Source organism: Argentina anserina, chromosome 6 (assembly GCF_933775445.1).
Source record: "Argentina anserina chromosome 6, drPotAnse1.1, whole genome shotgun sequence".
Lineage (NCBI taxonomy): Eukaryota > Viridiplantae > Streptophyta > Magnoliopsida > Rosales > Rosaceae > Argentina > Argentina anserina.
In genome coordinates, this window is record NC_065877.1 from 26,121,688 (window position 1) to 26,255,876 (window position 134,189).

A 134,189-nucleotide genomic window follows, 5' to 3' on the forward strand; every position below is an offset into this window, starting at 1 on the left:
TGCACCGGGATTGTAAACACAAACCCGGTAAGCTTATAGCTCGTATGAGTAAAATGAAAATATAATTCGCATATCAATATATACGAAAAATCACAAATCAACAAATATAAATGCTCTCATGAGACAATGGACGGCCCATCTGGTTGTCCCAAAGAAATATGAAATGAAACGCTCATGAGATATTAAGTAACCCTTCTGGTTACCCAAATGCATTTATAATACGGGTACTAAGAACGCTGGTACACATCTGTTACCCTTCTCGTAATACACCGCCGATATTGGATAGCCACCCGCTACCCAACATCCAAACAATCTGAGTACCCATGAGCAGATAACCACCCGTTACCTCACATGCAGTACTAAGGCAGACAGACTAGAGCTCTAACTGTATCGTAACTTTCGCCCAGCCAAAGGCTAGGTTTCGACTTGCCATACACGTACAATAATCTCACATCATATTGTACCAAACATCAGGTCCGAAGACAATTCACATTTTAACAATCTCAATGTTAAAAATCACGTACAATAATCTCACATCATATTGTACAAATCAAAATCACAATAAAATCATAACAGTATATTATATAGCAAACTATATATATATATACGTATTTATTTACCATTTGTACGATATATATATATATATAATTCATTATATCTTATACATGTCATAATTTATAAACACGTCCGAAGACAAAACGTTTAACAATTTCAATATTAAACTCACATGCTTGTCATCGAATTGACCTAATTCAGATGAATTCATAATAGTATATAATATAGCAAATTATATATATATGTACTTATTACCATTTATACAATATATATAGAATCCATTATATTGTATACATGTCGTATTTCAATATTAAACACTCTTGCAAATAACTTAGAATCACCGCAAGGGTAGATTCGTAAATATGTGAGATTTTACTCACCTTATCGAGTCGAGCGTAATCCCACAATTTCCGAAGATAAATCATTTCCTCGCTTTATAGAACACCTTAAAAAGATAAGAAAAGAATTTAGAAACGTTTCGTAAACCTTTAAATGCCGAAACAGTAATAATCGGTTACTGTTTAGCAATTTTCGGTTTTACGAAGTTACTGTTCACGGTTACTATTCACTGTTACTATTCACAGTACTGTTCATGTATTACTGTACAAATACACAATTAATACGTATTTCTGTATGTATACATACTGTTTTATATTTATGTACGTATACATACTGTTTACGTATTTCTGTACGTATACATACTATTCAAAAAATGTAAATACAATCTCAGTAAATAAAATTTACTAAATTACCTTTTACAAATTACTTTTTACAATTACTTAAAGTAATTTATATTTACATTTATCGTACGTAAATAAAATTTAATTTACATTTACCGTACGTAAATAAAATTTACATTTACATTTACCGTACGTAAGTAAATTACCAAAATACTCTTCTCGGAATCACTGTTCACGCGACGCCGCACGTGGCGGCGCGTGGGGCACACGCGCCACTCACTATGGCAGCGCGTGGGGCACACGCGCCGAGCCCAGGAACGACGCGTAGCTTGCCACCGCCGCCCCATTTCTTCTCCTCTTCCTTCCTCCACCCTTCTTACGGCCTCACACCGCCTCTAAGCCACTCCACGCTCCCACACGCGCCACTCACGGCGATGGTAAGCCCTCTCTTTCAAACCTCCCCCAATTCCCCTCCGATCTCCACACATCCAACCCAAATTCATCCATAATCAACACACAACATCAATATCATCAATCCTTACCTTGATTGCACGACGGAGCCCTTGAATCGACGATGGAGATGTTTGAGGTGCCGGCGGAGGAGATCGAGCAGTAGTGGAGGTAGGCGGCGACTCGAGGCTCAATCCTTTGACGTGGGGGTTCCAGGGGTGAGGAGGGGTGGTGGCGAGCTTGCCTCGAGCACGTCGTCGATGTGGAAGCACGGCGATGAGATCCCCGAGCTTCAATCTATCGCGTGGGAAATGGCGGCAGTGAAGTGGGGTGCACCGGGCTCAGGGTCGAGTGCGGAGGTCCCTTCGGTGCTCTGGAGGTTGGCGTGAGAGGCACGGCGGCCTGGAGGCGAAGATCGCCGGTGTGGTTTCGAGAGTGAGGGGGGAGGCGATCGGGAAAAAGGCGAGAGAGAAAGGGAAGGTTTCGGGGAGAGAGAGAGAGAGTCGAGAGGGAAAGAGGGAGGCGGGCCGAAAGGGAGAGAGAGGGTTTCCAATTATGGAAACCCTAATCTCATAAATGCTCTATTTATACTAGTTTCCAAATCGGAAACTAACTTTCGACGTTAATAACTTTTACGTACGATGTCCGTTTCGAACGCATTACATACTCACGAACTCGTATCGACGAGCTCTACAACTTTCGTGAATAAAGTTTTCGCAAACGAGCGACGGAATAAAAGTCGATAATTTCGTTCGGAAACGTAACGTTTTTATTATTAAACGTTCCGAGACCGTTTCCGTTTCCGTTCCGTAAAGTTGCAAACAATTATATTCATTTAAACTGAAATTCATAACTTTATAGAATTCAAATTAAATCAAATAATGTATTGAAATTTAGGGTTATTACAGCAGACCGGCGGATTTAAGATTTGAACATAGGGTGAGCTTCAAGTTTGGCTAAAGGTCAAAAAAGAATTTTGTCAGTTGTACATATCATGCAAACTATAAATGTCAATAAGTCTTCAAAATTATATATGAGCGTAAATGAAAATAGAAGGATATTGGGAAAATTAAAATTAAAATATCCAAGAAAATTGTTTAAATTTATTAGATTGAAACTCAATAACTCATATTTGCACTCTTAGATTCAATATTTATAGAGGGAAAGAAGATTAAAAGAGTTATGCACTTATACTTAAGGGGTTTTTGATGATTTAAAAAGAAATAAGATGGTTTTATAAGAGAAATTCATATTAAAAACTCAATTATATACATATATATTTTTTTTTTGGATTAGCACTAATATAATTAAATTTTAGAGCTCAAAATATGTGCATGGGCTCCAGCCCAGGAAGACCTTTGTTGGATCCGGCACTGATTGCATTACTGATTGTCTGAATCCGCCACTGATTGTGTGGATCCATCACTGCTTCCAGAACATTGTCTTGAGGACAAAGCGCCAATGAACATAATAGGATTGGTATCTACTGTCTGTCTATCGACCTCCGAATAAGGTCTAATGATGAGGTACAATGTTGGCGGCGTTGTCAATTTCAAGATCAAGGGTTCAAAAACAGGTTGGTTGCAAATGTCTCGGAATTGGGGACAAAAATGGAATATCGGAGGAGTCTTGGTAGGGCAAACCTTGTCATTCCAAGTGACTACTAGTGATGGGAAGACGGTCTGGAATGAGAATGTTATCCCTGCGAATTGGGGATTTGGCCAAACGTACGAGGGAAGATATAACTTCAAGTAGTAACTGTGTACGTTGACAAATAATGAGTGGCAACGTTTTGAAAGTATACGAATAAAGGTACATGAGTCATGCATGTGTTAGTAGAGTGAAGAACTGAAGATGTTTACAATGTATGTTTCATCAATTTATACGTAGAAGTTGAATAAATTTCTCTTTAAATCGTCCTCAATATCGACCTTAAGTTCCATGCCTCTCTGATCCATGCATGTTAATTAGATAAATTTTGTTCCTTTCTGGTTGGATCAATAAACATATAAACTAAATTAATCTTTCTACATGTAATATTACATATTGGCCAAGCATTCTATTAAAAGATCCCCATACAACGTTAATGGTTTAGCGTCCCGTTGATCTAAATAAAAAGTGGCTTAGAAGTAAAATACACGGGGTGTTTTCTTATTTGGTTTGTGCCTTTGGCCTCATTTTCAAGGAAGAAGAAAAACTTGTTGATATATTCTAGGAATTACATACAATTTTAGGTTCCTGCTGCTTAGTTCTTATACAAAAGTTCAGACATCTATTCTGGGTGAAAAATGCTCGGAGAAGTGAGAAAATCACTTGATTTCCCTCTCTGTTTACAGAGCTAATGATCAAAAGTGACAACACCAAAAAAGAAAATCTGCAGGCAAAAGGCAGAGGGTTACTACTTCTGGATGCATGGGCTTTTCCGCGATCCTCATGCCTCAACTGCTACAATTTGTGAGGGTCATGAACAAACTAGCTTCACCTTTCAGATCACCATGATCCTGAAGATGATGGACTCGTTGGATAACTGGCTCACTCTGCTGTTCTTCTTTTAAATTGCCATTGTCTATCTTCAACAATACATCATCACTGCACATATAAGTTAGAATGTTATTAGTAATCAAGAAAGGAAGCTAATACCATATAAGTTAGAATGTTATTAGTAATCAAGAAAGGAAGCTAATACCATATAAGTTAGAATGTTATTAGTCATAATTCTTAACCGAGGTTTCTCTGCGTATCCATGGAATTTCTATCTCCATAGATAGAAATAGCATTCCAATAAAAATCTTCTTTTCATTTCCTTTGGTGAGGAAATGAATAGCAGAAGTTGGTAAATCATGTGCCGGTCAGATCTAACATAAGAATTCTATGTTGTAAAAATCATGCAACGTACACTACACACAAGGTTCAGACTCCATACGATCGACTAGCTAGCACATACAATCATACGCATAGAAATAGATGAAAACCCACAAATTATCCCAGTTAGGTCATTAGGTCACGTAATGACTGAATTTACACTTTCATATACATTAATAAAGAAGATGAACCCCTAACGGTAGATGACTCAATTTATCAAAGTGATTGTGTGGATGATGTAGTACGAACCTCTGGTCACCAATTGCATTAGGCTGAAACTTGATCTCATGATTCCTTTGATTATCATCACAAGGAATGCCAACAAAAGGCTTGATATCTTCACAGTCACCGGCATTCATCCCATGCTTAATGTGCAACGACGACATCGAGTCCTGCATAGCCCACATGTTCATATCCTCCGGTACCAAATGCTGCTGCCCGTTCCCATTCGTATCTTGCATATACACGTAAGGGGCACCCTGATCCTGCTGCCCAGTAACTTGCACATTGTGCGTCTGCGGCTGAAGATAATGAAAATGTAAAGGGTTTCCGTACAGGCTCAAAGGGTCGACACTAATCATCTGATCAGAGCAGGTAGTGTCTCCGGCCTCCGGAATCTGCTGTATTATGGGCTGCTGTTGTTGGTGCTGCTGAGCCTGTGCTCGGCAGATGGCGAGTTGGTGAAGGACGATGTCGAGCTCGGCCTTGTTGTACTCGATGAGACGTTGAAGCTCGTGGATGATGCGGTAGCAACCCCCAACGGGGTCGGACGCGCGGACGTCGGATTGGAAAATGATGGTGCGCATGGCCTCCTCCTTTTGGTGTTGAGTGAGGGGTTTGATGATCTTGGTGATGTTGCTGACACCGAAGAGCTTGTGGGCGTTGAGGAACTGGCGCTGGCGGTCGTGAGGGAAGTAAGGGGCGAGAATGCAGTCGGGGGCGCACTTGCGGCGTTGGTACTTGCAGGCTGCGCAGGCCTGGGTGTTGCCGTTGCCTTTGGTCGAGGAGGCGGAGGAGGAGGAGTTGGGTGTTGTTGGGGACGATGTTGTTGTAGTGACGATGCTGCCACTAGTGAGGCTCATGGTTTTTTTGTTTTCTCGGGTGATATTGGAGGAAGGTGAGATATCGGCTGCGTTTCCGGCGGGGGTGGGGGAGTGAGAGGAGAGTCGGTTGCTTTTTTTTTTTTGGAGTTGATGATGGTGCTTTTTTTTCTGAGGGGAGGGTGTTTTTGCTTCTTTGGAGGTTCCCGGATTTTCGAGAGGGAGATGAAAAGGGGAAGGGGGAGTAGAGGTGGGGAGAGATGGAAGGGGAGGAGGGACACGTACGTAACTGAATCGGTTATGGGGTTGTGGTGGAGGGTGCTTTGCTTAAGGGTTTGTTAGGGTTGAAAGGTTAAAAATAGGGAGATTTTACTACTTTGAAGATGCCCTATTAGCCATGAACATTCTTCTTGATCAGGAAACAAGATGAGCAGAAATTTAAAAGCAAGATGAGCAAGAAATGGACTCTTCCATCTCTTTAATGGATAAACGATGATAGAAATGAAATGAACTCTAGGGAGAATTAGAGAATGAAAATGGATGAACTCGGGTTTAAGGGATATGGAGGGAAAACAGTTACAGTAGTTATCAGACGTATAAGATGTGGGAATTGAATTTAAACTAGTGGGGGATTTAAATATTTAGGTAATGAGCAATAAATATAATAATTAAGAGTTTCACGAGTTCCTTCAGTACAAGAGTCCCCAGAAATTAGCCTGCTAGCTGCATAAATATATACAGTGTTACATAATTTTTACTAGGACATACAATTCCTTGACAAAAAGTTATATAACTAGTACACCTCCGATGGATCTGGTTTTCTGTTCTTACACATTTCCCATGCTATCAATGAAGGCAAATTCAACGAAAATTGATGAGCTTGGTGTTGCCACCGTGCAGCGTTATCAACTACTATGTGACCATATAGGTTTACTGGTTTATGATTTAGAGACATCGTCAGATGTAAGGTTGGTCACAAGGGATGATGGATCTCCGGGACGATCTCGGTCACTAATAGCAGTACCAGAGCAAGGAAGACCTTTATTCCATTTCAATTCCATGAAAACCAGATCAAATAACAACGATACAACCCGTTTATTGTCTAGACTATAGGGCAAGTCAATGTGATGCACGCATCTGGTTCCAGGTGCATTCTGGACACACTCCTGCTTTTTGGGTGTATATGTACACACATATATATATATATATATATATATATAGTCTCTATCTAGAGTGAAGTTTCACTATGAAATTACAGAGTGAAGTTTCAATTTTGACACACTTTTCGGTCAAATTTTTTCACCATAAGTGATTCAATATTTAGGTACGCTATTCAAGATCATCTCTACAAAATTTCATCTAATTCGGACATCGTTAAGGTATTGAAAGTAGATCAAATCAATGAATGAATCAAAACTGTTCAACGTGAACCGTTCGTGTAAATCTCAATTTTGAAAGCTCAAACCATTGTCAAATTGGATGAAACTTTGTAGAGATGATCTTGAATAACATACCTAAATATTGAATCACTTATGGTGAAAAAATTTGACCGAAAAGTGTGCCAAACTTGGAACTTCACTCTGGATAGAGACTATATATATATATATGCCCCTAAAATATTTGGACGCTGGCCGTGAAAAAGTATAACAAAGAAAAGCAGGTTTGAACTGAACTTTCGGAATTTGTAAAAGAATTCGATCTACCTCATGCTTTAGCTTTTCTGTTTGATTTCTGATGATTAATTTATAAAACTAATCTCTAAAAGGCAAATAACGGGTGTGTTTGGTACAGCTGGGCTTATAAAAAAAGTTGGTTTATGCTGATTTCTGAAAATAAGTGGCTGATAAATAAAGTTGCAGACTGTTTGGTAAACTGACTTATATAAGTAGCTGTTAGTGACAGAAGTAATGGCAAAGCGTTTGGTAAACTCAAACTAGCTTATGCTTTTAATTTGTCAAATGACCAATTTAGACATGTAAGATAATTTTTAGTTAATTTTAGTTTAAAACAATGCCTAAAAATATATAGCATATTAATATTGGATAATTTTAAAATTATCTTAAACCAATATACTCTGATATTAATAATTTGGTTTTGATTAGGATCATGTCAATACATAAATACTCAATCACGTGCATTCATCAAACTTTGAGCAATCCTGTCTCTTAATATATCAATTTCTTGTGCGCCATGATGATTTTGTTCATCATCATCATCATCTTCCTCATCTCCACCACCTTCCCTTTCTTCGCCTCGGACAAAATGTCTATCACGATGTGCATATCTTCGGATATAATTATGAAGTGTCATAGTAGCGATGACAATCTTCACTTGTTTCTCGAATGAATATCCTTGCATGTCTTTTAAAATCTTCCATTTTTTTTCAAAACTCCAAATGAGCGTTTTATAACTCCTCTAAGTGAAGAGTGTGCTTGGTTAAATAGTTCTCTTTTATTTCTTGGTTCTCGCCCACGATATTGTTAGAAGTGTTGTGGTGGCCACAACAAGAAGGTGACAATCACGGAAAGCCTTCATCAAGTAGTTTCATACCTTTTATTATGTAAGGCCTAAATCAATATTACAGATGCAGGCATTAGGGTAAATTGCTGATGAGATAGCAAAAGGAAGTGACATGAAATACACAGTCACATGATGTGTCAGTTACTAGCTAATGTGGGTAAGTAAAAGTAAATTGGAATAGTTGTTGATATAAGAGCAACTCCAGTAGAAGTTTACTACCTCTAGTAAACTTTAGTAAAATTTTTACTACCCCCAGTAAACTTTATTTTTTTGCATCTAAGTTGATTTTTCTCCGTTTTAAGGTGTGTTATGGCCTTTAGAAATACTGTTTTTCAAGTTTAATACCCCCAGTAGAAGTTTACTACCTCTAGTAAACTTTAGTAAAATTTTTACTACCTCCAGTAAACTTTATTTATTTGCATCTAAGTTGATTTTTCTCCGTTTTAATGTGTGTTATGGCCTTTAAAAATACTGTTTTTCAAGTTTAATACCCCAAGTAGAAGTTTACTACCTCTAGTAAACTTTAGTAAATTTTTACTACCTCCAGTAAACTTTATTTATTTGCATCTAAGTTGATTTTTCTCCGTTTTAATGTGTGTTATGGCCTTTAAAAATACTGTTTTTCAAGTTTAATACCCCCAGTAGAAGTTTACTACCTCTAGAAATACTGTTTTTTATCTTCATGTTTCTTGATTGATTAATTAGACCGAACTGCAGAATGAGTTTCTTACCATATATAGGTTTTACATATATACTAAATCTATAGTTCTGGTTTCGCTTTTAATTAGAAGGCTAAACTGTGAGACTGGTGAACGGAACCAGATGCTGGCAGGCGTGGTTTGTCTTTTTTAACGTACGCTGGAGGCAGCAGATGCTGGTGTGATGAAAACTTACCAAGCAGAACTGTTTATGTCAATTGCCGATGAGATCAAGCTTCTATTGCTCAATCTGTTTGGCCATGTTGATGATAGTGGGAGATTAATTGTCAATACTATTTGATAAGAGGCAGTGCACAAAAGAGAGTTTGGAATCTATATATGGAAGAGGGATAACCATGTAAGTTCTCACGTACGTCATGCTTTTCTCTTCTTGATCATTCGTTAATTCCATGTTACGTTGATGATCATAAAAACAGTCCTAATTCAGTAATATACTAATAGATTTAGTATATATGTAAAACCTATATTATCAGCTGGCTTGATATTCATCTTAGTTTACTCAATGTTACGTTGATTCATACGTAATACAGTATATATGTGAAACTTTTTGTCTACTGTTATAGATTTCTGCCGTTAATTACAAGGACCGCGACAGGTTCATTCCTTCCACTCTGCCCACCTGTTACAGATTCATAGATTATATCAGGCTATAAGTAAATGGCAGCCATAGAATTTGCAGTGTGTTAATGTAGTGAATTACAGCGCCGTAGTTCACCCAATTACTCTTTTTTTCATCAAGCTGCGCTCCTTGCCCTCTTTCCTATCACAAGTAACACAACTCGTCAGAGTGGAGACCACGACGGCGTGGTCTTCAATTCTCTGATGCCTAAGTTAGGTGAATAGAAATTTTGGCATAGTAACACTAAGTGGTCAAGATTGCTTACCTTATGAGGTCAAATGTTTGAACTTTAATAGTTGAGTTGAGGTTGATCATTCACTCATCCTCCGATGTGGGACTTAGTCTAGTTGAGGTGTTCTCTGGGGCTTCCTTTGAGACGCGTGTGTGGCCGCGTCTGTAGTTGGTTTGAGCTGCGGGGCAGTTTGTTGCACAGTCGGCATAGCCGACTTCATGTCCGTACTGCGAGATTGGGTTTCTTTTGAGCTTAAGTGTGCTAATAGTGGCGCCGATTATGACTAGACATAAGCCTATGCCAACAAGTCCCCCCAAATTGCCAATATAAGAGGTAATTTCTTGACTGGGGAGCTAAAATAAGCGTTTTGTCATAATAAGTGCTGCGGGCCCGCTGGCCCCTCCCGGAGTCCCCCCACTCCCTGGTTAAGAAATGACTCTCTCAACTGCGGGGTGTCGGAATGTCAGAGTGCGCATTGGAGATAGTGTTGCGACCTTTAAGTGCAATACGCCTAGGACAAATGCGTTCTTTGAGCGCAGCGCGTGTAGGACGTCTGTGAGCTTTTGAGGGCGTGATGCATCATTTGCTCGCAATGCGTGTAGGGTGACTTTGACCTATGAAGGCAAGTGCGACCTCTAAGCGTAATGCGCGTAGGTCGGCTTGGGGATTATAAAGGCAAGGGCGGCCTCTAGGCGCAACGCGCGTAGGCCGGCTTTGGCACCACCAGGAGTCCCCCCACTCTCCGGGTAAGGAATGACTCTTCTCAGCTGTGGATGTCGATGGAACGGTCGATGAGCATAGTGCATCCATCATAGCGTAGTGAATTGTACGCGTATGACGTCTTTGGACGTTGTCTTTGAGCGTAGTGCATCCATCATAGTGTAGTGAACTTTACGCGTAGGACGTCTTTGGACGCTGTCTTTGAGTGTAGTTCGTCTGTAATAGCGCAGTGAACTTTATGCGTATGATGTCTTTGGACGCTGTCTCTGAGCGTAGTGTGTCCGTCATAGCGCAGTGAACTTTACGTGTAAGACGTCTTTGGACGCTGTCTCTGAGCGTAGTGCGTCTATCTTAGCGCAGCGATCTGAGCGCATAGGACGTGTTTGGGCCTCTGAGGGCGTAGTGCGTCCTGTGAGCCCCTGAGGGCGTAGGACGGATTTGAGCCTTTGAGGGCTTAGGGCAACATGTGGGCCTCTGAGGGTGTAGGACGGATTTGAGCCTTCTGGCTAAGTCTCTCTCTCTTTGGTGAGGAAGGTAGTTCGGACTTCATGATGTCTGAGATTGCCGTAGTTTTCTGTTGTCTAATGAAACAACATGCATAAGGAATTTAATTGTTCGCTTGAACAATGGTTTGAATAATTCCTAGTTTCATTAGCACAATCAAGTTTGATATTTAAGTGTGTGTCACACATTCTCTAAGCATGTACGTGACAAATATTTGTAGTAAGCATGCTTGTAACATTTAGCGTTTTGTGAACATGCTTGTGAATCTCTATGATTTGACAACTAAAACATGGTATTAACATATAAGATAGCTAAGTGCTTTTACTAGCTGACTCAACATAGTGTTGTAGGAAATGCTTAGATGTCATACGGGCATGCATATCAAGTGCGATATATTGTAAGTATGCTTCGTAGCGTAATAAAATCATGCTAAGACATGGTAATGACTCTTTGTTGTACGTAAGAGTATAGGGATATATATCATTTTACTTATCTTATGCCGATTTGGAGTGAAGTTGCGCTCTATATACAAGTATCAAAATCATGTTGGAGTTGTCCAATCTTGACGCTCCATTGCTCGGGTAGAGAGTATGTCAATCCATTGCCGGGGTAATTTTTAGGAATGGCAGAACTTTCGATAGCGGGCCTTCATGAAGAAAAGATGTGATTAAAATGTAAAATCACTAGCAGTTACAGCTTATGTACTTTGATAAGTATGCATGGCAATGCTAAAGGTTTGTTTGAATTTTAAATAGGGATTTTGAAACTTATCTTAGCCGTTGTTGTCCTTGGCGTTGTGGGGGAATGCGCTACCCAGTGTTACAGAGGGTCATCAGCGTCACTGCACTACGGATAGGAGTGCTGTTGCGGGCTTGGAGTCCCCGAAGCCAGAACATTTCCGTTCTGACATGGCTGCTGGCCTCGATTTACTTGGTGCAGTGCCAAGATGGTGATGTGTGGCGCTGGTATTGCATTGCAGGGCGTGGTGCTTGGCGTTCCGAGGTAGTACTCGCAGTTGACAACTTGACATTACGACAACGGAGTAAGCACTACGCCACAATGCTTTGTTTTTTTTAACCACAAAGCTCTGTTGCGCTTGGCTTGGCATGGTGTGGTCATGTGAGACAACGTTGTTGCGTGCGGCGTTGTGACACTACGTTGGTTTTGTTGCATGGTGGTGAAGTTCGTGGTGCTAGAGCACTATTGCGTGGTGGTGTTCCACGACGGAGTGACAACGTGCGTAAACCATCTTTGACGGTGATTTTCTGAGTACCTTCGTTGTGTTGCGATGCAGTTGTTGTTGAGAACGCGAGTGAGAGATTAGTGCTCATAGCTCGGCCTTGTGATCGTGGCGCAGCCAAGGCTCTAACATGCTGCATGTATGTGAGCATGGGTATTAGATGTAATAACCCTATTTTTCAATCAATTTTTGGTTTGATATGAATTCTATAAAGTTGTGAAATTCAAGTAAAATAAATTTGATTGTTTACAACTTTACGAAATGGAAACGGAAACGTTCTCGGAATGTTTAATTAGAAAAACGTTACGTTTCCGAACGAATATATCAACTTTTATTCTGTCGCTCGATTTCGAAAACTTTCTTCACGAAAGTTGTAGAGCTCGTCGATACGAGTTCGTGAGTATGTGACGCGTTCTAATCGGACGTCGGACGTGGAAGTTATTAACGTCGGAAGTTCGTTTCTGATTTTGGAAACTAGTATAAATAGGAAAATTTAGGGATTAGGGTATCCATTTCTGGAAACCCTTCACCTGCCCCCATTTCCTCTCTCTCTCTCCTCTCGCGACTCTCTCCCCGATCGCTCTCCCTCCCTCCATTGAGCTTCGCCTGCAACCTCACCGACCGGCCGACGTGGTGCACACCGTCTAGCCCAGAGGCATCACCCACTCCTCCACAGTCGACCCCGAGCTTGCGGCGCTCCGTCTCGCCGCCGAGAGCCCTCTCTCTCCCCGAGCCTCCTTCTGGCTCGCACCCCGATCGTCGCCTCCAAGATGCTGTGTCCCTCACCGCCGTTCCCTGGGGCATCGCGAGATCCTCCGCTGCCACCCTCTAGCACGCCGTGCCTTGTCTCGCCGCCAAGGAGCCGTATTGACGAGGGAAGTTCCTGCGCAAAGCTCGTTGACGATTCAATCGTTTCCGACGCAATTTGAACTCCGATCTAGGTAAGGATGCATTTAATTCATGGTTGTGATGATTGTGTGCTATTTTTGGATGAATTGGGAGGTTTTTGGAGGAGGATCAGAGGTGTAGGTGAGGGTTGAGCACCGCTGCCTTAGGCGGCGCGTGTGAGTGCGTGAGGTGGCCTTGGGCCGTGCAGGGGCGGAGAAGAAGGAGAGGGGAACAAATGGAGCGGTGGTGGCGTGCTACGCGCAGGCCCTAGGCTCGGCGCATGTGCCCCACGCGCGGCCTGCCGGACGTGGCGCGTGAACAGTGTTTCCGAAAGGGTAATTTTGTAATTTTTTTTACGTACGGTAAATGTAAATTTTATTTACGTACGGTAAATGTAAATTACTTTTAGTAAAGGTAAAAAGTAATTTTGGAAGGGTAATTCAGTAATTATTATTTACTGAGACAATACGTACATTTAAATAGTATTTATACGTATAGAAATACGTAAACAGTATGTACTCGTACAGAGATACGTATTTGATGTGTATTTGTATAGTAATACATGAATAGAACACAGTGAATAGTACTCAGTGAACAGTAAATTCGTAAAACCGAAAATTGCTGAACAGTAACCGATTATTACTGTTTCGACATTTAAAGGTTTACGAAACGTTTCTAAATTCTTTTCTTATCTTTTCAAGGTGATCGATAAATCAAGGAAATGAATTATCTTCGGAAATTGTGGAATTACGCTCGAGTCGATAAGGTGAGTAAAATCTCACAAAATTACGAATCTACCCTTGCGGTGATTTCAAGATTTTTGCAAGAGTTTTAAATATTGAAAAACGACATGTATATGATATAGTGGAATATATATATATATATATATATTTGTATAAATGGTAAATAAGTACATATATATATAGTTTGCTATATTATATACTGTTATGAATCCTTTATGAATATGTCATGTCGATGACGAGAATTAAGTATTGAGAATGTGATTTAATTTGTACAATATGAGGAGAGATTATTGTACGTGGTTTATTCATGGTGTTTGTTAAACGTTTTGTCTTCGGACGTATTTATGAAATATGACATGTATATGATATAGCGGATTAGATATATATTGTATAAATGGTAAATATGTACATATATATATATATATATATATATATAGTTTGCTATATGATATACTGTTAAGATTTTATCGTGACGATGTCATTTTGATGACGAAATTTATATATAGAACCTGTGATTTTGATTGTACAATATGAGGTGTGATTATTGTAAGTGATTTTAACATGGAGATTGTTTAAATGTTGATTGTCTTCGGACTTGATTTTTGGTACAATATGATGTGAGATTATTGTACATGTTTGGCAAGTCAGAACCTAGCCTTTGGCCGGGCGAAAGTTTCGATACAGTTAGTGCTCTAGTTTGTCTGCCGGAGTACTGCATGTGAGGTAACGGGTGGTTATCGGCTCATGAGTACTCATATTGTTTTGGATGTTGGGTAGCGGGTGGTTACCCAATATCGGCAGTGTACTACGTGAGGGGTAACAGATATGTACCAGCGTTCATTAGTACCCGTATTATAAATGTATTTGGGTAACCAGAAGGGTTGCCCGATTTATCATGAGCACTTTCATTTCATATATTTTTGGGACAACCAGATGGGCCGTCCATTGACTCATGAGTACATTTATATTTGTTGATTTGTGATTTTTCGTATATATTGATATGCGAATTATATTTTCATTTTACTCATACGAGCTATAAGCTTACCGGGTTTGTGTTTATAATCTCGGTGCACCAATTCGATGGTGTAGGGGATAATTCCGCAGGTGTTGACTAGTGGAGATAGAGAGACGACTCCGGAGTCTCGAAGTTATTCATTATCCTGCTTGTGGTGTGGTTTTCATTTCAGAATTGTGTGTGAGAATTTGTGAGGATTTATTGGTGAGTTTTGTGAGAGATTGTGAGGATTATTACATTTCCATTTTATGTAATGGTGAATTATATATTTGGTTTGTAATAATTGGTTTTCTGAGTTGTATTGAGAACTCAGTGATGATCCGCTGTGCATTTAAAATTATTTCGATTCGTTGAGATTGTTTTGGTGTTTCACGACTTTAAAATTTTGAGTTTTTAAGCTCGAAATTTTAGGGTTGTTACATTATATGTATATAAAATTTCAGATGCATGCCAGCGGAGTGACCGGTGATATACTGATGCATGCAAAGATCACTTTAAACAATTAACATGTTGAGGGACTTAGTTTGTTGGTGTTGCGCTAATTCCGTGCAGTTCTCTAGCCTGCCCTCCAGCTGGCGCAGTGAATTGACCACAAAAGCATGTGCGAACTAATTTCAAAATCTCATTGTTCATTTGGTTGACCGTTGTGGACCGATCAGCGCAATCAAAGCTTGGAAGTGACCTCCCCGCACAATTTTTTTTGGGGCGCATTACCGTCGTTGCGCTTAGCTTTGTTGTTACATTATGTGGAACTCTAATATGGAGGTCACCGCGGAAGGCTACTGCGGAGGTCACCGTGGATGTCACCGTGACGGGATACTGCGGAGGGAACCGCAGAGGGTTACTGCGGAGGCCACTACGAAGGGTATCCCGTGCACTATATGTCAACCGTGCGCAAGCTAAATTTTCTCGCCTTGCCTTCTATCTATGATGGCACTACGGTGATCAATCCCAGCCAACCTTCCTTCTACGCAGAGGAATATATTCGTTTGTTTAGTCTTATGAGAGATTAACTCCCAACTCAGAAGTCGCTCTATACATAAGTGTTTCCCAATTGTGCGGGGGTCAAGATCATGCACATACACACACTCAGATTTGTGGAACTATTGCTCATTTTCTCATTTATGGAATTCAAAGTACAACATATAAATCTAGCATGGATCTTTACAAGTCTTTCCCCAAAGTCTTATGCTTTGACCTACAAACTATTTAAACCTATTAACTAGCATGGAAGTTGACATCCATAACTTCCCTAGGACACATGACATACATACCTTAACTATAGGTGTAGTGGACAACCCCCACAACTAGGTTTATTAACTGCCAAGGCGAGGTGACATGCTTGTATGCTTTGCTAAGACATGCAACTGCCCAAGTAACTTCCCCACAATTCGTGCACCAATTGCCCTTGCATAGCTTCCCCTCAACATGCGCCAAGTGCCCCTGAATAACTTCCCAGTAAGCAGCCAAGTAACCTCCCATAAAGCTCTTGTAACTGCCTAGATAACTGTAATTATCCTTCCTCTGCAATTTCCCCTGCTGACGAGGCTGATATCCCCGTAACCACCTGCTAACGAGGCTAATCTGCCTGCACGGTCTGCAATTGCCTGGTGAGACTAATCTGCATGCACTGCCCTCCACCACTGCTGCTGCTGGCGAGGCTAATATCCCTGCACGGATCTGCGTTGTATTCAGGTCATTATTGCCTGGGTCTGTGTTGCCTTCGGGGTCTCAGTTTGCCTGCGCTATTGCTGGTGAGGCTAGTATGCCTGCCTGCCTACTAGCGAGGCTAATAGCTCCGCACGGGTCTACACTTTTTCTCCGTCTTGTTTCTACGCTCCTACTCCCTGCTTTAAACTTCTCACGCATGGACAAGATGCAAGGTGAAACCATGCCCTGCGCACCCATGCCTATAGCATTAGCGAGGGTGTAATAGAGAGCTACTACAGAGACCACTACGGAGGGCTATTGCGAAGGGCACCGCGAAGGGTTACTGCGGAGGTCACCGCGGATGTCACTGTGACGGGCTACTGCGGAGACCATTCCGGAGGGCTACTATAGAGGCCACCTGATGGCACTTTTCTTGCAGCGGTCCTGGGCTTTCCGTGAGTGTTTTGGCTGCGGGAATTCATTCCGTTATGAGGACCACACAACATTCATTTCACTGCGGGGATTGTGATGCGGGGCTGGTTTGGTGCGTCGAAGCAACCGAGTGACAATGATGCATAGTCGTTGCGTCGTGGAGAACACATGAACTAGAGGTGCGGTGCCATTGATTGGTTTTTTTGACTCTGCGACTCCTTGTTGCAAATTCCGGCGTCATGGCATTGTGAGTGCGTTATGGCGGTGGTGATTTCCCGGTGGCTGTAAGTTCGTTATTGCAGCTTAATGTGGTGCCGAGACGGTATGTGTATTTCAGGATTGATTCATGGCGTTGCGCTCACACTACTTGCCGGCGTTGGGTGTCCTGAGTGAATAAACATCATAGCACATGGTGGCGATGCGCTGCGGCGTTGTAGTCGCTCTCTCAGTAAGTGACGAGACTAGAGTTGCGGTGTTGCGGCAGTAATGTTGTTGCGTTGCTACCTGCTCTGTTTCTTGAAGGAAGCTCTGCGTTCTGGCATGCTCAACTTTCTTGGAACATTGTGGAGAAGTTCCTGGCGGGGATGGAATGATGAATTGATGATTACTTTGTTGCAGCAGTCCCTGCAGTTGAAGCGTTAGCGACTTAGCGACTGTGTTGTGGAGTGGAGATCCAGCTTTGGTGTTTGAGCGCCGGCCTTGTCTAAGTGTGACGTTTCCTTGCTTCGGTAATTAAGGTACGTGTCTCGATGAAGTGTATCAGTCCTTGCACATAGGATAACTCCTCCAAACAAGAGATGAAATGATTAGTATGTGAAATCACTAACAGCTTATAGTTATATGTATGTGCGCTTTGATAAGTAGGGCGACACGAGTGTATGCACCATCTTTTGACCCCTTCTTGGTGACGATATAGTAATATACATGCATAGGTATGAATTGAAGCCATGAGTGCATAGCATATATATATTCAGATGATGAAATAGATATGTGGCGCATGTAATTGATTAAACATGGCAATCTAGTATGCATGTCATCATGCTATAATCAAGACACTACGCAACAATGAGCATGCATGTATAATAATGTTCTAGCTTAAGAAAGCTTAGAGAAGGCTTATCTTGTTTTGAATATTTGATGTGTGCATGGACCAGAAACCAAAGGCGCATTTTGCTAATCTTTGCCATGATGGCGCATGGCAGCGGTACAAGTTGCGTTGCGGAGGATGGCCATAATGCGTATTTGATCTAGCGAAGTGTGGCTGTTGCAGAGGATAGTCTTGCTTGCACTTGGGTACCTGGCATTGTGGCAGTCCCCGTAGTAGCTTAAGGCCTTACGACGAAGCATTGTGCTGGGCGAGGATTTCCGCAGAGGATTCATGGCGTTGCAAGGGAAATCATGTTGCGGGGCTCGCCCTTTCTAGCTGTGCGCAATGCTCTCAAACTCACTGAGACAAATGCGCCTCAAGGGTTTTTGTTGCGGAAGACAAATTTTGGGTATCCAGAGTGATATAAAACTCCCCCGCGCTTGTTACTGGTGTTAGCGCTATAATGTCTCCCTCTTTGTTGCGCCACAATTGCTTGTATGTGTGATGGGTTGATGGCATTGCGCGTGGAGTTAGCTAGCATGGTTGGTTTTTAGGTTATTTTTCATTGCAGAGACCTTGCTTGACGCCGCAATTATTCGAGCATATTTCATGACACTCATTTTTTCCCATTGCGCTGATGTAGCAATGCCGATAAGCTGTTAGAATCCCCGTGACATGATGACAAGTCTTTGAAATGTTTGAAAATTTTTGGTGGTGACTGGTGAGTAACGAAACTTTTTGTAGGAATTCTCACATACGGCGCCAATGATAATGTAGTGAATTACTGTGCCGTAGTTCACCCTGTTACTCTTTTCTTCATCAAACTGCGCTCTTTCCTGTCACAAGTAACACAACTCGTCAGAGTAGAGACCACGGTGGCGTGGTCTTCAATCTCCGATGCCTAAGTTAGGTGAATAGTAATTTTGGCATATTAATAGTAAGTGGTCAAGATTGCTTACCTTATGAGGTCAAGGGTTTGACCTTTAATAGTTGAGTTGAGGTAGATCATTCACTAATCCTCCGATGTGGAACTTAGTCTAATTGAGGCGTTATCTGGGGCTTCCTTTGAGACGCGCGTGTTGGCGCGTCCGTAGTTTTTGAGCTGCGAGGGAGCTTGTTGCACAGTCGGCATAGCCTGCTTCATGCCCGTACTGCGGGATTAGGTTGCTTTTGAGCTTAGGTGTGCTAACAGTTGCGCTGATTATGGCTAGGCATAATATGCCGACTTCATGCCCGCACAGTCGATACCAAAATGTTTTCCCTATGTGATGGCGCTAAGCAGCCTACACTACCTAATCAACCTACCCACTTCTCTCACTCAATTGTCTATTGCACAGCGAAAACTATCTAATAAGCGACAATGAGCATACAAGCCACACGCACACACACAACACAAGTGTTTACGAGAGTCCGCTCCCAACCTTTAACTCATTTAAAGGATAAAGAAGATTGCAACGAGTACAACGAGTACCTAAACCCAATCTGCCTAGCCACTCACTTAGTGCGCCTACACTACTCACTCAATCTAAGGACACAATGAGGCTTACAGCCTTCGCAATTCCGACATGCCCTATCTACCTAGCTCTCTATTGTGTTTCTCTCACCCTTATAATTGTTCTCTCCTTGCTTGTGTTCTCACAGTCTCGATTGTGATTGTGATGACGCCTCTTTCGTTTTTTCTTACCAATGACAACCCCATTGGCTTAGGTTATGTTGCACTAAAATTGTGCATGGCGGTTGACACCCCCAACTACCCTAGGGTGATGTGGCAGCCTACATGCTTGCCAAGCAAGCATAATAACTTCCATGACACAGCCCACTAACTTCCCTACCTTGCAGGAGTAACTGTTGGTCCTATCTTCAAGCATGAGTAGCCACCTTGCATGAGTAACCTCCCACTAACATGGATAACTGCCCACTACTTGGTAACTTCCTTGCATGCTTGATAACCGCCCATTACATGCTTGGTAACTGCCCACTACTTGTGAACTGCCCAGTAATTGCCGTGTATGAGTCATACATGCCCATGCACGCCAAGTGTCGCAACCACTGTCGTCGACCTGCATGCACGCTGCGCGCGCGCATGATTGCTTGCTTACTGCATGTGCTTACCTACCACCGTACCCTTCCATGCGTGCTGCTGTCTTGCATCCACGCCTATGATCAATACTAGCGAGGCTAATCTCTAGCCGATAGGTCTGCCTGCTCCATGCTAGCGAGGCTAATATCCAGCCAACTGTCTGTCTAGTGCTTACCGAGGTCTGCTGGCGAGGCTAATATGTTTGCATCTGTCGAGGCTAATAACTCTGCATCCTTTGCATTGCTTGGCACCTGACTCCGTGCTTGTTAGGCTCCTGCTAATGAGGCTAATATTCAGCCAACCACTGTGCTAGCGAGGCTAATACCTCCGCTATTGATATGCCTTACTTCTTGCATGCGTGAGCCTATGCCCAGCCTATCAGGCTCTAAGGTTGTAACAGCTAGGCATAAGCCTATGCCAATACAGTGAAATACTTGATTACGTACGTGCATGGTGCAGTTGATGAATGTGATATTGTATCTGAGATGCCGAGATATCAATCAGTTAACGTCCACCTAGCATTACTTTAAATTATGATAATCACCTTCTCTTCCCTCCACTTCAACTATTTGAAACTAGAGTGCAAATTTGAAATTGTATCACCCATAATATTTTGTTTTGCAACTAAACCCCGTCTGTGTCCCCTTAATAATTCGTTGCTGACATGCTATAGCTACATATATATATATATATATATACTGTAAAATATCGTTAAATTAATACCTAATTAATTAATAACATCACTAAAAAATATTTTTGACGGTCCTGACTCGGGACTAACGTGTTAAATTAATAATTCGTTAAATTTATAAGATAATAGAAATTCGAGAATTCATATAGACCACATCAAATATATAAATTAATAATGACATAATTTATATAATAAATTTTACATTTATGAGGATTTCATTAAAAAAATCATCTATTTAATTATCATCAAATAAAATAATATAATATATTAAATAACATAATACTTTTAGACAATGTAATACATCAGAAAAAATATAATTTTTTGATAAGGTATCCGTAATAAATTAAAGAATATGGTGCATGAAAAAAAAAACTTTTTTTTCGAAAAAGTGAAAGATATATTTATTATACCTTGATAAATTAATAAGTTATTAATTAATTGATAAATTAATATATTATTAATTTACTTATATATTAATATCTCACTAAAATAATAAATTTCGTCAGTTCCGAACTCATTAATTTATACAAATTTTACTATATTTATGTGCGCGCATATCGATCATTAAATTTTCTGTGTTGATGTTTAATAATGATGGTTTTGGCTTCTTATAATGCACAACTTCCAAACATAAATCACCGTCTCCATCTCTGAAATATATTTTCCATAAAAGCATAAATCATTAAGATAAGCTAGTTAATTACCTACAGCATGTTAGTTTGCAAAAGGCAGGTGGGTCAATGGGTCATCCATTGGTGAAGAAGTGAAGAACTGGTTTCAGTGACTACAAAAAAAGTGAGCAACAGCCACTTGGTTTTCACGAAGTCTTTGCAAATCGTGGAACAAAACAGTAAAATATACTGTGGAAGAGGCGCCCCAACCTTAGATATAAACACTATGTCATATTTTGATACAAAACGTGGGTATGCAGAATATGATATTAGTTTCCCTTAGTTTTCCTCTGACATCAACACAAAATAAATGCTAGTTTTATTAATCCTCTGTTTTAAATGCTAGTTTCCCTTAGTTTTCCTCTAAAACCAAACCAAACTAAAACTCCTTTCCTCTCAAACTCTCTCTAGAACAGCCCAACCCCTTCCTCCTCTCCCCCCTCTTCGCCGGATCTAGATCTTTTGGATCTTTTCCTGTCCCAGTGGAGGCAGATATCCTAGTAGTTTAGCTACTATATCCCTAGCCCAATCCCAGATATCAGCATCTCTTATCTCATAAACTCATCTCTCCCCAAATTTTCGTTTGAAAGACTTCTTCTCCGATCAGTCTGGGTATTTATAGATGGATTCTCTAGATCGCTGCAAGGTTTGACTTCGGGTTCATTGTTTTGTTCTCTATTTGTGATTTCAAATCATTCAAATGACACTACAGATCTAATAAGTTGTTGAATATGTTTTGAGATTAATGTATCTGAGAATCTGAGACTTACAGTTATTACTTAAATACTGCAAGCAGGAAACAGTAAGAGGTTTTATGTAGGAAGATTGTATCAGTTAACATCCCAGCTTTTGGATGCTTCCCTTCTTTACTTCCATAAGTTTTGTTCTCTATTTGTTTGCATGCTGGTGATTTTGTCATTATGACCGAGTATTTTAAGGCTTTGGAATGGTATCTGGGTGTTGGCTAAGACATTGGAGCTAATGATCACATGGTAGTTGAAGCTAGAAGAGATGAATTTGTGAGAAAAAAAACTATTTATCTGTTTTTAGCTTAAGTTTCATTACAATCACATTGCAGATTTAATCATGTTTTAGATCCACACGGGGAATATTCATTAATTAAAGAAACAGAAGCATACGAATATATATTGAAGTATGTCTGCAATTAAAATAGACTTGCAAACATTTAATCCATGATGAGGTTTTGCTGTTTCTTTTCCAGTCAGATTGGGTACACCGTCCAGAAATAAAATACAGAATAAGAACACAAATATTTTACATGATTTCCTTTTCTTTCTTTTCCCTTTGCAGGTTCTACAGGAAGGATTCAAACTTTAGGAGCTTGATATGGAAGCATAAGAAAATTAACAACCATTAACAACAAGACTTATCATCTGCATACTGGAGAGTTTCAACATTTGATATAGCTAGTCCAAACCAATTTTTTCCACTAGCTGATCTTTACCATTTGACTTTCTCCAAAGGCTTAATTCAATTTCTGTTTTCTTTCCTTTTCTTTGCTTACAAATTAACTACACTTTGGTGATAAGTGAAAGCAACAAGTCTAAACTCCTTTGGCGATAGGTTAACTCGGAAGTCCACATTTGTGTGAGGTCAATATAAGCACTGTGATGCATCAAATACTCTTCATAGTTAATGTAGCAGATGTAATATGCCTTGGTGTTATATCACATCGACTACGTCACAGTCTTGTAATGTAAAATAGACATCCTGTTTACTGGCATGCATTGGTTATTTTCTTTTATCATCAATCAGAAAAGAGTGTTTGATTGAGAATCAAACTTGCATTAACCCTTATTAGAATCGGTTTATTTCTTTTAATCAATCAAGAAAACCCTGTGCATTTCTATAATGTGACTATAACTCTGTGTTTGATTTTACCTTCATGGCGACCCGGAGGTGATAGGGTTTATGGTGTCTTTGACAACCAGCTACCTGCTGCTTTGAGGAAACTTTTGGCATCTCTCTATGCAGAATGTAAGGAAAATAGTTTCAGAGGCTGATGGTTACCAGCCACACTTGATTGCCCCGGAGCAAGGTTGCCGCCTTCTTATGAAAAATAGGTGGGTATGAGTTACTTGTTTGTCGTAATATTTCAATTTTTGTTTTCCTTACTAACAATGTGTAAATGGTTCCATTTGGTTGACTGTTTGCAACGGAGGATAGACAACAAGATAGACAATATGCTAGCGGTGAGTTTTTTTTTAATGAAATGATCAGAATATCTTTTCACCGATCATGTGTAGCTCCTCAATTTTTGGTGTCCGTCATCTGATATATTCAATATGTGTGTGTTTAGAGTGTTTCAAACGAAAATAACTGTCTACAAATCAGTGATTTACATTTGAAGATTTCCACTTTTCAACAACACCTGTTTTATTAATCATGAATCTCAATATGGCGTTTAGGAGGTCTTCAAGAGCACATATAACTTCAAGTTCTAACTTTTGTTTACTAATCTGTTTTGCTATTTATTGATATGTATAAGTTATAGTAAATAACTATACAGTATAAGCATGCCAGTTGCACTTGTGCAAATTTCTAGTTTTAGTTGTGTTCAGAGAGCATGTATTATGATCGTTGTTTGGATATTAGGTCAAACAACCACTAACCACTACAGGCTGAATCTGATGGCAATATTGAAATGTGAACACAAGTTAGATATAAATCTATCATTGGTTAAAGGTGATTTGACATCTAGTTGACACAAGCTTATAGGAATTAGTAAAACTGTTTATTGATATAGTTATATTATGTCATATTGTAGATGATACTCAACACATTATAGAAATGTAACTCTATTTATGTTGTGTTGACTAATTATAATTTACTATTTTTTTGGTACTACAGAAACCAATCCCTATTGATTTGTACAAAGCATTGTGAGAAACTCAGCCTGCGTAATTTTGTCTGGTTCCTCAATACAGGTGTTTCTTTGTGCAATTTGCCATTCTCTCCATTTGAATGTTCTTTTTTCTTTTTGCAATAGTTGACTTGTTTTGGCTATGTTATCAGTCTTATAGTCCTCAATACGTACTTTGTATATCCTTTTTATTTCTTTCAGGGTCTTCTTGACATTGCTGTTGGTGTGGACTCAGCACATCATTTAAAGTTTGTGTAAGGATGATATTGTTATAATTAAAGTGTATCTTATCTAGGACATTGGTGCATTTGATAATATTCGTACATAAATGCACATACATAGACACATATACTAATGGTTCGACATGGGTGTCTGTGTATCTATGTATATTTCAAAGCCACAACAAGAAGGTCCATGCATGTTGTATAACCATCCTTCTGTGGTATTAACTTGTCTGATTCTATCAATGTAGGTAAATTACTATGTTCAGTCTCAAAATACAATGCAGTCTTTTAATTCTCAAAATACTTTGTGTATTATGAAATTAATATTCTTGTGTTTCATGGATACTACAGGCACTGTGATTCAAGCGTCTGACGATCTGAAATTGGGGTTCCAGTAGAGATTATCCCAAGGATGTATCATTATTAGATTTCAATTTAGTTTAAACCACAGACAATTATAGTATCCTAGGTTTTGTATAATCAGTATTTGTTTTGTGTTGGATGGTATTCATACTGGCAATAAAAGTCATGATTTTTTTTTGAATCTATTTGATTAGTGTCACGAAAGTTCTGTTAATTGTGGATTTGTATTTGATTAAAATATTCTAATATCTCTCACGAAACATAAAAAAGGTGAGGATGTTATTCAACTGAATAAGTTCTCTACTGACAGGTCCCACATGAGGTCCACTTGTTAAAATCCCACGAATGTCATGCAAAATGTGATATTTTAGGCTTTAGCCACGGCAGTAAAGCCGATGAAACCAAAAATTATCGCTGCACAGTCGCTATTAGCAATGCGCACGGATATTTGTGGGTAGTAGGGTCAATACCCACGAAACAATAACGTGGCCCTCACTCAGATTTTTTGTAGTGTGAGTGGATTGAAGACTTCGGTGATAGAGATTATTAGAGATTGAAGGGAGAAATCGGCGTAACATGTTAGGGTTGGCTGCCGGGCTTTACTATTACGTTCGTGAACTCACAAAGTTATAGCAGGTTCAATTGGTAAACTTATATTTTCTTTATTAATATATAACTCAATGATATATGGCGAATCTTCTATTTCATGTATGAGTAGTTAGTTTGTTAAAGTATGTCGCATATATGCACCCAAAGTTTCAAGAAAGCATGCAAGGAACTTGAAGTCTGCCCTTGCTTTATTGATTGAACATGTAAGGACTCATGAAGAATTATAATTAATTAGTCGCATCTTTTTTTTTTTCGATACAATTAGTCGCATCTTCAAGTCAAGTATTAATAAGTGAAATTGAACAAAAAGTGCTATTGATCGAGCTTTATTAATTGTTAAGAGAATTTGATCAGAAGATTTAGTTGGTATAAAGTATAATATCCCTTGAGTAAACATAAGCGTAAGCCAAATTGAAAACATTCTGACAAAAAGGGAAATTAACTTTGAATTTATTTCTCAAAAAACATTCTATTTCCGACCACAAGAAGAAAAAGAAAAAGGAAATACTTAAATATTAGAATACTACGAGCTCGACTATTCGAGGACAAGTGACTTGGGCTACTCGATCATTGAATTTCAGTTTTTCTGCACTGAACATTGTGTAACCCTGAAACTACCACTTGTAGATGTAGAATTAAACCTCAAAGGAACCTTGAGCAAACACAACGTGTGTGGCTTGTAAGAGAATTTTAGGATTTGAAGAACGACCGCCACATTAATAGTGTAAGCACCTGCAACAGTCTCCGACTGAAATTGAGAGAGAACATCTTCTGAGAACTTCACAATCTGCTGGCCTTGAAAATTTAGTGAAAGTACATTTGTGTCCTTGGCGCCTTGCTTAAAGGGGCTTGAAGTAAAAGTTTCTAAAGGAAATCTCTCATCTATGTATCTTGCAGTGGTTTCGATGTGCTTATAGTTAATCGGCTTGGTTATGCTAGGGTTTTTGAAAGCAATGTTAAGTGCAAGATTATAGTAGAGAGTGTTGTTGTTGAGATAGAACTGGGTAAGAGAACCATTGATGACTGTGATTCTAGGCTTGTTGGGAGGGACCGTTGTCCAACTAACTAGTCCGCCTATGACTACGATGACTGCGCACACAATGCCTATGATGGTGACAGTTTTCTTCACAGACATGGCTGAAGCAAAGAAGAAGTAAATAGCTGAATATACTCAAGATAGGCTCGATCAACGTACACAAGGTATGCTATGAATGTACTATTTATAAGGTGGTAGTTTAGGTGATTCTGATCCAAGAACGGTAAGAAGAATCTTAAAAGGTACGATGGAAATCTAAGATATTGGCACCTTTACGAAGACAAAGAACTAAAACATGAAACAATGATTGAACAATATGGGAAGTAGATATAGAGGTACATATATGTAGATTCTCAATAGGAATACGTGAAACAGTCAACATTGAGCAATATAGGGAAGTAGATCGATATAGAGAAGAAAACAAGGATTGAACAATATGGGAAGTAGATATAGAGGTATATATACATGTAGATTCTCAATAGTACGTAAGACGTGAAACAATCAACATCGAACAATATAGGGAAGTAGATATAGAGAAGAATCAACATAGATTCATGACAGTCAAACTCAATAGACTTGCTTAATTCATATCTACCGGAATATTGTTACTCTAGATTTTATTTGAGAGTCGATACTCAACACTAAATGCTTTCATAGTTTCCCCGATTCAAGATTGGACGTTTAACTTCCAGTGCTTTTATTTTTTATTTTTTTATTTAAAAAAAAAAAAGAGATGTGGAGGTATCAAGAATTCTGCAGGCAGTGCAACTGCTTGTTGTGCCAAGAAGCCAGAGCTGCTGCGACTTCTCGCCAGCAAGGCGCCAAACCGAGCCGCCCTTCATGGCCTTAAGCGGACTGCCACTCACAAAATCAGAAACGTAGGCTAGCTTTGCATGGTTCTCGATTGCATCATATCAAAGATAACGCAGCTTCGAATGTTCGATATCCCTCGTCTTTGATAGTCCTGAGGTCTGTCGGTGTTTTCCAGGAGGAAGAAGTATACGAGGAGATAAAGAAAGCTAGACAGGAGAAAGAAGAGAAGAGGAAAGAGGTGGAGAAGACTTTAGACTCCCGACTCAATTGCCCTGATAGAATCTACCCTCCTACTTAATTTTCCATCATAATAGTTCGAACTGTATGAATCTAAATTTGTAATATACTGATGCTTCTATATGTGATTGTCTGTATGCTTAAAGACTTCTAAGTTTTTCTTGGATGCAATGCTGCCATACAACTACAGAGACGGGCTCAGTTCATATAACCCAAAAAACAATATTCATGTATGGTTGCTTCATAGTTTAACATTGGTCACAAAAATAAGCCATTTACTATTTGAGAAAAAGGTGCTATAGTTGGCAGTCGAATATAGCATATTAGAGCATCCGCACCCATAAATTGCATTTGCTCAAGCAAATGGTAGGGCCAGAAGCAAATTTTGCTTCAAGCAAATCGATTTCATATTTTGCTCAAGCAAATCGATTTTTTCACACACCCATTTACAATTTGTTTGAGCAATTCAATTTTGTCTTGTTGTGTAATAATTAATTTTTTTTATCAGATATATTTACAACCAATAATAATGTGCCACGTGTCATTATCGACTCGATATTATTCAAAATTTCCGATAAGATTTTCGACTAATAGATAATTGACACGTGTCACTACCACGTGTCATTGTCGCTAAAATAATTGGAGCAGATTTCCGATAAGATTTTCGACTAGTAGAGAATTGACACGTGTCACTGTCAGCAAAATAATTGGACCAAATTTCTGATAAGATTTTCGACCAATTTGCTATAAAAACGTCTAATATCACTCATTATAACTCATCCTTCAATCTAAACACTTAGCAACATTTCCTTGTTCATCACTCTGATGAATCCTTTCAGCTTTCACAATTTTTTCAGGCGGAGACAACGTCAACAAGAAGAGGATGACGATATGGAGCAATCATTCGTGAATCAGGTGGTCATGGCGGAAGCACAACACGATGATGAATCAACACGACCAAGCGGTTCACGTCGCGGTAAAAAACCGAATAAGCCACGTCAAAGGCTATCTAGGGGACACAATCTCATGGAAGATTACTTCATCGAACGTCCAATTTTCGACGCTCAAGACTTTCGTCGGAGGTACAGGATGAGCAGAGACCGATTCAACATTATCATGACGGACCTCTGCAACCACGACATGTCTTGGCATCAAAGAGAAGACGCCACTGGTTTGCTAGGGCTACTTCCCCAACAAAAGATGACCGGGGCTCTACGAATGCTAGCGTACGGGTCAGCCGCAGATCAGTGTACTGAAATTACAAGGATGGGGGAATCGACTACCCTGAAATGTATGAAGGAGTTTTGCAGCCAAGTTGTTCATCTCTATGGTCCAAGATACCTCCGCAGTCCAACACCGGCAGACCTCACGCGACTATTAGCTAAAGCAGAACGCCGAGGTTTTCCAGGTATGATTGGAAGCATCGACTGCATGCATTGGGAGTGGAAGAACTGCCCAACCGCCTATCAAGGGGCATACTCTGGCCGAAAGGGTCGCCCAACGGTTATCCTAGAGGCAGTGGCCTCGTATGATACGTGGATATGGCACAGTTTTTTTGGCTGTCCTGGAGCTAAAAATGACATTAATGTGCTCCACCTATCGAATGTGTTCTCAGAGATCCTTGCCGGAAGAGGCCCAACTGTCGTCTTCGAAGTCCACGGACAGAGGTACACCACAGCTTATTATCTGGCTGACGGAATATATCCAAGGTACTCTACATTTGTCAAAACAATGTCCAATCCCCAGACGCCGCAAGATAAGCTCTTCGCAAAGAAACAAGAGGCATACCGGAAAGATGTGGAGAGGGCATTTGGCATCTTGCAATCTCGATGGGCAATTATACGTCATAGTTGTACATTGCACCACAAATCGGTAATGACTACCATCATGTTAGCTTGCATTATATTGCATAACATGATTGTTGAGGAAGAGTATGTGGATGATGAGGATGATGATGAGGAAGAAGAAGAAGACTTGCAAAACCCATCGAGGGCTTTCCGGGTTTATGATGGGCCGGTGAATGCACAAGGGAATCGAGTTCTTTTTGAGCCAATCAGTAGAGATGGAGCTAATATACAACGGTTTCACGACCGTGTTGCCGATCTCGAATCCGCTTACATCCATCGAGAGCTCCAGAAAGACTTGGTGAAACACATTTGGAGAGTAGAAACCGGTGAAATACTTTAAATATGTTTTATTGTGTGTTTTCATGATGTTTGTGTTTAATTATTAAGCTTGTGTTTAATTTCAGTATGTGTTTTAATTTAATGTGCCCGTTTGGGGGAGCTTATAAGCTCCTTAGCTTATAAGATGAGGAGAATACCCGTTTGGTAAAAGCATAAAGAACTTACTTATCTTAAAACGGAGAAAAATCAACTTAGATGTAAAAAAAATAAAGTATACTGGGGTTAGTAAAATTTTTACTAAAGTTTACTAGAGGTAGTAAACTTCTACTGGGGGTATTAAACTTGAAAAAGAGTATTTCTAAAGGCCATAACACACCTTAAAACGGAGAAAAATCAACTTAGATGCAAAAAATAAAGTTTACTAGGGTTAGTAAAATTTTTACTAAAGTTTACTAGAGGTAGTAAACTTCTACTGGGGGTATTAAACTTGAAAAAGAGTATTTCTAAAGGCCATAACACACCTTAAAACGGAGAAAAATCAACTTAGATGCAAAAAATAAAGTTTACTGGGGTTAGTAAAATTTTTACTAAAGTTTACTAGAGGTAGTAAACTTCTACTGGGGGTATTAAACTTGAAAAAGAGTATTTCTAAAGGCCATAACACACCTTAAAACGGAGAAAAATCAACTTAGATGCAAAAAATAAAGTTTACTGGGGTTAGTAAAATTTTTACTAAAGTTTACTAGAGGTAGTAAACTTCTACTGGGGGTATTAAACTTGAAAAACAGTATTTCTAAAGGCCATAACACACCTTAAAACGGAGAAAAATCAACTTAGATGCACCCAATGTGTATTTCAATTTCAACTTAATAAATAAATTGCATTTTATTTCTCGAAAAATTTAAATTACATAAAATGACGAGCCAAGCCCAGATTTATTCTTAGTACAATACTATAACTACTATGGAAAAAGCACGCGATTTGGGTGATAACAATCCGAATATGTTTCATCGGTAGGTTGATCTTGACTAGCTTCTCCTTCATTAAGGATTGCTAGTTTCCTCTTGGTAAAATACCTTTTCGAGATTGGGGTCATAGCCTCCAAATCCATTGTCATGATCCTTGTGTCATTCTCTTGTTTCTTCAATCGTAACTCTTCTTCCGCCCTTGCTTCTTTTCGCTTTTGAATGTCTATGTACTCCGCATAATAATTAAGCTCACTTTCATTATGGGCTAGCCTCTTGGTATGCCATGATGCTTGGTCACTTGCAATGGTATGCAAAACCTCCACCCGTTGCTCAATAGGAGTCTTACCATGTTTCTTTTGGCGCCTAGCTTCCTTTGCCGCCTTGGTTCCCATTGGTCTAGGTGGACTCGATGGAGTTGCCGTGTTGCTTTGAGGTGTCTCATTCAATTGGTCGTCATCCAAATTGATGGTTGGAGATGATTCAGTTGCGGAAGGAGTACCGTGGTAACTACTTGCATATGGAGATGGAGTAGTAGGTAGCACCGCAACGAAAGATGGATGATCTTTAACCACTTCCCAACATTCAAAGTGTGTAAACTTTTTCTTCTTGGCATTATAGTAACATGATTGAGCTTGTCGTTCCTGATGTAAAAAATTTATATTAGGTATTTATTTGATTACATAATTTAAATAAATTAGATAAAACAAATAATGTAACCAATTAGATATATTAAAACAAATAATGTAAACAATGCTACATATTTAAACAAATTAAATAAAATAAATAATGTAAATAAAATTAGATATATTCAAATAATTAAATATGTAAACAATGCTATATATTTAAACAAATTAGATATAAATTACATAATTTAATTCATATAATCAAATAAAAATTTTGATATATGATAACACAATGTACTTACTTCGTCCATTAGCGAAGTGCCGCTAGCTATACGTTGTCGTGATGCCGCCAAACATTCGCCCCATTTTTGCAATAGTAGCTTGAACTTGTTGTAGTGAGAAGCGAGCGCGATTCGGGTCCTTGGCTCCTTCGGAGGTTTCTCACCCGGTGCTAGCACCCAATTTTGCATATAATCGCCATGAATTGTCTCCCACAATTTGTCCCTCTTTTGTTTGTTACCGTCATATTCATCAATGCTATGACGGACAAAAGAAATGCACATTTGTAAATCTTCGGAAGGAAGCCAATGGGTGCCCATTGTTTGAGAAAAAAATGCTAAACGAAAAGAGAGAGGAGATACGAAAAGAGAGAGGAGATGGAGGAAGATGTGAAATTTGTTGTGCACAAATTGGTGTGAGTTCATAACAAATTGAAGTAGTATTTATAGGCAATTTTTTGGGAGAATTTTGAAATTTTGGGGATTTTTTTACAATTTTTTGGGTTTATTTCCGTTATGATCAAATAGTAGCCGTTGCCAATTAATTCTGACCGTTGGATCGAAATTTCAGATTCAAAATGGAAGGCCCAGATCAATTGGACCGTTGGCCAATCTGCTTGACACGTGGCAGCCATTCATTGGCTCGATTTTTTTTTTGGCGCGTGCGTTGCACGCGCCTAACATAAAAAAAATTCGCCCGCGCCTGACGTCACCCACGGGCGGTGGGCTCCGCCAGGCGATCGAGCAAACGCCGGAGCAAAATTTGCTCGAGCGATCGGACGAGCACCGCGGCTGGGTTGACTGGGCGAGCAGCTCGCCTCCTCCTGCTCGCCGGTGCGAGCCTCCCCTTCTCCTGCTCGAGCTCCTCCGGCTGGTCCCTCCTCCTGCTCGAGCACGCCGGCAAAATTGCTCGCCGCTGCGGATGCTCTTACAGACCTGTAAAAAATGTAGAGTATCTTCAATATCAAATAAGGCTAATTCTAGGCATCAGAAGTTAGGTCTCAATCAAATCCAAATGCGTACATGTTCTGAATTCTGAAATGCTTACTTAAGTATCATTGTCTTAGGGGGTTAGGACTCTAGCTTTGGTTCATCTTACAAGATACAGTTCATGTGCTGTTCTAACCTTGCTTCAAACAAAATCAGAGAACAAAGCTAATAATATAGTACTGATAAGCCAGCTAATTTCCATTCATTCATAGAAACAGATACAGAGAAAATACGTATATTTAAAAGTAACCAAATTGTAGTCAAGGGCTTGAATTTCATTACACCTAGCATTTAAGCCCATCATATTCCATTTGATAGTTCAGATATAAAAGGAGCAGAGGAAATTGCAACTATTTTTGAACTAAACCAGATGGATTGAGAGTCAATCAGCACCCATATACAACAACTTGACAAAGCTTTAATGTACCAATTGATAGAATTTGGGGTACTTTTCCAGCAAACCCTCATAATTTCGCTTGTGCATAGCTCAAACAGTCAAACTGCAACAGAACCGGATGACAAAGATCAAAAGCAATAGTGAGAAACTGTTTCAATCTACCTTAAAAATTATTCACACTACATATATCATTTGTTCTTTCAAATCAGTTTTTAGTCAATACATGTAGGGTATGTTAAAATATAAGCAATTAGCCGTTTAAGCTATGAACCGCTTAAGCAAACACTTGAGCACAAGCTATGAGCACAATAAACAAACACTTGCAAAAGCTATGATCCGCTTAAGCACTTAAGGCAAGTCTGATGTGAAGTGTATATCGGTAGACTAATGAGCAACAAGACAAAACTTTGACCATGAAATGCAAGAAATTGGTCAGCACTACCCCAAAAGTCATACTTCAACTACTAGTATGCAACTCTGCAAGTGATAAGAGCAATTCAAATGCAAATACATCACGCAGTCAAGTGCTCACAACATAAAACTTATGAGCTCTACAAGGAAACAACAGGCATGAGAGAGGTGTGTGCATTACAATTTGCTATGGCTGAGACTTGAGGAGGTCAACAACAGAGTTTCTATACTTGGTATTCAGCTCCCTGCACATAAAAATTCAATTCAGCGCAAAATCACAAACATCATCTCGTTCAATCAGCAAGTTACATTGCTAGTTTGCTACACTATACCTCCGCTGGTTCAACAACTGCTCACTCTCTTCGAGCTTCTTCTTCTGTCCCTCCACTGTCTACATTAATCAAAACTCACAATAAGACTAACTACCAAAACCATCACACAAAAGCAATGTCTGAAAAGTAATCAATTACCATAGCCTTGGTAGCAATGGATCCGGATATGGAGTTCAACAGCTGCTGACACTTCTCGAAATGGCTGTTCAAATCACTAATCTACCAAAAATCCACCACACACATTTCAAATTCCCAACCCCCAAAATCCTCCACAAAAATCTCACAACTCCAAAAACAAAACAAAACTATAAATCATACCAACGCATCAGACTGCTGATCCCTGGTCCCATTCTCGATCGAATCCGACAACTTCTCCACCAGCTGCATTCAGAGTCCAACATTCAGCGACAACTGATAAACACAAGTAGTTCTAACTCAAGGGTTTGTTTGACTATTTTTTGCTTACGTGGAAGAGATGGAAGTGGGAGGCGAGAGACTGATGCTGCGGCTGTTGCTGTTGCTGTTGCTGCTGCTGTTGTTGGAGAAGGAGACGCTGTTGTTGCTGTTGGTGTTGGAACTGGTGTTGGTGTTGTTGGAGGTAGAGATGGTCCTGACTGGAGGGAGTAGATGGGTTACTCTGGGTCGCCACGCTGGGGATCATATTCCAGCTCCCGCTTCCTCCTCCTCCGCCTGAGTATTGGTGCTCCATTCTTTTATCGCCGCCCTGTAATTCGGTGTCCAATTTGAAGCAGCAGCTCTCTATTCAACGACATGTCGTATTTTGAGTAATCGGGGCCCCGATAAATACGCTGCGTGTTTTTTTGGTTTCAAGTTTTAACCCAAAATCCAACCAGGGAGACTGAGAGAGATGACCACTGCTGTACCTGGGTTCTAATTCTTGAGATTTGAGAAGGCTTAATAGTTGGGAGGTTGTTAGCTTCATTAAGGACTGGAGTAGCTTCCTTTTCTGGTTTACAGGTTTTCATTCTAACTCTTGAGATTATGAGTGAATGTTTTGCATGTATATGAATGTGGTATTGGTGTTTGGGATTTTGGTGATTGAGTATGAGTTTTTAGTGATTGAGTTATATGATTGGAGTGAAGATATGATTTGGGTATATGTGATTTGATTGCTTTATGCATAGAGTTGTTTGTTTTTTTATCAGTATTTGTAGCTCCTGATTAGGACTTGATTTCACATTCCATTTGGTTAATGCATGCCTGACTTGTTTGAATGTGTCTGTAATATGCAGTGTTTGATCTTTTTTTTTTCGGCATGAAACATTCTGTAATGTCCTTTTAATTATTGAATCGACTTGGTTCTCAGGATTTAGTTACAATGCAACCAGTACTGATTATAAATGACAGGTTGAAGCTGGTGAGTTTATAGCCTACAAGTTCCTTTAGTAGCTTTTAATTTGAGAGACTGTAGAGTCTATGCTGGGATGAATACTTTTCGTCATATTCACCCGGGTCAGATCATATCGTCCCCATCCGTTACTACCCACATTGTCAATTTCTTTGATCACCTTCTCCAGCAATGCACTCTTCCTAGACACTGTAAACAAGTTCACTCCCAAATTTTGACCATGGGCACATGTCATTCGGCATTCTTGACTGCCCGGCTCATTAATGTTTATGCACGTCTTGGGCTTGCCATTGATGCCCAGAAAGTTTTTGAGACTACCAAGTTTCAAGATACATCGAACATGCTATTGTGGAATGCAGTTCTTAGAGCTAATGTATCTCATGGGTTTTATGAAAAGTCACTCAAACTATATGATAAGATGCGAAAACTTGGAGTTTGGGCTGATGGATTTACTCTTCCCCTGGTTATTAAAGCCTGTGCATTTATGGGTAGGTTTAGGCTATGCAAGAATGTGCATAGTCATGTTGTACAAATGGGCTTTCAGAATCATCTCCATGTTGTCAATGAATTGATTGGAATGTATGGGAAGCTTGGTAGAATGGACTGTGCCCACCAACTGTTTGATCAAATGAGCGTGAGAAGCTATGTTTCTTGGAATACTTTAGTTTCTAGTTATGCCTCTAACTATGATTGTGATGGTGCGTCTGAGATTTTTAATAGGATGAAGTTAGATGGGTTGGAGCCAAACCCTGTGACCTGGACATCATTATTGTCAAGCCATTCTCGTTGTGGTCGCAATGAGAAGACCATGGAGTTGTTTGGTATGATGAGGGTTAGTGGAATAGAGACAACTGCTGAAGCAGTTGCTGTGGTGTTATCTGTATGTGCTGATGTAGCTGTGGTTGATAAGGGTAAGAAACTTCATGGATATGTTGTAAGAGGTGGTTTCGAAGAGTACTTATTCGTAAAAAATGCACTAATATGCATGTATGGAAGATGTGGAGATGTAGAAAGTTCATACAAGTTATTTTCGGTGATGGAAAGCAAAAATCTTGTGACTTGGAATGCTTTGATCACTTCATATGTTGAAACTGGTTTGTGTGATGAGGCTTTTTCAATATTTTCCGAGCTAGATGCTCATCCAGTTATGACCCCAAATATCATAAGTTGGAGTGCTGTTATTCAAGGATTTTCATCCAAGGGACACGGGGAGAAGTCTCTGAAACTCTTTCGGCAGATGCAGCAAGCAGGAGTACTGCCCAATTGTGTCACTATATCCAGTACATTATCTGTTTGTGCAGAATTAGCAGCAATTAATCTTGGCAGGGAAATTCATGGTCATGTGGTAAGGGCATTGATAGATAGCAACATTTTGGTTGGAAATAGTTTGATTAATATGTACACAAAATGTGGTAATTTTATGGAAGGGCATAGAGTATTTGAGAATCTCGACAGTAAGGACTTGATATCGTGGAACACAATGATTTCCAGCTATGGGATGCATGGACTCGGTGAGAATGCACTAAGAATTTTTCATACGATGGTCAAAATGGGATTCAAACCAAACAACATAACATTCATCGCTGTTCTTTCTGCTTGTAGTCATGCTGGGCTAGTTACTGAGGGTCGCCACCTTTTTGATCAAATGTTGGGAGTTTATGGTGTTAAACCCCAAATGGAGCACTATGCTTGCATGGTTGACCTTCTTGGCCGTGCTGGGTTATTGCAAGAAGCAAGCAACATTGTGAAAAACATGCCAATGAAACCTAATTCTTGTGTCTGGAGCGCTATTCTCAACTCTTGTAGGACGCACAAAAATACAGATATTGCAGAAGAAACTGTCACCCACATATTCAATACGAACTCGGAAATGGCTGGGAGCTACATGTTGATGTCAAATATTTATGCTGCTAGCGGGAGATGGGAAGACTCAGCCAAAGTGAGGATCTCAGCCAAGGCAAAGGGTTTGAAGAAAATCCGGGGGCAGAGCTGTATTCAGGTTGAGAATAAGATTTTTGTGTTCTCAGCAGGGAATATCATGCAAGCAGGCTTGGAGTCAATTCATGATATTCTTTATGACTTGGCACTTCAAATGGAATGTGAGGGCTATGTATCTGAGAAGGGAGTCATTCAAGAGAAGATTGACAAACTGGATTGATGGTTGAATGACTGGGTAGACATGATCAAGCCATCGCTTCAGTTACCCTAGAAGATTCAATATGATGAATTGGACTGCGTTGAATCAGGTCATGTTATCTTATATCCGAACATTTACATATACTTGTGGGTTGCTTGATATATGTAGTTCATGACTGGACACTTGTCTGGTAAAACGTAGTTCACATCTGGTGTCTTTTTTCTTTTATGTAAACCATGACCAGATGCATATTCATGATTCGCTTTTTACTGTTTAAATATTCACGAGAGTTGAATAGCAGTTTTAAATACTTATTCACACTTCAGTTTTCCACGTTCGAGCCTTGTAATCATTTTCATTCAATATTACTAAATGGCTTGAAGGTTGATGATGTGTTCTGACTTGATTTTCTTTGTGTAATTCTTTTCTGCTCACAGATTGGAATGGGACAAAACTATTGGAACATGCCTTATTTTCGAAGAAGGTAAAATCTTGTTTCTATGTTTGAACTTATCTAAGCAGTTTAATAGTAATTCTGTAGATAAGAAGGACTAGGAGTCCCTCAGATTTTATTCCAAAAGCAAGATCAGAAAGATCAAGAAAAACAAAAACAAAAAGGTGGACGAGGAGTCCACATAGATTAAATGACAGCTACAAGATAAGCTATAGTTTCCTACATATCTCAGAAACAAAAGTCCAAGGAGACGCTCAAAACCCAACTTCCCAAAGCAATCCCATCTCTTCTCGTACCGCTATAAACAATCAAGGATTTGGGTTTCATTTGGGAGGCAATGGGCTATCGGTCAACAGTTTTTCTGTGACATGAAATGCTTCAAATGCTAATAAAAGTCCATTGTCAACAAGAGGTTGCAGCATAGACAAATCAGTTATGGCTTCTGACTGTTTTCTTTGGTATCATGGTTTAGTTTGACTTACTGTCATATGAGGTCATTAGATCATCAGTTTACCTGGGTAATGAACTTTTTGTCTACCAGTTGTTACTTTCATGGCTAATCCCTGTACTTCTGTAGGATCTTAGGGACTGAAGCATGCATGGAAATGCATTGATCTAAAAAATATAGGTTCTACCACAATCTGTAACAAAATAATGTCTAGAACAAATGGTCTTACAATTGCTTGAGGCGATGATGGCCAAAGACTAATTCTAACCTGCTTTATAGGGTTTAAATGTAACCATTTCCACAAATTGCCAAACCTCTTAGTGATTCAATTTTATTTTGTTCAGAAAAGAAAGAAGGGAAACAAAAGCCTTACAACTTTGTGTCTACTGTTTCGTATTTAATTATTTTCGTATTTTCCTGCATTAGTTAATTTTGGCTGGGGTTATCATTGTTGCTATAAAAGAAGTTCCATTAGCAGGTGCTTGTTCTGTAATTTCTGAAGAAACAGGACCTTCAGAGGCAAGCCTTTTTGTCGGCAAATGCATAGTAGATCAAGACCAAGTAATTTCACTTGGCTGTGCTTATAGGAGATTAAAATTTAGATTGGCACCAGATTGTGACTCACAATGCTGCATCTGTGGAGGCTGGAAAATAATTTGTTTGCAGGCATATAAGTATGGTTCTGTAGTGTTTGGCTGATTGGTCCAAAAGTACAGTCCATATATGTATCTTGTTTGTGCAAACTTGTTTTGTTACAGGCTTACAGTATTCTAAGCTAAGTTTCTTCTGGTTTCAGGGTTTGCTTCAATCTATCTCAAGGACCTGAGAGGCTTAAAGCTGGTTAGAATTCTAATCCATTTAGTAGGTCGGCAAACGATGAGGTCCTCCTCATTTTGTAAATGTTTCCCGCAAGGTTTGTTGTCAATATGTTCCGTCACATATATGTGTTTGATTTATTGTATTTGATTTATCGCATCACTCTATGTATATACTATTTTTTATTGGGCAAATTATAAAAATGTACCATCTCCCAACTTATATTATAAAAATATCACTAATGAATTAATTATAAAGATGTCATCACATTTAAGTAGAAATTAGAAAAATGTCAAAAAATAAAAAAAAAGTCACTTTAAAATATTTTTTAAACTGTTTTCCATTTTTCTCTTCTTCTTTTTTCCTTCTTTTTTTCTAATTTCGGTCATCATTTTCCCGTCCGGCGATAGATTTTGACGAAATTAGTACCTTTAGAAAGATCTTGCTCTCCTCTTTAATTTGATATACTACCCACTCCGAATCGACCAACCGTATAAGGCACAACAACCATCGCAAAGGGTTGCTGCCATCGATGACGGTGCTCCAAGCAATTCCGACGAAACCAAAGCTCAAGGTACCCTAATTCTAGATTTTCTCTTCATTCTGAGCATATTTATACTAATCTCATTTAAATTTTAACAAAATTTCGCATATTTTCACATTTCCTCTCGATATGTCATACATACTGTCACAGACTATGTCACACTACCTCTTACACTAACTGTCACACCAACTGTCACAATTGCTATCACACCCACTGTCACAGAAGTTATTACATTATTTATTTACACTAACTGTCACACCCATTGTCACAACCTATGTCACACTACCTGTCACAACCACTATCACACTACCTATTACTCTAACTGTCACACACATTGCCCCTGTCACAACCCTTGTAACACTACCTATAACACTACCTGTCACAACCAATGTCACACACATTGCCCCTGTCACAACCCTTGTAACACTACCTATAACACTACCTGTCACAACCAATGTCACACACATTGCCCCTGTCACAACCCATGTAACACTACTTGTCACAACCTCTGTTACAACTTTTATCACATTACCTATCACACTACATATTATACCCGATGTCACAATACCTGTCACAACCCCTATCACACTACTTTTCAAAACTGTTGTTACACTACCTGCTGTCACACTACTTGTCACAACTCCTATCACACTACTTATTACAACCGATGTCACACTACATGTCACAACCCCTATCACACTACCTGTCACATTATCTATCACACCCACTGTCACACTATTTGTCACAACCCCTATCACACTATCTGTCACACCCGCTATCACACTACCTGTCACACTCACTGTCACACCCGCTCTCACAACCCATGTCACACTCATATTGTGAGAAGAAGAAGAAGAAGAAGAAGAAGAAGACTAGAAATAACGAACCTTTATTTATTGGTATGTGATCTTGGACTTCTCAAATCAACTAATACGATCCAAATATCAACACTCATGTTGTCGTACATAACACCAGTAGTCACACACCTATCACACTACTTGTCACACTTCCTGTTACAGCACATTGTCTGTCACACTGCCTATCACACTACATATCACACTACATGTCATACTACCTATCACACTATCTATCACACTACCTGTCACAACACAAAATTAGTGTGGCCGGTAAAGTGACGGGTAATGTGATAGATAGTTTAACGGGTAAACTAATTGTCACACTACTAGCCACACTAACATTGTTCTGCGACTGGTGATGTGATTCTTGCTGACAAAAATATAAGAATTCTAAGCGGTCTCGAAAAGCTTCAGCTACGGTGAGGGGTTTGAGACCAGCTGCGAGGGCCGGTGATGGTACTAGATGTCAAGGTGATGAAGGGGTTAGAATTTAGATTTCTCATGGGCACCTAGAAAACTAATGTGGACACCCACCCCTTAATCATCTTCTCCCTTACCAAAATCTGGTTTTTTTTCGGTGAGCTGCATCTGCAGCAACACCATTTCTTTCTCCAACGAGCTGGATCTGTAGCAACACAAGTCGTCTCGTCCCAGCGTCGTCGCCTCTGTCTCCAAATCGTCACCCTCGTCACTGCCTTCAGATCTTTTTATCGTTATGAAATTTTGATGTTACAGTAGCCAACTCGCCGTCATCGCCGCCACCTCCATTTCGTCGTCGTCTCTTCAAGTTAAGCATGGTCCTCGCCCTTGACACCACTCCACCACCGCCTTTGTCGTCTCAAAACTCAGTAGGCTTCTCGCGTCCAGCGTCCTCACTGACATCGTCGGCGTCTCGGCCTCAAAGCGAACCTAAGACCAAGCTTGCATCCTCGGGATCTCTCTCTCCATCCTCGATGAGCACGCCAGAATTGATCTCGCCATTGATGACGCCGATGAGGTCAACCTCAATCTAGACTTAATCAAAGGCCGCGGGTCGGAGATGAAGCTGGTGACCGACTTTTGTGGCGAACAAAAAAGGCAGTGGCACTCTTTGTAATTTTGGCAAAAAATAGGGGTAACGCTATAAGTAATTTAGAAAACTAATTTTTTTTTCTAATATTAAAATCTTACTTGATTTTTTTCTAATTTCACGTAGCAAATATGACTTTTTTATAAGAACCCCTTTTTTATTTTGCTGGTTCTTAAGCATCCTTTTTTTTAGCTAATACATTTTTTTTATTGAAATCAACTAACAAATGAGGGGAGACAAAAGAACCTGACCTCCTATGTCTGATAAATTCCAACAAAGAGGATAAACAAAAGCTCAATCCCGCATGTGTACACCCACCCATGCAAAACCATAGATATAAAAACCCTTAGCAAATAGCAAACCCTCAGCCAAGAAACCCTTAATTAAAGGACGAGATGAAGCTGGTAGCATTGGCAGACAGTTGTGAGATACCAGGAATAGATAAAATATGCATATTGTGATGCTTCTTGTAAGGATGAAAAGAATGCAAAGCAGACTCTCTGAACAATTCCAAAAGATGACGTTGGGCTTCCAACACATTAAAAATCTTACATTCGAAACGCACCAGATTCCTAGTTATCCAAATAAACCAAATTAGATTACAGGAGACTAGAAACCAAAGTCGACGTTTAGGTTTTGGGAACGCTGAAACACCAACATCATTAAACACTTCATCAAGGGTACCTCAAGGCGAGAATGAATGAGAAAATAGAAGGCAAACTTATTTCCATAAAGCCAAAATTTCAGAACAATGCAAAAGAAGATGTGTACCCGATTCCACATGACTTCCACAAAAGGAGCAATGAGATGGAAGTGAAAAACCTTACCATTGTAAAACATCATCAGTTAGTAAACGCCCACGAAGAGCCTTCCAAATAACAAGAGTTTTGCGGGGTTAAATTGCTTTACTCCAGATCACTTTATCCCAATCTTTATGCTCACCATGATTTGAGAAGAAAACAAAAGTTTATTTTGCTGTCAGAATTCTTGAAGAGTGCGGTCATAAAAGAGAGTCAGATGTGTCTGCATCAGGCAGTGCAATGCGCTCAATTTTTTCTGCTGCTTGAGGGATTGAAGAAATAAAATATGCTGGAAGAACCCAATGAGAATCAACAATAACATCATTCACCTTAACATGAAGTTGAATAGAGCTACTTACTCCAACACTAGTAGCAAGAGGCTCACCCAACCAATTGTCTTGCCAAAAAGATATCCTCTTACCATCACCAACACTCAACCAGACTGAAGATCTCTTGTAAGACTTTATAGGTTGGAAATCATCGTTCAAAAAACGAGTTCTAAGCAAAATAGAGGCCGGATAGAGCATCTCCCAACATTTCTTTATTAGAAGAGCACGATTAGCCTCAAATCGATCATGTAATCTCAAGCCTCATTCCTCTTTGGGTTTACAACAATGACGCCAAGCAACAAGAGACATGCCTATTTTCAAAGGGTCTCCAATCCAAAAAAAATTCTTGATCCAAGATTGAAGGTCATGAAGTAAACCAGCCGGCCACTCATAAATCTGAAAACTATAAACTAAAATGTCTTGAATCACTGACTGGATAAGTTCTATCCTCCCCGCTTGCGACAAAAGAGAACATTTCCAAGAGGACAATTTGCATCTTACTCTATCTGCAATGACATGAAAATACACCCTCTTAGGACGTCCCTGGAAAATCGAAACCACAAGGTATGTGAATGGAATAGACCCATGCTTACACCCTAAATTTTCCGGATAACAAAGCGTCTACGGTGAGCATATTTTGCAAAGAACACAAGCGATTTAGATTTATTGACTCTTTGTCCTGAATTCAAGCCATATTCCTCCATAAACTTAATTAGATTCTTCAAAGATCTCTTGGTACCCCGCATAAAAACTATAATGTCATCTGCAAATAGAACATGCGAGGGTGGAGTAATACCAAGATGAGATGATAGTAAATCAATAAGTCCATCCTCAGCCAACTTAGTGAGACCTCTACTTAAAATCTCTTCCGCAAGACAAAAGAGAATATGTGACAAATGATCTCCTTGACGAACACCACGAGAACAAGGAAAAAACCATTCCATCTCACCATTAACTAAAATTGATAAGTGTGCAGACCCCAAAATTGCTTTAATCAAGTCACAAAAATGATCTGAAAAACCAAAAGCCTTCAAAACCCGAAGTAAGAAACCCCAATCAAGCGTGTCAAATGCCTTTTGCACATCAAACTTAATTGCATTGTTACCGCCCTTACAATTACAATCCAGGAGGTTAATGCATTCTGAAGTCAATATAATGGGGTCTATAATAGTGCGGCCTCTAAGAAAAGCACTTTGGTTGGGTGAAATAATCCGAGTAGCAATACTTCCCAAACTGTCAGCTAAAATCTTTGTGATAAGCTTGAAAATAAAATTCGATATAGCAATAGGACGCAACTGCGTTACAGTGCCTGCTCCAGGGACTTTAGGAATCAAGATAATTAAATTGGAATTGAAGTGGGGGAGAATGTATCCAGTATTGAAAAAACTATGAACAGCTTGGACTACCTCTACACCAACAAGTGACCAACACTTCATAAAAAAATTCCACTAAAACCATCTGGACCATGAGAACTATTATGATCCTTGGAACACATAGTCTGAAATATTTTCTCAGATGTGGGAATGGCTGTTAACATAACATTATCCTCAGTAGTCACGAGATTAGGAATTACCTGAGAAACTAGACCAGTGTCTCTTACAAAAGAATATGTTGTGAAGAGGCCATTGAAACAATTTACCACATGATCACTAATCTCTTTTAGGTCATCAATAATGCTGTTTCCATCTCTCATAATTGATAATGACTGTTTAAGATGTCAGACTTTAACCATTGCATGGAAGAAAGAAGAGTTTCAGTCACCTTCAGTAAGCCATTTTATCCTTGATTTATCACTCTTGAAGCAAAAGAGCCTCATGAACTTGAGTACTGGCAACACTCTTCCTGGAAAGCAAGTCATCAGAAGGACCCAAGCTAGCAATTTCCCGCTGAATTATATGCAAATCATCAAATGACTTCTCTACCATTACGTTTACATCCCCAAACTCAACTTTATTCCAAACACGAATCTGATGTTTAAGAGTCCGCAGCTTAGAAGCCAAAACAAATATTGAATTACCATAAAAATGAGAACTCTGCCAAACCTCCTTCACCAAAGAAAGAAAACTTGGATGATCTAGCCACATGCGATGGAACCGAAATGGTGGTCTTTGGGTAAGTATAAGCTTTGAAAATGACACTAAAAGAGGACAATGATCTGAGGAAAAACGAGGAAAAGTAGTTCACTCCAAATTGCGCCAAACATCCATCCAAGAGAAATTACTAAGACACTGATCAAGTCTCATTTCAACACTTGCACCAACACCCCTTCTATTCATCCAGGTATAAGGCAATCCTTTAGTAGGAAGATGAACCAACTCATAATTAGTTGACATGTATTGAAAGTCTGAACATGAAACGGCATTGGGAAGAATTCCACCTCGTTTTTCATGAGCACCTAGGACACAATTAAAGTCACCCAACACTATTTAGGGTCCCTGAACAAAGGCATTTTTAACATGAAGTAGATCATCCCAAAGCCGGCGACGCTCTGTTACCGTAGTTCTTGCATAAACCCAAGTCAAAATACAATTAACATTGTCCAAAGTGCAAGAAATTGTGAGCTGTTGGTCTGTAGCTAGTAACACAGTAGGTTGAATAGCTTGATCACATAAGAGCCAGATATTTAGAGGTTGGTCCCCCCTGTCATTCACATCTGCTAGAAACATCTTTAAAGAATGCCAAAAAGAAGATTTAAGTGAACTTAAATTAATAAAAGGTTCAGAAATACCAATAATAGCAGGTTTGTATTTGCGAACCATCATACTCAAGACTCAACGAGTGGGGGCGTTGCCCATACCCCGAGCATTCCAAAAAATGATCTTCATAGGTTAAGGCGTGAGGTGGGAACCCTGTTACGGGCAGGGTAATGGTCCAAAGCTTGTTCTTATAGTAAATTCTCACACTTTTTTTTTTTACTTCTTTTGCTGGGATCTAGAAAGAATAACAGTCATACCATCCTCCAGTTCTCGAACCACAGTTGCATTGTCCTCTGTCCTCGTTGAGGGGGTGGGGAATGAACCCTCAACATCATCTAAAGCCTCATTAGTAACCACCATTGAGTTCTCTTCATCAAGGGTCTGAGCATTTGGCCCCTGGAACACGTAGTCTTCCAATTGCTCAATTAATTCATTAGCAGCCCCCACAATAGCCTCCTGAGCTAGAATGACAAACTGATTTTCACTAGAAGTAAGAGTACATGGCCTTGGAACCAAAGCTCTATCATCCGGAGTACTAACTCTCCTATTGTCTTTAATAGTTCTCCTTTCATCAATGTCTCTCCCACTGTCTTCAATAGTTATCCCTTTATCAATGTCTCTCGACTCAAAATTCATCTCTTGATCAACTTGTGCTATCATTGTACATGTTTCTGTACGTGATGGAACCGTACCATTAATTTTAGTTGGACTAACTGATGGTTGAGTCTCTATACTTTGATCATTTGAAACCTTCTCTTTTACTATGTATTCTTGTCGGACATTCGGTTTCGAAATCGGCTTCTCAGAATGACGAGACTTTGGATCACCTTATAATTGTCTAAAACGATCGGCCATATGCCCAGCCATACCACAATGAGTGCACATATTCTCATAAACAATCTCAATAGGAAAACAATGTGCCTCATGCTCGACCATGAGTGAAGATGGCAGTTCGCTTGCAAGATCAACATCTACTAGCACACGAGCATAGTAACCGAACTCACGCTCCTTGGTAGCTTTGTCCAACTACAAGGGCGTACCCACTCCACGAGCAATCTCCATGAGATTTCGAGGATGTCAATAATCTTGGCTCAAACAATATATCCTGACCCAAAGTTGGGCATGTGTTTGTGGAAGGACATCCCCAGGGACAAAGTCAGGTTTCCATTGCGACAATCGAAATAAACCATCGGGCAGAGTGCATGTACGACCCCCCCCCCCCCCCCCAAACTCTGCGTAAATCGTCCTTAGTGCCGAAGTGAATATCAAAGTAGCCCTTCCCGAGTGGAACTAAACTCCATGGCACTGATGGCTTCCATAAATCGGCAAGTAAACCCTTGAGAACATATGTTTTCATTGGGACAGAACTCTTACGCAATAACAACCTACCAATCAAATTGGTTGTGAAGCTTTTCAGTTGCTCCTGGTAGAGAGTTTCATTGATCTTAACATAAGTCATGTCCCCGCGTTTGACCGGAGCAAGTAAATGGCTTAGAGAGACCGAAGCCTCAATTGAGTTGGAGAGAACAGAGGTAAAGGTTTTTTCTTTGGGAACATGTTAAGGACGAGGAGCCTCCTCCAGTGGACACAAGAAAGCCCATGGACACGCAGTTGTACCTGCGCTCGTCGCCAACATGGCAACGTCGGTGGATTCTCCTTGTGCGGCGGCGCCTTCGACTCTGATGTATGTCCCTAAAACCTGTCAAACACTATGCTTATTTTATATCTCAAACTAGTCGATCACAACTCTCTTAACACGATTTTCTATGAAAATAAAACTTCTCTTAAGCATTTTCACAAACATGTTATCTGCGCCACCGAAAATGTTGGCTCCGTCCCACGCTTATCTGTTCACTAGCGTTCCTAGCTTCATTTCCTACTTGTTGTGCTGCGTCTCGTCCTCCTTGATGTGAACGACCCTCAACCACCTTCTCAGTTCACCTCTGGAAGTTGGAGATGTCTCACTGTCTGTTACACAGTAAAATCCATTGCTTGCTTTGTGCTCCAAGAAGTCGGTTTATGTCAACCAAACTGGTATATTAAGCTTTCACCTCACCTAAATCGCATCTCTCCTCCTCTTAAGAAGCATTGCAATCTCTAGCATATTGAATTCCGACTTTGAAATTCCCCTCTTTTTGCTATAATCTGAGGACCACTATCACTTGCTTGATACCTTTCATAGTTGCATAATTGTCGGTTCTTAAGCATCATCATATGTATGAATAGCATCATCTTGAGACCAATCCCAAAGGAGATCATTATCGCGAAGGAGAAATCTCATGAATGCACTCTGTACATCTCTCCATATCCAGAATTCCAGATTTGTGTCCGGAAAACTGTGATTTATAGACTTAATGTATCGATGATATGATCAATAGTGTCCAGATTTGTCTTCTTTTTTACTAGGATTGATCACAAAAACAGGTCTGACTCACTTATACAAAAAATCCGGGAAACCAAGCTAGACAACCAAAAAGAGTTTTGGTAAAGCCAATAAAACTCAATCTCGGAGTAACCTTTACATATGTCAGTGAGGTTGGAACTCATGACTTCAATTTTATTAATTAAGCAACTTAACCAACAAATAATGGAGCAAGAACAACCTCTGCTGACCAACACGATAGTTTTGATATGAGCTCTTGGCGGGAGAAAAGAAAATGAAGTGACGATAGCAAAATAATAATAAATAATAATGAAACTTTGAAAATGGCAGATGATGTTGGCTTATCTTGTGAGTCATAATCTGATCCAATAAAAAAAACATACAAAATCCTATCCTCATTCCCACACCCGGTCATTCTCGCCGTCGCCTCCATGGCCAGATCACTCCTCGCCGTCGCCGGTGGTCCTTCCCCGTCATTTGCAGTCCAGCTCTCCAGTTGATAGTTCGTATCTAGTTCCCCATTCCAGTTAATGTCCCGACACCAAAGCATTAGCAAATGGCAACAGCATTCTGGAATCTCAACACTTGTGTCTCTGGTCTCACAAAGCTACATTACTTCCGCCTCAGCAAGGAGCACGGAGTCCCCAAAAGGCGAGTTTCACTCTCCACCCCTTGATTCCCTGTCTGCAATTTGGCTGCCTCTATTTGCTCAATGTGGATCATTGTTAATGACATCGCAGGTCTTATCTAGACACAAGAAGACTTTCTGGTTCGTGTCGTAATGCTCAAGAGGCCTTCCTTGGGACTTTCAGGAGAGCAGAGGTCAGGCATTGCACACGGGCATCTGGCAACGATGCTGATTTGGGTAGTTTTCATGCGGAGGGTGATAAAAAACAGAGTGTTTCCAAGGCAACATTGATATGGAGAGCAGTGAAGTTGCCCATATACTCTGTTGCGTTCATCCCTCTCACTGTGAGTACTTCTGATGCTTCATTAGGCTTTGGGTTTCTGCATTTATCTGGAACAAAAGGTGTGAAGTGGTTAATCAATTGGTAATTGGTGCTCTTCGTCACTTTTGCAGGTAGGTAGTGCAGCTGCTTATTTAGAGACGGGCTTATTTTCGTCGTGGCGTTATTCTGTTCTTCTGATTTCTTCTGTTTTTATCATCACATGGCTCAACTTAAGGTAACTTTGAGTCTCGTGTAAATGTTATCAAGCACATTAGGTTATATATGCAATGAGTTAGTTTGTTAGTTACTTCTACATCTGAACTCTATGAAGGTATGAAGTTCATCAATTTCTAATGGCATACAGATGTAGGTAACATTTGAGATACTGCATATGTATGTATGTATATGCTGCCTAGAGACATGGGTGTGATTACATGTATACCAGTAGTGTTGATAGTTATTGACTTCTGACTAGCGAACTTAAAAGGGCCCTTCTGCATGAATTACTCTCAGTCGCGAGTTAGCTTTTGATTGTATACCTTCCTAGATTTCCACATTGGAACTCATTATATCTTCAGGTTTACAGAAACATCATGACTCCTTTCCAGTGGGCTAATAAAACATCTGAATTTGTTTATTTGCAGCAATGATGTGTATGATTTCGATACAGGAGCAGATAAAAACAAGTTAGAATCAGTTGTAAACCTGGTTGGTAGGTAAGTTTCATTTTTCTGTCTTTTCTAGTGAGTCTCTATTATGCGTTATCTGTCCATCAACAATAAACAATTAGATTTTGTTATGTGTATTGTAAGCCGTACAGGCACAATTGTTGCTGCCTATTTGCTACTTGTGCTCGGATTCACGGGGCTTAGTCTGGTATCATTTGAAGCAGGAAATTTGCGTGCAATATCATTACTCGCATCTGCAATAATTTTTGGCTATATATACCAGATAATGAGACAGTCTTGTGAGACTTTTCCATTATTTTTCCATCATGTGTTTTATAGAAAATTATTTTCTATCTCATCAAATTATTACTTGGACAATGAAGCACATCAAAATCTTATTCCCATATTTACTATTTGTGTATATGTATTAACCTTAGTTAAAATTTCCTTCCTGTCAGTGGAACATGAGCCCAACTGCGGATTTACTATTATCTTTTAGCATTTAACAGAGGATTTTAGGTCATATTGGGGTAATGGGGTTCTAAAGTTTAAAATAAAAGGTGCTCTACAGATCAGTCTTTCTCATTGTGTCTGTAAAATGTATGATTACCTTAACAAGATGTACTGTGGACTTATCTATTTGTTTTTACCACAGTTGGTGATGGACCAAATTTGGACTAGAGTAAAATGCATTGCATTATATCAGCTAGATAGGTTAAAGTACACTGGTTGAAAATACACTCTCAGGAAGCTGTTGGGCGTGCAGTCCGGAAAGTAATGTTGTCAGATTAGGCACATAAAAAACATAGGAGTCTTAATCAAGGGTTTACACATGTTTGGGGGAGCTAAATATGAAGTTGTTCTATAAATGGCTGGGAATTTTACTTCTTGCCAGTGCCATTACTAACTTGTTACAATAAATTGATGGGATTATGCACATTATCACATTCTTGGGCAGGACGTAATAATGTGCACGTACTGAATTAGACCTGCTCATTTATTTGGTGCATTTTGATAATGTGCTAATGTTTCTGGCCATGTTTGATAATGGAAAGGAAGGCATTGCTGAATACTAAAGACGAAAAAAATTAAAGATAACTGATCTCCTTTTATTACTACTTAAAGTCAAACATACACTCTTATAATGTTAATACTACTGAATCAGCTGAGTACTTAATCCACTGTATAAGCTGGGTCTCCTGAATAAAATCTTCATGTTGTAAATAATTTTCTTAAGTTGATACTTCATAATAATTGGTGTGTGGACCATTTACCTACCCAGCTATGCATGAATGTACACGTTCTTACATCTGTTCTTCTGCTGAGTTTCAGTGCCCCCCATTTCGGTTAAGTTACCAAGGATTGGGGGAGCCATTGTGCTTCGCCGCATTTGGTCCATTCGCCACTACAGCTTTTTATTTACTGCAGGGAAGTGGAAGGTCAGATAATTTCCGATGAATGGCTTCTTCTCTTCTTATTTTTTTTTCCTTTTCTTTTTTGGAGTCTGAGATGATAAGTACTGGTCTTGTTCACAGTAAAATGATGTATCTTCCTTTCACTGGTCCAATTCTTTCTGCATCACTACTTGTTGGCATTACGACAACCTTAATTCTGTTCTGTAGTCACTTTCATCAGGTAAGAGTCCTTTTTCTTTTAAAAAATTTGTGGTTCTCCTATCTTTTTATATGTGTTTTTGTTTTTTTACATTTGTTGTTGATATACGTTGGCTGATGTAATGTCCTGCAACTCAGATTGAAGAAGACAGGGCAGTAGCAAAAATGTCCCCTCTGGTATAGACACTAAATTCAATCCCTGATATGATGAAACCGTCATCAGATAAGGCAGCATCAGTCTCATTGTTTTATCTGTACTTTGTTGTTACACAGGTTATGCTTGGCGGCAAAAGAGGATCAGGGATAGTGCAATTGGCAGTTACAGGACTCTATGTTCTAGCTTTTGCTTTTGGACTTAGCCGGGCTCTTCCCATTACTTGTATTGTGAGTTATACTTTTCAGTCTCTGCTCCTATTTGCTGAATACTGAATTGAGATTTATATTTGTTATATCTGCGTAGCAGTTTCTGTAGTATCCCGATCTAATTTTGGGAAATGGTTTCTTTCAGTTTTTCTGTGCCATCACCTTACCAGTGGCAAGACTGGTGGTTCGCTATGTTCAGGAAAACCATAACGTGAGTATATAACTCGGTTAGAACACTAACCAAAAGTAGAACATATGTAACAAATGCCTACGATGTTTAAACTTGCTTCTGGTACTGTTCGGGTAGCTTATCATTTCACTGTACTACATACTTGTCACTTTTCTTGTTCCACATGGTCTTGCATGCATGGCTCCCGAGTTTTTTCAATTTTCAATATCCTACATTGCACTAGTAATCTTGCTATTGATGAGCCTATATAAATGTTATCCTTTTCAGGATAAACACAAAATATTTATGGCAAAGTATTTCTGTGTGAGATTGCATTCTTTATTTGGAGTTGCACTGGCTGCTGGACTAGTGGTAGCGAGAACAGCTCCTAAAATTAGTATTCCAAGGTTGGGATTTTCATAATTTTGCTACCTGATGGACTTTTAATAGACAAATGGATGTTCCGAAAACTGTAAAGTATGTGGATGTTTTGGCAATAGTATCTGTACATATCTCAGTTACCCAAGTTCTTACTGCGCTCTGTTTGCGTAGTTTATTTGTATACTCTTTCAGTAACATTGACTAGAGTTGTATAATGTTAGTTTTGTTTTTTTGAACTACAAGCTATGATCTATAATATTCATACATGGTTTATTAATTCTTTTGGCACTACGAATGCTCAATTTTGAACTCAATCATGGATTCCGGCCTTGTATTCGTTCTTCCGAGTCAACTGGGCAGTTCGTTTTTACAGGTCTTAATAGATCTGTGCAGAGTTGTAACGTGATATGTGGAGTCAATGAGATTTTTATACGAGACTCGATTTTTTTTATATGAGAAGTAAAAAGAAACAATTCATATGATATGAGTAGCCAACAACTGCAATTTTAGCAAACCAGAGGACCAATGTTCAATTACCCCATGTTTAAAAAAAAAACTAAAAAGTCGTCAACCGGGGGGGTGGTTTTTGAAGCGAAATCCCATAGATTCTGCGATCAATCTTGTTTGACCAACTTGCCTCAGACAAGGTTTGCTCCATAACATATAGCAAATCATCTCATACAACTCGGCTTTACGTTGTCCAGAGGCAATGTTCAGTGTCCAGGTCTTTGGTACTGATGAGCAGGAGGAGGAATTAAGCAAGAAGTCAGCAGCCACAAAGTTGCAGAAGAGCTACTTCGACGTGTTGGGGATTTGCTGCTCATCTGAAGTTGCTCTCGTGGAGAATATTCTCAAGCCTCTTGATGGTGTTAAAGAGGTCTCAGTCATTCTCCCGTCTAAAACTGTCATTGTGGTACATGACAATCACCTCATTTCCCAGATTCAGATCGGTAAAAATATGCCCTCACTCAGTTGTTAATACTCAGTCTCTTATTTCTTGTGTGTGTGAGTTTGGTGTATTTTCATGTATATATATTCATCATAATCAGTTTTTGTTTGTGGTTCTTGTTCATGGCAGATGAGGCTTTGAATCGAGCAAGGCTGGAATCAAGTGTCAAGGTGCATGTGGAGAAGTACAAGAAAAAATGGCCTAGTCCATATGCGATTGCTAGTGGTGTATTGTTACTCCTATCGCTTTTGAAGTATGTATACAGTCCCTTACAGTGGTTGGCTCTTGGAGCAGTAGCTGCTGGAATTTTTCCTATTTTGATGAAATGTGTGTCTTCAATTCGAAATCTGAAGATTGATATCAACATTCTCGTCATCATTGCGGGTATGTAGTTTGATTAGTTCAATGTGTCTTGTAACATTTCTGCGCTTTAGTATATTTTGAGATGGAGGTGATTAAACTGTTGGATAAACTTGACTGTGATAGATGCCAGCAACAGGTTATGATATTATTTATTTGTCTATCATTTGCAGCCTACATGTTCTTCATATTTCAGTCCATAAGCGCTAGTTTATTATACTAATGTGGTGCATATTTGGACAGTGATCGGAACAATATCTATGAGTGATTATGTGGAAGCTGGTACTATAGTCTTCCTGTTCACCATTGCAGAGTGGCTGGAGTCCAGATCACGTCATAAGGTCAGCATAACACTCGCTGTTTTTAAATTTTTGATTTTTTTCTAAACTCTGATAGTCAGTTAGTAATTACAATAAGACATCAGCTATGCCCTGAATGAAAGTTTGAGAATTCTATGTATTAAGGCAAATGCAGTGATGTCATCTTTGATGAGCATGGCCCCTCAAAAAGCTGTCCTAGCAGCAACGGGAGATATTGTGGATGTTGATATGGTTGGGTTGAATACAATTCTTGCCGTTAAGGCTGGTGAAGTTATACCAATTGATGGAATTGTTGTGGAAGGTGAAGCTGAAGTGGATGAGAAGACGCTAACTGGAGAGTCATATCCAGTTGCTAAGCTAAAGAGCTCCACTGTCTGGGCTGGCACTGTCAATCTCAATGGTAACATCAGCCCCCATCCTCGATTTGTTGATAAATAAAGAACTAGTTTCTTTTTAAAAAAAAAATCCTTTGTTTTTCTTAAAACAGTTACGGTTATTCTATTTAGGTTACATCAGTATCAAAACTACAGCCTTAGCTGAAGACTGTGTGGTTGCTGAGATGGCTAAACTTGTGGAAGAGGCCCAGAACAGAAAATCCAAAACTCAAAGATTTGTTGATAAATTTGCAAAGTTCTACACTCCAGGTAATTTAAATTCGCTTTTCCTTATTAGACTGGTGCAACTTGTTTTCAAATTTTGCATCACACATGTGTAGATTGGTGTGAGAGCATAACAAGGTAACAAAGCAAATTGTAATGGAGTTAAAAAGAAAGTTTGTATGAAAGCTGCATGGAATAAACTCGGTGGTGTTTGTTGCTTAGCATGATTTCTTTGTTATGTTAATTACTACTTCAGCATTCCATGTTCATAGAAATATTTACTAACCATTTCCGACTTCCCCTACCATTTCATATACCAAAAGATATGTTAAAGTTTTCTTTCATGTATCTCCTGGTATTGTTTTGCAGCGGTCCTCGTCATATCCATTTCTGTTGCGGTGATTCCAGCTGCCTTACAAGTTCCTAATTGGAGCGAATGGTTTCACTTAGCTTTGGTAGTTTTAGTGAGTGCTTGTCCATGTGCTCTGATTCTCTCTACACCTGTTGTAACATTTTGCACACTTACGAATGCTGCAACATCTGGCCTATTAATCAAAGGGGGTGACTACCTAGAAATTCTTGGAAAAATCAAGACTGTGTGTTTTGACAAGACTGGTACAATAACAAGTGGAGAGTTTTTTGTCATGGATTTTCAATCTCTTCGCGAAGACATCAGCTTAAACACATTGCTTTACTGGTAAAGACTATACAATTTTCTTTTGAAGTATTGAACATATATGAGAAATATATTAGAAAGTATCAAACTTTCTTTCAGCCTTCAAGTGAGAATTTAATTTTTAATGTGTTAGCATTCACTGAGGCGATGGTTATGTGAAGTGCAATATCTCCACATGTAGAATTGCAAACAAAAGTTTCCGTAGATATTTACTATACGCGGCTTTGAAAATTTGATGCTTTATTGAAATTTCAAGGGTTGCAAGCATTGAGAGAAAGTCAAGTCATCCGATGGCATCTGCACTTGTTGACTATGGAAGATTGCATTCAGTTGAGCCAAAGCCTGAAAATGTGGAGGAATTTCAAAGTTTTCCAGGCCAAGGCATTTATGGAAAAATTGATGGGCAAGAAATCCACATAGGAAACAGAAAAATTGCTTTGAGAACTGCTTCTGGAACAGGTGAGAGCCATCAATTTCTTCATTTTTAACTTCCATTATTTTGGTACCAATCTCTGTACAATCAAGTTGGATATATTTTGCTCTATGTTACCAGCTTCCTTTGACCATTAGTGTTTTGAAAACTTCAGTTCCAACCATTGAAGAGTATGGAAATGGTGGGAAGACGGTTGGATACATATACTGTGGAGGAACCCCTGCAGGAATCTTTACATTATCTGATACTTGTCGATCAGGGGCTGCAGAGGCTGTACGGGAGCTGAAGAAAATCGGCATTAAAACAGCTCTTCTAACAGGAGATAGTCAAACTGCAGCTAGCCATACAAATGAGCAGGTACACTGTACACATATGCATATACATTCCAGTATGTATGTTAGAGACAAAGACATAACATTCACACAGGGCTTCAATTAACCACAGGTGCAGTAAAACACTTTTTAAAGCACCATTTGAATGACATGTTCAGGGTGGTTAGTACACACTTGTGAGTAACTGGTGCAGTTAATTGATGTCCAACACCCTTATGAAAATAGTAATTTTCTCCTGAAAGATTGTGTGTTGCATTATGAAATACAGGATCGATGTACTCTTCTATAGTTCATTAGTTTATTTCACTTCACCAAACGGATTCTTTAGACATGCTTCTTTTGGTGGGATGTATTCTTTTTAATAGCACAATGCTGATACAAGTATGAAATCTATGTAAATGTGCATGCAGCTTCAGCAAGCTTTTGAAGTCGTCCATGCAGAACTTCTACCTGAGGAGAAGGCGAGAATTGTTAATGAATTTAAAATGGAAGGATATACAGCGATGGTTGGGGATGGTATCAATGATGCCCCTGCTTTAGCCACAGCTGATATTGGCATCTCAATGGGAATTTCAGGTTCAGCCCTTGCTCAAGAAACTGGGAATGTAATATTAATGTCTAATGACATTAGAAATCTGCCGAAAGCGATCCAGCTTGCCAAAAGAGCTAACAGGAAAGTGATTGAGAATGTCACTTTGTCAATGACTCCTAAGCTAGCTGTGCTAGCACTAGCCTTTGCTGGTCATCCGCTAGTTTGGGCTGCAGTTCTCGCTGATGCTGGGACATGCATACTTGTGATTCTCAACAGCATGCTACTTCTGCAAGGAAGTAATAACAAGCAGAATGGAAGCAAATCTGAACAACCTGATGTCCTTAATCCTGTCAGCAACAAGCAAGTCCTATTGCCTTGTACGAATCAGCAGTGTTGTTCGGACAGTAGTCACATCAGCACTAGCACTACAGAAGTGTGCAAACCACAGAAGTGCTGTTCTGACAGTAACACTGCAGAAACATGTGAACCACAAAATTGTTGCAATTCTCAGAGATGTGGAACACAATCCCTGCCTGGTCCTTCCAGTTCGGCAGGCGTGCCTAGGAATGAAGAGTTCGTGAACTCGGGTGTTGTCTGTGACTCCTTGTGCTGCAAAAGTAGTGGTTCCCAAGTTTCATCCTCTCTTACTGTTCCCTTGTTGCATGATTGCCCTTAAAATGCCCCTTCTTGTGTGCTCTTATATATGCATAGATGGCATTTATATGTTTCGATGTGTATATCATTAGCAAAGGTATGTATCATTGTAACTAATGTGTTTCATCTAATAAATGAATTGTTTTACCAAACAAAGGGACCATGTGTATACTTGGATTACCACTCCATCAATAGTTCAATGGTCTTCGCTAAATATGCAACTTTATTCAAATACTAAAATTAGTTTTATGAATCAGAACTCAAATTTACTTAATAAAAAGACTATGCCGCTAGATCAAATAGTCACATTATTTTTTACTTATTAAAAAAAAAGACACTATGCCGCTAGATCAAATAGTCACACTATTATTTACTCATTAAAAAGAGACTATACCGCTAGGTCAAATAGTTACATTATTTTTTACTTATTAAAAAGAGACATTATGCCGCTAGATCAAATAGTCACATTATTTTTTACTTATTATAAAAAAAGACTATATCGCTATATCAAATAGTACTGATTTCTACTACGTGTTATGACATTGATGTCAACAAAAATAATTGGGTTTGATAAATGTATTGGGCCGTTGCTCAAATGAAACATAAGGCGAAGTGCAAAGTGCAAACATAGGACGTCCTGAGAGACAGGGCAGGAGCTACTTAAACAAGAAACCAGGTACGCTTTACCAGCTCCTCTCTTTCTCTGTCTCCCCCGTTTTTTTCTTGCAAGAAAGCTTCCAACTTTGCCAAGGAATCGAGTTATATTTGACTTTTAAGGTTTGCATTCCAACTCTCTGATATTGATTCGGGGAATACATAGGATATGTTTGCTGTGTGATTAGATTTTATGATTTAGGAGTGTATCTTATCATCTGGGCATTTGTAATGATTATTGCGTATAAAAATATTCTCTAAAGATCATTAATTTTATTAGAAGATGTGAGAATTTGTTTGTTTAAAGAAACATTGCATTGCCCAAATAGAAATTTGACCCCTGTATGTTGTGCAAAGATTCCTAATTGGTCAATTTCAATGGAAGTCCCTAACTCAACATTGAATTCACCACAGTTTTAATTTGTGAATGTCAAAATATTTGTTAGAACGTGTACGAAATTGTTCAAAAGCGGCTAGAACAGTTACAATTTGGGGTTTATGGTAGCTTTGTATTCTGTGCAAGAAGGTTTAGAGCCATTGATAAATGAGGCATGCCAAGTATTGACAATGTTCTATTCGGCATTATTTTGGGAACTATCATGTAGAATGTTCTTTTGGATATTGGAGAAGAGGGGCTACCTGAATTTGTTATCAAATTAGGTCTATTTTATAAGGTTAAGATTAAATTGTCTGGGCAGCTGTTTAATGAGAATCTGTCATAGCGAGGTTGTTGATGATTGCAGCTAGTTCATCTGATTAGGTTCACATATTTGCTGAGAACTTTGTGTGTGTATTTGTTGTATGGTTGTACTGTTCTCGAGATGATCCGTTAGAGCTTAGTTAAAAATTGTAGTTGGAAGTTTTACAAGCCAAATATACATCGACAAATTTTCACTTGTTGAAAACAAAAGTTTTATCAGCTTTAGAAAATGTGAAAGATTAAAACAGTATGGAAGTGGATTATTTTCTTTAAGCCAGTTAATGGATGCAAATGACTTGTGTGCATATACTTTCAAATTTGTTGGTTCCTTAAGCCTTGAGGGCTTATGCTTCCAGAACTCTAAACCCAGAACTCCAGAAGTGAAAAATAATGAAGTTCACAATGCAGTTACTTGCTATAAAGATACTTCACATTGGTTTCTCTCAAGGATTAACCGAACAAAGGGAGAGGGATATGGGTGTGATATATACAACTTCCAGATGTTCTATAGAATTAGTCCGCCCAAATGGAAGTCTAATTTCGTTAAAATTTTCAGGCAGCATAAGATATGGCAATAAAGCCAACAGTTGCCTTGAGAGCTATGCTCGTGGGAGGAATAGCAGCATTTGCAAAAGTAGCCGGTGCAATGAAGGCGGCAGGTGGTGTAAAGCTTGGTTTAGCCGCAGGTGCCATGTCGGCAGCTGCAAGTGCTGTTTTGTCATCAAAGCAAGAATCTAAGGATGACTCGAAGCAGCCTTCAAAATGATGTTTTTTTTTCTTTTGATGTAATTGTAACCTGTACTTTCTGTAGCATAGGTGTTGGCTGCCCCGCTGTGTTTGTTGGGACGTGTGAGCAAAATTGCTGCATTTGAGTTGTATTCAATGTGATTTTGAATGCAAGACGATGCTGAGACACTTGAAATAAAATAAGTGGCTCTTTTTTGTCCTGAAATTGTGTGAAAAAGCTGTCCGATAGAACAAAGCCTACTTCTGGATAATGCTTTCTGATAGACTGAGCAGCCTGCACATATGCGAGAACTGACAATTTGCTTAGCATTCTAACTTTTAGTTACAGATACCTATTACAATTTATACATCTTTCTTTCTTTACTCAACAGGACAGGGAACCTTGTAAAATGCTTCACTGCTTGATTTTCGCCCCTTCATTAACTGTATGCGCACGTACTTCAGATGGGCTAGCATTTCTCAATCAACAACAGTCAAGTTTCACCCTTGTCAAGTTTTCTAGCAAACCCCAGATACCCAAATCATCTCATATAAAAATCGCACTACAGCTGATGCAAATTGGATTTGCTTGGGCCACAGGTGAAGTCTGGCTGATCGACAAATTGTACCACGAGCTCAGGGTTTGGTGCTTGTAACTCAAAAATCACCTGAGACATTACAAAAATTATAAAAAGAAGAAATCAGTCAAAAATAAGAGAAAATATAGCTTTTGGGATTTCATACCACAATGTTCTCCCCATGCTTAAGGATAGGAGCAGGAACATAGATGTTGCACTGAGGTCCCTTTAGCTGCAATATTCACCCATGTCTTTATATGTAGAGTGAAAAAATATAAGCATGTTCTAAAATGTAAAATACACAGAAGAATTTGTACAAATGATGCAGACAGAAGTACTACTTTACCGGCCAATATCTTCCTATGTTGAAATTGTTAATGGTCACGATTCCTTTACCCCAACCACTCAATGATACAAACGTATCTTTTATTTTATCTTGTTTGCTGATAGAAAACTTTCCAGCATAAAATGCTGGTTGATTTGGAGTATTTGCTGCAAAAGAAAACCAATGTCAATATTCTCTTCTTCTTTTTTCCCTTGTCGTGATGAGGATAGTGACCTTAATATTGTTGCAGCTTTGCAACACTAAACAGAAAAGTAGAAACGAACTAACGACATTTAAAAAAACATACCAGACTTCGGATTTAATTTTTTACGGGTTGACATTGTGATGAATCCAGAATCTGTAACATGGATTATGGGATTGACTTTAGGATTCTCGTTCAGGTTGATTAGAGGCAACAAATACATTTTCCATCCACGGAGAACTCTTCCATCTAGATAAACAGAAGATAGAATACCCTACAATGAGTATGTAAAACCAGTCAAATATTACTGATCATGCTAGACTGCTAGAATATTGACAGATCTCAAACTTTGATTTAATTAAATTGGCACAAAAAATATGTCTTGCCTCAATTATGATGTGCAGTTAAACAGAAGGTGCTACTTAATAGCTTTAAAGATGATGGAATTTGCAACTACATCCATAATTCATTGCTCATTGTTTTGCAAACTTAAAAACTTAAACCTACCACTGAACTTTTTATCTCATATATTGAAGTATTGAACAAGAACGACTGATAAAGACTCCATATGAAATAAAAGCAACTAGGACAAATTTTTCCAAGAGTTGAGTGACCTTACCAATTACCTTATGCTACATGAAGTATACCATAAATTAGAGAATAAAGTTTCTTATTGCATGAAATTTACCTTCATATCAAAGATATATGGCCCATAATTTAAACGTCCCATATTTTCAACCTACAAGGACACAAAATACCAAATTTAACAGGAAAAACAGGAGAAAATTTGAACATATATAGAAGGAAGAAAGAATGGAAAACAATCAACGCTATCAGCCAGACATACATTAGCACAACCATTTGTGAGATCACTAATTCAATTTTCCTGATAAGAAATTAAAGTACAAGGAAATGAGGGGAAAATAGAGAGACTGGGTTACCAACACATATAAGCTGATTTTGGAAAGGCATTTAGTATTAGGAAGGGTTAGTGGTTGATTCGACCATCTTTCAATTGTGCCAACGTTTATTAGTTTCCCATGCGCATCTTGAGAAGAACATGACATGAAAACTTGAGCTCTGTCATGCACCTGAAATGCGAAGTAGATGTTCAATCCTTTTTAAATTACTAAGACATTCTGTGATATATTTTACACTATTAACCGATCCAATGTGAAAAAACATTGTATACTGAACAAACAATAATACTAGTTTTGCTAAATCAGTTGGACAAGCGAAAACAAATATCAAGCAGTGGTACAAAGGTGATTAACTCACACATCATAAACTTAAAAGTAACAGTATTCAACTTCGTAGTGAAAAATCTGAAGGCTGCAGTACCTTTGGAATCGATACAATGTTTCCACCATTATAGTCCTTTGCATCATATTCAGTTACGTATAACAAAAATCCAGACATCTGAAAACAAGGAGTAACGATAAATAGATCATATATTGGAATGTAAAGCGGGAACATAGATCACTGTTGCAAGCTACAAGCACATAATGTTACACACCTGGCCTACTGACTCCATTGTTTTTGGGTTTTTGGATTCGACCACATCAAAATCATGTATCATTTCATATAAATTCCCGGTTTTAGAAACATGAATAGATCCATAGGCTATCTTTGCAATATCGGATGGAACTGGAGGCAGAGATTCTGAACTGTATTGCTCTATAACCTTCCTAAGTGCTGAAAGATACAGCATTTTCGATAAACCTTGTTAATAATGTAAAAAAATATTAATCCACTTGAGAGAAATACAGCTTGATACCCCACCTTTGAATTTTGCATTGCTCACATCACCTGATTCTCTAATTGGCGCATCCTGGGGAAATAGGTGGTAGGAGTGTTGTATTTAGAGTTTGTATCTTATTAAGACCGTGAGATACAAGTAAGATAATTTGTTCTTACATAATCATAGGAAGTGAGATCAGGCTTGTAATCAGACTCATCTGAACCAGTGTTTGCTCCATTATAAAAGCCAAAGTTTGTTCCCCCATGTGCCATCTGGAAATGTGAACTTTAAGGTTAAGGCTTTACTGTATAACTTTACTTGGTAGCACCACAAGAATAAGGACTAGCACATACATAAAGCACTGCAGACCCGTTTCTTTCCAAAATTCTTTTCAAGGAAGCTGCTGTAAAATCAGCATCAGTTTGTGCATTCTTTTCACCCCAGTGTGTAAGCCAACCTGTGTAAAACTCCCTGAAGCAAGCATCATGAGTATTTTGACTACCAGAGAATGAAATAAATGAGGACTAACTAGAAGCTTACGAAGAAAGTGGTGGTGATTTTCCTGGGGAATTGAACTCTTTTTGCAACTCAAATATAGGCCATGGATTATCACCAGTAGTGAAGTCAACAGCTGCAAATCACATAATAAATATTAGAGGTTATAAGAAGAGTGCATGATGCACTCATAAGAGTGCTTACATTGCCTAAGAACCTGTACTACATGGACAGTATAATATCTGTTAAGCTTCAGACCTATGATACAGCATACTTTAATGAAGATATGGTATTGGATAAAATAACTCATGATCACAAATTTATACATTCTCCAATTAGATAAAGGTAGAAATTGTAATTCAAGGCGGCCATTAAGGTTAACATTACCAGAAAAGACAGCATCTCCACGAATTGTCCCTTTCTCCAGAGTTTCCCTAGAACCTCCATCCGTAGTATACCTAAAACAATAAAATGAATTAATATAACACCATTTCTGATATACTTCAATTTGTACACATGCTATGCAAACATGGTCAACTTTGAAGGCAACATCTATGCCACCATAATAGTATTCTGACTGTTCTCTGGTATAAGATTCAAACCAACAAAATATTTGCAAAGGAATATGAACAATACTTACAAAATTGCCTCATCCCCAAGATGCTTTCTAGCCACCGAGACCAAGTGATGAAGATATGCTTTATCACTTCCATATGAACCATATTCATTTTCAATCTGCAAAATCCTGAGTTACTGTGATTTGCTAACAATACAATCTTAAAGTAAGAGCATCAAGAATCTTGATCAATTAGTTTGACAACCTTGAACAGTAAATTAGACACTTATAAGATGATATACAAGAATAATGTTGACCAAATGGAAAAGTGAGACATCTTGCATCAATTTTGTTGCCTCATGTTTATTAGTAGTTAGCCATTAACCCTGGAACTCAAAAGTACATAGTAAAAAGATATGCCAGGACTACTTCGTATCTACGTTTCAATTTTCAAAACCATAGTCTCTTATGTCAATCCAAAACTATAAACAATCACGCATTAAAATTTTCAACAATTTTTTTTACAGGCAATTAGCATTCTGATAGTAAATCAGGCTCAGTATAAAATCCATCGAATCCTAGACTCCCTTATTAATACAAATATGGAGATACTTTTGGTATGACGTTGAAACGTAATTAGTCTTTTCCCCAAGTACAACAAATCTTAATTTGGAATTACATTTGAAGTTACTTTGCACTTTTGCAGATATCGTATTGCCCTAGACATGCCAAGGTAGAGATTTGCCCATTGTTGAGTTGAATACCAACAGTTCAACAAGAGCTCTCATCTAATTTTTGCAACTTAAAACACTTGATTCCTAGCATTTTACATGTTTACATGTTTGTTAATTTCTTATATTATCTTTGAAGCATCACATACATGGGTCGAGTGTAATGTAAAATATCCCCATACCTGAACCATTATAATTGGACCGCCATTGCCATAAAGAAGAGGAGCAATCTTTGGAAGTAGGCTTCCCCACCATCTTTCAACCTTCAAAAGTTCACAATTGAGCAGATATCAAGATTTTGCAAATCAACAGATACATCAGTAAACAGTAGTCGTGGATCATGTCCTACTTGTATGCCAAACTCAAATCACCAGATTCCAATGCATTGCTAGACTGGTAATTATGCATATTATTTCTACAAAAAGACGGTGGATTAGAAAACATACCAATTGAAGGAAAGCTGGGTCAGATGATCTTAGTGTGAGAGCTGGCTTGATGGCAAGTAACCAAGCAGGGAAACCACCCAAATCCCACTCTACAATATAAGCATAAACAATAACAGTTTTGGTCACTTGTGATGTGACATCATCACCACCACTACCAGTCTGCCACACTATGACATGGCAACTGAAGGATAAAAGGATACAAGAACACTTGGAACTCAATTATCACATGTGTCTCCCACAGATTTAGAGCTAGAAGTAGGCCAACAAGAACAATATAAAGGATGACATTTAGCTCCAGAACATACAGATTCAGACGACAAGATAGTAAGGGATAAGAAAATAGAGAAAATCCTCATCTTTATAGTTAACATAAAGGTATGCTTTATAGTTACTACTGACCTCCACATATATATGGTCCAGGTCGAAGCATAACAGCAAACCCAAGCTTCTGGCAGAGTTTGAGAAATGATACTAAATCTGCAATACCCTCAAAGTTCAAAGTGCCAGCTCTTGGTTCATGCAGGTTCCAGGGAACATAAGTTTGAATAGTATTTAATCCTAATGCCTTCGCTCTCAACAGCCTATCTTCCCAGTACTACCACATAACCACCACAAGACATTCATGACTTCAGTAAATATAAAATGGTCATTCTTCTCAAAATGACATTAAACTTTATCTCAAAAAGGAGCCACTTTGAAGCAAGTCACCCCCAATGATTGAGGAGTTTCAGCATGCTCTTTAAAATTTATGAATACAGGCATACAGCTGATGATATACCATAGCCCAAAGAAGGAGGAATACCTCAGGAAGAACCCGAAAATAATGCAAGTCACCCCCAATGATCTGGAAAGGCTCACCATCTTTCCAGAACCTGTCTTCTGAAATTTCAAACTTTCTGACATAATCTTGATTCTGAAAATCGACAAAACAAACTTCACAATCCACTAAATGAAGTATCACAACACACACAGAGTTTTCTTCAACTATAATTGAGTACAATTGGTGATTTTTCTCCACCTGATCACCAATATGCTGAACACTGTATTCTTATCAGCCCTCTATTGGGCGATTGGGGTATTGAAACATAGCTGAATAAGGAAAATTTACTCTAAAACTTCATCCTATGAAACTAATCAAACTATCAATTCCTATTAACTTTCCCAAACAAGTTGAATGACATTCGCCATACATGGGGTCAGAGATCAAATACCAGAAATTAAACACCTAATGAACCCAGAAAACGATCAAAGCTGAATGCTTTGCTTCTGTAAATGATATGAAACAAAATTAAACTGACCCACAATCAAAACCCAGAACTTCATCAGTATTCATAAAATAAGTAAAAGAAGACTTACACTTTTGGTTGTCCGATGGTGCTGTTGGTCATTTTGAGATTGGGAAAGAGAAGGCATGAGAGCAAAGACAGGGACAAAGACCCCAAAGGCTATGAGGGAGAGGAGAAGGAAGAAGAACAAGGTGAGTCTTGTGGTTCTCTTCCTGGCCATTGTTGACCAGTTGGAGCTGGATGATACTGAAGTATTATGGTGATGGAGAAGGCTCTTGTTATAGTTCATTGCGTAAGTTGCAATACTGTTTTACCAATAACGGTCAGGTGTCAAAGTAAGTACCAATGTCCATGACTGTTATGGTGATAACTTGAACCAGAATCCTAATCATTAACCCTATAAAACTTGTTCAAGAAATACCCAACTCAGTCCTATAGGCTATGGGTCTTCTTCTTAACTACTTTGATGAATTGATGTTGCAACCTTCTGTTGAGGAAAGTCTCGAGGTACAAAATCATTCTTGATGAACTTGGGTTAGGCCGGATAGTATAGCCACAGCCCAATCTGAGGGGATGTCTTGTCTTTAGTCTTTGCCGATATGATACAAAGATGAGCTAGGAGACCAGCTTGAGTTCTACTTTCGTTGTTTCAATAATCTTATCCTGCAAGTTTTGTTTTCAATTGCCAGGAAATTATGAGGTTCTTCTAATCATTATTTTTTTTTATCTATGCTTTTTTTTTTTAAACTATATGAAGATGACAAGTATAGTTAGTGACACCGTGATTTAGAAGAAATCATCAGCTTTGGAAATAATTGAAGCAAATTTGTTACCCACCTATGTCCACCATATGCCCACTTTCTAATTTAACGACACATGTCAATTTATTTCTAGAGTCTAACCATAATTAACTATGATATAAATTTTCATCCATAAATACAATAAAAATAAATAAGTTTCTAAACTGAAAAATTAAATTTGTTTTCCAAAAAATTAAGGCAAAAAGGCCGATTTGCATCTCAAACTTTGTCATAATTGTCAATTTGCACCATGAACTTGCATTTGGGTCAATTTACCTCTTAAATTTGGTAAAAAATGCCGATTTTCATCCTATCCGTTAAATTTAATGTTTTTCATCCAATTTTAAGTCACATGTCATGCATTTAAGGGGCAATATTGTCATTATATATTTATTCATATTTAATAATGAAATAAATTAATAAAATTACTTAAGATGAACACTTGTTACAATTTTTTTTTCGAAACATGTTATTGATTTATATATTTATTATTTTACGTGATATAGTATGTTAAAAGATATTAGAAAAATATAAATAAATACATTGAAAATTAAAAATAAATGTGTGTTCTGGGAGAATTAGTATTACTATTCTACCATTGTGTGTGTCTTAGCCTTATTAGGTTTCCTGTTAGAGATAGATTCGCATCTCCGTAATAGATTAGGACTCTGAATCCTACGTGATTGTAGTTATGTAATGCCTATATATATGCCTATTATCAATAATTAAATGGTTACGTTTTTGTTCCATTACGTCGTTATTATTCTCGTTTCGTTCCTTCTCTAACAATGTGTATATATACATATATATATATATATATACACAACACACTATATTTGAATGGGTGGGTATGTTGAATATATAATTCGAAGTAGTGTTAAGTATGTAGAAAAAATGTAAATAAATAATTTGATTAAAAAAATAATGCTCCTTTTAAAGAATATTTGTATTTGTTTTTAAGAAAAATATAAATAGAAAATGACAACATTACCCTTCATGTGCATGACATTTGACGCAAAATTGGATGAAAACAGTTAAATTTAACGAATGGGGTGCAAATCGACAATTTTTACTAAGTTTAGGAGGTAAATTGACTGAAATACAAATTTGGGGTGTAAATTGACAATTTTAGCTAAATTTAGAGTGTATTTTGACAATTTTTCCTTAACTATGATTAGATTCTAGAAATAAATGGACATGTTTCATTAAATTAAAAGGTGTAGTGAACGAAAAATTTACTTCTTGAAAATATGCCATTAACGTAAGTCAAAGAGAAAAAGTAGCATTATTAACACAAAAGGAGGCAAAAACATCTTTACAAAGACAGGTCAACTGTATTTTTGATCAGTCATGCATGCCAATATGCCATTGATCCCCATTCCCCACCATGAAAATTCACTTACACTCCAATTTGCCCTTCATTCTTTTATTCTGGCATCTGCCTCTCATTTTCCTTGGTTTCTCTGCAGCTTTTACACAGACCCCATCATGATCATTTCTTATTCTTGCATTTTTGAAGTGAACTGGTTATATACAAAAAAGTAAGCACCCAGAAAACCCAAAGCATCAATAGGCCATCCATGGAGTACTATAGCTGAGCATGCCTTGGGGACTCTCTCTCTCTCTGCTTTTACCAATCCTGGCCTGTGAATGTGAACCTGAAGTCTGTACCTGACTGCGAAATGACAGACACGCTCTAAAGCTAGTCTCTTGCTACACTCTTCTCTCTTTTTCTCAGGCAAACAAGAAAATGGCAATGCTGGCTTGAGAGACAATTCAGAAATGGTCCGTGTTCTTTCTATAACAATATAACACAAAAAGGATCATGGTGGATACAGGGAGGAATCTTTTGTTAAAATAGAAAACCAAGTGGCCCTCCAAGACCACTCTCGATAATCAAAGAAATATATAAAGCCAGCCAGCCAGCTCAGACATCATATCACTGTATTCATATTGACCTAACATTATTATCAAGTTTATAGGGATTATCATGCATATCTCTTTTTAGCTTCATCTTCCGCTTTTTATTGTAAGGCAACTTTCTCTGATGATCATAGGCTAATCATGTTTTTTTTCCTCAACTCAAATTTTGTATAATGTAATGATATGAACTTAAATTTACCTTTGAGGTCACGCACGTGTACACACATAAGCATAGAGTGATCTACTAAACCGAGTTCAACATTTGAGGCTAGAAGTTGCATAAGCACTAACTTAGCTATCATAAACCTTGTAAGATATACCAAATTTGAATGTGGAATTAATCAAAATTAAAACTAAGTTAACATGGAACCTTATTCCATTTGATTTCGGTAATCCTAGTTGTTATCTATTTCGATTTTTCATTTCTGATTATCAAAAATTTAGCTAGTTTGTTCAATAGTAATTTTCTTTTCTAACGGTGAATGAGATATAGCCATATAGAGCTAGCTCTCATGCAAGTTCAATTTTTCTTTTAATGATGTAAACCATTACTTTTCTCTTTCATTTAGGAACCTTTCTGCAAGTATATATGCTCATGGAAAATAATCTAATTCTCGTCATTCGATTCCAAGACGATCTTTGAATAAAGACCTAGCTAGATAAATCAGATCAAATTGATGAAATATGATTGACGGACAGAAACGAATCTAGATACATTCGATCAAACATTTCGTTAGATTTATGTGAATCTCCACCAACTAGGAATACGTTATCTCACCAAAAGTAGGTCTCAGCAGAAAAAGCTAGTGGAATCGAAATAATAATTAATCACATCCCAAAGTTTTCAGCTGCATGTAAATATTCGACCAAATATATACATAAATATACGACTCAATATGAATGACTAAAATTGATAGCATTAATATAGATATATGGTTGTCTAAATATATATAAACGACTAAATACCATTGCATCGTGTTTAGTGTAGTTTCAAGTCGCGAATATAAGAGTTTCTCCTCAAATACTACTATTGTCCTTCAAAAGAAAAAAAATTATCTAAATCTCCACTCAAACAATCAAAGCCAAAAATTTAGTACTATAAATTTAGTACTTCAATATGCAGCGTTATCTCTCATCTTCTCTACCCTCGGCCATCTCTGCTAGAGGTACTGGAGGTGGGCTTGCTAGGTCTGGGCTTATTTAGATATGGGCCTCACTCTTTCGGCTTTTGTGGCTTACATTTGGTGGGCTTGCTTCTTTTGGACTGAGCTTATGACTTTGGTGGGATTTCTCATTTGGCTGGACTGGGTCTTTATGACCCTTAGTTTGGTCTAATGTTGAGTAAAGGGTAGCCTTGTTCCACTTGGTTGCGTCATTTTCCTTTTCTTCTAAGTGTTTCAAGGCTACCGAAATAAAAGTGTTATAAACGGTTTTTAAAAGGTGAATGTATGTTTGTTAATTTGGGATCTAGGGGCAGCTAGGTGCTAAGTTTTATGGGGATTGACTCTTATTGTCGGCCCTAATGGGTGTGTTTCTACTTATATGTACTATTTATTGAGCTATTAAATGGATTGATTTTTCTACTAAAAAAAAGTCGCGCATATAAAAACTTCTAAATTACATACATCTGACATATTAATATCAAAGTTATAGGCATATTGTGTGGAGGACGATGATGATCATATTGTTAAACTTCTAATAATCTTCTGATCCGTGTGTAGACACATGAAATTTAATGAAGTAAATTTTCTTCATTAAATGATTAAATCGACCAAAAGTCCGACAAAATTGCACACGTGGCCCAAAAGTCAACAAAGTTAGTACGGATCCGGATAAAACTCATGTCAGCACATAAATGGATGATCGTAATCAAAGCTACGTGATTCCGACTTAAATCGAAAATTGAATGGCATTGACGATTCGAAATGGTAATCGGACATTTGATTAAATTAATAAATTCTTTAACGGTTATAATTAAATCAATTATTTGAATCTGTTTAATTTAGTTATGAGAATAACTAATTTTAAATTAATCAGAAAATATATAATGATTTAATTATACAATTAATGAAATTTATTATTTTAGTGTGATTCAAATATTCTACAAAATAGAAACCTTGACACTATAAATACCTCATTCAACATGAAGAGAAGGGACTTGAGAAGAAGAGAGAAAATCACTTGAACAAGATCACTCTCGAGAAATCCCGAAGTCTCCAAGTCCACGAAGAATTATCAAGCTGCCAAATCGATCGTTCTTCATCAAATCCACATCCAAGCTCAAGTCCACGAAGAATTATTAAGTTATCAAATTGCTCGTTCTTCATCAAATTCAAATCCAAACTCAAGTCCACGAAGAACCATCAAGCTATCAAATCGCTCGTTCTTCATCAAGTCCAAATCTAAACTCAAAGTCTACGAAGAATCATCAAGATATCAAATCGCTCGTTCTTCATCAAATGCAAATCCAAACTCAAATTTTCAAGATCAAGTGCATGTCACCCTTGAGCTAAGTTACATACAGAGATAGAATCAGATGAGTTCCCAAAGATTGTAACTCCGCGCTTGATTACAAATAAATCACATTTTTATTTGTACACGTGTCTGCATTCTTGTTTGTTTTCAAATTCTCGTTCTACACCATGTGATCGAGATTATATATATACTTCTTGTAGATCGAACAAGAAAATAAATCATGTCAATTATTGTATTTACATATTACAAAGGTAACGCCCACAATCTTAATTTCAAGCTTCAAAGATTTCTCTAATCCAGTTAGCACATAACCTTCATTAGAAAAATAACTTGGTTGATCATATATAACAACGTACATTAACATATATTCTTTAATGCAATACTTTATGATAGCCTAGCTTAAACATACAGTATCACTGACAATGAAATTCTTCGTGTGGTATCTATCTACGAGCTAGCAAGCAGTCACTATCTAATGTAAGGTAGTATATAACTAAATAAGCTAGCCAACCTCATGACAGTAACATCAGGTTACACTAATTCGTCACATAGGTCGGCAGGTCACATCAATTCTCATTTTCTTTTCCTCATTTCTTATAGAAAATAGTCAAAATATTCCCCTGAATACAATATATGAAGTATGAACAACTGAAAACCATGCTATATATTGACCTCGTTCTTTGCTGAGCTTGTGACCATTTTCTCTACAAGTGGAAGTTTAATTTAAAACCCAATACATCTAAACTTTAGCCCCTTTAAATCCAGATCAATTTGTTGAAACAGTTTTATCTGTTTGACCGATCCCTTCCCTAAGTATCTATGTTTAATACGAAACATCATCTCTTTACATGCATGTAATCAGTATACTTATTTACGAACACGGACATATGCGGATCAGATGTTTGAAGAATTGAAGGTAAAACTTGCGGGTGTGCATCATTAAAAAAATTCACGTATATGCAACAAAAATGCTTACATACTCGGTTAGAGTTTTCAACGGTTGAATTTAAAATTACATTAATAACAGTTAACGGTCAAATATTACTAACATGTTCAAGGATCAGTACTCGTTTTTAATTGCTTGCATTATTACAAATATTTACGGACAACCGGGTGTTTGAAGATAAGAGTATTGTTGTTCCGTAGGTAAAAACCATAAAATACCTTTAACATTTCAACCCAACCTCCCAAGTACGCATTCACTATTTTGATTTGGCGTGTGTACTCGTACATATCTCCACTACTATAATTGGAGGCGTGACTTTTTTTTTGTTACAAATGGGACCTAAAAGGCCTAGAAAAAAAACAGAGAGTAAATATTAAAACAAGCTCATGTGCGTCTACATCAAACAACATTGGTCAAATCGTCTAAAAAAACATGTGCAGGGAGATCAGCAAACTCAATCAACCCCGACTCATGAAAAATATTTTTTTTTTGCCAATACATCAACAACCATATTATTATCTAAAAATATGGAGACGAGACTTTAGTATCAATAGCTTTATTAAAAAATTTGAACTTCTTATATTGCACATGCACATATGAAAATAATTGATGCAAAGAAAAAATGTGAAGGGGTGGTATTGATTTAGCCTGGAAATTCGCATGGAGGAGAAAATCCGCGGCATCCTGCGGGGCACATTGGCAGTAGTAGAAGAATTGTACGATGCCCAGAAAGAAACTTTGTCATCCACACACACGAACACAAGAATGCTTAAGTTGTAATATCATGGGAGAAAATGAAAGTGGTACTAAAGCTAAAACCTCCCACTATTGTTAGGTACAAACTTATACAAAAGAACATAAAAACTGATCTATCTAGATTCCTCGGGATTGGATCCCACTAGCAATGCACCCAGATTAGGTATCAAACAGCATCTCTCTTTTGTTTTCACAATGTGCAGCAGCAGCTAACTACCTGCTTGAATTGGCTCTCAAACACACCCACTTTGGCTTAGCCATCACATTCATTGAGAATCCAATGCTTTAGTTTTCCCATTTTTCCTTTACTAAAACATGCATGTACAGTATAATATATGCATTTGGATATTCAAAGTCGCCTGCTTATTTTTCAATCAGAAATAATCGAATTGTTGCTCTGGGGATAAGTCACATATAATTAGCATGAAATCCAAGGATTAAGACAAAATAAACCTACTTTGCAATTTTTAAGATTTTTAAGTGGCCCACGTCCATATTGGACGAACGGGATTTTGGGGTTAGTGGAATTATAGTTTAATGGGAGAGATTGGGAAACACTAACTAATTAATGTAATTATCTTATTATATATAACCATAGTGTTAATCTTACCAACCAAATCATGCATTGGTGTATACTGTATAGCAACACGAAAGTGACAAACTTTAGAAGCCAAACAACATAGATATATTAACGTGTACGTATTAAGCAATATTATGGTGGATCATGTCTATAATCCTCTTATATATTGATTCCTTATTACCACCTTTATCGATTAATCATGAAACCTTTATCAACAGGACGGTCTTGAGCCTAACGGCATAGTGCAATACTTAAAATAAACCTTTTAAAGAAATAACTAAAAAATATATATGTAATAATCATCCAATTAATTCATATAGTGTCAATGAACAATTCAAACATCACATATAAGGTGAATAATTATTGGCCTTTAATCATTTATCAATCAAAATCATAGGAAAAAATACAATAAAAACTTAGATGTACTTTCTATCAATTCACCTATAAACTTCTTGAGAATCTCCACCAAATTTCAAGAATTTAATTATTACTAAAGCTTACCAAGAGATAACGTAACATCCATTGCAATATTATTTTGTAAAGATAGATATTCTTGCATTTTTGGCAGCAAAATCATTTATCAACCTTTCATAATTACGTTTTTCTAGAAAGCTACTTTCAATTGAAATCAAAGCTAATGAATTCAATCTTTCTTGTGTCATGGTTTACCTCAAGTAAGTTTTCAACAATTTCAACTTTGAAAAACTCCTCTCTAGCGAAACCACAGTGATAAGAACTGTCAATAGAATTCATCATACCCAAATGGCGGAGCCATTCAGAATTAGGTGCAAATAAGGGTTATGGGAATCTAGGTTTGAGGAAATTGAGGTAGAGGTTAGGGAAAAAAGATTTTTGGTGGGAAAAAACTTGTGTACAAACTAGTATGTACGCGTGCGTCCAAACTCTCGTTTATTTGCACACTTTGCGAATATAAATACATGATTTTAACTGTTCAAAAGTTTAGTTTATTACTAAAGATCATTTCTGTAAAATATCAACATAAACAAAAATCGTCTTCATAGTCGATTGCATCAAACAAATGAACGGTTATGGTGAAAGTTAGTAGTCTCATGATCAACCGTCAATTTGTTTGATGCAATCGACTATGAAGACGATTTTTGTTTATGTTGATATTTTACAGAAATGATCTTTAGTAATAAACTAAACTTTTGAACGGTTAAAATCATGTATTTATATTCGCAAAGTGTGCAAATAAACGAGAGATTGGACGCACGCGTACATACTAGTTTGTACGCAAGTTTTTCCCTTTTTGGTGGGTCGAATAATCTGGGTTAAACAAAAAAAAAGTTGGATTTTGAACCTAAAACGTGTGTGCCACTCGGAACACCACCGTGCTAAGTTGCCAACTGAACTCAGATCAGTAAAGTGCATTATATGTATAATTAGTTTGTTAATATAATTAATAGTAGTTATATATATATCAGAACAATTTGGCTTCTGGGGCCTTGTGGGAGCGCGGGTCCTTTTGCGACCGCACCACCAGCACTCCCCCGGGCGGCCTTGTTTATCAATTATCATTCGATATAAAACAAAACTTGCGTTAGATGAGTTCCTAACCGTCCCATAATTTTCATTGATGCGAGAAACTACTTGTATATAATGAATACCATGAATAACACCTTCAAAACCACTTAAGAGAAATTAACTAACTAGCTAGCAGTAGTTAAAAATGCATGCACATCGATCGTTCAAGTTCTCAAAATGTCGCCATTTCATTCCATTTAAGCTTCATGGATGTTCCCTTTGGGAAGATATACTGACATAATAGATCAAAATATATACAGCTACTCTCAAAATCATATGTTCGAGAATCTAAAATCAAGAAAACGATATATTCAACTTTCTTCTGTCTTTCTCTCTATGTGGTGATGGAGCTAGCTATAGAGATAGGACAGGGCCGCCAGGCCAGGCTAACCCTGCCAATTAGGTTTTTGTGGTACTTGATTATTCTGCTGCGAGTCACGGGTCGAACTACTATTGTTGTTGCTCACGCAGTTTCCCAAACCAGCTATATTAAGCATCATATCACTATGCGAGATTGCTTTCAGCCCCAAGAAATCTCTTGTCAAACCTTCACCGCCGCCACCCCCACCATTTTCGTCGGCTCCGCCAGTCCTACTCCCATCTCTGCTCTTCGCGAAAATACCACCGAACGCGTCCTCGAACGAGGTCCCTTCAAACCCAGTACCCGAAGACAGAGAGTTCATCATGTCATGCAAAAGAGAGGTGGCTTGCTGCTGCTGTTGAAGATGAGCACCTCCTCCTCCTCCTCCCCCAACTCCTCCGTTGGTGGCAGCTGACACGTGACCTCCGAAGTCAGACACGTGACCACCGTGGTGGGTCCGGGGCATGATGCCTGCTGGCACCGAGACCGAGCCTGAGGTGGTGCTGCTGCCGCTCATGGTCGCTCCCATCTGAGCTGCCTTCTGAAGCAATGCTGTGGCTGACATGTGAGGTGGGGATGATAACGCTGCAGCGGCAGGCACCTGGAATTGAGGGAGAGTGGACCCCAAGCTAGGGTTAGGGTTTGGACCCAACTCCAGGTTCTGCTGGAAATCATGATGGTGATGATGATCCTGATTTCCGGAGAAGATAGAGTTGACACTAGGTGGTGGACCAGAAGCGAGCCAAGGTGGTAGAAGACTGTTGGTGGAACTGAAGCTGCCAATTTGCTGATCATTATTGTGCTCCTTCTTCATGAATGCGTTGTATGCATGGAGGTCATGGCCATGGGAGTTGAAGTTGAGGTTATGATGAGGTCCACCACCCCCCATGAGGTTTATCTGATGAGATTGAGGAGGAGAGGAGAGGGTTTGAAGTGGTGTTGGGTTTATGGCTCTTGCACTCTCTTCTGCTAAAGCATCACAGAAAGCTCTGTGGGTGATGAAACTGTCCCTCCTGGATAAGAAAAATGAAAATCCCAAAATTAAAGAGACAAAACACCTTCAATCTCAATGTCATTAATATGTCATATACAAAACTACAACGTGTTTTTTAGAGAAGAAGCATTATTGACTTTCTCTCTCTCTCTCTCTCTCTCTCTCTCTCTCTCTCTCTCTCTCCAATGTACCAAATCAAGAATAATCAATCTGGGATGTTTGAAAGTTGTAACTAATGCAAGTTGGTGGAAGTTAATAAACTTGATTTAAGGTTGTGTGGTGATTAATTACGTTCTTGTTACCTCGAGAAGAGAGTTCCACAGTCACATCTGTACTCTCTGGTGCCACAGGTTTTTGAATGAGCTTTCCAATCTGATTGAACCGCATACTTCTTTGAGCATTTCTCACATTTCCACTTCTTCTCACCGTGCTTTCTGAAAAAGTGCTTCTTGATCCCAGTCAAGTCTCCAAGAGCTCTTGAAGGGTCATGGTGCACACAGCTGGCTTCCGGGCACACATACACTTTCTTCCTTATTTCTTTGCTTGATCTCTGCTTTAGCTTCCATGGCAAATTGTGGCCTCTTCTGTGGAGTTGAAGATTCTGATCTCTTTGAAACCCTTTGTTGCAGATCTCACATATGAATCTGTTCGTTGCCATGAGAGTCTTGGGAGACAGAGCTATTACTTCTGCATCTGGGTCTGATTCAAAACCCAAATAATGTAGAACCCAGATGAGTAAACACATAATAATGCAAAAAAGTTTACAACTTTGGTAATTCTGAACTGTAATAATTTAATTACCTACCTGGGTTTCCTGGCTGGTTTCTCTTCCTTTTCACCCCTTGACTATTAGCTTGAGGCAGCGGTGGAGGAAAATATTGCTGAGAATTAAAATTACTCGTGCCGATTTCAGTTGATCTGTTTCCAGAAGAGACACTAGCTTGGTCACCAGAAGCTGATGTTAGATTAGACATGTTCTCATCCACCTGTTGTTGCTGTTGAAATTGCAAAGCTTTCATCTTTTTCGTTTTGAACTGCTAAGCTTCAGCTAGCCACCATGACTCATATGGATCTTGATAGAGTTGCCTGAATGAGAGAAAGAAGACTGCTTTAAAATCTCAGTGAGAAGACAAACCAAAGCAAACCAAAGAAAGACCTAAAAGGGGAAGGCAACAATTAATATCTTTGAGGCTTACATGTATGCATATTCAGCCACTATAAAGTATAAACACACCTTGATTGTTTCTTCTCTGAATTCTTTGGCTCCAACCCAAGAGACAATTTTAGATTTTTGAGAGTTTTGCTATGAAAAGAAACAACAGAGGGAGAAGTGAAGCTGAGATAGAAGTAGATACTCTAGCTAAACTAAGCTATAGCTTCTCTCCTCCTCATGGCTTAAGAGCCATATGTTTGATCGATAATATTACAAAGAAGATCCAAACTATGGCCACACAAATATGAACAAAAGATAAAGTTTGAAGCTCTGTTCAAAACTTGAGAGAGAGAGAGAGAGAGAGAGAGAGAGAGAGAGAGAGAGACCTCTATTATGTTTGAAGCTGGTTGCAGACCAAAACAAAAATCAATAGCAACTCACGAAACAGAAGGGAACCCTACGGCTAAACTCTGACGGTTCCACTTTCTGTCTTTTCCTTTCTTCTCTTTCCCAACCCAAGAAATAAAAATCTGATCACACTTCTTCATTGTATCCATGATAAGCTAGCTTTCATTTTACACAAAAGATTTCATTTTGATTTTTCACTCCTGAGGTTAAACTTTTTATAATGTAGTTACTAGTTTACTACTATACTCCCACCTTTCCCTTCTCTTTTAAAGTAAAGAAAGCAACCATGTCAAAAGCGAGTATCATTTCCACTTATTTATAAATAAGTCTGAGAGAGATTGATTTTGAAATGCATGTTTTTTACTTTCACATCATGGGCATGCATAGCCCTTTTCCCCCTTTTTCCATCCCTAACTTTCTACAATTACAGTTGCATGATTAATTGATCCATTGATTATGATCTCAATGGCTCAAAACTAAAAGCTTTCACCAGTTCATCCCTATATATTTTCTTTAATCGATCTGCTCCCCCGTTTTCAATTGCAGGTTTTGCATCTACGCTATTATCGATCATGATGAATTAAACTATTCTTTCATGTTCAACTTAGGTGGTTGAAGTTTCTGACAATCTTGGATGGTTTAAACGATAAAAATACCTAAAGAGATAGAAACCAAAGAATAGTGGATTAGATCGATCACATTATATGGATCTACAATACTAGCTAATTAAGATAGCTCGATCGCCTGCCTAACTAATTAGAGTTCAATTGCTTGGTCCTGGCCGCCTATTTGGTTTTATCGTAAGATACATGATTTGTACAATTGTGGATTGTACGTACTTGTAGACTAGTTCCAATTCTTTAATTTGGAACAAACTTAAGAACAATTAATGGAGTGAAGTACTTGAGATTTGAGAAAGGTCCATAGATAACTAGCAAGGTAGCTTCCTTGTTGACTGAAATGTCAACAAGCATGACCCCTACACAGGATTAATGATGTTAAAGCTTGACTTATATCTGTTCATGGAAATAAAGATATATAGTTACGTAGACAAAATAACACGATAGTACTTTTAGGGAAACAGAAAAGATAATTTTGCGCTAGCTAGCACGTACAATTGTTTTAATTCCTTTCTTTTTATCTGTGTATATAATACTTACGTTTCCTTAATAACCCGTTGGTCGATCATAAGCTGGAAATTTTGAAAAATCATAATAGCCAGAGAAAAACCAAGCAAAAGAAATTCTCATAGTTAAATAGTAACTAACAAAAGGAGGCAACCTAAAGTGTGAAATCAGAGATATGATGGTTTATATATATACAAAAAATTTTCAGCTGCACGGTGAGTATTCGGCGATTCCGGTGACCGGCGACGGGCAACAACTCCCGACCCTCCTGTTTGTACCAGTCGAAGCTGCAACGCCAGCCAAAATCTTGAATTTCCGCATGGTGCCCAGAAACTTGAAATTTTTAGATTTCGGCCGGCGTTGCAGCTTCGCCCAACACAGACAGGAGCGCACGAGAGGGGGGGGAGTGCGGCCGACACCATCCATGTCGTTATTGTGCGTCACCGGTCGCCATAATCGCCGAATTCACACTGTCCAGACGTCCGCAGTCGAGAAGCCATATATATATATATATATATATTGTATATGAATCTAGTTGCGGAAGCATGTCATTAGGAAGCAAATTTGCTTCCCACTCTAATTTACCGACCCTCGTAACCTCCTCGCTCATCTAGGGTATGGCATATATGTCAATTCTCGATTACTAACACCTTTCTCATTCTACCCGAAAATATCTTTTCATTTACATTTTTCAATTATATAACCTATCAAAATTCCTTCATTTTCCGCACCGTCTTATTTTCTAACCATTGTTGGATTTCAAATCGGTTCAAATTGAATAACACCTTCAAGGAACCCTACCTTGTGATCGGAGGACTAGTCTTCAGCTAGTTGAAGACTTGAAGCAATATATATTCTCATATGAAGGAGGACTATTTGTGTCATGGAGATATGCATTGATGTCATTATATATGTATATCAGTATATGTACTGGCAAGCACTGTTATGATATTGGACTGACTCAGTGGATCACCAGTAAAATCAAGGTGACTTCTATGAAAATAACTTCAATCATAAGGTATTAAGTATCTGTGGATGACTAGACAAATGCATACTCTATATATTTTGCATGCATATGCAGAACATAAATAATACGGGCACATCTGGAGCTACATTATAGTAGTGTCTCTGTTTGTCCATCTTCTCGATAAGCTTGTGTTCCCTCTCAAAATATAATACCAGATTGAATTTAGAAATGGAATGGACATATAACAACCATTATCATCTTTGTCATTTTCTTGTTTTATTCTTCAATGATATAGTTTTTGAAAATGGGATCTTGCTCGACCAATGTCTCAATATGCTTTCCCAGCTCATCTCCGTGGTAGATAAACTAATGCGTACAAGCATGCTTCTCTTATATAAAGGAATGCCATTAATAAAATGAAGAAAAACGAAAAAAAAAGAGTACAAGTAAAGTTTCCATATTTTGTAATGCTATTTGGCAACATCTGCTCATCTGCCTATAGTTTATTACGTATTGCTGCAGATGATCTATCATGTATGGGTATGCTATATAAGAAGGTATGATAATGAAATAGTGGAATTCATTTTATCAACTTTTTATCGTATTTACAACAGTCAGATATTCATTTACTCGATCATAAGCTAGGGTGCGCAGTCTGTATCATTAGTTTCTAGCTAGATCAATATGATTTCAAGGTCATAATGTATATTGTAAGAAATATGGATTGAAACTTTCACAAGTCTTGGTTACGATTTACTATTATGTCGCTCTTGTATTACTTGCATGCATTTTGTTAATTATACCACATGCATGTACGTATTGTTGAACCAAAGACCGCACAACGTACATAAAACAAAATAAGCTGATCAACAAACAACATTGCCTAAATTAAATGAAATCATGGCTGATCACAATTGAAGCTGCAGCACCAAGGAGAGGCTTGCTGGCGCGCGGATCGGACCACAAACATATTACATCGCTCTGCTGCCGGTGCCGGGATCCGTTCCGATCCTTAAGCTTGAGTTGGTCGAACGTATACCAGCGCTAACTCTCAACTTATCAGCGAACACTAACCATAAGATTCAATCGTCCATTGGTAGATATGCATATATTTGGTTCTTTATTAGTTAAAATATCAGAACTAATTATAATTAGGGTGGCTAACTGATTGTATATATAGGTTGTAGTTAATTAATGGAGTGGTAGGTGGCCCTCTGGTACAAAAGCTATCTCTTACAAAACCCTAGAGTTGTGATTCCCGGCCCTCTGGTACTACTTGTTACCATGAGCTAGCTAAGATGATCTAATGAAATGATATGGGGATGAAAGGACGTGTAACAGTGTTGTTTCTAGAATTGGTGTAGTCACCTATAGTGGTAAACTTCCTCAAGGCTTATGGACATGGATCTTCTCCTGATCAATAATATTGGCTGAACTTCCTGATCTATTTTAAGATGATGACACATGGAAAATAATTCATTTGTGAAAATAGGGGTAATTGATTATAGACCCAAAAATGAACACATTTTTTAATTTAAGCACGCCCTTAAAACTCTTTTAGTTAGGTTGAACGATAAATAAATAAAAATTATTTTCTATAAGAAATAAAATTTGTTCTTGATGAAAATTACTTTCTTTGCCACTGGTACAAATATATTTAGTATGTTTCTGAATTGCTTAATTGTAGCTTCAATTTAATATCTCATCACTTTATATTAATCCATTCACCTTGAAATCCCTTCATTTTTGAAATTCCTTGTCACCTCCAAATCTCTTACCCAAGTACTACCTTAGAGTAGTTATTTTTGTTATTCTGTGTTTTCAGTGTGTGTGTGTGTGTGTGTGTTTGCTAAATATGAAGAACCTATGTAACCGGTAAATAACATAATCTTTATTGTTCAGTAGAGTACGTGATTCTACGAAATAAGCATGTTTTTTCTTAAGTCTGCTAAATATGTGAAATGATTCATATGGTTACTTGTGTATTGGTTGGGATTTGTAGGTTCATAATTCTGTTGAGTAGGTGGGTTTCACAATTTAGTTTAGATTTGTATTCATAGAGTATGTGTGGTTTTGTTGTGCATCTAAGATTGAGGTAAGAATTTCTATTCTATAGAGCAATACAATCTACTTATTAGGTAATATGATTTGTATTTGTTTAACAGGTATATGTAAAGTGGATAATTATTTAGTATGTAGTGAGATCTGCATCCATAGTGTTGGAATTGGACAATTATTATGATTTTCATTATATTATTTTAAATTATAGTGTGTATGGTTGTTTTGGTTTATAATAGGTGTTTTCAATCTGCTGAATATGTGGGAGAATAAAGAGTATATTCCAAGTATATGAAAAAAAATCTTTGATAACATAAAGTGATAGGAGGCTAAATAGACGTCAAGAGATGGAGAAACAAAAACTAAGGCAAGATTTAAGGCTCATTTTGACAAATTCAAATAATTAATAGTCTTAAATAAGAAAAACAATCAAAATTCATTCAATCATACCTCTGTTTCACTCTTGTATATTATATAATTTCTCTAAATTAATGTTGATACCCGATTTTCTCAAATTTCTCCAAAATGAAATTGCAATTTTCATTTATGATAGATACAATTAAATGTTAACTAAATTAGAAAGTTGTTCAAAGCTAATCTTAAGGAGGATTTTCAATTTCTCAACTTAGAGGGTAAAAAAGTGAAATCATTATAAATGAAAAATATTTGTTATAAAAATATTAGGTTAAAATAATTAATTTAGGTGTAGATTGAATTTTTTTTGAGTGTGGGTTTAGATTTAAGTAGGGGCTTCAAAATTGAGTTTATATCTAATTATCTCGTGAAAATAAGAGTTTGGTGATCCCAATAGTGCTTGTGCCTTGAGGCAAGACCAAATTACTGGGTTTGATTTCCGTAGCTCAAGGAGAGAAAGGAATCAAGGTGATGGTGAACTCATAATATATCGATATATAAATTACATTGAACAATAAACACCTAGCCCAAAAAATTTGGAGTTGTTACATAAATTAATTGAATACCCAACATCAATTTCGCCTGCAAATATGGTATTGATGCAAATCAGACTCTCTTTGGTTCCATGAGCAGCATGAGAAGGATAGAGCCATAGAGGTAGGAGGGGATGGTCTTCGGGATATTGAGCAGGTGGTTCACTACTGTTTCCAAGTCCATATTTGAAGGCACGTACGAGAGTTCGATTGATACTCCAAGCGCAGATTTTCAGTGAGTGATGTTGCTATTAATCGATGATTGCAAATCAGACTCTGCAAAAGATGGAAATAAAAACAGAAAATAAGAGAGAAGAAAGAGAAATCAAAGTAGGGAATAGTGTATAGACCGTTAGATTAATTTGAAGCCACGTGTTGCTATCTCTATCAAGTCCGGTAAAAGGTCAAATAAAATTGGATCAAGAGAGGATCCGATCTCAATATTTTTGTCTTTGTTTTGTTTTCTTCTCTTTCTTAATTTCAGTTTCATTTCGGTACTTTAAGTTGGTTTTAGGGTCAGACTGAAATCCATCAAAGAAACTGGCCGGCCCGATTGCCTCCTTTAAATTAGGGAATTTGTTCATCGAAGAACATGATGTTTGAAATATCAGTCAAGGCTAGTCTTTTACCAGTTCTGCTAGGTTGATTGGTTCTCAAGGTTTCGACCAGCAATCTTTGATTAACAAGAACATCGTACCGTAAAGTTCATTTTGATATAGCTATATTATTGTTTTTACACAACATCTATCTTAAGATTTGTATATGTGGATTGTTATAATTAATTGATGTACTATATGTATGTATTCTGAAGTGAAAATAGTAACAAATCGATTATTTATCCCCAATTGAAAGTTGACATAAAGTTTCTTAAATCATTGAGAGAGGATATATTTGGACACACATACGTTATTGTACGTTCTCAACCTTTGGCAAAAATAAACCACTACATTAACTTTTTCCCATGCATGAAATGCTTGAAGACAATCGCCTATCAGTATGTATTTGGCTCTCTCATCTATCTTGTTTATATATATATGTACGTTCTTTAATTGAGGTAAATATATATTACTCATCACCGCCGGTGACTCCCTATCGATCATACATCGTCACATCCAACGGACGAGCCCTGATTGCCTTGTCGGTGTCCTGTGGTTTAGACCTATATCCTCCTTCCATTTTTTATCTTTGCTTGGACCGAGCCTTCGGCCTTTACCAGATATTTTTCAACACACACACACACATATATATATATATATATATATATTAACGTTAAGGAATCCCGCCCATTCGTAACTCTAGGATAGTGTACGTTGGGTACTCCTGCTGACTTGATTTGATTTAGCAACAACCGTACCTAAATCAAGCTTTGGATGTCCCTCTCGATCTCCAAGTAGTGAAACATGCACAGATTAATTGAACTGTGAATAGGACTATCCGTCTGCCCAAATGTGAAGCGACCTCCTCATATAAAAGGTATATAGGATCAGCTGGACAGAATTATCAATAGCGCACTTATGCTTATGCGAGTTCACGGGATTGTGTTTAGCAACTTGCATTGGACGTTGAGACTCCACACGCATAATGATTGGATTCTCAAGTCCCACTCTCCGATCTCCAACTCTAAGTATAGGATTAGCTAGCTAGATAGCCCCTTCTTAAAGTTGATTTAGGAGGATACAGCTGTTGAATTCCAGTGATTACCAATTAGTCCTACATTATTATATTGTGAACAAGGAGATCTGAATTGTTTAGTGTCACCCGTCTGCAAGATAACCGCATATAATACATGTAGCCAGTTTAATCTAGTTTCAAGATTAGTACAATTGGGTTAAAAAGTTTCAAGATTAGTATCCAATACTAGTTTAACCTAGAACTACGATTCTAGGTTACATGGGTGCTTCAGTTTCCTTGTTTAACAGTCTAGTTAAGTTTCATGAGCAAAGATGACCATGGACACTGGCGATTCGCGAAGGTGGTTTGAGATCAGAGCAATCGTCTTTCTCCCCGTGTGCTTGAATGACCCGTGAAAAGGACCAGAAGGAATCCGAAAGGCATACGTGGAGTGCTGTGGTTGGAACTTAGTAATCATTAGATTCTCAATAATCCATGTATGTTCGAAATAGGTGAGAAGATGGTGTTGCTGAGATACGGAGGACCTTATCAGATTTCATGATGATACACACTACAATCAGTGCAAGTAGAACATGATGGAAGTTGCAGACAGATTTGATGAGAAAGGTTCTACATTGAACTGATCGAAGCACGTTGGCTCCTAGTTCTGGATTGTAATGAGTATTCTTAGGTCCCTAAATCTCTTTCAGATTCTAATCTGAGTCATATTTCATTCAACTCTAAATAATATGAAAGGAGATCTTGAAAACCTTAGCAACAGTAAGTCAGTAACATTACATGTCATTTACATCGAACCTTACAATAAGGTTTGGACAATCAGTTTTACATATTAATGTGATAAATCAGGGCAACCAATGTGGGTGTGTTTACAAAGGACTTTGAGAAGAGCAAAATATTGATTTAGCTTTGATATTGCAAAGCTTGTGAAAGATCAATTAACAAAAGGATGTTAATGCTGTCTAATAAGAAAAATTATGAGGCCATCATATGTATGGTGATGTGAGTGCTATAGGTACCCGAAGCCCATCGTAGCTCAATTGTGCATCAAGACCCTCTGTCTCCTTCAATTTCGAAAGATAATCATTCACCTTCTCATGATCCATCAAATGCATCATACCTTCATCAATGCAAAATCAGGAAATGAAGCAGTAAATTATTTAAGTAGTTATCACTAGACCAGTGAAACAATAGGAAAACCGGTGAAACAATTGATCTTGGCAGACTTGTATTATACACAATGATGCACAGATACATACAGAAAAGTAAATGTCCGTAATGTATCCGTATCGGATACGGGTTGGATACGCTGCATATATGTATCCAAAATTGAAAATACGCACCCAAACTATGTAGTATATGTCAACTCTGTGGATACGGTCAGAGTACGTTTTGAATACGTTTTGGGGTTATAATTGTCATTGTCACGTAAATAAAACTTAAATCTAATACTCTCCCTCCCTCAGCCGTATTTTTTTGTTTTGCTTGAACTTATTAAGTATTTAATTCATGAACTTATGTTTATTGTAAAATTGATGAGATTTATGTGTTCTAATTGTTTGTTTGATCAAATTTTAGAATTTAATATATATATATATAATATTATTTTACAAAACATATCCAAAACACTACATTTTAGAAAATAACGTATCCCGTGTCATGCCGTATCCATATCAGTGTCCCGTACCCGTACTCGTGCATCATAGATTATACAGCACCACTAAGCTACAAGGAGGAGGCTGAGACATACCAGTAAACAATGTCCTCTTAGGTTGTATTTTCCGTACTTCGTCCAAAGCCTGAAAATAGTAAATGAAATTCAAATTCTATAAAAGATGAAGTATTACTGGAAGGCCTGATATAATTTACCCCTGGAAGTGCCAAATGAGTTGCAGAATTTCGATCCGGCCGTAGAGCATCCTGAAGAAATCAGTCTGGTTAGAAGAGAAGAATGTGTTTCTTAAGAGAATCTAGAGGGAATGTGTGGTGCATGTCTATGAAAAGTGAGGGGAAGGCACCATAATCAGGAGTTCACAATCTCTCAGAAGTGGATAGGTCTCTTCAGGTATTTCGCTAACGTCACTGTGAATGAAAAGAAATCATTAGCAACTTGCTTTCATGATGAAAGGCGACATAAAAGAGGTCAATGTACAGAACATAAAAATTATCAGGGACCCAACAGTGAAATTTAGAAGCATTACCTGATATAACAAACATTACCAAAACGATATCCAAAGGAACGATAACCACGACCATGCCATACAGGTAAAGGGGTAAACTGAAATACAAAAATTAACACAAGAAACTATGAGTTCACGACCGTACCACAGATTAATTCTGTCAAGTCTCAATGGCGCAATAATATGACACATACATTTCTTTTATGACTGTACTGCTTTCTACATAGATCAAGACCTACCTAGTTTCATATATCTTAAACTTCTTTTTTTACTGATAGAATCTACATGTCCCTCCAAATTCAATTCATATGATAGCTTATAATCCCAATTTATCAATGTAATGCCACTTAAAGCATATGTACTAAGAATTCTGATTCAGTACAAAACAAAGATATATTCATCCTACCTTCAAATTGCTCACAAAAAATGGATTCTCGTGTATAATATTAAATTGCAAATCTGAGACAGCCGCACCAGGTTGGACCACACTTGTGTCAACTAAATAATAATGAGTCTTCTTCATCACCTGAGTAAATTCTCTTATTATTATGCAAATGTTGTAAGAACAGGTATAGCTAACATGATAAATTAACATGTCATAATAAAATAGAATACTCAGTACAATGTACGAAAGAGATGTTTGGACCTCAAAATCACGCCCAGGCACATATATTGGAATGCAGGGTTGAACATTGTTTGTCCAATCACGAAGATCATCTAAACCTGAAGACATAAAATAGTTGTCAGTGATACTATGTGTAAAGAATGGAAGAAGAAAACAGAAACCATAAGCTTATTAATCTTCTGAAAAAAAGCATAAGAAAGTGTTCATGACAGAGACCTCCAATTGCATCAGCATGAGAATGAGTTATAATAACCGCATCAAGTGTTCTTATCCTGACAGAAACACAACTAGTTACAAAAAGAAAAATACCAGACAATAGACACTTATCATATGGGAAGCTGCAGGGGCATTACTAGATTACATGCAAGTCTTTGAAACAGAATGAAGTTTTTAAAAAGAGCCGAGACGAAATCAAGTTGGCCACAAAAATCCAAAAAGAACACCTCAACAGAATTTGATATCTAACTCGGTGGCATACAGAAAATTTTAAACTGCACCATGAGGGGTGGACCTATTTAACGAATTGTATAATATCTAGGACACATGAGACACTCAGAGTAATTAGAAAGTATCAGAACAGAACCCGTTTCAAATACCACTAGAAATGCTAAGATTGAAGCTGATATGCCATCAAACTCAATCACCAATATAAACATCCCCATTCTTTTTTCAGATTGCTAAAATACATAGAACACTTAAAATCTATGTTCTGGAAACAAACCATATACTTTGGTCATCAAACATGAGAAAGGGAATCTATTTCTTTGAGGCTTATAGCACAGCAAGATGAGAAAATGAGACAGTAACTAACCCATAAGCAGGAAACCATCTGAGAGCACTGTGATAGAAAAATCTGCAAAATATAAATAGAACTGCAACAGGTCAAGTCTTATGCACATCTGGAAAGTTTAAGCAATACACAACAATAACTTTTCATCTTTATAAATAACAATGAAAAACAAAAACAGCAGCAACATCATAGAAATCACTTACTTTCCAGCATCAATAAGAATGTTTGAAATTCCAGAGGATGTAGGATGACGTACAACAATGCTTGTGTTCAGTCTCTTGTTTTTATTACCCGGTTCCACAGCTTTTAAACAAACCTGAAAAAACCAAAAATCATTCATTTTCTTCAATAATTTTGATTTGTTATGGTCAGAATTGTAGTAATCACGATAAACAGAGGATATGATATGCAAACATTCTCAAGCACATAGCTTCTATAACTATACCTCACACTTCTTCAAAGGATTTGTCAGGCAGCTCACTCGTGGAATTCCTTCACTTGTTCCTGTACCTATAAATACGACTTCTGATTGACACGATGGTAACACCAAACCAGCATTTGTGGCTGCTGAACAGGTCATTCATTGAAAAATCAGTACCCAACTCATTTAAAGTCCGTAAGCAATTGTGCGTAGGTTATACAGTCTAAAAAGGAAGACCATTAACAATCGTCTCTAAAGTAATAACCTTTCCTGATTGTTTCTCATCAACCCTACGACTAAGCTAACTTCTATTGAAATGAACAATCTAACACATAAAAGGAAAACATATAAAGTTATAAACCCCTACATTTCAATGCACGCAAGTAACATTTCATAACCATAGCCAACTCCAATTCCAGCATAAACACAAACGCAAGCATAAGAAGAGAACCTTAGAGCCAAAATGTCTGCAAAAATGTACTATAAAAAACAAGAACACTCACATCCACATATACAACAGAGCAATAAAGACTACCTCTAAGTACCCAACAAACTGGGAAGCATGAAAACGAAGCACCCATTTGATCATAAACGATAACCCAGAAAACAAGAAGACGGTATTCCATGATCTTGACATTAAGAAAGAAAGAAAGCAATGAGAGCTTACTGGATTGAAGGTTAGTCTTGAACATTCGTCTGAAGAACAAGAACCCATTTCTGGGAGCTGTGATTGGCGAGTAGACTTGGTGTTTGTAAGTAGCGAAAGAGCTGAAAGAAGGAGAAGGGCGAAGGGTGCCCAGAAATTGAACCATTTGAAGAAAAGCTATATTGTTTATGGTGAAAAGGTTTAAGCTTTACGAATCAGAAATGAAGAAACCAAAAAGGTCCCTTTCTGGCTGCTTTGGTGATAGCCAAAAAGGAATCAACGAATCGAATGGCAGATGGGTCATGACTCATGAGTGTTTATGTTGAGAGTTCAAGAAGACAGCCAACCCACCCCAACAGTGACCCGAGCTGCCTTCTGGCCCAAAGCCCATTTCTTTATACCCTTTTCCGAATCACTTGAAGCCTTAGACCGAATGAATTTTCAGTTCGGAGAACACGTGACAATGTCCGGTAGTACTATATTCCAATCACTATTTGATACTTAAGATTTAATTAAAAAAAAAATTATATTTAAGCTATTTTATCAGACTATTTTGAGTTTCTTTCTAAAACCTTACATCATACACTCTAATACCCATAAACTCTAAAACCCTACACTCTAAACTCTAAACTCTAAACCCGAAATTATAGTTCAAAATTATCAATACTTATAAAAGTCATTTCACAAATAATAAAAATATGTAAAATTATAATTTTGGTGTAATAAATCCATGTGCCAAAATATAACAGGTGAGAATAACCAAATGGACATTGTCATGTGGTTCTCCAGCAGTAGGGGTGTAAATGGTCAAAGTCGAGTCGAGTACTGGATTGTTCATGTTTGGCTCATTTTCATTCGATCGAGTTCGAGCCAGGCTAAAATCTGATTTTTGTTTTTCTGGCATGTTCAAGCTCGGCTCGGCTTGAAAAAGCTCGAGCTGGGCTCGGGCCGGCTTGAATCATTTGAAATTAATATTTTAAAATTAAGAAATTCAAAATAAAATTTAAAATTTAATGTCATAGCATCATATAAAATATCTTTAAATTAAGAAGGAAAGGAATAGTAGAGTACCTACTTATGGCTCCATGACGAATTGACGATGGGAGTTGTTTGTATCTTTAGGGTTTGGCCGTTTGGGGTGGTTAAAAGTGTATGGAACTAATCGAATTATGACTCATAGTAAACACTATTTATATAGTGTACAATAAGATTAGGGTTTCATTTAATTATTATTTATAATATATTTTTAATATCATTTCTCATAAAAATTATTAAGTCAAGCTTAATAAACAAGTTGAGCTTTTAATGAACTCGAGCTAGCTCGCGAGCTAAACGAGCCGAATACTTATTGTTCAAGCTCGGCTTATTTCAAGGTTGAGTTTAATATTGAGCTCAAAATTAGCTGATTTAGCTTTACGAATTCGATCCAAAAACTTAAATCGAATCAAACATAAGTCGAATACAAGCGGCTCGAGCCTACTTGTGTCAAATGACACACCCGGAGATAGTAACGGTAACAAAAGACACGGTAGCCCAACTCCAATGGAGTAGTTAATTCCTACATGGTGCCACGTGAATTTGACTTACGCACCCATACTGTCAAATTTCACAGGGCTGGGAGAAATGTCAATTTTCTCGCTCTCTCTGGGTTCTCATCTCTCTCTTTCCATCTTAGTTTAAAGCTTCATAAAAGTATCCATTATCTTTCCCACTGAATTAACTCGATCGTCTCATCTTCAATTCCACCATCTGTGAGCCTTTTACGGTTTTGGGGTATAATATGGGGTTCAATTTAAAACTGGTTTTAGGGATTTCATTGTTAGATCTATCTAATCGAACCTTCCCTTTCTGAAAATTCATGGAAAAAGAACCAAGGTTCACCAGCCTCCGTCAATCTTCCGGAAAGGCTTTTCAGTAGATCACCCCATATTGATTTCCTATCATCCTAGTTGGATTTTGTATGGGTCAGCTTAATCAGGAATGGGTATGCCTCATTATAAATAAGCAAGCATCAATTAGTGATGAGGAGTCGAAATCGTAGATATAATTTTCCAAAAGCGTCTTCTCTGGAGTGAGAGTTAGGTTGTTGAATTTGATATTAATTGATGCTATTTGCAGTCGTAAGTGTGTCCTTTCATCAAACTCCTTCGCTGTTTTACTTTTTAAGAAATGTTCTGGGCCTACTGAGCATCACCAAGATCAAGTTTTGATTTGTTTGATTTTGCCACAGTTTGTTTATAGGCCAATTTGCAGAAAAAATGCAGCAGCTTTAGGCAAGCTGGAAGTTCATGTACTCCATTTTTAATTGTGATTTGTTGTTGAAAGTGATAGAAGTCGAATCACTAGAGAGTTTGGTTCATATCTGCATTTCTCATTGGTCTTTAATTAACATAATGTGATAAGATCTCTCATGTCTCAACAATAACTTGAACACCAGAGGAATCAGAATTGATACAGCAGCTAGATAAATACTGGTAAATACTGGAATAATATTCAAATTTTAACAATTCCATTGGAGCTTAGATGTTCAAAATTTGCACCAGTTATATTTGTCATGTCACGTGTCAAATTCAAAATTGATTGGAGATGCTCTCTTACAGTTATATTTTTCCTCTGACCCATTGGCACACGGACCACCTGGCCAATGAACAATCGACGCTTTTCAACTTTTACACATCATACCAGAGTAAATAAAAAATGCAGTAAATCAAAGTAACGTTAACCACCAACAACCTCTTTTCTCCATTCTTATCTTCACTGGAATCAGAAAAGATGAAAGAAAAAGATCTGCATTTATTAAAGGCTCGAATCATGGAGGATAACTCATCCCCACCATCACCATGATCAACCACCAACCCCCAAACCATGATCAACCATCATACCTCAGATTATGCTTATTGGCCTTCTCCCTCTTCCTCATATGGGTTCTCAAACCTCGATCGACATCAGCTACTAGATACTGCAACATAGATTAATTCCTAATTTCACCAAGTGGGCTAAATTTGGTGAGGACGGAAAAGAGCCAAACTCGTGCAATATGGAGGAATTGCTTTCAGTGAAGTAAATTAGACGTCAGACATCAAGGAAGGTTTTGAATTTAATGGGTTGGAGTTTGAGATCCTAACCTGAGATTTTGAATCATAGTGAAGGTTGGGAAAATGATACGAAACACTTCAAGGTTATTATCTACGTAATCGAAAAACAACCTCAAACACACACAAAAGTATTTTGGTAGAAGAAAATATATTTTTTCTTATTATTGTGCTAAAAGGTTACAAACTCAGTTGTCTAAGCTTTTGCTATAACAACACTAACTGCTTCGCTCTTGTTTTGGCTCTATGCCTGAATCCTCTATTTATAGTCTAAAACTCTATAAATCATAATCCAACTAGAAGACTATTCTTTATCCTAATTCCTGAAAACTAAAGGATGCACCTGTATCATGACTCCCCCTCTTATAGGAACTTAAACTCTTATTTAAGTCAAAACTGGAGATTAGGAAACTTGAGAGTTCCTTTTACTTTGTTGAACCATTGAGCTTTGCTTGGAACTTGACTAGCACGTCTAATTAGAAACGCCGTCTACTGTCTTTTACGTGTTGTAGTCACCTTTCGCTCAAAATGCAATCTTCAGCTCATCCGCCGTCCTTTACGTGTTGTAGTCACATTCCTTTCAATGCAATCTTCAGCTAATGGATCATCTCTGTCAACACCAAAGTTACAAGGATCATACTTATCATGTTTTGCCTTGTACTTAGCTTGTGACTTCTCATGTCTCATACTCCTCTTTGGCGTCAACCCTGGGAGATCTTGAAACAAATCTACAAATTGACTCGATTGCTCTTCACGTGGCTGCATCGTCAACAAGACGAATTTCTCACAAGCATTGACTAATCTTTTAGCCTAAGTCCCTGCCACTAAGTTTGCTTCTTGCGGATATGCTACAACACTGATAACAAGCTGCTGCTAGTCCTTCGTGAACGTATACTTCTTAGCTCTTCTATTATAGATAGCATCTCTATCCCACAAATAGGAGTTACCCAGTATAACTTGACAAACATCCAATGGAACAACATCACATGTTACTTCATCAATGTAAGACTCATGAACAACGAACTTGAATGTGCATTGCTTGATTACACTCAACCTGGTGTTCTTTTGAATCCATCCCAATGGATATGGCTTCATATGTCAAACTATCTAGAGACCCAGCTTCTGAACCAAGGCTTCTGAGATAAGATTCTTCGAACTTCCCGGATCCACAATGGCATCAATTAAACTAATATTCACTTGTAACTTAACAACAAAAAGTTGCTCTCTGAGGTCTTCTTTAACTGACATAGGTTCTTTGCTACCATAAGTTTGAGCTTGGTATCCTGTTCCGTTATCCCAGATACTTCTATTGGACCTCGCGTGATCAAAACTGCTTTCTTTTTCTAGTTGGATTAGGATTTATAGAGCCTTAGACTCTATAAATCCTAATCCAACTAGAAGACTACTCTTTATCCTGGTTAGACTACTAATTCATTTTCCAATTAGAGAAGGAATTCTAATTCCTAAAAGTTAAAGGATACACATGTATCTGAAAAAAGAAGAAATTGAAAAGAACAATAATAGATCAATTGAATCATGAACTTGAAGTTTTGCTCAGGGCAAAACTTGTGTCAAAATCTGATCTCCTTATTTTCTTTTGTGTAAAATAAATACGAAAGGTGGGGAATTGGGGATGGATGATTAACAATACAAAATAATAATAAAAAATATCATTGCCAAAACCAAATTACCATATCACCTGCACAAGAAAACTCACAACTTGCTTGAAGGTCACCAATTGATCATCAAGGGATTGGAGGGTATCGAAATCTAATATTGTTTCGGCTAAGGGAGGGGCTAACGAAGAGTAGAGCTTAAGTTACTGTTTGTCCTGCATTTTTTTAATTACCCTGGTATGATGTGTAAACGTTGAAATGTGGTGATTTTTCATTGGCTATGTGGACTATGTTTCATAGTCCCTGAAATACAATGTAGCACAGATACAGACACGATTCGATACGTGGACTCGTGAAATGAAAAAAATATTGGATACGAACACGTAATAGACACATTAATAAAATATTAATTTTAATATTTATATGTATAATAATTACAAAAATTGTACTACACTTAATTAATATACAATCAATATATTTATGGCAAAATTTTTAAAATACACCTCAAACTTGGTTGAAATTGTCATTTTGCACATGGAACTTATATTTGAGTCAATTTACCTCCTAAACTTGGTAAAAATTACCAATTTGCACACCATCCGTTAAATTTAACTGTTTATATCTAATTTGCGTCACATGTCATGCACATGAGAGGTAATGTTGTCATTTTCTATTTATATTTTCCTTAACAACAAATAAAAATATTCTTTAAAAGGAGGATTATTTTTTTAATCAAATTATTTATTTACATCTTTTTTCTACATACTTAACCATACTTCGGATTATATATTTAACATACCACTCATTCAAATATAGTGTGATGTGTACATATATATGTATTTTTATATGTATACATTTATTTTTAATTTTCAATGTATTTATTTATATTTTTCTAATATATTTTAACATACCATATCACTTAAAATAATAAATATATAAATCAATAATATGTTTCGAAAAAAAAATATAGTAGGAAGTGTTCCTCTTAAGTAATTTTATTAATTTATTTCATTATTAAATATGAATAAATATATAATGACAATACGGCCCCTCAAATGCATGACATGTGACTTAAAATTGGATGAAAAACATTAAATTTAACGGATATAGTGCAAATCGGCAATTTTTACCAAGTTTAGGAGGTAAATTGACTAAAATGCAAGTTTAGAGTGCAAATTGACAATTATGACCAAATTTTTGGTGCAAATTGACATTTTTGACTATATTTATTAATCAAAAGAAAGAACCTTAAAACTTGTGTTCATATAATAATTTTTGAATTTACTAGATCAAAGTTACAGGGCAGTTGGAATTCAAAATTGTTTTCCTTTGAAATATGACACAACTTGACCTAAAGGCACGTGATGGTTACAAATCAAGAATGCCCACTAACCCTCATTGCCCATAACTCTCGTGCCATCGTTTCTTCATTCTCAGCACCATAACCACCGTCGCTACCCAATAGGGGTGGACAAACTGACCCGAAAACCGAAAAAAACCGGACCCGAACCCAAACCGAATCCGAACAAACCGAAACCCGAATCAAACCGAACCGAAAATAAAAAAACCGAACCGATTCTATTTAGGTTGGGTTTTGGGTTCAGTCCCTTAGAAACCGAACCGACCCGAACAACCCGAAGTCAATGGTCAACGTTACAAAACGACATCATTTTGTCATATTTATAATTTTACATTATTATTATTTTTTAATAAAAAAAATAGTGTGGTCGGCCTCACAGCCGCACATAATTTCTAACCTAATTGACCTAATGTATAAGAGACGCATTATTTAGCCGTCTTGCTTCCTTCATAATGCGATAGTTTTATTTTAAACCTAATATAAATGTTATGATACATTAGTTGACACTTAGGAAATCACCAACTCTAATTCGAAATATGATCGATCGACACTAGCATATGTGATTGGTATATATATTTAGGGACCCCGTAAAAATTTCGTCCATTTTGGACATGGTTTGACCGTTCGTACCTACGGTTAACTAAAAAATAGGCGTTTTCACATATTGAAACCCTATTGACCGGGGCTTTGCCAAATATATTTCTTTAGTGCGACCACGCATGATAGATAACAAAAATTAGGTGATTTCAGATATGCAAACGGCTTTCGGCGTTCGCATATTTGTAATAGGTCCTCCCTTATGGCATAATAGTGGTGTTTTCGATTTACCAAAAATTCTGACGGTTAAATGAGGTCCGAATTGGATGAAATTTTTATAGGGTCACTAAATATATATACCGATTACATCGGCTGGTGTCGATCGATCTCTAGAAGTTTCCTTCATATAGTCGCTTCATAATGCGATAGTTTTATTTTAAACCTAATATAAAGGTTATGATACATTAGTTGACATTTAGGTGATCGTCAACTCTAATTCGAAATATGGTCGATCGACACCAGCAGATGTGATTGGTATATATATTTAGGGACCCCGTAAAAATTTCGTCCATTTTGGACATGGTTTGACCGTTCGTACCTACGGTTAACTGAAAAAGAGGCGTTTTCACATATTAAAACCCCATTAACCGGGGCTTTGCCAAATATATTTCTTTAGTGCGACCGCGCATGATAAGTAAAAAAAATTAGGTGATTTCAGATATGCAAATGGCTTTCGGCGTTCGCATATTTGTAATAGGTCATCCCTTATGGCATAATAGTGATGTTTTCGATTTACCAAAAATTCTGACGGTTAAATGAGGTCCGAATTGGATGAAATTTTTATAGGGTCACTAAATATATATAACGATCACATTGGCTGGTATCGATCGATCCCTAGAAGTTTCCTTCATATAGTCGCTTCATAATGCGATAGTTTTATTTTAAACCTAATATAAAAGGTTATGATACATTAGTTGACACTTAGGTGATCGTCAACTCTAATTCGAAATATGGTCGATCGACACCAGCAGATGTGATTGATATATATATTTAGGGACCCCGTAAAAATTTCATCCATTTTGGACATGGTTTAACCGTTCGTACCTACGGTCAACCAAAAAAGAGGTGTTTTCACATAATAAAACCTCATTGACCGGGGCTTTGCCAAATAGATTTCTTCAGTGCGACCCCGCATGATAAGTAACAAAAATTAGGTGATTTCAGATATGCAAACGGCTTTCGGCGTTCGCATATTTGTAATAGGTCCTCCCTTATGGCATAATAGTGATGTTTTCGATTTACCAAAAATTCCGACGGTTAAATAAGGTCCGAATTGGATGAAATTTTTATAGGGTCACTAAATATATATAACGATCACATCGGCTGGTATCGATCGATCCCTAGAAGTTTCCTTCATATAGTCGCTTCATAATGCGATAGTTTTATTTTAAACCTAATATAAAGGTTATGATACATTAGTTGACACTTAGGTGATCGTCAACTCTAATTCGAAATATGGTCGATCGACACCAGCAGATGTGATTGGTATATATATTTAGGGACCCCGTAAAAATTCCGTCCATTTTGGACATGGTTTGACCGTTCGTACCTACGGTCAACCAAAAAAGAGGCGTTTTCACATAATAAAACCTCATTGACTGGGGCTTTGCCAAATAGATTTCTTCAGTGCGACCCTGCATGATAAGTAACAAAAATTAGGTGACTTTAGATATGCAAACGGCTTTCGGCGCTCGCATCTTTGTAATGAATTCTCCTTTAGGACAAATTAGTGGTGTTTTCAGTTTACCAGAAATTCTAACGGTCAAACTAGGTCCGAATTGGATGAAATTTTTACATGGTCACTAAATATATATACTGATCACATCGGATGGTGTCGATCGATCCCTAAAAGTTTACTTCATATAGTCGCTTCATAATGCGATAGTTAGTTTTATTATAAATCTAATATAAAGGTATGATACATTAGTGGACACTTCAGCAATCGATAACTCCAGTTCGAAATATGGTCGATCGACACCAGCAGATGTGATCAGTATATATATTTAGGGAACCCGTAAAAATTTCGTCCGATTTGGATATTGATTGATCGTCCATACTTATGGTCAAGAAAAAAGGCGTTTTGACATTAAAATCCTCATTGACCGGGGCTTTGCTAAATGGAATTTTTTGGTGCGACCGCACACAATCGGTGACAAAAATTAGGTGATTTCATATATGCAAACGACTTTTAGTGTTCGCATATTGGTAATGGGTCTTCTCTTATGACATAATAGTGTTGTTTTCGGGTAAAAACCCATCGGGCTTGCGGGCCTCGACGAGCTTTTCAGATCCACGGGCTAAATGATGAGGCATAAGTCAATTAGGTATGAAATAATCATTAGACTATTAGTTTTTCATCTTTATGTTAAATTTTGTACTTTTAAAATTAATATATAATATTACGTATTTTACATACGGGTAAAACCGAAAAAAAAACCGAACCGAACCGAACCGTACGGGTTGGGTTGGGTTGTGGGTCACAGTCTCTAAAATAGAAAAACCGAACCGAACCGAACCGAATTTAAAATTTGGGTTGGGTTATGAGTTTTGTCCAAAACCGAACCGAATGGACCCGTGTCCACCCCTACTACCCAATATCAAACCTTCGTACTATAGTTATACGACTTATACTTAATCACGGAGAGGTAGAAAACCCTTTGATATGTACCCGATTCTTTCCACAACAATAAGAATCGTGAGCCCACCGGAGATTAAACTCTAAACATAATCAATCGAAGAAGGAAGCATGAGCAGAAGGAGAAGGAGAAGGACTCCAAAAAGAAGCAATCGAATAACAGAAGAAGAAAGCAATCGAAGAAGAAGAACATATCGCAAACCAATTGTTGTAAACTCCAGGCTTTACCTGACCGTGTTTGTTTGCGTATCTGTATGGGATATGCTCGTGTCCATAGAAAATACCCGTGTCCGTGCGTATTCAGCCATGTCCAAGCGTGTCCGTGTTCGTGTCGAATACGCGATACGCGACCAAACAGTCGTGTTCATGCTACTTAGCTATAATATATCTCATTTTTATCAATAGGAGAAAATCAATTTTTGAAGTTGTAAGGATCTTTCCTAGTCTCCCTAGGAGACTAGAGGCCATTGGCCTCCACGCCCAATTCTAGTATCACTTCTGCCTAGCTCGAAATTAAGACACTACTTTAGCCATAGATTCAGTTTTGATATTTTGCTCCAATGTTCCTTTTTTATGCTTCCTCTTCTTAGGAGATTTTTTTTTTCAGTTTTAATCGTTTCAAGCTTGTCCGAAAACATCTTAAGGCCCAATTTTGTGGAGTTTAGAGCTATTGGAACAAGCTCCAAGTATCACTTCACCCTTTTAACGAATTCATCCGCTAGTTCAGCCTCTTCACGCACTCGGCGAACACTTACAATAATTGTAGGCCATGGAAATTCAAGCATCTCCGCAATTTAAATTTTCGCCTTTTTTGGGATCATTAATTTTGGCAGGGCGGGGTAGGGAATACTAGTTGGGCTCGTCAACGGGCCAGGCTCGGCCCAGCCCGACCCATGAGTGGTGGGTCCAGGCCGGTCCTTCGTAAATTTAAATAAGTAACGGGCTAGGTATTTTCACAAATATGAGTATCCAACCCCACTCACCTAAAGCGGGTCTTGCGGGCTTTTACGGGATGAACCTTGCAGACTTATATAATATAAAGGTTATGATACATTAGTGGATACTTAGGCGATCGACAACTCCAGTTCGAAATATGGTCGATCGACACTAGCAGATGTGATCAATATATATATTTAGAGACCCCGTAAAAATTTCGTCATTTTTGGACATGGTTTAACCGTTCGTACCTACGGTCAACAAAAAAAGACGCGTTTTGACATATTAAAACCCCATTGACCGGGGATTTTCCAAATGGGTTTCCTCAGTGCGACCGCGATTAAGTGACACATATGTGTTATCATATCTAGAAACTCTAGGGCAACAAGTTTGACAGGGAGAAGTGTCAAATTATCCCTCCAAAAGTTGGGCAAAAGAAGGTCGTATATCATATGACATAAATGTCAACTGATTGTTGCTTTTTTTTTTGGTCAACTTTAGAATTTCTCCAGAATCAAGATCAATACTCACACGACATATATAAGTCGCATGACTATTGTCACTTTTTCATGCAAAAATAATTTGACTTCATGACTCTATTGAGACAACATATACAAAAATTTATGTTACTCCAATCCTCCAAACCACACTTAACCCAACATATGTTGTTTGATATGTGTCACCTATAGGCATAATTTTCCTAATAGAGAGAGGGGGTTGAGGCATAGGATGTGGTGTTTTACTTGATGGACTTTGATCATAAAGTATGCTATTCAATGGGATCGAAATAAAGGACATTGCCAAGGAGTATATAAATTTTCATTTTCAAACATATGGACATTGGATACAATCTATAGAAAATCAGAGACTCAAATGTAAAAATTGTGGGACAACGTGGTTAGTATAGAACACATTATTTATAGAGGAGGCTCGATGCCTCGATCTAGGACTCATCATTTAGCCCTTAAGCCCCGAGCTTCCCTAAAACCAGCCCTGCGCGTAAGGGCTAAGGTTCAGGTATCTCAATAAGCGAGTTGGTTACGCAAACATTTTATTTTAGTTTGGTGAACATTTTTATTTTTTATTTGAGGTTTATGTTAGGGTTGGTTTGCACTAAGTTCCTTTATTTGGGTAAGCCCTTATTTAGGTTCTTTACTTAATTCCATTATGTCAATGCCCTTGAGGGGGTGAACTAGGTTGTTGTATCCTTCTTTCTTTCTTGAGGTTCTATGAATGATAATATTGTCGTGTTTAGTAAAAAGTCTTATAATAGGTTTATAATTATATAGCTATATTTTGAGAAAAATAACTTTAATGTATTTATTTATATTTTTTGTATTAACAGAATGTCATGTTAGTGTTAGACCTTATTTAGCCCTATAGAAATTGGCCGTTACATGTCGAAGACTTACATATTGAGGCGATAACCTAGTCCTAGCCGACCCTTAATTTTAGTGACTTGGTTAATGCCCTACCCGGCCTACCCTAAATCCTAAAATTTGGAGTAGTGCTAGTTTTAACCTGATTCATGATGAGGCATACCTCGATTCCTTCTAAAATAAAAATTGTTTTCTTTTTATTCCTTTATTCATTTGTCGAAAGACAAATTATATGGGATGATCAATTAGCAATATCGCACTACTCAATCTCCAATGCTTAATTACCAAATGTCTATTACATAATTTTAATTAGTTTAATATCCTAAAAAAGATGCATGCGCAAGTACACAACGCAATCTTAACATACTAACTATGTGTGTGGTCATCCATATATCAATCGGTGTTAATTCATTTAAACTATCTAACATATTTAAATACATGGCCGTACGTATTAACGTATACCAAAATTCTTTCCAGTTTCAAATATAACAATTCTTCAACTATTTCAAATTATAAAAGCAGGGTGAGAGGGAAAAACAATTACAGTTATATTAATAAGGGTATGCGTCAGAACATAGATATCAACATCATTTTCATATAGATTCGGTATCTCGTTAACCATTTTCATAAGGGTATGCATTAGAACGGAAACCCTCGGAATGGAACACCCAAACAATGACAAAGTTAGAAAAACCTAAACTTTCAGGATTTCCAAATTGCGGATTAGTCATTGTGAGGATCGGTACACCTATTTTTAGGTGGTTTATTGAGGTGCTACTTGAGGCCATAGATTCTTAACATCTAAGGATACTTAGTCACAAAATTTGAGCTAATTTGGAAACTTGGAACATGGTGAACCACACGACACAAGTGGTCACTGACCTCTGGCGAGTATTTCGCCCGATTCGGTACCTTTCTGACCAGTTCTAGCAGTGAGGCCAGTGGCATTGAATTCCTCACACTATGTTTACTTGTTTCAAAAATTTCGTAGCATTCGGGGTTTGAAAAGTCAATGAACCATTCAAGGAAGTGTAAAATAAAGGTTCGGTATTTGTTAATGATGTTCATGGTTCAACCGAGATCTATATTGAGACCCATATATATTGATCGGTCTCATGCTTCACATGATAAACCAAAATTTATTTTTATGGAACCATAAGCTACGACTTGTAGTATGTCTTGTTTTACAGTATCTATTTATACCGCCATCATTGACGTTACGGTTGTAATGATTCACACGTTAGTGTTTCAAGTCTAACAATATATTTTATTAATCGTTAACGGATCATGTTAATGGTTTATCGTCCATATATTTTATGTGCCAAATTGTGCCTCCACAAGCGCATGCTGATGGATTATTTGATGTTGAATTTTGTCTTTGAATAGTATATGAACTTCCACCTATGTCCGCTTATAAAGACCTTAATATGCGATCTCGTTTAGTTATTTTTCATGAGCCAGTCTCCCCATCATTAGGGGGAGAGAAGAACAAGTTTGTTCAAGTTCATCGTGGTTTGTCCTACTGTGTCTCATCATGTTCCTAATAGTTCTATAAATGGAAATGACGATATTAGAGATACATGCTGCAATTATGCCTGTAAGGATTGATGTCCGACAAATGGACATGTAGTCACTCTTTTTTAATGACGTGGTGACTCCACAAATGTGGTAGATTTGGTCAATAGGCCGTGGCTCTCACGAAAGTGTAGAGAGACTACTTGGTTCGATAATACTTGTTGAATGCGAGTTATGGTACAACAAGATTTACGATTAATGATAGTTACTCGTTTGTTTTCTTGGCTGATGGTTATCATTGGGAGACGCCTCAATGTCAATACTAATCCAAAGAGAAATCTCGACAAATAATGATGTTGAAAGAGTTTGATGTCGAACCATACATACTTACTTAGTTGAAGAAAAATTCCAACATTGTAGATTAACTTACATGGAAAGTGCTATTCGACCATATTAGGTGGTATTGCCTAAGGTTGTAAATGACTGGTCGCCCATCTGCCACATGGAAAGCCGTAGGATCCAATTTTAACAAAGAGATAGGTCATTGGTTAGGTAATGTCAATACTGCACATTTAAATCATATCGGTTATACCTTTGTTAGGCGTAGTGAGAAAGAGAGAAGTTTAGACTCACCTTATGGCGCAAACTCTCTGATAAAACGCCTTGAAATCAAACATGAGATCGCTCTCATATAGGATGTCGTCATACTCCATTGCCTTGTTAGTTAGGTGGTTTAAAAAATAACTGAATTTGCAGCTTGTGGTCACAGATCATCTCTATTTGGACTAAGTTAAGAGATATAGATAAATATCAAGAATTGATCGATTTTAACCTAACTCAAGTGCCTCTAGACCACGGAGCGCGTTAACGTGATTAAAGCAGGGATATTAAGATGAAGTGTGATGAACTCTTGATGAACTAAGAGCCGAATGGTGCTTTTCCGAAGCTCCTTTCTCAAAGCTTAGGGCTCACCAACTTGACCATCCAATTAAGTCTATTAGACTGGATAATGCAGGAGAATACACTTCGAGTACTTTTAATGATTATTGCATGAGATAGATGTTAAACATCACACAACCCTATGTTCATTCTACAAAATGGATGAGTAGAAGCGATAATTAAGTGGTTACAGCTTATAGCTTGGGCCCTCATTACGTATAAGTAATTTACCCATAACTGCCTGGGGATATGCAATATTGCATGCAGTTGTACTTACAAATGAAAGGATCTTGAGAATACTAGGTCTCGAAAGTGATGACCGTTATTGATGATATTATTCATTGGTTGGCTAAAGAAAAAAATGACATTAAACTAATACATACAAGTATTCCATGAATCATTCGAACTCATGAGAAGACGTGTTTCTGCCGTATGAGTGACGATAAGTCATAAGATGAGACTCTCCATATATAAGTACAATATGTCTATGCATGTACTTGTTGCAATATATTTAACTCGACATCTCATTTGATTTAAACTCGTAAGGCAAAGATAATAGCTGAGTGCGCTCACACATATGTCAATGCTTGATCACAGTACGTTTGACGTTAAATCTTATATCCCAACACAAAAGACACATTGATAAAGCGATGTCAGAATCTACCGAAATTAATTGGTTAACTTCCACGGGACCTATAGGGTAGTTCACTTATGGAAAATGGTGAATTTAGTACTATTGGAAAGATCTATGTGTCTACTTTTCAAGGACACCAACCATTTGATCATATTTATTATATTGAGTGAATTATAACTGTTTAGTAAAATATAACGGATCTGTCCCGAAACTGTAGATGAGTCAACTTCGACGGAGTTTTGTGATCAGCTCATAATGAACTAGATTGTGAGCCATATATTACTGGAAAGCCACAGGTGTCTACTTTCCAGAACCTTTTACGGTTCATCCATACTTTTGTATCGAAGAAGTTATGACTGTTTAAGTGCGTGAATGTCATACCACGCGTGAATCTGATTTTTATTACAAACTCTTGTTTTGAATTGTTATGCAATTCTCTTTCTTTTGATTCATGTACGGATAAGTGTACATGTTTGATTTAATAATGTTTGGCGAGATTTGATATTTAAATCATTGACCCATTGCTACTTTTGAATAATTTAAAGAGCGTTTGTATACGCTATATATCTAAACTCCGAGATTGAGTTACCGATCAGTGGGAGTTACTTTGCAGACTTCAGGGGGAGTCTATACCACATGTTATCTTCAACTGTAGTTGAGGCGTTGTGCTCTTTTTTCCTTCAAGCAAGTTTTTTATTTTACCTAAGAAGTTTTTGTTTTTCTTGGCAATGTTTTTACCGAGGCAATAGTATTGCACCATGACACATGGATCGCGATACAAAGGGGAATATTGTAGCAGAATTATCTCTGTAATCTTTTGGTGTTTTTTGTCCTAATTAGTATAGGTTAGTCTAGATAATGAATGATATATAATTCATGAATCTATAAGATACTTAATGTAATGCATATATAAAAGCATCTATTATCAACGATTAAAGATGATGTTTCTCCTTATTATGATGCGTAGTACATTCTTCTGTAACAAATTAAAATTAGATGTAGTTGATAATGAGAATTATATGTGAGTGACCTATTAAATAAACAAATGAAATCAAATCTCACTCAAAGGGCTAAAATGCATCATTAATGGCTATTTTAGCCTTTAACAATGCTTTTTTAGCTCTCTCATTATGACATTTAAGCCCTTAACTAGATGAGTTGGAGATGATAAGAGCTAAATTTTAGTCTTTTAACCCTTTGGAGATGACTTTACGTTCTGTCTAATAACTTTTATTTGTTCTGATCTTCATTTTCTAATATGATCGAACTCGTAGCTTTCATTCTAACTGCTAATTTCCCGCTGTTTTTCTTATTATAGTCAAATTTATCGTTACTGCCAAGGACTAAAATATCCATAATTTCCTCGATATTTCCGCGAAATTTTCCATTTTTCGGCATATGGATATATATGTTACTTACCAAACATTTTTCGATGGAAATTTTCAAAATTTCCCGATATATCCGGAAACTTTTGAAATTTCCCGATAAATTCATAATATCGCCAAGTGTCAAGCCAACTTCAAATAAAATAAAAAATCACTGGTTAGGAGAATCAAACTTCTGATCCATCATTTTGCAAGCACAAAGTTATAGTCAATTCTACTACACCAACTTATTGTTATATATGACTCTTTTATTTTATATTGCATTCCATGTCTCAACATTCATCTAAAATTGAAATAAAACCGAACTAGTTGTTGAATGAAATCGAATCCCTTTGGTCTAGGAGAAAGTAATGATGGACATTACCCTTATGAGGGAAATTCAATATGTCTTATCCACCATATTTATTCTCTAATGAGATGCAATCAAGTGTTTACATATGGACACAATCTGATACACAATCTTCACAAAACTATGGTTATGGTCAAAGTCGAGAAATGCTTGATCTAAACGGGAACTATCAGTACCATAACCCACAGTTAATCACTCACGACTCCTATGGTCTATGGTTGGCATATAAGTCAGTATATGCAAAATTAGAAAGAAGAGGTATTATTTAATGACTATTCTTCACAAGATACTCAAGATTTTACTCAAAGACATGATGAAGATAGTGAAAATTTTGTACCTTATAGATCTTTTATGTGATTCTAAATCACTTATGCAATTTCATGTTTAATGTATCATATGTAAAGAAGGCGTGATGAACTAGTCTCCCTTTATATATATATATCAAGTATATTTTTAATAATGTTCGACGATTATTTCACCTCAAATTACTATAACTCACTATAAATTAATAGTTATATAATAATTTCTTATGACATATAGTAGATAATTGATCACATAAACATTTCCCAAATTTTCATTCAAAATTTCCATGTTTTTATATAAATTTCCATCAATTTACTTAATTATTTTTTAAAATCGAAATTTCCCTGAAATTTCCATCGAGATCCTCGATATTTCCGTTCTCACCGATACTTTATTCCTTGGTTACTGCACATATTATATATCTTTAATCAATTCATTTCAATTGGCCGGTGATTCAAAGATATGATGATCGAGGAGCGTTCTAATTAGAGTTTCCCACTAGCTTTTGACCTATCCATGCTGCCACCGGCAGATCTATTTAAGAGGCAACCTGGGCTGTAGACAAAATTATACTCAAAAGTTAGATTTTATATGTGCTTAAAAACTTGAAGGTTATGTCAGTTGAGTTGGTTAAAGAATTTGTCATCCAACTTACCTCTCCTTGGTTCAAATCCCATGTTCTCCAATTTTTATTCTTTCTTTTTTATTTTTCTCTCATTTGTTTGTTCTTTTATTTATCTTATATTATCAATATATACATATTTTCTACTCATTAATACGTGAAAATTGTTCAATGACAATGCTATAGTCATTAATCATATGTTGAACTAGCTAGCATGTTTTTATCTCATTCACATGCACTCCTATATGCGCATATAATTAATTTAAAAAAATTGAGGTTTGCTCATACTAATACACATGAATATAGCCTACCCTATCTCGGATCTGGATCCGCCTTTGCATGCTGCATATTGTTCAACTGTTCATATATGTAAGTATAGTCTTAATTTTCTTGGACATACGTACCTTTTCTTTCTATAGCTAGCTCAACAATAAATCGATTAAAAAAATAAATGTCGACTACAAGCACTACACGCTAACATATAATTACTCATGCATATTCTTCTCTCATATCGAAGTATATCGTTACGTTCCCCCATATTGATGTATGGGTTAAATCTATATAAATACAATATTAAGCTCGTGCCAATATATATTGAGCTGGGGGGGGGGGGGGTCTTTATTAAATGTTTGGCATGGCCTGTGAATCAGATTTGACCCAGCAAAAAGGGAAAGATATGCGGTCCTGTACGTAAAATATTGAGTAGAGTTGAATCAAACATGCAAAAACCCGTACATTATACACAAACTTGGTCATCTAAGATCCAAAAGAATTGAGTTGCTGACCTGCATGCATCTCGAGCAATCATGGCATGGATTCATGGAAATATATGTGATATGACCTAAACTCGATAGCATCAAATTAATGTCTTGTTTATTACAACTATTGTAATGTTTGAATGGAAGAAATTAACTGCAATAAGCACAAGTTAAAATGCATGTAAAATACCTCATTTATTGTGATGTAGAACTAGAAATAACTAGGGTGGTGCAACCATATTTGAAATACGTATGAGAACAAGTTTACAATCATGCAATGTTATTGTGGGAATACATGGAGAATGAGTTGAGAACATGCGTGCATGAAACAATAGTTGAGAACTATTGGGAATAGTTTGATATAATTTTAGTGTAGAACATTGAAAATGAAAGAATGAAAAACATGACTTTGATTTTCCTCTATGAATGTGTTCTCTATGGTAGCATGGCAAGAGTTGGGTATAAATAGACATGGAGGTTGACATTGAAGAGTCGAACATCCGAGTTTGTGTACTCTCTTGTTTATGGGGAATTTCATTCTCTATTGAGTGTTGTGTGAGAAAGTTATCTTTATTGGGAATTGAGAGTGTGATTTGAGATGACTGTACAAGGGTTCAAATGCTTTGAGTTTGGGTATAAACTTTGAGTGAGACACCTTGTATTTTGTTCACACTATTCTTAATAGAAAAGAAAGATTAGATCATCTCCCGTGCACGTACCTCAAAAAGTGAGGAAACCACGTTAAATTTTGTGTTGCTGAGTGTATTTGTTTTTCCTTATCGTAGTTGCATTCATGATATCGTATATTGTTCGCCAATTCTATACATGAAACCCAACAAATAGTTGGCTTTATTAACTATATCGAGGTTTCTATAAAAATATATATATCGAGGCCGGTTATGACACAATTTGTTACCAGGAAGCAAATGCCATAGACTTAAAAGTGAGAGATCTAACAATCAAAGACAAATGTGATTAATAGTAATTTTGATTTGTGGGGGGGGGGGGGGGGGGGGGTGGTTACTGCATTCCTGAACGAGCCAGCCCGAGAATTTAATCATAGAGCATGGAATCCAGCAGGTCTTTGGATAAGGTCATTTGATTGACAGAGATCGATCATCCAATACAGAATTGCATGTTCGTGAACTTGAGGATATGGTTAATTATAAAAGCATCTTAATTTGGTGTATCTTCACGTTCAAAATAGGTGTCCCTCTCAAAAAAAGAAGAAGCCCTCGATCGACAATATTGGTGTGGTTTTAGGCAAAAGTGAAACCATCTGTCCCGTCTCTTAACCCACCAAATATTTTTTGCTGTTAAATTAGGCTTAGTTTTAAACATACTTATCTACGTGTTATAGAATAGTGGTCATGACTCATGAGGTCTGGGCGCCCAACAACAATTTGATGACATATTATGTGAAACACTGAGGTGAAAGTAATGATGTAACCATTATTTATCAAAATCGATCGATCATGATCTCAGCTGATAGCCACAGTGCACAGCAATGAATTCATTATCTGTGGGGTTTGGAGGAGAGGCCAGTGCTCTTTTAACAGACGGGTTATATAAATCGTGTGAGGATTCGTGTAGGTTAAAATACATTTTAAGAGTACTTTCAACGAGTTTGACATTTTAGAGAAAAAGATAAATTTAGGGAAATATTTGATTTTTTTCTACTCCAACCACTTATGCATATCATTTTTTAAAATAGAAAAAATGCTGTGAGAGAATAAAAAATTCTCTAAATTTGTAGCAATCTACAAAATTTTGCATAAGTAATAGCATTAAGTACTACATTTTCTCTAATAACTCAAGTTTTAAGAGCATCTCCAACAGTTTTTCCATATTTCTCCAAAATGGAGAAGTAAATTTCAAAATCTCTAAAAACTTTAGGCTCCAACTCTAGCAGTTTCTTTATTTTGCAGATTTTTACATTTATTATTTTAATTAAATATTATATTTCTTATTTATCATAACAATAATATATTTAATAATTTCATATTGTTAACTTGAAATATTTATTGCATATTTTTTATTGGTTGTAATCTAAGTTTGAGTTGTTAAAGAAAGTGCAAACATTTAATATTTAGTTATGCAAATTTTTGACAAATGCTGCAAATTTGGAGAATCAACTCTTCTTTTTCATTAATGTTTTTATTTTACAGAATATGATGGGGAAGTTGTTGGAGTTGAAAATAGGAATTTTTCTCCAAATCTTCATTTTTCTCCAAAATATATAATCTGTTGGAGATGCTCTAATATCAACCAATCAAAACAATAAAAAATTTGAATCATTTATTTCAAACTATCAAATTAAATATATAAAATAATTTATGGTTATATAAGTATGATTATATAATATTTTATTCACTTGTAATAAATGTCAAAATATGCAAAATGCAAAAACGGTTGGAATTTGAGCATAAATGTTTTAGAGATTTTAGCATTTGTTTTTCCATTTTGCCAAAACTGTTGGAGATACTCTAATACTTCATACGGTGTGTAATAACATCACAGTTCACACAAATTTATGTGTAAAGAAAGTGACGGAATTCAAAAAAACAATTGCACAATTTTAATAAATTTATAATGTCTTAAATCAGATTCCAATATCCACATAATGAAATCACCATAACTAATTCTCATTATTAGACTACTACCAACATGAAAAAAATAAATCTCAAACTTTGTCACGATCCCGAAATTTCGAATGATTTCAATATGAATTTGAAGCCATGAAAACTCTAAAATAATCTCAAAAAATGAAATCATCTTACAACAACAGTGTATCGAAACTGAGCTCAAAGTACGACTCAGTCGACTTGAATAATACATCACCAATTTTTACACAAGTATTAAAACAATTGGAAATGAATATTCACTCGATCCTCACCAAAACAAAAGAGAGAAACCCTCTGAAAATTCTTCGTGTAAGCTCTCCGAGCCTGCTAATCCCCACCTGCAGCACTATCCCCTACACCATCGATTTGGTGCACCGGCATTGTAAATACAAACCCGGTAAGTTTTTCAGCCCGTATGAGTAAACCAATATTTAAATATAGATCACATACAAGGAAATGCAATAAATATCATTTTAAAACATGTGTACTCATGAGACCCGGGCAGCCCATCTGGTTACTCCTCATGCAGTACAACGACATATAGACTATAGCTCTAACTGATCGTAACCAACACCCGACCAAGGCTTGGTTCCCGATTTAAATGTCACCACCAAGTATAAAGACCAGAAAACGTTTTAACAAGACTCAATGTTAAAACCACGTACAATATAATAATCAACGCATGTTTATGTATTAAAACCAAGTGACTCTTACACAACAATATATAACAAGTCACACTAATAATCCATTATATCGGGAGGTACATTACCTGCTTTTCCGGTCCCATCCGCCACAGTTAATTGAAACAATAAAATTTCATAATTTAAATAAAACCATAACATTATATAATATAACAAACCATATATATGTATTGTATTTACCATTTTAGTACACATACACAACTCACTATATTATATCGACGTCACAATTCACTTATTTTTAAAAAATCATAAATACAAGTCACTGCCAAGGGTAAACTTGTCATAGTGAGATTTACTCACCTTATTTTCCTGCGTGCAACTTCTACGACACTAAGAGAGATTCTCTCACTCGTTTCGTCGGTCACCTAGTGGCATAATAACGTGCTTAGGAAAACGACCCGCATAAAAGAAAATAGGAGAATAATAATTACAGCTAAACATTGTGCACGAGTTTACGAAACACTGTTTACATAGTACTAGTTTACGAAACACTGTTTTACAAATTATTGTTCATATATCGCCCTATACGGCCGCGCGTGGGGCTCACGCGCCACCCTCCGATAGCCGCGCGTGACCTCGCTTGCAGCCATCAAAACCAACCAATTCCTTGCTACCACCGTCCTAGGGGCTAATACCTACTCTCTACCGTCGTACCTCCTCCCACGCGCCGCCCTAGGCAGCGACACGCGCACCACAACCATCTCCACCCAAACTCCAACAAATTACAAAACTTCAATTTGGCCGGAGAGCGCCGGAAACACCGTCGCAAGAATCCAGATCAGAGGTTGAAGATTGGAGATGAAACAGCTTGATTCGAGCTTCTCCGTCGGTGGATTCGCACCTAGAAGAAGGAGGGTGGACCTGTGACGGTCACCTCGTGCCCTAACCTCGCCGGAGATGTCGAGCTCGACGGTGTCGCTGCTGGGCGCTCTCTGTTGCGGCTGATACGCGGTGAGGGGTGGGTCACCACTACCAACGGTCGACGCGGCTCAGCCGTGCGGTTCCAACGTTCACATACGACATCTGATTAAGGTGTGCCGCATGTCCACGAACTCGTATCGACGAGCTCTACAACTTTCGTAAAGAAAGTTTTTAGGATGAGTAACGGATTAAAAGTCAACTCTTGAGCCACTGAAAACGTAACGTTTTTCAACCTTAAATTTCCGTAATCACTTTTATTTCGTAAAGACATAGACGAGAAGGTGTAGAATATGATTTTACTCAAATTACCAAACATAATACTTTAAAATAAATTAAACTCGAAAATTCAGGTTATTACAAACTTATATTGATGAACTTACTTCATTACAAATCTTTCAAACAAGTTATTCCCTCTACAAAATTGTGATTCTTGAAAAAAAAAAACTATACATGAAAATGATGTCGTGCCTCTTGCATCTACTCCATTATAGATCTGGATCATGATCTTATTCATGTCATTGTCCCTCTTGTTGGGTTTTTGATAAGTCTTGAATAGAGCAAAATTTTTGGTAACAAGGAACACAAAAAAATATACGAGGACTACTACCTCCATTAAAAATGAAAACCACATGAAACTAAGATCTGGGGAGAGATAAAGAATTGCAGATCTGGGCATCCGAAACTGCCCTATGCTAAAGAAAAATCCCATGATTCATGGCAGTAAATCTAAAAGTTGATAATACCCATCAACACCAAAAAGATTTATGATCTAATAACAATATGGGTTAAAGAAAATACACCTGGAACCAATCTAAATTTATTCGGAAAAGTATCACCCTTCTCTGCTCTTAATGATGGAGGTCGTGTGAGATATGAGAGCCAAGTTTGTGAGGGAGAAAGATAAAAGAGATGCTGAAAGCATTTAAGACATTAGGGTTAGAGGTTAGCCACTCTCACATGGATGTCCATGCTTAATTATCATATATGCTCAATTCACATAGAAATCTATTTGAACATATATTAAGCACATATAGCTGTTACTCTATAATCCATTTAGCATTATAAAATCCTATAAAAGAATAACTATTAAGATGGTATGCACTGAAATCTGTGTTAATTGTGGTTCACACGAACAATTGTGAGAATAGATTTCTGCATTCACATTGAAATTTGTCTCTTGTATTTTTTTCAACGGAATTTTGTGGCTTCTTCAATTGCAAAATTCTTATGGGTGCAATTATCCTCATTTCACACGGTTATTCGTTTGAAAATTCTTATACTTACAGATTTGTGGAAGTTTGTGCTAACTAATTAGTTCTTAGTTAATGTTTAGAAATGCTCGAGTACTCATCAATACTACTGTGCAAATTAAAGACGAATATAGAGATAGAATGGAGCATGTATAATCGACTTAATTTTGTGTCATGTCAGTCGACATGCAAAGTAAGATCGATTCTTGTTATCCATGGTAGGGCTTTAAGCTAGGTCTTGTCCAAAGGATTTGATTTGTCTATCATGTTTGATTATGCAGCTTTTTTTTTTTGACATGTTTGATTATGCAGCTTACCTAGCTAGCTGCTAACTCCAATTTTACTACTGGCGTCTGATTAGCAAAACGGCCAAGTAGTCATGAGCACATACGTCATGACATAATAATAAAATAATACATTACGTACTACAAGCACGAGAATTTGATTAAACAAAAATCAAACAAAACAATAAGGTAACATTAGTATGTTTTGTAAATAAGAGGTCGAATAAGTCTCTTTTTTCTAAAGGAGAGACTGAGAGGTAAATCATTGATATATATCAATTCTTCACTGATAAAAAAATGGGGCTGTTTTATGGCATAAAATACAGCAGATATCAATAATCTAATTGCTTCGTCTTCTGCCGACTTTCACTGGTATTTATCTGTGGGCACAAGAAGCCAACAGAAAATGAAACTTACAATTCCTTATTGAATGTCCTTCAACCAAAACAATATAAAGAAATTCCAGCTCTTTGACTTCTGACCTTAATTTGATGATCCAAAATTCATAAATGACCTGCCTAATTTCCAGGATCCTTCTCTCCTAAAAGGCTAAAAGTTCTTCTATACTGTCACAAAAACTTGATGTATACTTTTCCAAAGATTTGACGGTTATTTTGTTATCTCTGTAAATCCCTCCTTCCTTGACATTGCACCAAAAAGAAAGAAAAAAAATTAAGAAACCAAACAAAAGATCACTTCGTCTTGACAAAAATTTCTGGTCTATAAGGCTATAAATACCCAATATTGGGTACCCTTCTTCTCCAAACACCCACTAAGCCAATAGGGCCATGATGCTATTCTCTCTTTGGCAATTCTGCCTTCTTTCACTTTTGCTTTCTTATGGTGTTGTTGAGCTTCAAGCTTCACACCATGTCTATAGCAACCTTCAAACTGCGCAGCTAACTTCAACACATCCCAAAGCTAATGACCCTTACAGAACTGGTTATCATTTCCAGCCTCCCCAGAACTGGATCAATGGTATATGCATCTTCAACTTATCTTGAATCTCAGCTCATTGGTTTTCTTCATATATGTTCTGCATCTCCTCTGCTTCTTTCATTCTGTCATTGTCTTTGTTTATTGTTTACACCTCTAACTTTGTTCCTTGCTTCTTGTTTTTCACATCTGACTTGTTATAACTGTGGAAATGGACTTGGCTTCTTTGATTTCTCATCAGATCCAAATGGTTAGTTACTTTCTCCCTATTCCTTTTGTTAAGTCTATTTTCTGGGCTTGGTGTTCCAATTTTCTATGGGAGTAAATGTGATGCAATGATGTGATTATGCGGAGGAATGGTATTACAAGTCAAACAGTACTAGTTGGTGGGAATAATATTCTTGGCCTTTTATTTTTGGCCACACCTTCTACTTACGTATTTCCTATGGAACTCTCTTTTCAGGGCCACTGGTTTACAAGGGAATTTACCATCTTTTCTACCAGTACAATCCCAAAGGTGTAGTTTGGGGTAACATTGTTTGGGCACATTCCACTTCAACTGACCTTGTCAACTGGATTCCACATGAAGCTGCTATCTACCCATCACAGCAGTCCGATATCAACGGATGTTGGTCAGGGTCAGCTACAATTCTTCCGGGAGGAACGCCGGCAATGTTATACACCGGAATCAACCCCCAAAACCAACAAGTTCAAAACTTGGCATTTCCTAAGAACCTCTCCGATCCATATCTTAGAGAATGGGTTAAGGTCCCACAAAACCCTCTAATGGCTCCTACCCAAGTTAACCAAATCAATGCCAGCTCATTTAGGGACCCAACCACTGCTTGGCTAGGGCCAGATAAGAGATGGAGGTTGATCATTGGAAGCAAAAGAGACCAAAGGGGATTAGCTATTCTCTACAGAAGTAAAGATTTCATACATTGGACTAAGGCCAAACACCCTCTTCATTCAACAAATAAAAATGGAATGTGGGAGTGCCCAGATTTCTTCCCTGTTTCAAAGACTAGCTCCCTCGGCCTTGATACATCAACAATTGGTCCAACTGTTAAGCATGTACTCAAGCTTAGCTTGGACAACACTAGGAAAGAGTACTACACAATTGGTACATATAACATAAGCAAGGATATCTATATCCCAGATAAAGGATCAGTAGAGAGTGATCTTGGTCTGAGATATGATTATGGCAAGTTCTATGCTTCAAAAACCTTCTTTGATAGCTCTAAAAACCGCAGGATTTTGTGGGGTTGGATTAATGAATCCTCAAGTGTCAATGGTGACATCAAGAAAGGATGGTCCGGAATCCAGGTATTATTTCATTTACATTTTACAATAGCTTTGCATATAACAGTCAGGCAATGGTCTAGACATACTTAGTATTAAAATGGGGTATCATTATTTAATGGCTATTATTTGGGGCTAGCTAGAATAATCTTCAATGAGCTGGCTTGAGAAAATTAATCCAAGACTTATTGTATTCAATTTGACTACTCTTGCAGGCAATTCCAAGGACCATCGTGCTTGACAAGTCTGGGAAACAACTAGTGCAATGGCCTGTAGTAGAGCTTGAAAAACTTAGAACAAATGAGGTCAAATTGCCAAACAATATGCTCAAGGGAGGATCACTTCATGAAGTACTTGGTGTCACAGCATCACAGGTATGTCTATTCTGATATTCTTCTTCTTTTTAAGCTTCTGTTTAGGTTTAGATGAATGAGTTTCTGCCACATGTTGGTGAAAAGCACAAAGTGGATGATCCCACTTCATTAGAATATAGTTTTTAATGCTCTCTTTGTTGTTGTTGGTTTTACAGGCTGATGTAGAAGTTGCGTTCGAGATGAGTGATTTAAAGAAAGCAGAAGTGTTGGATCCAAGTTGGACTAATGCACAACTTCTATGTAGCAAAAAGGGTGTCTCAGTGAAAGGAAGTCTCGGGCCATTTGGATTTTTTGTTTTCTCTTCGAAAGACTTAAAAGAAAGCACAGCCGTGTTTTATAGAATTTTCAAGTCTCACAGAAATTACAACAAATATGTGGTGCTTATGTGCAGTGACCAAAGCAGGTCTCTTTCTCTCTATTCAAGTATTCATGCCCGTAAGCAGATCATTATCTCTCTTCAACACATATCTCAATTGTTTTTGTTTTTGGTTTATGTGGCAGGTCTTCTCTAAACCAAGATAATGATATGACAACATACGGGGCGTTTGTAAATGTGGATCCTCTTCGTGAGAAATTAACACTAAGAAGCTTGGTAAGTTTCTATGAAACACAAATTAATATTTCAACTTCTATCTTCTATTTGAAAAGTCAAGTCTTTCTATTATCATGACTTTTATAGTCTTCCGGTTTAAAATTCTTACCCACAAGAAATTAGAGGTTGTCAGAAACTTAGAATATTATCTTGACTTGATTCTATATACTGTAATTGTTTTAGGAAATTGTTATTAATACACCTATAATCTCTATTCACACACCTTTTTAAAAGTTTCATGTTTTAAATTGGGTGTGTTAATAGTAAAAAATGGTGTGTTAGTAACAATATCTTACATGAGAAAAATATAAAAAGTGTGTTAATAGGAACACCCTTTTTTTATCTGGTTATAATATTCATACTGCATGTTTCTGGTATAAGTATAGAAGTAAACTTGGACCAGTAAGAAGCTGGTTATTTCTGAGAAGAACTAGATAGGTTGTTCCTTTCCTTGATCAAAACTGTTCCACTACTCTCCGATCATGGTAAGGAAAGGAACGCATACCTATCAAATATGCAAAGGGTCCATCTCCTTTTTAGTGCACGACAATACTTTCATATATTTGCACTTAATATAATGAAAATTTTGAATCTTATGTTCCCTTTAATCTTTTCTTTTATGCAGATTGATCACTCTATAGTGGAGAGCTTTGGTGGGAAAGGAAAGGCGTGCATAACAGCTAGGGTTTATCCTACATTGGCCGTTGGTGGTGATACCCACTTATATGCTTTCAATTATGGAAGTGAGAATGTCACAATCTCAGGAAGTGCTTGGAGCTTAAAAACGGCTAAAATCAATTGATTGATTAAGATTATAAAAGTAGTGCAAAGTGTGGAGGAAGTATTGATTCTTGAATGTGACACGACTATAGTTGATTACTAGAGTGAAATAAACACTAATGTGGGCCAATTTTTGTGCTTGCATTTTTTAAGATCAAAGTCCAATTATATGTGGATTTTTGTCATCTTAATTGCTGATAGTGTGTACTGTATCTCATTTCTCTTTCAATTTTGCAATTCTATTTGTCGTACCATGACCATGCAAATTTAAACATTAATACAAATTAAAAATGTTTTAACGAAAATGGTAATAAGCTCTTCGGATGAAATATATAAGAACATCGAGTCATCGACCCTATACATCAAAATGATCAGATACGTGTGCATGTCTCTTGAGCACCGAGTTTAATTGAGTTCTTTTACTGATTGCTTATATAGTACAAGGTAACCTCATAGCTTTTAGGCACGTACGGCATATATGACTCCGCATGAGTTTCATAGGGTTCATGAGTAACCTCGGGGTACAATTCAAGGGAAATAGTGACTTAAAGATAAGAGTTTTTTTCACCAACAGTCCCTCAACTCTGGTGTACCTACCAATGTGATACCTCAACTCTTAATCGTACCAATGTGATACCCAGACTCTAGTATTGCTATCATTGAAGTACTTCCGTTAGTTTTTTTTAACTTTTCCGTTATCTTGGTGACGTGGCAGTTACATGAGGCCCACAAAGAGGGTTAAAAGACAAAATTAACCTCATCTGAGAGGAGCAATATTTTTCCCGCCCTTTACCTTGAGAAAGACACCCAACAATTCCAATTTTGGCGCCAATTTTCCCTCCCTACTCCTTAATTTGTGTCTCTTATCTAAACTAAAGAACTACCGCCAACCAGTCGACCACAATCTGATAAAACCTAGATCAATCTCATTTTCTATTTTTACCCTAGCACTTGTTAAACTAACAGAATAAATATAAAAATTTATATGGAACATCTCATTTCCACAATCTCATAAGAATATAAAAACACATAACTTAACGAAATTCAAATACATGTTTAAGTACCATTAGTTGCCACATTTTATGTTGATCTGCCATGATTTTTGCTTGTAAGAACTTTTAAGTACCATTAGTACAATGCTTTATCTGCTGGTATTATTCCCTCTGGCTTAACGAAATTCAACTACATGTACCATTAGTTCTTACAAGTAAAAATCATGGCAGATCAACATAAAAGGTGGCAACTAATGATACTTAAACATGTATTTGAATTTCGTTAAGTTATGTGTTTTTATTCTTATGAGATTGTGGAAATGAGATGTTCCATATAAATTTCTATATTTATTCTGTTAGTTTAACAAGTGCTAGGGTAAAAATAGAAAATGAGATTGATCTAGGTTTTATCAGATTGTGGTCGACTGGTTGGCGGTAGTTCTTTAGTTTAGATAAGAGACACAAATTAAGGAGTAGGGAGGGAAAATTGGCGCCAAAATTGGAATTGTTGGGTGTCTTTCTCAAGGTAAAGGGCGGGAAAAACATTGCTCCTCTCAGATGAGGTTAATTTTGTCTTTTAACCCTCTTTGTGGGCCTCACGTAACTGCCACGTCACCAAGATAACAGAAAAGTTAAAAAAAACTAACGGAAGTACTTCAATGATAGCAATACTAGAGTCTGGGTATCACATTGGTACGATTAAGAGTTGAGGTATTACATTGGTAGGTACACCAGAGTTGAGGGACTGTTGGTGAAAAAAACTCTAAAGATAAACGAGAAGTTGTAACATTTCAAAAAGACACCACTGGAAGTATCTGTATAGTAATTCAGATCGAAATGCTATGAAAAATTAGAAAATTAATCAATAGTGTTAATGATACACTATGCTTAGAGACTTATTATGGCATAGCGTTAACTAATAGCATAGCATTGCCCCGTTATGATTAGTTTGACACTTTAGATAGCGGTTACAAACCAACGAGGCAATGATATGCCATTCGCTAATGCTATGATATGACAGCGTCTTTTGGCCTCCCTTCAAGTGCCTTGTTAACTTCACGATAACATTAACTTCTACTGTTCTTCATTTGACTTATGATAATTAACTACATACTTTTTCTCTTATTTCATCATACTTAAATTAAAAAGGTACGTAGCATGGTTACAAATTACGACATGCCAGCAACAGCAAGTGCTTATGACTTGTGAATCCAGGAAATGCATCGAAAACGGCTGCAGCCACACTAACAACAATTTGTCCACATCTTTTTTTCCATTTTTTGAAGATGAGCTGTTATAGTTTGGTTATGACATCGTCGTTTAGAACATCCATCTTTTAGTATTATGAAAACAATCCATGCATACTTTATTTATTAGTGTAGATGAGTCATCTTTACGTTGTGAGACATGTGTTTTAGATAAAAGTCATCGATCTACTTATTCCACTAGTCCTTCTAATAAACGTATTCTTCTTTTTGAATTAATTCATTATGATGTTGAGGACCCTCCAAAGAGTCTAATGTGTCAGGAATGCGGTATCATGTGTCGTTTATTAATGATTGCACCTGTCTTTCCTTGATTGTTCTCCTTAAAACTAAAGATGAAGTTTTTCCGGCTTTTCAAGCCTTCTATACCACTGTCCAAACACAGTATAATGCTACAATTCGAGTTCTTTGTTCTGACAATGGGGGGGGGGAATATGTGAATCGTGTCTTTCAAGAGTTCTTTACCAAACACGGAATTGTTCATATAACAACGTGTCCTTACACATATGAGCAAAATAGAGTTTCTGAAAGGAAAAATCGTCATTTACTTGAAAAATTGTCATCGATATATATATATAAGATATATTGTTATGTTACAAGATTAGTTGAATCACTAAATCGTTACAATTTTGACTTAGCTTGACTTATGTCATAATTAAGGAAAACATCATTCATTTTAAGCATTTGAGGGCCAATTAAATATAAGGACACCTGAAGACTCATATTTTTAAATGTCACTCAAACATTTTTACTCACATAAGGACACTTTTGAGTAAAAAGACTTTCATCTTAGACATTAAAATTACATACTGCCATTAGATTCAAAAAATATCAAAACCATCACTTTCATTTCCGACGTGTAATATCTCATATCGGCCAACGGAGAGGGGGTGTTGTGTCTTATATGTACATGTTCACCTTCATCTAACATGAGGCCTTTTGAGGGCTCAATGGCTTCAGAGGGGATGTGAACTCTAAAGTTAAGCTTCCTCGGGCTAGAGCAATTCCATGATGAATGACCCACCGAGATGTTGCTTGTTACCTCCCAAAAACAAAATCGTGAGGGCAAGATAAGAGAGTGGCCAAAACGGACAATATTGTGTTACGGCGGAGCTGGACCCGGGATGTGAAAATTTGGTATCATAGTCACTCTGCCATGTGGTGCGAGTGTGTCGACGAGGACGTCGGACTCCTAAGGGGGTGGATTATAATATCCCACATCGACTAACGGAGAGTGGGTAATATGTCTTATATGTACATGCTCACCTTCATCTAACACGAGGTTTTTTGGGGGCTCAATGACTTTGGAGGGGATGAGAACTCCAAAATTAAGCTTACTCAGACTAGAGCAATCACAGGATGGGTGACCCACTGGGAAGTTTCTCTAGGCCTCATAATTTAGCCCGCGGAGACCTGCAAGTCCGATGAGCTTTTACCCGGCCCGAGAGAAAGCCCACCAAAATCCACTTTCGTGGTAGTGGGCTGGGCTTAGATTAGAGTTGTGAAACTCGGCTCAGCCCGTAAAAGCCCGCTAAATATTAAAATATTATACATACATATTTTATTAGGTATAGAATAAAACTATCGCATTATGAAGCAACTATATGAAGGAAACTTCTCGGGATCAATTGACACTAGCCGATATGATCGGTATATATATTTAGTCGTCAACGTCCAGCTCAATCTTCCCTTGCTTGGCGAGGTTTATTAGCAAAGCACTTCTCTATAAAGTGATTAACAAGGCGATGATATTTGCAATATTTCGGATCGTTGACACGATGCATTTCTTCTGGACGCTTGCACTCCGAAAGATCTATTATGTTATTTTCGAGCAGATCCTCTAACATGCACGCCACATCAGAGTCTGGGAATGGGTACATATTTCGCTCCATCTCCTTCAACGTGCGTTTACTCCTATCGTAGCTTCGAGGAGGTTCCACCTTATTGAACTTCTTCTTATCCCGCGTAGAGATCTTAACTGGTGCAGTATTGATGACATTGATTCTTTGGAAGGCTTATTCACAACCTTGTCAAATCTGCTTCCGAAGACTTTGTCTTTTCGTTAGTCAACCAGGGACTCATTTTTTCCCTTATGACTTGCCAAACTTAGCTCTATGTTGTGGGCTCGAGTAGCCAACTCTTCGAGTGCATAGAAAAACAAAGTGCATGACTTGGATGCACATTTCAACGGCTGTCACCTCTGATAGTCGGTCCTTGCAATCAAGACTAAGTAAGTGACATCTATTGATGTAGTCGACCGTGGGCTCATCATTTAATTGCTTCGTGCTAGTTAGCTCCATCATGCTCACCGTCTGCCTTGTACTATAGAATCGATTGAGAAAATAAGTCTGTATACCACTCAAAGGCGTTTCCCTTCAACGAGCGAACAAACTGCTTGACAAGGTGATCGTCTTTTGTCCCAGCGTTACTGCAAGTCTCCACAGAGTGGGCGACGTGTTGCTTCGGGTTCCCTTTACCTTCAAATTGTTAAAAATTTGGTAGCTGATACCCTAGCGGCATCCTTAAGTTGTCGATCCTCTTAGTATACAGTTTGGAGTAAGTGAGGGAGTCATGAGAAGGACCACCATATTGAACCCGAATTGAGTTGGTGATGATGTTATGCAATTACTGGAGTGATAAGGAACCAAGCAAGTCGTCATTGTTCTTGGACGCTTCTCCCTTTTCATTTACTTTGCTCCTTCCAGGCGACCTTTTGGTGGAGTTCTCATCATCGTGATTTTCCAACTTACTATAGAGCTCAACGATTTGCACTTCCTTTTCTTCAACCGTTTGGGTGAGCTTTTCAACCATCTCTAACAGATTGGGGAGTTACTCCTCGATTGTGGATGTCCCCGTCACCAAGACCTGCATATTGTCACAAGAGGATTCATGTGCCATAGAATGAAAGTTATCATCATCTTCTTTGGGACTTCCATGGTATGATGCCGTGTTTGATTCTTCATCAGAGAAAACGTCATCCAGGATAGGGCCATCACCATGAACGGATAGAGGAGATTGCTCATTTGGCTCATTCTCTTTTGACATTCTCTTCTTCCCACTCTCAGAGGCATGCTCTATTGCTCTCAAGCTCTCCAAGGTGATGACTGGTTCACGAGGCTTACTAGCAAGTGCCATAAATGTCGTGGGTTGAGCTCTAGCCACGCTCCGGGTGACAAGGGAAATAAGTTCACTCTTTGATTTGGAGAACGTTTATTTGGATTTCTTGACCGGTTCGGCCTCTCCGCTTAACCTCGCGGTTGTGGACTTGGATTCGTCGATGGAACGACTTGGTTGTTCTTGGGAGCCATTGCACAAACGAATTTGAAGATTTCTTCGGAGAAGGAGATGAGAGGCCAAAAATGTCTCACTGGGCGTGCCAATTTGTAGAACGGGAATTTGAAAACAAATAAGAGTGCAGACACGTGTACAAATAAAATGTAATTTATTGATAATCAAGCGCGAGATTACTATCTTTGTGAACTCCTGTGATTCTATCTCTGTATGTAACTGGGCTCAAGGGTGACATGCACTTGATCTTGAGAATTTGAGTTTGGATTTGGATTTGATGAAGAACGAGCGATTTGGTAGCTTGATGATTCTTCGTGGACTTGAGTTCGGATTTGGACTTGATGAAGAACAAGCGATTTGGTAGCTTGACGATTCTTCATGGACCTGAGTTCGGATTTGGACTTGATGAAGAACAAGCGATTTGGTAGTCTGACGATTCTTCGTGGACTTGAGTTCAGATTTGGACTTGATGAAGAACAAGCGATTTGGTAACTTGACGGTTCTTCGTGGACTTAGGAGACTTCGGGATTTCTCGAGAATGATTTTGCTCAAGTGATTTTCTATATTCTTCTCAAGTCTCATTCTCTTCATGTTGAAAGGGGTATTTATAATGTCAAAGCTTCCATTTTATAGAATATTTTAATGACACTAAAATAATAATATTTTTTTAGCTGTATAATTAAATCAATATGTATTTTCTGATTAATTAAAAATTAGTTATCAGAATAACTAAATTAAATAGATTCAAATAATTGATTTAATTATAACCGTAAAAGAATTTATTAATTTAATCAAATGTCTGATTATCATTTTGAATCATCAATGACATTCAATTTCCGATTTAAGTCGGAATCACGTAACTTCGATTACGATCATCCGTTTATGTGCTAACACGAGTTTTATTCGGATCCGCACCAACTTTGTTGACTTTTGGGTCACGTGTGCAATTTTGTAAGTCTCTTGGTCGATTTAATCATTTAATAAAAATGATTTACTTCATTAAATTTTATGTGTCTACAATACTATCATAGCATCAAAAAGACATTATCAATGAATTAGAAATATACTATAACTGCAACCAAAAGATACAGCCAATAAAAATAAAAGCTACTACACTTGCAACCAAAAGCTACTTCAAATTTAAAAAAAAGCTACTACACCTACCACCAAAAGGTACTGCACATACAACCAAAAGCTAATATGCCTTCAACCAAAAGCTACTATGCGCATACAACCAAAAGCTAATATGCCTTCAACCAAAAGTTACTATGCAGGCTATGCTCGCTCTCTTTCAACCCCACAAGCTTCACCACCCCATCAAGATCCCAAATTAGAGCCTAAGTGTTCAAAAACAGCCCCACAAATCTCCACCAACTTCTGAGCCGCCTCCACTGTTATCTCACCCACCGCCATTCTGAAATCAAACCTTAACTAGGGAGATACCCCACTGCATTTGTAGTTGAAGCCATGACATATGAACAAGAACAAATCAGGATCACTATTTTAAAACTAGGCTGGACATCAGAGTTGTCAAGCAAAATGAAATCTTCCATATCGAGAAGGGAGCATAGTGGCTCAATTGAGTCAAAGATCGCTGGAAATTGTGTCCAGTATGGAGGAGGGCAGGCTTCAATGGCTGTCAACAGCCTTGGCCAGGATGGAGGCGCGAGTCGATGGTGGACTACTATGCGGTTCAGATTCGATGAGAGAGAGAGAGAGAGAGAGAGAGAGAGAGAGAGAGAGAGAGAGAGAGATTGGTTTGTTAAAATGGTATATTAGGTAAAACGAAAATATGGTTGGGCAAAAAATGGCCGTAATTATTTGAGGAAAAAGATTAGAGTGTCCTTAATAGGGAGAGAGCAGTGAAAACTATCTTTGAATGATATTTTTTATTTTTTTATGGAAGAAAATAATTTACAAAGAAGTCTATTATTTATGCATATTTATAATATTATAAGCATTTTGATGAAGAAATAATAAATGTTTTACACGGATACACCTAAGTCAAAATTGAAACAGTCCAGTAATTCAATTTAAAAATCTTGATAAAAGTGAAAAGAATAATTGATATTTCTAACCTTATGACATACGCCTAATTAGAGGTTTAACATGAATCGATTTATCAGGAAGTGGAACTCACCGTAATGTGCTTGTGAACAATGAAATTCTCTCATCGGATAATCATTCCATCCATTCTTTTGGAATAGTAAACGTAATATTTGATTAGTTATAAACTTATAATCAAAAAGAAGGAAGTCCATTTAATTAATACACTGTGGTTCTCTAACATAATCTCTGTCTCCTAGGGCAAAATTAAGGTTAGAGGTTGTGGAAAAAAGAGTTGTGCGAGGGTTCGATGGCAGTAGATCTAGAAAGCTTCAGCGTCTTCCATGGCAGCGCGTTTGTTGTCAAATCTCTACTAACAAGGAGGACGAGCCGGTGGATTTTAGTAACCTCGATTCAGTGTCCCTCTAAAACCCTGGTTCTATCTTGTATGGCACCTGAATTACACTGCATAGGTTGTCGTCTTAATTTTTTTTTTTTTGCAATGTAGTGTGCTCTATGTGGTGCACATCAGTTCCACTGGATGTAGCTGCATGAGGTGACTCATTTCATTTCAGGTTCAATATCAAACACGAGTTCACAGCACTTTCATCGACCGTGCGTGGAGGCTATGGACTTCGAATTTCAACAGTGGCTACACCGTACCGCTTGCTCAAGATCGAATGACCTACCTCTCCAACAAATATGATAGGCTCCCGAATGTTGTGTTTGATGGGAACACGAACGTTGCCCAGATGAAGTCCTTCTTGTCGTAGTTCAGTAATTCACCAAGTAGAATCCCAATCAACGTACAGTTTCCCGGTTCCTCATACAAAGGTGTGAGTTGGGCAACCTGCACCCAAATCCTAAATCGATCAAGAGGGACGACCAGTACTATAGGAGAGAGACCGGCCGTCATAAGGTACGGTACCCAAGCCACCGGTCCACGATCATTTCACCATGCAGACGCCGCCTGTGGACCTTAATTACGCCAATATATGTGTCGCTGCATCAAAAGAGGCGAGAAAAACTTTATGACCTCTTTTCTGCATTCGAATAGATCGGGTAAAGAGCCACGTCTAGTGGAAGTAAGGTCGTCGCATCAACAGTACGACGAATCAGAGGCCGGCCAAGGGTAAAGTATATATTGGTTTGCTCCGCTAACAAGACCACCACCGATTTTCCCAAAATCAGGAGAAGGACGGCCGCACGGATTCGAAGCAAGGCTGATCTTCTCTGGATCAGGAGCAGGACCGTCGCACGGCTCCGAAGCAAGGGACAAGGTCGTCTGAGTGCGCAAAACTGGCTGTTACAACATCATTGGTAGCCATAACAACGGAAAGAACGATGACAAAATGAAATAGGGTGAGGAGGAAATCGAGAGATCGTGAAAGAGGCAGTGTGGCCATGGTGGACGGCGCTAGGTTTTTGTAGGGGCTGTGAGTGAGAAGCGAGCTTGTCTTGACTTCTAAAAGAGAAAACTGAGTGATTTTGTCTTCTTTTGCTTGAATCCTTAGCTAGGTCTAAGGACGAGTCACCAGCAGGGTTCTCCAACGCTTGATGTATCCTTAGCAGCCGCATTATTTACGTTAGCCCGTTAGGTCATGCTTATACGTAATCTGGCCATGCTTAGGGTTTCTCCAACCACACTCAAGGTGTGATATATAGACCTTTCCACTACACAAGTGTAGACACATCAAATTTAATGAAGTAAATCTCTTCATTAAATGATTAAATCGACTAAGTACCTGAAAAAATTACAAACGTGGCCCAAAAGTCAACAAAGTTGGTGCGGATCCGAATAAAACTCGTGTCAGCACATAAATGGATGATCGTAATCGAAGTTACGTAATTCCGACTTAAATCGAAAATTGAATGTCGTTAACGATTCGAAATAGTAATCGGGCATTTGATTAAATTAATAAATTCTTTAACGGCTATAATTAAATCAATTATTTTCTGTTTAATTTAGTTATGAGAATAACTAATTTTAAATTAATCGAAAAATACATATTGATTTAATTATACAATTAAAGAATTTATTATTTTAGTGTCATTAAAATATTCTACAAAATAGAAACCTTGACACTATAAATACCCCCCTTCATGACTTGAGAAGAAGAGAGAAAATCACTTGAGCAAAATCACTCTCGATAAATCCCGAAGTCTCTCAAGTCCACGAAGATCATCAAATCCACGAAGAATCGTCAAGCCACCAAATTGCTCGTTCTTCATCAAATCCAAATCCAAACTCAAGTCCACGAAGAATCATCAAGCGGCCAAATCGCTCATTCTTCATTAAATCCAAATCCAAATCAAACTCAAATTCTCAAGATCAAGTGCACATCACCCTTGAGCCAAGTCATATACGGAGATAGAATCAGAGGAGTTCACAAAGATTGTAACCCCGCGCTTGATATTCAATAAATTACATTTTATTTGTACACATGTCTGCATTCTTGTTTGTTTTCAGATTCTTGTTCTACAAATTGGCACGCCCAGTGGGACATTTTTGGACTCTCATCTCATTCTCCGAAGAAATCTTTCGTTTGTGTGATGGCTTCCAAGAACAACCAAGCCGTTCCATTGAAGAAATCCAAGTCCACAACCACGAGGTCAAGCGGAGTGGCCGAGCCATTCAAGAAGTCCAAACAAACATCCTCCAAATCAAAGAGTGAACCGATTGCCTTTGTCACCCGGAGCATGGCTAGAGCTCAACCCACGACATTTATGGCACTTGCTAGTAAGCCTCGTCAACCAGTCATCGCCTTGGAGAGTCTGGGAGCAATAACACATGCCTCTCAAAGTGGGAAGAAGCAAGTGTCAAAAGAGAATGAGCCAAATGAGCAATCTCTTCTACCCGTTCATGGTGATGGCCCTATCTTGGAAGACGTTTTCTCTGATGACGAATCAAGCACGGCATCATACCATGAAAGTCCCAAAGAAGATGGCGATAACTTTCATCCTATGTCGTATGAATCCTCTTCTGACAATGCGCAGTTCTTGGTGACGGGGGCATCCACAATCGAGGAACAACTCTCCAATCTATTGGAGATAGTCGAAAAGCTCACCCGAACGGTTGAAGAAAATGATGTGCAAATCGCTGAGCTCTATAGCAGCTTGGAAGATCACAATGATGAGAACTCCACCAAAGGGTCGCCTGGTATGAGCAAAGTAAATGAAAATGGAGAAACGTCCAAGAACGATGGTGACTCGCTTGGTTCCTTATCACTCCAGCAATTGCAGGACATCATCACCAACTCAATTCGGGCTCAATATGGAGGTCATTCTCGTGACTCCCTCACCTACTCCAAACCTTACACGAAGAGGATCGACAGCTTGAGGATGCCGCTAGGGTATCAGCCACCAAATTTCCAACAATTTGAAGGTAAAGGGAACCCGAAGCAACATGTCGCCCACTTTGTGGAGACTTGCAGTAACGCCGGGACAGAAGGCGATCACCTTGTCAAGCAGTTTGTTCGCTCGTTGAATTGAAATGCCTTCGAGTGGTATACAGACTTAGAGCCGGAGTATGTTGACAGTTGGGACCAAATGGAGCGCGAGTTCCTTAATCGATTCTATAATACAAGGTGGACGGTGAGCATGATAGAGCTAACTTACACGAAGCAACGGAATGATGAACCCGCAATCGGCTACATCAATAGATGGCGCTCACTTAGCCTTGATTGCAAGGATTGACTGTCAGAGGTGTTAGCCGTTGAAATATGCATCCAAGGCATGCACTTTAATTTGTTATACATCTTGCAAGGAATCAAGCCTCGTTCTTTTGAAGAGTTGGCTACTCGAGCCCACGGCAAGTCATAAGGGAAAGAATGAAACCTTGATCGATCAACGAAAATACAAAGCCTTCGGAAGCAGATTTGAGAAGGTTGTGAAAAAGCCTTCCAAGAAATCAATGGTCATCAATACTGCACCGGTTAAGATCTCTACGCGGGATAAGAAAGAGTTCAATAAGGTGGAACCTCCTTGAACCTACGATAGGAGTAAACGCACATTAAAGGAGATGGAGCGAAAGACGTACCTGTTCCCAGAATCTGATATGGCGGGCATGTTAGAGGATCTGCTCGAAAACAAGATAATAGAGCTTCCGGAGTGCAAACGTCCAGAAGAAATACATCGAGTCAACGATCCGTAGTATTGCAAATATCATCGCTTCGTTAGTCACCCTATAGAGAAGTGTTTTGTTCTCAAGGATTTGATAATGAACCTCGCCAAGCAACGGAAGATTGAGCTGGACGTTGACGACGTTGCTGAAGTTAATTGCACTACCGTAACATTTGGATCGTTCGAGCCAGTTTCACTCCCTTTTTCACCCAATGAAAGCACCGTTCTGTTTCACAAATGAGGCGCACGAACATAAGAAGACCAAAGAAGTTAAAGAATATCCTGCTTCCACGCCTATCCTCCAAGTTGCCTCTAATGTCGATGATGAAGGATGGATATTGGTCACTCGGAGAAGGACTCGCAGAGGTATGATGTCAAATTCACTGATTGCCCAACCAAGCCATAAGAAATCACCCCCACGACGAGTGGAGAACGGACGCGGACGTTTTAAGACGAAAGTTGTTCCATATTTATGGAAGCCTCTTCGCCGGAACTTGTCAAAAGAACACTTGCCGACAAAACAACCTAATGTCACTTCAATGGCCACAAGTTGTGAAGTCAGCTCCAAAGAAGACGAGAAGCCTGAAGCAAGAGAAATAGGTGCAAGTCAAGTGTTAAAGAAGAATGAGGTGTTGAAACAATTGGAGAGTCTACCTTTCCAACTTAGCCTCTCTGACTTGATGCAATTGCCAAAATCAACGAGATGCACGCTTGTGGAGTCGCTTGTCAACGTCGGAACACACTCCACAAGCATGAATGAATGTGGCGCGTGTGGTGCATATTGTGATACCATTCACTTCACAGATGATGACCTCCAATTGGGCTCTAAGCCAAATAATCGGCCTCTTTTTGTGACAGGGTACATGCGAGAGCGGAAGTTGAATCGCATGCTCATAGATGGAGGGTCAGTAGTAAATATCATGCCCAAGTCAACCATGTCTCAACTCGACATCAACGTTGATGAGTTATCAAGAAGTCGTCTCATGATCCAAGGTTTCAACCAAGGACGACAGAGGGCGATAGGGATGATCAAACTAGACATGGATATCGGAGAGCTAAAATCAAACACCTTGTTCCATGTCATTGATGTGAAGACCTCGTACAACTTGTTGTTGGGACGACCATGGGTCCATGAAAATGGCATCGTGCCATCCACTTTACACCAATGCTTCAAGTTCTATCACGGAGGTTTGAAAACCGTAATAGGAGATACCAAACCATTCACTGAAGCTGAATCATACTTTGCGGATTCTAAATTCTACACAGATGAGGAGTCAATGAAAGAAGTCTTTCCGGTCGGAGTACCCTCTACGGGAAAAGCCACTAAATTTAGGGAGAACGATGCCAAGTCAAAAGACATTGAGCTTCATGGTGAAGTGTCGCAAAAAGTCTCATCTGAAGTGGCAACATCGTCTGCGGAAAGAAAAGCCAGCCATGCCATTCCAGTTCTTCGCTATGTCCCGAAATCTAGACGAGGGGAGGGAGAGTCTCCATTTGTGGGGATCAAGTCCCAAGAGTGCCCACGAAAATTAGAAGAGGATGTTGTGAAATTGTTGAAGGAGGAGTCAACATTGCCATTAATAAAGGTGAGTAACCGAAATCCCACAAAGCAGCCATTAAAGGGTTTTGTCAAACCAATCCAAGGTAAGACTGAACATGGATCGCTTCCCAAGAAAATAACAAGTGAAGGGTTCGATCCTAACGCATACAAGCTGTTAGAAAAGGCTAGATACGACTTTGGTTCATCAAGCAAAAAGGACGACCAAACTGCAACAAAGATGGCGCATGAGCTTGATGAGCCGCAAAAGAAGTTAAGAGAGCAAGGGGCAACAATTGATTCTTCTAAAGCTGGTTTCAGTTTCACTTCAAGCAAGCCAATCAGAATTTCAGGAAGGAGGACGGCGGAGCGAGCCAATGTGCAACATATCAGTGTCGAGGTTGTTGAAGAGAAGAGTCAAGAGGTTCAATCAACCCCTTGCATTTTGTCATTCGATCGCATTCGTCCAGGTTTCCGAAGAGCAACATCTGAACACATTGAAGGATCAATCACAAGGGTGTCGGTTTTTGACCGTGTGAACATGACAGCAAGTAGAGGTTCAGTCTTCAATCACATCGGTAGTACAACTACTCGACCTTATGTATTCAAAAGGATGTCAAGTTCAGACAAAGATAAGAAAAAGTCAAACCTCATTCCGCGAAAACCTGCGTTGGAAATGATCCAAGCACCTGAGGAACGACAGATATGCAAGAGGAAAACAACTTGTAGTCGAACGGAGAGCAAAGAAATTTGAAGTCGTATCCCGTCACGAATGAAGAGGCATTGTGTGTTGGAAGTGGATTCCACAGATCAACTCAAAGTGAAGCAACATACCATCATATTCACTGGCCAAAAAGGAGATAGCAACACCAGCAACCTCGATAATGATGACATTTTCAAAACCTCTTATCATGTCACCGTGGCAGAAACAGATGCCGTAGAGGAAGACGATCATGAAGATTATGAAATTGAAGTAGACGAAGCTCCTCTAGAACTTGAAGACGGGGGGCAAGCCACTATGGACGAACTTAAGGAGATTAACTTGGGAATAGAAGACCCAAGACCTATTTTTGTGAGTGCGTCTTTATATTCTGAAGAAGAAAAAGAACATCTTGATCTGTTGCTCGAGTACAAAGATGTATTTGCTTGGACGTACAAAGAAATGCCCGGCCTGGATCCAAAGGTAGCAGTTCATCGACTTGCTGTCAAACCAGAGGCTCGGCCGACCAAGTAAACAAAAACACGCTTTCGAACAAAACTTATTCCTCAAATTGAAGCAGAAGTTGATAAGTTGATTGCCACATGCTTCATTAGAGAGGTTCAGTATCCCAAGTGGATCGCAAACATTGTTCCTGTCAAGAAGAAGAACGAACAAATCCGTGTTTGTGTAGATTTTCGTGATTTGAACGAGGCATTTCCAAAAGATGATTTCCCTCTGCCAAACATAGAGCTCATGGTGGATGCGACAACCGGGCATGAGCTTTTGTCATTCATGGACGGATCATCAGGTTACAACCAGATAAGGATGGCCTTTGAGGATGAGGAACTCACTGCATTTCGAACTCCCAAAGGAATTTATTGTTATAAGGTAATGACATTTGGGTTAAAAAATGCCGGTGCAACGAACCAACGCGCTATGCAGAAAATTTTCGGGGACATGCTGCACAAGTATGTAGAATGTTATGTTGATGATTTGGTTGTCAAAACAAAGAAAAGAAGTGATCACCTGCAAGCTCTATGAAGAGTGTTCGACAGGTTACGCAAATACCAGTTAAAAATGAATCCCTTGAAGTGTGCCTTCGGCGTCAGTTATGGAAAATTTCTTGGATTCATCGTGAAGCACCGAGGCATTGAGGTAGACCATTCCAAAATTAAAGCCATCTAGGAAATGCCAGAGTCAAGAACTTTGCGCGAGTTGAAAAGCCTCTAAGGACGACTTGCTTTCATCAGACGGTCCATATCAAACCTGACGGGCCGTTGCCAACCATTCAGTCGACTCATGAAGAAAGATGTTCCATTTTTATGACATGAAGCTTGTCGTAATGCCTTTGAGAGCATAAAGAAATACCTGGTGAATCCTCCGGTGTTGGGTGCACCTATCGTCGGGAATCCTCTTATCCTTTACATCGCGGCTCAAGAGAGATCACTTGGGGCCCTTCTTGCCCAAGAAAATGAAGCCAAAAAAGAGAAAGCCTTGTACTACTTAAGTCGTACTCTCACTGGACCTGAGCTCAATTATCCGCCGATAGAGAAGATTTGTCTTGCACTCGTCTTCGCCATTCAAAAGTTGAGGCATTACATGCAAGCTTACACAATACACTTGGTGACGCGAGCCGATCCAGTTAAGTTCATATTATCTAAACTAATTTTAACCGGGCGCATGGCTAAGTGGGCATTATTATTGAACCAATACGACATCGTATGTGGCCGCTAAAGCAATGAAAGGACAGGCGTTGGCCGACTTCCTAGCAGACCACCCTATTCCAGCGGATTGGGAAATCTCAGAAGAATTCCCGGATGAGGAAGTCTTCCTTGCAGAGCTCATCCCTAGTTGGAAGATGTTTTTCGATGGCTCATCTAGGGCAGACAGAGTAGAGGCTGGTGTTATCTTTGTCTCTCCACAAAAACAGATATTGCCTTATTCTTTCACTCTTGGGGAACTGTGCTCCAACAATGTCGCAGAGTACCAAGCCTTGATCATGGGATTGCAAACAGCGTTAGAAATTGAAATCCAAAGTCTTGAAGTGTATGGAGACTCGATGTTGGTGATTGATCAGAGAAGTTTACACTAATAGAGCTTAAAACATTGTGGCGGAAGACGGTATGAGGATCGGTCCCATCAACGGCAAGTTCTTGAAGAAGTACCATGCTTGAAAACGTCAAAGTATGCTCCAAGTCTGCACGAACCTAAACTGCATAAGACAAAAAAATGCTCCACGCCTGCATGAGCTTAAATTGCACGAGGCACAAAAAAAAAACAAAACAAAAACAAAAAAACCCTTGAACTACGTGATGACTTGATTCCTTCTTTAGAAGGATACGTAGGCATCTTGAGAATAACAATCTTAAATTCAGTCACATTAAAAAAAATATAAGGGTTTGATTGAAAAAATATATATATATATATATATATATAATAAGCAAGTCTCGATCATTCAAGTCAGCTATCATATCCAGGTCAAACCCTTGAAGCTACTACGATATTGTTCAAAACTGGCTCGTAACTTCTTTGCCTCTTCAATCTCTATTGCGTCAGTTCTAGAATCTCTCGGGTTTGGCAATTCTTCTTTGAATTGAAGCTGCTCCAACGTTCTTGAATGCTGGCTCTCTGTTATGGAATCTCTCAGATTTGGCATTTCTTCTTTGACTTGAAACTGCTCCGACGTTCTTTAAAGCTGACACTCTGTTCTGGAATCTCTCAAATTTGGCACTTCTTCTTTGACTTGAAGCTGCTCCGACGTCCTTCAAAGATGGCTCTGTGTTCTGGAATCTCTCGGATTTGGCACTTCTTCTGTTCTAAATCAACAAGTCTTCCATCGTGAAGAAAAAAAAAGGTCTGCATCTAGCGAGTCCAACGTCTGCTCTAGCTTTTGTTGTTCTTCCTTTAAGTTCTCAAGGGACTCAAGCATAGACTGACATTGATCAAAATTATTTTGTCGAATTTCTTGGGCTATCGTGATCAAGCGAATTTCTACAAACGTCTGAACTTAGCACCTCGTTGCCTAACCTGGGCATTTGGAAGCTGGATACCTGGCGATTCACTACGTAAGTCCACTGCAATAAGAGAGTTCAGTTGCCATAAAATGGAGCTTTAAAAGCGAATGGCCCAATAAGAGAGGGATATATGGTTAAGGTGGTGCCATCATGTTGCTCATCTTCAACATCGTCGAGGATAGTGATCGTCCCGTTCTTCAAACTCTTGAAAGCCGCCATGTTGAATGTGATGCGTAAAGTCTAAAATGCTTTTATTGAGTGCTGTCAAGTCTTTGAATTGAGAGCAATCAAGTGATTAGATAGTTTACGTTCTTCACACTCTTGAAAGCCACCGTGGTGAATGTGATGTGTAAAGCCTAAAACACTTTTTTTTAGTGTTGTCAAGTCTATGAATTGAGAGCAGTCAAGCGATTAGGTCGTTTACGTTCTTTAGACTCTTGAAAGCCGCCATAGTGAATGTGATGCGTAAAGCCTAAAATGCTTTTATTGAGTGCTGTCAAATCTATGAATTGAGAACAGTCAAGCAATTAGGTCGTTTACGTTCTTCAAATCCGCAAAAAAAAAATCAACGTGTTTCGAGAGTAGTCAAATGGCTAGATTGACTGCGACTCTGAGATTGTTGTCAAAATCCTATAAAAAAAAGAAGGATTAAAGTCAAACCAATAAAAAAAATCCAAAGGTTAAAATCCGAACATGATCATACCAAAAAAAGTCAAAAATCGGTCCATGACCGAAAAAAAAAGATCAAATGCCAGAGCCGAGCCGAGCCGAGCCAAGGGAGTCAAGTCGAAGCCGAGCCAATTATGAGCCGATCCGGAGCCTACCTTCCCATGTGCTGATTCTCCTTTCTTTTCACACTTGTGGCCGACATTTCCTCTCTCTCTCTCTCTCTCAAACCCCAAGACAGAGAAAAGGAGAAGAAAAAATCTCCACACTCTCTCCAATCTTGTCCCCCTTTCTTCGTCGCAGCACGCCTAAGT

The 134,189-nt window shown here is 37.9% G+C and overlaps 14 protein-coding genes and 1 non-coding gene across 25 annotated transcripts; 5 read left to right on the forward strand and 10 right to left on the reverse strand.

The window, feature by feature from the left end:
• Positions 1-4,123: 4,123 nt before the first annotated feature.
• On the reverse strand, positions 4,124-5,629 carry LOC126800629 (LOB domain-containing protein 22). The gene is made up of 2 exons (XM_050528018.1): positions 4,797-5,629; positions 4,124-4,274 (listed from the first exon to the last, which is right to left on the reverse strand). The coding sequence occupies exons 1-2, from the start codon at positions 5,627-5,629 to the stop codon at positions 4,124-4,126; spliced, it is 984 nt and encodes a 327-aa protein (XP_050383975.1).
• Positions 5,630-22,141: 16,512 nt separating this feature from the next.
• Positions 22,142-22,260, reverse strand: LOC126801301 (small nucleolar RNA snoR104). The gene has a single exon (XR_007672796.1). It is a non-coding gene; the product is annotated as a small nucleolar RNA snoR104 (small nucleolar RNA).
• Positions 22,261-26,055: 3,795 nt separating this feature from the next.
• Positions 26,056-26,613, reverse strand: LOC126797167 (NDR1/HIN1-like protein 3). Its single transcript, XM_050523839.1, has one exon. The coding sequence runs from the start codon at positions 26,611-26,613 to the stop codon at positions 26,056-26,058; it is 558 nt and encodes a 185-aa protein (XP_050379796.1).
• Positions 26,614-30,159: 3,546 nt separating this feature from the next.
• LOC126799143 (uncharacterized) lies at positions 30,160-31,647 on the reverse strand. Its single transcript, XM_050526270.1, has 2 exons — positions 31,584-31,647; positions 30,160-31,299 (listed from the first exon to the last, which is right to left on the reverse strand). The coding sequence occupies exons 1-2, from the start codon at positions 31,590-31,592 to the stop codon at positions 30,652-30,654; spliced, it is 657 nt and encodes a 218-aa protein (XP_050382227.1). The 5' UTR covers positions 31,593-31,647; the 3' UTR covers positions 30,160-30,651.
• Positions 31,648-32,723: 1,076 nt separating this feature from the next.
• On the reverse strand, positions 32,724-34,432 carry LOC126799144 (mediator of RNA polymerase II transcription subunit 9). Of its 2 annotated transcripts, none has more exons than XM_050526272.1 (6): positions 34,156-34,432; positions 34,008-34,070; positions 33,828-33,908; positions 33,690-33,748; positions 33,539-33,602; positions 32,724-33,049 (listed from the first exon to the last, which is right to left on the reverse strand). In XM_050526272.1, the coding sequence occupies exons 1-5, from the start codon at positions 34,396-34,398 to the stop codon at positions 33,545-33,547; spliced, it is 504 nt and encodes a 167-aa protein (XP_050382229.1). In that variant the 5' UTR covers positions 34,399-34,432; the 3' UTR covers positions 32,724-33,049; positions 33,539-33,544. The 2 variants fall into 2 exon arrangements, with proteins under 2 accessions (XP_050382229.1, XP_050382228.1); XM_050526271.1 differs by having other exon boundaries at positions 32,724-33,059; positions 33,537-33,602.
• A 112-nt stretch (positions 34,433-34,544) lies between these two features.
• Positions 34,545-39,026, forward strand: LOC126799142 (putative pentatricopeptide repeat-containing protein At1g17630). 3 transcript variants are annotated; one of them, XM_050526269.1, is made up of 3 exons: positions 34,545-34,667; positions 35,017-37,304; positions 37,633-38,382. In XM_050526269.1, exon 2 carries the CDS (start codon positions 35,135-35,137, stop codon positions 37,214-37,216), a length of 2,082 nt encoding a protein of 693 aa, XP_050382226.1. In that variant the 5' UTR covers positions 34,545-34,667; positions 35,017-35,134; the 3' UTR covers positions 37,217-37,304; positions 37,633-38,382. The 3 variants fall into 3 exon arrangements, with proteins under 3 accessions (XP_050382226.1, XP_050382225.1, XP_050382223.1); XM_050526268.1 differs by adding an exon at positions 38,894-39,026 and having other exon boundaries at positions 34,546-37,304; positions 37,633-37,679; XM_050526266.1 differs by having other exon boundaries at positions 34,546-37,304.
• Positions 39,027-42,383: 3,357 nt separating this feature from the next.
• LOC126797168 (uncharacterized) lies at positions 42,384-42,710 on the reverse strand. Its single transcript, XM_050523840.1, has one exon. It carries the CDS (start codon positions 42,708-42,710, stop codon positions 42,384-42,386), a length of 327 nt encoding a protein of 108 aa, XP_050379797.1.
• Positions 42,711-43,108: 398 nt separating this feature from the next.
• LOC126797169 (uncharacterized) lies at positions 43,109-45,868 on the reverse strand. Its single transcript, XM_050523841.1, has 5 exons — positions 45,466-45,868; positions 44,714-44,907; positions 44,333-44,557; positions 44,086-44,217; positions 43,109-43,942 (listed from the first exon to the last, which is right to left on the reverse strand). Exons 1-5 carry the CDS (start codon positions 45,866-45,868, stop codon positions 43,109-43,111), a joined length of 1,788 nt encoding a protein of 595 aa, XP_050379798.1.
• A 2,111-nt stretch (positions 45,869-47,979) lies between these two features.
• On the forward strand, positions 47,980-51,929 carry LOC126798759 (2-carboxy-1,4-naphthoquinone phytyltransferase, chloroplastic). The gene is made up of 11 exons (XM_050525809.1): positions 47,980-48,242; positions 48,332-48,563; positions 48,673-48,776; positions 49,186-49,257; positions 49,354-49,489; positions 50,539-50,648; positions 50,745-50,844; positions 50,961-50,999; positions 51,096-51,206; positions 51,331-51,396; positions 51,643-51,929. Exons 1-11 carry the CDS (start codon positions 48,148-48,150, stop codon positions 51,775-51,777), a joined length of 1,200 nt encoding a protein of 399 aa, XP_050381766.1. The 5' UTR covers positions 47,980-48,147; the 3' UTR covers positions 51,778-51,929.
• A 389-nt stretch (positions 51,930-52,318) lies between these two features.
• LOC126798758 (putative inactive cadmium/zinc-transporting ATPase HMA3) lies at positions 52,319-56,762 on the forward strand. Of its 2 annotated transcripts, none has more exons than XM_050525807.1 (9): positions 52,319-52,685; positions 52,814-53,068; positions 53,288-53,385; positions 53,509-53,764; positions 53,871-54,008; positions 54,333-54,660; positions 54,896-55,098; positions 55,227-55,429; positions 55,815-56,762. In XM_050525807.1, the coding sequence occupies exons 1-9, from the start codon at positions 52,445-52,447 to the stop codon at positions 56,610-56,612; spliced, it is 2,520 nt and encodes an 839-aa protein (XP_050381764.1). In that variant the 5' UTR covers positions 52,319-52,444; the 3' UTR covers positions 56,613-56,762. The 2 variants fall into 2 exon arrangements, with proteins under 2 accessions (XP_050381764.1, XP_050381765.1); XM_050525808.1 differs by having other exon boundaries at positions 54,905-55,098.
• Positions 56,763-57,229: 467 nt separating this feature from the next.
• LOC126801235 (uncharacterized) lies at positions 57,230-58,896 on the forward strand. Of its 2 annotated transcripts, none has more exons than XM_050528723.1 (2): positions 57,230-57,266; positions 58,501-58,896. In XM_050528723.1, the coding sequence occupies exon 2, from the start codon at positions 58,513-58,515 to the stop codon at positions 58,708-58,710; it is 198 nt and encodes a 65-aa protein (XP_050384680.1). In that variant the 5' UTR covers positions 57,230-57,266; positions 58,501-58,512; the 3' UTR covers positions 58,711-58,896. The 2 variants fall into 2 exon arrangements, with proteins under 2 accessions (XP_050384680.1, XP_050384679.1); XM_050528722.1 differs by having other exon boundaries at positions 57,256-57,367.
• Positions 58,897-58,917: 21 nt separating this feature from the next.
• LOC126801234 (beta-galactosidase 17) lies at positions 58,918-65,430 on the reverse strand. Its single transcript, XM_050528721.1, has 19 exons — positions 65,101-65,430; positions 64,547-64,657; positions 64,144-64,339; positions 63,745-63,833; positions 63,481-63,561; positions 62,652-62,746; positions 62,399-62,469; positions 62,057-62,147; positions 61,870-61,987; positions 61,693-61,788; positions 61,558-61,606; positions 61,292-61,470; positions 61,117-61,194; positions 60,717-60,866; positions 60,464-60,514; positions 59,881-60,049; positions 59,595-59,740; positions 59,415-59,480; positions 58,918-59,338 (listed from the first exon to the last, which is right to left on the reverse strand). The coding sequence occupies exons 1-19, from the start codon at positions 65,317-65,319 to the stop codon at positions 59,234-59,236; spliced, it is 2,160 nt and encodes a 719-aa protein (XP_050384678.1). The 5' UTR covers positions 65,320-65,430; the 3' UTR covers positions 58,918-59,233.
• An 8,855-nt stretch (positions 65,431-74,285) lies between these two features.
• On the reverse strand, positions 74,286-77,098 carry LOC126796851 (protein indeterminate-domain 7). 4 transcript variants are annotated; one of them, XM_050523569.1, is made up of 5 exons: positions 76,950-77,098; positions 76,645-76,713; positions 76,216-76,496; positions 75,713-76,109; positions 74,286-75,429 (listed from the first exon to the last, which is right to left on the reverse strand). In XM_050523569.1, exons 3-5 carry the CDS (start codon positions 76,427-76,429, stop codon positions 74,442-74,444), a joined length of 1,599 nt encoding a protein of 532 aa, XP_050379526.1. In that variant the 5' UTR covers positions 76,430-76,496; positions 76,645-76,713; positions 76,950-77,098; the 3' UTR covers positions 74,286-74,441. The 4 variants fall into 4 exon arrangements, with proteins under 4 accessions (XP_050379526.1, XP_050379528.1, XP_050379525.1 ...); XM_050523571.1 differs by lacking the exon at positions 76,645-76,713 and having other exon boundaries at positions 76,950-77,094; XM_050523568.1 differs by lacking the exon at positions 76,950-77,098 and having other exon boundaries at positions 76,645-76,923.
• Positions 77,099-84,477: 7,379 nt separating this feature from the next.
• Positions 84,478-88,635, reverse strand: LOC126799215 (putative hydrolase C777.06c). 2 transcript variants are annotated; one of them, XM_050526372.1, is made up of 12 exons: positions 88,383-88,635; positions 87,740-87,858; positions 87,498-87,610; positions 87,316-87,357; positions 86,721-86,776; positions 86,526-86,602; positions 86,286-86,405; positions 85,901-85,977; positions 85,718-85,781; positions 85,569-85,619; positions 85,450-85,498; positions 84,478-84,819 (listed from the first exon to the last, which is right to left on the reverse strand). In XM_050526372.1, the coding sequence occupies exons 1-12, from the start codon at positions 88,525-88,527 to the stop codon at positions 84,686-84,688; spliced, it is 1,047 nt and encodes a 348-aa protein (XP_050382329.1). In that variant the 5' UTR covers positions 88,528-88,635; the 3' UTR covers positions 84,478-84,685. The 2 variants fall into 2 exon arrangements, with proteins under 2 accessions (XP_050382329.1, XP_050382328.1); XM_050526371.1 differs by having other exon boundaries at positions 87,740-87,861.
• A 24,371-nt stretch (positions 88,636-113,006) lies between these two features.
• LOC126801064 (beta-fructofuranosidase, insoluble isoenzyme CWINV1) lies at positions 113,007-116,474 on the forward strand. 2 transcript variants are annotated; one of them, XM_050528517.1, is made up of 7 exons: positions 113,007-113,239; positions 113,439-113,447; positions 113,661-114,523; positions 114,715-114,873; positions 115,029-115,276; positions 115,375-115,465; positions 116,091-116,474. In XM_050528517.1, exons 1-7 carry the CDS (start codon positions 113,050-113,052, stop codon positions 116,265-116,267), a joined length of 1,737 nt encoding a protein of 578 aa, XP_050384474.1. In that variant the 5' UTR covers positions 113,007-113,049; the 3' UTR covers positions 116,268-116,474. The 2 variants fall into 2 exon arrangements, with proteins under 2 accessions (XP_050384474.1, XP_050384475.1); XM_050528518.1 differs by lacking the exons at positions 113,007-113,239; positions 113,439-113,447 and adding an exon at positions 113,514-113,556.
• Positions 116,475-134,189: the final 17,715 nt, after the last annotated feature.

What these genes read in the sequence shown, in the direction of transcription:
- LOC126799144 (XM_050526272.1), bottom strand. Translation starts at nt 34,398, where the DNA reads ATGGAGCACCAATACTCAGGCGGAGGAGGAGGAAGCGGGAGCTGGAAT. An exon ending in CCATTGCTACCAAGGCTATG is followed by an intron (nt 33,749 to 33,827) that starts GTAATTGATTAC and finishes TGATTAATGTAG; the next exon opens with ACAGTGGAGGGACAGAAGAA. An exon ending in CAGTTGTTGAACCAGCGGAG is followed by an intron (nt 33,603 to 33,689) that starts GTATAGTGTAGC and finishes TTTTATGTGCAG; the next exon opens with GGAGCTGAATACCAAGTATA.
- LOC126801235 (XM_050528723.1), top strand. Translation starts at nt 58,513, where the DNA reads ATGGCAATAAAGCCAACAGTTGCCTTGAGAGCTATGCTCGTGGGAGGA.
- LOC126798759 (XM_050525809.1), top strand. Translation starts at nt 48,148, where the DNA reads ATGGCAACAGCATTCTGGAATCTCAACACTTGTGTCTCTGGTCTCACA. An exon ending in GTTGTAAACCTGGTTGGTAG is followed by an intron (nt 49,258 to 49,353) that starts GTAAGTTTCATT and finishes GTGTATTGTAAG; the next exon opens with CCGTACAGGCACAATTGTTG. An exon ending in CTCTTCCCATTACTTGTATT is followed by an intron (nt 51,207 to 51,330) that starts GTGAGTTATACT and finishes GGTTTCTTTCAG; the next exon opens with TTTTTCTGTGCCATCACCTT.
- LOC126800629 (XM_050528018.1), bottom strand. Translation starts at nt 5,629, where the DNA reads ATGAGCCTCACTAGTGGCAGCATCGTCACTACAACAACATCGTCCCCA. An exon ending in AATGCAATTGGTGACCAGAG is followed by an intron (nt 4,275 to 4,796) that starts GTTCGTACTACA and finishes TTATATGTGCAG; the next exon opens with TGATGATGTATTGTTGAAGA.
- LOC126797169 (XM_050523841.1), bottom strand. Translation starts at nt 45,868, where the DNA reads ATGATAGCACAAGTTGATCAAGAGATGAATTTTGAGTCGAGAGACATT. An exon ending in GTAATTTCTCTTGGATGGAT is followed by an intron (nt 44,558 to 44,713) that starts GTTTGGCGCAAT and finishes TCTTTGGTGAAG; the next exon opens with GAGGTTTGGCAGAGTTCTCA. An exon ending in ACACTGGTCTAGTTTCTCAG is followed by an intron (nt 43,943 to 44,085) that starts GTAATTCCTAAT and finishes TTTTTTATGAAG; the next exon opens with TGTTGGTCACTTGTTGGTGT.
- LOC126799215 (XM_050526371.1), bottom strand. Translation starts at nt 88,527, where the DNA reads ATGGTTCAATTTCTGGGCACCCTTCGCCCTTCTCCTTCTTTCAGCTCT. An exon ending in ATTCTTATTGATGCTGGAAA is followed by an intron (nt 87,358 to 87,497) that starts GTAAGTGATTTC and finishes TATATTTTGCAG; the next exon opens with ATTTTTCTATCACAGTGCTC. An exon ending in CTCATTTGGCACTTCCAGGG is followed by an intron (nt 85,499 to 85,568) that starts GTAAATTATATC and finishes TACTATTTTCAG; the next exon opens with GCTTTGGACGAAGTACGGAA.
- LOC126799142 (XM_050526269.1), top strand. Translation starts at nt 35,135, where the DNA reads ATGAATACTTTTCGTCATATTCACCCGGGTCAGATCATATCGTCCCCA.
- LOC126798758 (XM_050525807.1), top strand. Translation starts at nt 52,445, where the DNA reads ATGTTCAGTGTCCAGGTCTTTGGTACTGATGAGCAGGAGGAGGAATTA. An exon ending in CATTTCCCAGATTCAGATCG is followed by an intron (nt 52,686 to 52,813) that starts GTAAAAATATGC and finishes TGTTCATGGCAG; the next exon opens with ATGAGGCTTTGAATCGAGCA. An exon ending in TGGCACTGTCAATCTCAATG is followed by an intron (nt 53,765 to 53,870) that starts GTAACATCAGCC and finishes TATTCTATTTAG; the next exon opens with GTTACATCAGTATCAAAACT.
- LOC126801064 (XM_050528517.1), top strand. Translation starts at nt 113,050, where the DNA reads ATGATGCTATTCTCTCTTTGGCAATTCTGCCTTCTTTCACTTTTGCTT. An exon ending in TTGGTGTCACAGCATCACAG is followed by an intron (nt 114,874 to 115,028) that starts GTATGTCTATTC and finishes TTGGTTTTACAG; the next exon opens with GCTGATGTAGAAGTTGCGTT. An exon ending in AATTAACACTAAGAAGCTTG is followed by an intron (nt 115,466 to 116,090) that starts GTAAGTTTCTAT and finishes TCTTTTATGCAG; the next exon opens with ATTGATCACTCTATAGTGGA.
- LOC126797168 (XM_050523840.1), bottom strand. Translation starts at nt 42,710, where the DNA reads ATGCTCTATCCGGCCTCTATTTTGCTTAGAACTCGTTTTTTGAACGAT.
- LOC126797167 (XM_050523839.1), bottom strand. Translation starts at nt 26,613, where the DNA reads ATGTCTGTGAAGAAAACTGTCACCATCATAGGCATTGTGTGCGCAGTC.
- LOC126801234 (XM_050528721.1), bottom strand. Translation starts at nt 65,319, where the DNA reads ATGAACTATAACAAGAGCCTTCTCCATCACCATAATACTTCAGTATCA. An exon ending in ATTTTCGGGTTCTTCCTGAG is followed by an intron (nt 64,340 to 64,546) that starts GTATTCCTCCTT and finishes GTTATGTGGTAG; the next exon opens with TACTGGGAAGATAGGCTGTT. An exon ending in ACGGGTCTGCAGTGCTTTAT is followed by an intron (nt 61,789 to 61,869) that starts GTATGTGCTAGT and finishes TCACATTTCCAG; the next exon opens with ATGGCACATGGGGGAACAAA.
- LOC126796851 (XM_050523569.1), bottom strand. Translation starts at nt 76,429, where the DNA reads ATGAAAGCTTTGCAATTTCAACAGCAACAACAGGTGGATGAGAACATG. An exon ending in AAACCAGCCAGGAAACCCAG is followed by an intron (nt 76,110 to 76,215) that starts GTAGGTAATTAA and finishes GTTTTGAATCAG; the next exon opens with ACCCAGATGCAGAAGTAATA. An exon ending in TGTGGAACTCTCTTCTCGAG is followed by an intron (nt 75,430 to 75,712) that starts GTAACAAGAACG and finishes TTTCTTATCCAG; the next exon opens with GAGGGACAGTTTCATCACCC.